At 36.8% G+C, this 141,030-nt stretch overlaps 1 protein-coding gene and 1 pseudogene across 1 annotated transcript; both read left to right on the top strand.

Moving 5' to 3' along the window:
• The first annotated feature begins 19,870 nt into the window (after positions 1-19,870).
• On the top strand, positions 19,871-107,632 carry GABRA4 (gamma-aminobutyric acid type A receptor subunit alpha4). The gene is made up of 9 exons (XM_072620665.1): positions 19,871-20,040; positions 20,496-20,614; positions 42,642-42,709; positions 43,730-43,950; positions 44,045-44,127; positions 47,563-47,706; positions 49,433-49,585; positions 59,569-59,828; positions 107,016-107,632. The coding sequence occupies exons 1-9, from the start codon at positions 19,955-19,957 to the stop codon at positions 107,547-107,549; spliced, it is 1,668 nt and encodes a 555-aa protein (XP_072476766.1). The 5' UTR covers positions 19,871-19,954; the 3' UTR covers positions 107,550-107,632.
• Positions 107,633-123,001: 15,369 nt separating this feature from the next.
• LOC140510527 (large ribosomal subunit protein eL29 pseudogene) lies at positions 123,002-123,652 on the top strand (annotated as a pseudogene).
• The last annotated feature ends 17,378 nt before the right edge of the window (positions 123,653-141,030 follow it).

Raw genomic sequence — 141,030 nt, 5'->3', positions numbered from 1 at the left:
TCAGTCTTGGATAATAAGGCTGAAAGGGGATTTGATTTGAGTACAGCCTTGAAGATTAAGCCAAAGAGGTCATTGGCTTATTTGCCAACTCCAACAGGATTACAAATAGGAAGATCCCTTGAAGTTTAAAAGAATTAAACTTAAGACCTAAAAAAAGAACTATTTCTTTTATGTGGTAAATAGTGACAATGTTTAATATAAAATTTTGGAATAATCTCTTTGTTCTCTCTGAAGCAAACTCAGAGAATGCCTCTTCCTATGTCAACAAAAGCCAACCAGGGCTGACTTAACATTCCTTAAGAGACCTTTAACCTAAGACACTATCTTGAATAATGGGACGTTTTCCATATCTTAATATTTATAGACATATACTATGTTATGGCATGTTAATGGTAAAGAAAACACAGACATCTTGGGTCGTAATTTCTATGTGAAACTTTGTCAAACTCTGTTATCTTATTGTATTTACAACCTATGCAATTAAGAAATTCCTTTCTAATGGTCTAGTTAGTCACTTATAGAGATCATAAATCTGAAGGACACAGAACACTTCTTTGTCCTAAAACATATTTAAGGCTGCCCAATTCTTTGTATCGGTAGCCAGAACATTTCTGGCTCCATAATGCATTATGTTACCGTTTTCTTTAATAGGGAATTGATTAATTAATTAATTAAATCATAAAATGTATGCATTTAGCCTGTTGCCTTTTCTTTAACCAAGTTTTCAGGTCAACAATAGCTAACTTGTGGAATAATGGATTTTTCAGTTTTCACAGGATGAAAATACGGTATTAGGAAAATTAATGAGCATTTGTTCATACTGTCTCCCATACTTTATCACAACATGGAAGGAATCCTAGTTTCTTAAATTCTTTATTGGAGAAATATAAGCTCTCACAGATCCTGCCAAGTAGGGGGAAAAAAATTGAGAATAAGGCATGAGGATCAGCCCCTCTAAATTCAGAGAAGCTCATCGCCCAGTTGGTCATGTGATTAAAATTTTGGCTGAAAATTTTACCAAGATCATATTCTAAAGTATAGGGAATAGAGATGAAATTAACAGCTGTTTTCATATGAATAATATTACAGATTCTTATTTATTGAAGTATTGAAGATAGGTTTATGCAGTGGATAATGCCAACTCTTTGAGTTTGATGTAATAGAGATACATTCCTTCCTACAAATTATTCTGATAGGCATGTGAAGTAGTATCTACCAGAGTCATAAGTAAGACTATTTACACCATAATTTGGAAGGAACCATTGGAGGAAGGTAGTAGAGGTGTAGAGGGAGACCACAGGACACCATTGTGAGAGGAAAGGGGAAGGAGCTCCACAGAGGTGAATCATCTGATCATTTCCAAGTTGATTCTACAAGTGCTATTAAATTTTTGCTATGTATAAAGCACTGGCTTGGTGCTAGAAATTTTAAAAAGGTTAAAAGATCCCTGCCCTTTAGGGGTGTCCATTCTATTGTGGGATACAACATTTAAATGGATACATGATTATAATTTTAATTTGAGGAAGGGTAAGAGCAGTGAAACAACAGAGAGATAAGGGAAGGCAGCATAGGAGCAGAACCCTGAAAGTTTATGGCTATGGATTCTAAAAGGTAGAGATGAGGAGGGAGTGAATTATAAACATGGGGAATAGGGAGCCTCTGCAAAAGGCAGAAGAGTGAAAAGTGAAATGCCAAGTTCAGGGAAAAGTAGAGCAGCTAGGTTATCTGGAGTGAAGAATATGAGACTATGAGAGGGGGATTAATATAAAATAAACCTTGAAGTAAGTATGGTGTCAGATTGTGAAAGAGTTTAAATGTTAACTCGAGAGGTCCATATTTTGTAGATTTTAAAGATGAGTTCATTTTGGACATGTTAAGTTGAAGACTTCTGCTGAATATTCAGTTTGAGATATGTATTAGATAGCTGGAGATGAGACAGTGTAAGTCAGCAGAAAGTTTAGGGTTAGATAAGGAAATCTGAGAATCATCAATATTGAAATAATAATTGAATCCATAGAAACTGATGAGATCACCATAGTAAAGAGGTAGAAGAGAAGAGGGCCCAGGAAACAGCCCTGTGGAACACTCACTGCTAGTGGGCATGACCTGGATGAAGAATCATCAAAAAGGAAGACCAAGAAAGAGCAGTCAGATATCTAAGAGGAAGACCAGGAGACAGCAGTATCCAAAAAACTCTACAGAGAAGAGCGTATCAAGGAGAAAGTGATTGACAGTGTCAAAGGCTGCAGAAAGGTAAAGAAGGAGGAGCACTAAGAAAATGTCATTGGCTTTGACAATTAAGAATTCTTTGTTAACTTTGAAGAAAACTATTTCTGATGAATGGTGAGGGTTGGAAGTCAGATTGTTGTTGTGTTCATCCTTCCTTTTTGAAGAGGACCATGACATCAGAGAAATGATGACATGACTTGCACTGGACTTTGTTTTTGAGTGAGGAAGGGTGGTGCAAGGTCACCAGCCTCACTTTTTCCTCCTGAACCATCTGGAATCAGTGACCAGATATTCATCAGGAAGTCAGATTGTAGAGAAGTAAGAAGAACCTTGAAGAGGTGAGAAAGTGGAAACATTAATTGTAGATGGCTTTCTCAAGGAGTTTAGTCACAAAAAGCAGGAGAGGTATGGTGTGATGGTTAGTGGTAAGTGGAAGCTCTACATAGTAGGAGTAGGAACTTGCTTGTGTTATCTTACCTGTCCCCAGATGTGTGCTTTCACCTTTACCTTGTATATGAGTGTATGTTGGTGGTATGCACCATCTCCCTCCATCTTAATTTACCTAGCTCAGCCCAGAATGAAGATTTAAGTTTTGGGGACCACCTACCTTTTCTATTTCTATCCCTGTGCTCCACTCCACATCTTGGTTTTGGTGAGAGTTTTCCAGAGTTTGAAGCTGAGACTGCTAAAAGAAGCAGAGAAGCTGGTATCATACTTCCTCACCCCCTAGTGGAGTTTAGGAGCCTAAAGGGAGGATTGTAGATTCTCTTACATAACCTACTTGTCCCCCCAAATTGGACCTGGTCCATAGCCCTTGTCCAACTGAAAGGCATAAGACATTGAGACTCCTCCCTTATCTCCTTGCCTCTACCCTACTTTTACCATCCTGTCCCATATGTGCTCAGCCATAATTCTACCCCAACTACACCATCAGACTCAGTCCCTACTTTATTCACCTAGGTCTAGGAGAATAAACTCTGTCAGCAGTCATTGAAATACTATGTAAACTCAGTGTTTTCAAATCCCTAGGGCAATGATATAGGCTTCTGGGGCTCTACTATGTAAAGCCATGTATGTATGGGGGTGGGGAAGAAGATGAAGAGCCAATTCAACAGAAACTACCAACTGCTCATCATATGTACTTATTTTAGGTGCCTAAAATTCCTTTGAATGTGCTATATCTTACCAATATCTCATCTAAAATGTGGCTTTCAAAATTGGGCAGAATTTTCCAGATGCAGTCTGAGTACAGTACAGTCAGATTTAGGTAGCTAAGTGACACAGTGGCTAGAACACCAGCCCTGGAGTCAGGAGGACTTGAGTTCAAATTAAGCCTCAATCACCTAACCCTATTTGCCTGAGTTCCTCATCAATGAAATGAGCTAGAGAAGGAAATGGTAAATCACTCTAGTATCTTTGCCAAGAAAACCCCCAATGGGGTTATGGAGAGTTGGACATGACTAAAACCACCAAAGAACAAGGACAAACAGTCAAACTATCATCTCCCTTTTATGGTAAATGCTAAACTTATGTGTGAATAAAATCACAAAGAAAAAATCAATGCCCTCAAGGAGCTTACATTCTAATAAGGAAAATAACATGTAAAAGGAAACTGAAAATAGTGGAAATGAGGGAGGGGAGCTATAGGTAGAGGAGGAAGAAGGTCCAGATTTCATCACCATGTTATTATTCAGCCTTATATAGTAATTACCATCCCACTTCCTTGTATATCCTCTCGTCTCTGGAGGGTGGAGAGCTGAACTCCTAAAGCTCCCTTTTATAGAGGGCAGGATTTGGATTTTCAGTTCATTCTACTTTCCATCTTCAGCTCTGCTTGTTTTCATCATGGAACATGATGCCCTTGCTGTGGAGTACCTTCTGGTATCTCCCTTCCTAGCTTCCTTTTGTGTATTGTCTTTTCCATTAGATTGTAAACTCTTCAAGGCAGGGACTGTCTTTTTCTTATTTGTATCCCCAGAACTTAGCACATTGCTGACACATAGTGGGCACTTAATAAGTTTATTGAATTGAATTGGGAAGTTAGAAGGAATACAGTCAGGAGGAATGAAGATATGATCCTTAAGTAAATCAAGTAGGAGAATAAAAAATTAAAAGATGACCTCCTCTTTGGATGAATGGTAAGGCTAATAATAATTTAACCCCAACTTAGTTGTATTAAATGCAAATAAACTAGATTATTCAAATATATTTGTTGTATTATTTTTTTAGGATATTTATTCATCTGTTCATTCTGCCGACTTAAGAAATTAATCGAATTCATTCATTCATCTATCTATGCAACAATAAGTGTTTATTTATTGATTCCTGCAGGGTAAAGATTGTCCAGAGTTATTATGGGACCATTAGTTCTTATTATCTGGAGGTTGTTTATGACTGGAATTGTGCCTGAAGTCTGGACAGAAATCAATTTAGTACATATGTTTTCAACATACAAAGATGACCCTATAGATTATATGTCTATAAGCTTAACTCTTTTATCTTAAGAAGAGGATAAGATATAATTAAAAATCAGTTTGTAGAAATGAATTAGATATTGAATTATAACCTGCATATATCAATAATAAAAACTTATGCCAGACTGATATAATATCCTTCTATGATCATATCAGATTTGAGCTAGGCTAGTGATTTTGATGCTGGGCTCTGGCCCCAATGGAATCAGTGTTTTATTTTTGACCCTTCTGGCCTTTGTCTCAGAATTTTACTCTGGGTAAATCTCCAAAATAAAGCTTAGGAATAGATTGTGCCTAGGTTCCTCAAATGTAGGTAATATGGTCTCCAATTCCAATACAGACATTGATTATATAATATTTATATCAAGTATGGGGTAAACTTTATTTCATTCACCACAGAAAATGCATAAGGCAGAAATGATTCCTAGGAACTTATTAAATACAGAAACATGAAGCATGCAAATTAGTTCATTAAACTCTTATTGGAAGATAAATACACTTGGGAGAAAGGAGCTGGTTGCAGGGGCTGCGGGGTTAGGAGGAGGGAGAGAGGGGAGTGCCAGAGAAATAGTCCATCTTCATATTAAAGTTGAACTACCCAAGCAACTCATAGCAAAAAAAAGGAGTTTGCGAAGTCCACATGATTTTAGTCCTTTGTATGTAGAGCAAACCACTATATATTGTGATATCTTTTCCTTCTCTAAGCAGGAAACTATTGAAAAATTCTCCCTCTAAGAAGTCACTTCCCATATGACTGAACTCAAGAACTATTGACATTCAAGACCTTGAGAGCACACAAGTCAACTCACAAGACTGGGCATTTCTGCTTTCAGGTCTCTTCTTAGGCCAAGTACATACCTACTAGTGCCATATTTCTCTGAAGGAACTTCATTGATGTTCTGGCTGCTGCTCCATACATTGGAGATAGAAATTTTTTCAAGAAGACTAACCTTTGACTTGTGCAAAAAGAGGTCACAAGGAACTGGAAATACAAAAACTGTTCACCATGTATGTCTACAGATCTCCATTGTTGCTTTAGGGTAGGAAGAGAGAAATCCTTTGTTTCCCCTTTCTTCACTCCAGTCTGGAAGTCTAAGGAAAGTGTGCAAATAGGAGAGAGTGAGGGAGACAAGCTGAGGCATTTCATAGTTCATTTTCATAGATTATGAGAGAGAGAGAATTAGCTGTTTCAATAATAATCCTTCCCCCAGTGTTCAGTTGACAGTCCTGTTGGGGGCAATCTGTCACTGGGAATAAATTAGATGAGTTCCCTCCTTCCTCTCAGAAAAATACAACACAATTGTCAACATCTGTAGGAGATGCTCAAAAGACAAACATCCAATATTATAGTCTTATCAAAATACATGGGGGATTCATAATATTGACCAGCAATTCTACCAATCGACATTCATTATAAATGTAAAACACTTGTTTTTTTGTTATCCTTGAGAAAGGTAACATAAGGCCTGTCTTCTTTTTTACAAGTTTTAATGATTGTTAATTGTAGTTTCAGCAGCTGTAAGTATTGCCATCTCTCTTGGTAGTACCTGAAAACCTCTCCTGGTGAGCCATGTTGGTCTGTCTTTGATCTTCATTTTATTCTCTTGCCTTTCCAATATTTCCAGTTCATTGCTCACTAGTGGCACTGAGGAGCTTGTCTTCATTGTTAGAAATAATTCCAAATGCCTTTAACTTCCTTTCAGAGTGGTAGTATTGTCTCTCTGTGAAGTAACCACCAGATGGTAATGAAGAGCAATCTGGCTCCCTATCTTCTGAAAATTAAGTGTGTTAACACTCTGACATATTTAGTCTTGCTGACCAGAAATTCAAGTTCAGCTCTCAAAGCCAAGTTCTTCAGTTACATGCAAATGAATGTGCAGTTGAAGCATCCTGATTAATCACATTAATATAAATAAACTTCCTTTGCTATGTGTTTGAAAGCTTTATGATGCTTTTGTTTAAGAAAAGCATTATAAAGTAATATAAAGTCTTCCCCTCCACCTCCCCTATGTTTCTCTGAAGGCTGATATTCTGTAAATATTTGAAAGGTTACAGAAGAATGCAAATTGCATAGTGGAAAAGTTAGTGACCAAATCTGCCACCAATTTGCTGTGAGTCCTTTGGCAAGTTGTTTTACTTCTCTAGATCCCTGGATCTCCATCCCTAAGATAAGGGGGATGGACTAGACAACTTTTAAAATGTTTTGCAGTTCAGTGTGGGTGTATTTGTGTACCAGTTCATTTGTAAGAAAAATAATGCTTCCCTTTAGATTTAGGTAATTGGACAAAGATGGTAATAAATTTATAAGATGAATTCATCAATGAGTATATTTTGCACAGTGTTCTTTCCTTATATCAATGAGGCATGTGGGAATTCCTTCCACCAATTTAGAATGAAATTTGTCTTAATCAACCACCAAGTTTTTATTAAGCCTTTGCTGCACACGAAGCTCTGTGTTAAGCCACGAGGATATGATGACAAAAGGGAACGCAACCTTGCTTCATTCAGGATGTTCCCATTTTCCTGGGATGCAAAGGTTAATGACTTCACACAAATGAGAAGTTCCAGAAGCAGGATTTGAAGCAAAGTCTTCCTAGCTTGCCTTCCAACATGCTAGCCATTACGTTGAGCTGCTTTGGTTTATTTATTGGTTGGTTGGTTGCTGTCCTTCGTTTTCAAAGACTACCGAAACGACATCACCATGATAAAGCGAAGTTTCAGTGTTGGTGCATGATTTTCTGTTTGCAAATAACTGTGCCCTCAATACAGACTCTGAAGCTGAGCTGCAACAAAGTATGGATCAATTCTCTGTTGGCTGATCAGGCCAGTACGAGCTCGGAATGCTCTACCACAGGTTGGGCATAGATAGTCCATGTAAATATTGGGGGTGGATATCCCAAATTTGCACATCCTGTGTTTACTTTGTGCTGTCTCAATTCTGCTTTGCTCAAAGAGCACAGCACCCTTTCTGATGTGGGCAAACCATGCTGAGCAGTCCTGTGCCAGTGTCTACCATGTTGCACAGTCAAATCCAAAGTTCTTGAGAGAGACCTTGAGAGTGTCCTTATATCGCTTCTTCTGGCCACCATGTGATTGCCTGCCCCATGAGAGTTCTCCATAAAATAGTCTTTTTGGCAGGCATACATTTTGTATGCGAAAAACATGGCCAGCCATCGGAGTTGCACTCTCTGAAGCATAGTTTGAATACTTGATAGTTCAGCTCGAGCAAGGACTTCAGTGTCTGGTATCTTATCCTGCCAGGTGATCCTCAGAATCTTCCTAATACATGTCAAATGGAAGCAATTCAGTTTCCTGGCATGGCCCTGGTAGACTGTCTATGTCTCACAGGCATACAACAATGAGGTCAGCACAATGGCTCTGTAGACCTTCAGTTTGGTAGTCAGTCTAATACCTCTTTTGTCCCAAACTTTTCTTCAGAGCCTCCCAAACACTGAGCTAGCTCTGGCAATGAGTGCATCAACCTCATTGTCAATGCGTACCTCCCTGGAAAGTACACTACCAAAGTAAGTGAACTTATCCACAGCATTCAAAACTTCTCCATTTGTTGTAACCAATGGTTCCAGGTGTGGATGGTGTGGTGGTGGCTGATGGAGCATCTGTGTTTTCTTGGTGTTAATTATTAGGTCAAAATTAGCCCAGGCAGCAAAGAATTGATCCATACTTTGTTGCATCTCAGCTTCAGAGGCTACATTGAGTACACAATCATCTGCAAGCAGAAAATCATACACCAACACTCCCTCCACTTTGGTCTTGGCTTGTAGCCTTTTCAAATTGAAGAACTTACCATCAGTATGGTAGTTGACCTTGATGCTGTGTTCATCCTCATTGGAAGCATTTGTCAACATGGCTGAAAACATCATGTCAAAAAGCATGGGAGCAAGCGCACAGTCCTGTTTCACTCCATTGGTTACTGGGAAGGCATGAGAGCATTGTCCATTATCTACAACCTGGGCAAACATGTCATTATGAAATTGACATACAATGTTGTTGAACTTCTCCGGGCAACCAAATTTTGACATAATTTTTCATAAGCCCTCACGTCTAACAGTGTCAAAGACCTTGGTCAGATCTACGAATGTTGTGTACAGACCTCTGTTCTGCTCTTGGTATTTCTTCTGGAATTGTTGTGCAGCAAACACCCTATCAACTGTTCCTTGACCCTTTCCGAAGCCACACTGGCTCTCAGGTATATGGCCATCTTCCAGGTGAAGGATCAGACTATTAAGCAGGACTCTAGCAAGAATTTTGCCAGCAGTGACTAAGAGAGAGACAATCTATTCCTTTTACCTTTATAGAGGTGGACAATGGAGGCATCCTTGAACTCCTGAGGGATAACCTCCTCTTGCCTGGAAAATTTCCGTCAGCTTTTGTATGAGCAATGGTTCCCCCTACCTTGGAAATCTCAGCTGGAATAGAATCAGCACCAGGTGCTTTGCCACATAAAAGTAGCCTAATGGCCCTCACAACCTCTTCTTCAGTTGGAAGTTCAGCTAAGGAGGGACTGACTTCAACCTGAGGTAGATGGTCAATGACCTCAGAACTGATTGATGATGGTCTGTTGAGATCCCAATGGAAGTGTTCAGCCCATCCCCCTAGGATTATGTCCTTATCACTAATAAATGTGGCTCCATCTAAGTTTCCTCTTTTCAAATACTTGTCAATAAAACTATGGTGTTAAATCTTCCTTGTGGCCTAGAGCTTTTCCCAAATGGTAATCCTTTCTGACTTTTCATTTAACTATAGAAATAACACAAAATCTCATGTTAGTTTGACAGCAAGTATGATCTTAAATGTGTTTCCAATGTGCTGTTTTATACAAACTTGCATTTAAAAAACTGTTGAATAAAGAGGTAACTGAGTAATTATGATATCTCACATTTATATTGTACCTTATTGATAACAAATGCTTTATACATATCATGTCATTTGATCTTCACAACAACTCCGTAATGTGGTTAGGGTAGGTATATCCATTTAAGAGATGAGGAAAACTGAACCTCATATAAGTTAAATAATTTGTTCAAAATCACACATTTAGCAAGAGATGGAGCTTGGACTCAAACCTTGGTCTTCAGAATCCAAATCCTGTACTCTTTCTCTTAAGGAATTAATGAAAGTTAGGAAATTCAGGCATCTAATAAAGTGAGTTTTTTTCTCTTTTTGGATATAAGGAAGGTAGGAAAAAATTCAAGATACTGGAAAAATTTGGAATGTTTCCTTTGGAATCCTCCATTACAGTGGAGAAATTTTAGTACTTCTTTAGAAATAATGTGTACTAGTGAAAAGAGAGCCTGGATTCTAGTACCAGCCCTCTATCACTAACCACAATAGCTTATATTTGTTGGGGTAATTGCCTAACTTTTAGCTAGTCATTTAATCTATATGGGCTTCAGTTTCCTCATCTATGAAATGGAAGACAAACTAGATTATCTCTAAGATCTCTTTCAGTTCAGGCATTCTACAATTCAGTAGATCCTCAGGTTCTGGAGTCAGGGGTGAGAGAGGATAAAGAGAAGCTTATATAATTTGTGATAGCTAGAAAAATATTATAGATGAATTATTTTTAATACATTAGAATTGAAAGCTGAGGACCTTAGAGATCATCTACTCTGACCTCATCATTTTACAGATGAGGATACTAGGTCTAGAGAGGCCACAGTGACTTTTCTAAGGTCTCTCATATTATGTAGCAGTCAGAATTTGAACATAGGCCTATATTTACTAACTGGTAAGATTCTATCCTATTTCTAACCAGACCATCAACAAAGTAATTGACTGATCTCCACGTTAGCCAGTAAAACACAATATTGCAACAACTGAGTACATTACGTAAAGATAGAATGGTATTTTTTACTGTTTTGGGCATGACATAAATAGTCATTAAAGCCCCAATTTTTAGAATAACAATCATGGCCAGAATGAATTTAAGGAAGTTTTTGTAGCATTAAAAATATCTGATAAGAAGTTGATAAGAAATAAAAGATAATTTGTAATAATTTAATAATTATATTTATTTCACTTAATATTTCAGGATTACGAAATAATTCATATTTGTAGTACACCTTGCAATTCCTAGGTCTCCTACAGAATTTGGTGGATAACCAATTATGCAGGCAAATTATCCAATGGATAGCCAATTATCCAGTGCGTTCTCTACTGCTAAACCAGATGAGAAACAAATAACTTGAATAACTAAAGCATTAAATTAAATCATGTTACAATATAAATAACAGGGAAAGAAATCAAACAGAAAATCATTCTCTCTATTCACACACAAAAGGGTGTAATATATCATTCTCTGAATTTAATAGGCATTTAAAAACAGTTGCTGAAGTGTTGATCCAAGTTGTCATGTTTTTTATTCCCAACTCCCATTGGAACTATTCGAAAGCACCAAAGATGCCTATCTGAGTTTTTGATCAATCTTTCAGCGTTGTAAACCTAGATCTAATGGGCCCATGCAACGTTTCAGATTAAAAATAGTGTTATGATTGGAAAAATTGTGAGAGGAAGCAGTGACAGCGAAAACTCAAGGGGGCAAATTATAATTTTGGGACAGAATTTAACATGAAAGATATCCTATAAAAACCAACATGACTTGAAATTAGTCTTTCCTTAATACTGTCATCTATGCAACTCAACAATCCTACCAGATCAGTCATCCTGCTATTATACCTGCCATTCTTCCTCTTGTCTCTGTACCTTTATATGAGCTTTCCCTCATGGCTGGAAGTCACTCCTGTCTTATGTCAACCTCTTTCATCCCTTGTTTCCTTCAAAACTTAACTTGAGTGGCATCTTCTGTATCAATCCTTTCTTGATCCCCAGCTGTGCCTTTCTCACCCCACCACCTGCACAAATTACTTTCTATTTATTTCTATTTTGTCTATGCTAATATGTGTGTAACATGCATATCATTTATACATATATATATATAATACACACACACATTCACACACACAAACACACACACACACACACATCTCCTCTGATAGAATGTAATCTCCTTAGGGTAAGGTGAGTTTCATTTTTCTCTTTGTATCGATGGCATGTAGCATGGTACCTGACATATAACAGGCATCTAATAAATGCTTCTTGATTGATTGATTATTAATGATAGTGAATACAGTACTGAACTTAGAGTCAGGAAAACTTCTGTTCAAATCCTCCAACAGACCTGTGTGATTTTGGGAATTGCATTTCATCTTTCTCAGTCTCATTTTCTTTATCTTTAAATTTGGGATAATTTCTCAGTGAGAATATGCACCTTCTTCACATGGTGAAGAGGTAGACTAGTCATGTAGAAAGAGTGGAGGGTACATCTAAGAGAGTGGAGGATAATTGATTGACAGTCTGAATGACTGATCTGTTACCCCTAGAATTTTAAATTTATGGGAAGGCAGTGCATTTGGGTTATTCCTCTATGGAGAATTAGCACGGCAAGCATTACGTAGGGTAAAAAGGTATGGAGGCACTGCAATCTATTCTGCGGAACAGAGAAAAAAGATCTGTCAGATGAGTGAGTTGAGAGATACAAAATTGTGTTTATGACCCTGTATCTTTCCTACCATATATATTTACAGCTTTTTGATGGATTATTTTCATCAATTAGAGTATGGCAGTAATTAGATCCAAATCGTGGACCTTAGTTCAAAAGAGTTCTTAGTTTCAGACAGCTACTAGGCAGTGCTGTAGGCAAGGTGAGATGAGTGGAATGTTTATACAACATGTGAACAAGGGAGTGGGTAGAGGTTGCTTCCTTTTTGAGGCTGTCTTCTATATCAGGGAGGAGGAGGAAAAAGGAAAGGAATTACAGGTGCAACAATCCATGGAGGGTCAATGCCTGGATGAGAAACAAGCATGGATGGAATTCATTGGAATTTGTTATTCCAATCAGGTATAGTCTCAGAAGTGCATCACCAGGGATGAGCAGCAGACTGAAATGCAGTCCCTCATCAGCTTTCTGTTATTAAGCAGTTCTTCAGGGGCCTTAATTCACCGAAGGTGAGGGGGACGGGGTCTGTTTCTCTGAATCTTTCCTTTTTTAGCTTCAGCTAAATTGTGTAAAAGACAACTCCACTGAATTTTCCCCAATGTACTGGAATTCAGTGATGGCTCAGTTTTTTTAATCTTTTTTAAATTTATTTTTTTTCATTTTTAACACAGTTCATATCACATAAAACAATTTCAACTGTTGGTCGGGTGATACTTCTTTTAAAGCATTTACAATATAGACCACAAATGAATTTTTTTTAACATTAACCAACTGAGACAAAAATAATAACTACGTATGCTAACCTCATAAGCCCTGGACCTAGTTGTCTCCACACTGTTACTAAGAATTAAAGGACCCTAACTTATTGTTGTTGGTCTAACGTCCTAAGCCTAATAGCTTAATTTTAGACTTAACTTTGGATGTTCTCCTATCAATAATCTATAATTTAATAGATGTGGTATTAAGCTTACAAACCTTTTGACTATAGGAAATTGCCACTAAGTAGGGACATTGCAGGGATACAATATCTGCCCAACTTCATGTCAATTCCAGGCAGGAGTAGATTGTCAACTTGCATTGTCAGGCTTAAAGTCTGCCAGGTGTCAGTGAGGAAATAGAGTCAGCAGACTCCTACCTCAGCCTAGGCTGAACAGCTGCTCTCCCACTCTTCCCATGAGATCATCTTTTGCAGTTCATACCAGCATCTCACAGGCTTACTGGCATCATGGATTGTAGGCTCAGACCACCTTTCTTGCTATCCATACCTGGTGTTAGACCCAGAAGAACAGTCACTTAATAGTCCCATAGAATCTTAAAATAGCAAGTTCCAATAACCAGGTTACAGATATGACAATAATTTCACATTGGCTAAGGAACATCTTTTGAGGCAAATCTTAAGTGGCTTACATGCCTTTCTATACATGTTCTAGCTCCTGATTAAATAACAATCATAAAATCAAATTTGCCATTAAAACCTTAAGTTTTCCATCAATGTCAAATTTTACCTGAAGTTACCTGCCTCTAGGAAACTTAGATTAAAATTCTTTTCCCCAAACTAAAGATGTCTCTGATTTAGTGTCAGTAATTAATTCAGTCAATTGTTTTAATACTAATTGCTTTTACATCACTTTGTAACATGTCCAATTTTTCTCCCCATCTCTCCCCTCCTCCTACCCCCAATACCTTGCATTCTGATTACCCCTTCCCTCAATGTACCCTCCCTTCTATTACGCCCCACCCTTCCCTTATCCTCATCTTCTCTCTTTTCTTGTAGGGCAAGATAAATTTCTATACCCCATTACTTGTGTTTCTTATTTCCCAGTTATATGCAATAATAATTCTCAACATTCGTTTCTAATACTTTGAATTCCAACTTCTCTCTCTCCTTCCCTCCCTACCCATCCCCACTGAGAAGGCAAGCAATTCAATACAGACTAAATATGTATCATTTTGCAAAAGACTTCCATAATAATCATGTTGTGTAATACTAACTGTGCCCTCTATCCTACCCTATTCGCCCCTTATTTTTTTATTCCCTCATTTGACCTTGTCCCCTCCCAAAAGTGTTTATTTCTAGTTACTCCCTTCTCCCATGTACCCTCCCTTCTATCATTCCCCTCACCCTACTTGTTGCTTCCTTCCCTACTTTTCTGTAGTGTAAGATAGATTTTCATACCACATTTAATGAGTATGTTATTCCCTCCTTAAGCCAAATCTGAAAAGAGTAAAAGCTTCACTTTTCCCCTTTCCCCTTTTCCCTTTTCTCCTCCATTGAACAAGATTTTTCTTATCTCTTTTATGAGGTACAGCCTGCCCCATTCCCTTTCTCCTCCCAGTATTTTCCTCTCTCACCCCTTAATTTTTATTTATTTTTTTATGGATATCATCTCTTCTGATTCAAGTCAACCTGTACTCCCTGTCTATATGTGTGTGTGTGTGTGTGTGTGTGTGTGTGTGTGTGTGTGCAGTACAATCCCTCCAACTACCCAAATTCTGAGAAAAGTCTTGAGAGTTACAAATATTATCTTTTCATGAAGGAATGTAAGCAGTTCAACTTTAGAAAGTCTCTTTCCTGCTTACCTTTTCATGCTTCTCTTGATTCTTGTGTTTGAAAGTCAGATTTTTCTCTTTAGTTCTGGTCTTTTCATCATGAATGCTTGAAAGTCCTCTATATCATTGTATGATCATTTATTCCCTTGAAGTATTATACTCAGTTTTGCTGGGTAGGTGATTCTTGGTTTTAATCCCAGTTCCTTTGACTTTTGGAATATGCTATTCCAAGCCCTTCAATCCCTTAATGTAGAAGCTGCCAGATCCTGTGTTATCCTGATTGTATTTCCACAATATTCGAATTGTTTCCTTATAACTGCTTGCAGTATTTTCTCCTTGATCTGGGAACTCTGAAATTTAACCACAATATTCCTGGGAGTTTCTCTCTTTGGGTCTCTTTTAGGAAGTTAGCAGTGGATTCTTTCAATATTTATTTTGCCATCTGGTTCTAGAATATCAGGACAGTTTTCTTTGATAATTTCATGGAAGATAATATCTAGGCTCTTTTTTTGATCATGGCTTTCAGGTAGTCCCATAATTTTTAAATTGTCTCTCCTGGATCTATTTTCCAGGTCAGTTGTTTTTCCAATGAGATGTTTCACATTATCTTCTATTTTTTCAAACTTTTGGTTTTGTTTTTTAACTGCTTGGTTTATATCATAGTCATTAGCTTCCCTGAACTCAATTCTCTCTTTTAAAGAACTATTTTGTTCAGTGAACTTTTGAACCTTTTTAAAGCCTCCTTCTCCTCATTGGCTTTTTGGACCTCCTTTTCCAATTGAGTTAGCCTCTTTTTAATGGTGTTATTTTCCTCAGCATTTTTTTGGTTCTCCTTTAGCAAGCTGCTAACTCACTTTTCAACCTTTTCTGTTGCCTGAACCCATTTTATGTTCACTTTGGAGGCACTGGAGGCAGGGGCCTTGACTTCCTGTGACAGTGTGCCTTGTTCTTCCTCATCTGAAAGGATGGGAGGAGACATCTGTTCAACAAGAAAGTAACCTTCTGTGGTCTTATTTTTTCCCCCCTTTTTGGGCATTTTCCCAGCCAGTTATTTGACTTCTGAATCTTTTGTCAAGAGGAGGATCCTATTTTTTCTTCCTCTCTCCAGTATCGTGTTCAAGGCTGAGAACTGAGGAAGCTATTCCATTCCCTGGGGCTTTGGGTGGGGGCAGGGCCATCACTGAGGACCAAGGTTTAGATCAGCTGTTCCCTACTGCCAGAGGCTTTTAGTTGAGCTTCCTGGACAATGGACCCAGGTTGCTTCTAGGGCACCTGCTGCAGCTGCTGCCACAACTGCCTGAGGTTATTGCTGGAAGAACCCCTTTCCCCTCTCATCCAGCAGGGAAAGCCCTCCCACACTGACCTTTGGAGGTTTCTTTGTCGCTTGTGGGTTGAAGGATCTAGGACCTTCCCTGCTGGGAACTCTGCACTGGAGGTCTGTTCAGGTCCTGTTTCTCCCAGTGCAGTGCAACTAGGGCTGGTCTGTGCTCTGCTCAGCCTCCTGTGAGATAGACCTTTCCTATAGGCCTCCCAGGTAACCTTTAGCTGGAAACCTCTTCCACTCTGTTGTTCTGTGGCTTCTGCTGCTCTAGAATTTGTTGAGAGTCATTTTTATAGGTATTTTGTGGGCTGTGGGGGAAGTGCCAGAGTATATGCATGTTTCTACTCTGCCATCTTGGTCTCACCCCACCATGGCCCAGTTTTAAGGATACAATATCTATATCTTATCCCAAACCCTATGTAGTCAGCTCAGAAGTTCATGATGTTTGTGGAGGCAAAGTGTGAATGGATCAATGTCAACCTATAAGTATTTATAAAAATAATTTGCAATAATGAGTCAGTATCATCTTGATTATGCATGTAGTATTCCTTTTTTCTTTTTTTCTAAAAATCACTTTCATTGTTAGTGCAAACACATTTTCGCTGTAGCTTGAATTAAAAGCCTGGTAAATAACATTTGTCTTGTGAATATAATTCACTCAGATTTTTAGTAAAGCTTCTGGTAAAATATCTCATGGTATTCTTATGGAAATGATGGAGAAGTATGGATTGGATGGTAATATAATTTAAAGGATTCAGAATTGGTTTGATGATTGGACTTAAAGATTAGTTGTTAGTGGTTTAATGTCAATGCAGCAGGCAACTTTCGAGGGTTTTGTTCTAGATTCTTTGCTGTTTGCCATTTTAATCAGTGACTTTGAAAAACAAGATGCTCGATAAGTTTATAGATGACAAAAATTATGAGAGATAACTTAAATAGTGGATGACAGAGTAAGAATCAAAAAGGATTTTGGCAGGCTAGACCATTAGGCTAAATCAAATAAGGTGGAATTCAGTAGGTCTAAATGTAAAGTCTTCTACTTGAGTGCAAAAAATCACCTCCCCAAGCATAAGATGGGAAACGCATAGTTGGGAAGGAAAAACAAAACAAACCATAAAAATCCCGACAAAACAACAAAACGCAAACAAACAAACCAATCTCCCTCCCCCTAGGAGGGGGCCCTCTCCTCCCCTCTTCCCCATGGAGCTTTTATTGGGGTGTAAGCTCAATTTGAGTCTGTACTGTGATATGGGAGCTTAAAAAAAAAAAGGCTAACTGGAGATTGGACTGCATTAAGGGTGAAAATAACTTCCAGGAATAGGGAAGTGATAGTATCCCCTGTCAGATCTTATCTGGAGTATCACATTCAGTTCTTGGCACCATGATTTAAGAAGGACCTTGATTCCAGAGTCAACCAAGATAATGAATGGCCTTTAGTCAAAGGAGTATTGATTGAAGGAATTGAGTATGTATGGCTTGGAGAAGACCCATGCAGGACATGATAACTTCTTCAAGCACGTGAGTTTCTTTCATGTGAATGAGACATTTTGTTTGTTCTGTTTTGACCCTAGAGAGCAGAACCTGTAGTAATTAGTGGAAATTGCAAAGAAGCCAATTCGGTGTTGACATTTGAGAAAACAAACAAAAACCTTGCAAACAATTAAAGTCCTCTTAAAGCCCTCTAGACTGAGCTGCTTGGAAAGGTGGTGGGACTCTCCTTGGAGTCCTACAGGGCAGCCATTTGTCAAGGATGTTAGAGGTAGGATTCCTTTTGCATATGAGTTGCTTGAGATTTTTTCTCAAGTTCTGTACCTAGTGATAAAGGATCAAAAGAATGAAAAGAATACAGAAGAATTTAAGGGTGAGAATGGAAATGGCTTCTTAAGAGGTTTCATTTAGGAGTGACACCAGATAGATTAACTATTTAAAAATTAGTTCTTGCCCTCAAAGACATCTCTTAATTCTTCCAGTTTATTTTTCAGATAGCTTTCTGGATTCCAGGGACTTAGCAAAAATACATTGACATTTGGCTTCTTATAAAAGAAAATATTGAATAATGTTTGGAGGAATTAAGTAAAATGTAATCCAGTTTCAAGCAGATGGCAATTCTGAACATTTCAGCCATGGAAGACTGAAGAAACTAACCAGTATCCAATTGTTTTCAAGACAGTCTGGTAACTAAGCTAGTACTTGGTTCTTATTCATTAGATTGGATTTGAATTTCCATATTAAAATTCATCACTTTTATTAAACAAACATCTTTGCCTATTGTATGCTAGAATCTATAAAATATATGACTTCTAGAAAAATCTGAAGGTGGGGTGAAGTGGGGTAGTGACAGAGTGTTTGCACTGTCTACTCTCTTTCCCAACATGATGAAAGACCAGGCTCTAATTGAAAATGTTTCTACATCTACCTACAAAAGCCCCTTAAACAGGGCACACTAATTGGGGCATGATCCCAAAGACCTTGCATAATGAAAATTATTTGGGTCATCAAATCAGGCTTCACCTTAGGAAAATCAACACATGCATAACCAAACGAGTAAGGCACATGGCTTCTTTCCCCCTCTCTTTTTTCTTTCTGTTCCTGGTGTTAGTAAATCAGAGCAATTAACTATTTTATATAGATTTGGGTGGCGGTGTACTCTTTCTTTTTAGCACAGCAGCCACAGAGCCATTTAAACCATCATGATTTGTCTATGACCTGTTCATTTCAGCTCCACATTTCCCCCCACCTGATTTTAAATCAAAGAACAAGCAGAATTAAGCAGAGCAGGTATTGGTTTTACTTCCACTTTATTTTTAAACTTTCTAGAGCAGTAAGAATCTAGCCAAAGAGCCTTCGTCTTTTTTTTTTCTTTCTTTTTTAGAGAATAAAACTAAAGGGGAGGTCTGAAAGCAAGTGTGCGTCATTCTGGGAGAGGGTTACAAAGAAGTCAAAGTCATTTTCAGTAGCCGTCCCCTTTCATCTCCCTCCAGAGGCCCCCAGTCCTGGGGACTGGAGTGGGATGGTTAAAGTAATGATGGGGGAGGGACCCGAAGGATGGAAGGAAGCAAGGACGTATAGGTGGGGAGGGAGGGAGTAACCGAATTAAGTTTGATGAAAGCAATTGTCTTAAATATGAATAGTGAGGCTCGAGTCCATTTTCTAGTCTCCTTATCAGAGTCATAAGTTAAGGTTCGTTCCGTGGAATTGAACCCCTTTACCGTGCTGGTTCGCCCCTCTCCCCAAATTCTTGAAGGTGACAGATCCTTGATTTCTGCCCCCAAATCCTCTCAGTTGATTCGGTTCTTGGGGTAGAAGCGGCAGGGGAGGGGTGTAGAAGGATCCCACCCCCCGCCCCTCTTTCCTTGCCCGGAGAAAGGAGTCGTCAAACACCCCACATGTCACTGGCAAAATCAAAATTCATCCTTTGGGGGAAGAGGATTAATGGAGGTGTGTGTGGGGATGGGGGTGGGATTAAAGAAGGAGCTTGGAATAGGGGTTGGGGGTGGAGAATGTTCCTCTTCTCCCTCCCCAGAGTTGAAGGTTCAGACAAACTTGCGCAGCCTGGACTGTCGGGAGAAGGAGTGGGAGGGGTGCCGAGGTTGGCACCTACCTCTCCACATTGAAGCTTTTCCTGGAAAAGGCTAGCGATTAAAATCAGGTCCTGCCTTCCCCTCCCACCCGCACCCCAACCCCCCACTGCACACACTTGCTCATCCTGTGATGAGTGCGCTGGGTGAGTGTGTCAGAGTGTGAGCGAGAGTGTGCGTGTGTGCCCGCGCGGTTGCCAACCGCTGTGTGATCTCTCCGCTCCCTGGACTAGGCATCTGAGAGACGAAAAACGTGAACAGGCTTAAAGTATGGCATGTTGCAAAGATGGTTTCTACCAAGAAGGAGCCAGGAACCACGATGTCCTCCGGGGTCAGTTTTACCCTCTTGCACTTCCTGTGCCTGGCGGCTTGGTGAGTACTCCCCAGAGGCCTTGGGGGCGTGGGGTGTAGGGTGGCCCAAGTGGCAGCTAGCCAGCCCCCTCTTGCGCCCCGGGTACTTCCCAGGGCACCTACTCTGGGCTTTGGAATGTGGCTGAACCGAGGCTTCCTTGGGACCTGGTAAAGAGGAGAGAAGGAAGGGGATAGGAAGGAAAGAGGCTCTGTACATGGGTGTGCATGTGTGGTGGCTAGGGGGAGAGGAAAGGAGAGGGAGTGCGTCTGGTTTGACCAGTCTTTTTTCTTTCCATCCCTCCCTCAATCAGTTTACCTCCTCTCTACTCCCTCCCCCCCCCCCCCCAGCCTCTTCCAATGATGCTTCAGGTGAAGGGATTTGACCCTTGAAAATCAATTCATCATTCCCTATATCTTTCATTTATTTTCTGTCTTTCATACATTTTTGTGGTTTTTTTGTTGATTTTGTGGTGCAGTTTAAACGAACCCCCAGGAGATATCATAAAGGAGGAGAAATTGCGTCCAGAGAATTTCACCCACATCCTGGACAGTTTACTCGATGGTTATGACAACAGACTGCGTCCTGGATTTGGGGGTATGAATGATTTCAAACACGCAAGTGTGTCCTGTCCCTCCTGTCTGTCACTCTCTGCGTCTGCCTGTCTGTCTGTCTTTGGGGATCTCAGTAGGTATGCTTCTCATGCAAATATAAATGTCTCTGTCCCTGTCCTTGTCTCTGGCTCAGTCTCTGTCTCTTCAGTTTCTGGCTCTCTATGATAATTATGACATAAATCCCACCCCCACCCTTTCTTGCCCTCTCCCACCTCACTTCTCCCTAGTTGCCTTTTCTTTCTTTCATAGCACCCAAGATCTCTTAGTCTATGTGGGTGAGAGACTAGGGAGTTAAAAAAAAAGGAGAAGACTGCCACTGTATCTCAGTTCTAATACACTAAGGTAATGAGTTTGGAGTCACTCTCTGCCTGAGACTGAATGAAGACACATATTCCTATAACTGAACCCCTGGGTGCTCCATGAGAAGCTTCCCCTGTTGTCTTTCCACTAGAACATAACAAGTAGACATGTTCCACGCTGGTTAGACATGAAGGGAAACATAAGCACTTGCTCTTTTTAGCTCTTCTGTTAGTTGGTGGTTTCTTTCTTCTTAGTGTATTTGATTCATCTATGGTTTTAGGGTTCTTCTACGTTCCATAATTAATATATTCACCAAATATTGATTGAGCACTTAAGATGTGCAATGCTGTTTGCTAGATCCTATGCAAGACATGAAGTTGGCCAAGACAATTTCCTCGCTTTCAAGGACTTTATAATCTATTAGTAGAAAAAAAGGCTTGATAAGAGCATTGCAAATTAGGTATCTTAAGAATTGAGAGTAGGGAGAGAATACTTCCACACAGGATGACTGAAGCAGTTATGATGGAAGATCTAGAGAATCTCAGTGTTGAGAGATACTTCAGATACATTATTCAACTCATACCTGAGCAAGAATCACCAGTATGATATACTCAACAAGTGGTCACCTAGCCTTTTCTGGAAGTCATCTAGTAAGGAGAGAACATTGAGATGTCCCATTTAACTTCTACTTAGCTCTAATTGTAAGGAAACTCTTTCTTATATCAAACCTAAATTTACATCTTTTAAACTTCTACCCATTGCTTCTAATTCTGTCCTTAAGAGCCACACAGCGTATCTCATCCCATTTCTATATTACAGACCTTCGAATATTGGGGACAGCTGTCATTTCCCATTAGGTCTTCTTTCCCTGAGTTAAACTCCCTCAATTCTTTCAACTGATCCACCCAGTTTTATATTAAGAACTTTCACAATCCTAGTTATCAAGCTCTAGGTGCTCCATAGTTTATCTTTCCTAAATGTGGTCTCTAGAACTGAACACAATAGTCCAGATGGGATTTGCAATTCTGCAATGTTATCTACAAGCATATTAGTTTTGTAGGCTGTCTTATCACACTGTTGAGTCTTATTAAGTTTGTAGTTCATTAAAACCACTAGAACATTTTCATAGGAATTGGAATGTAACCACTTTGTATTTGTGACTTTGATTTTTTGAACCTAAGGTGACACTTTACATTTAGCCCCTTTTAAATTCTAGTTCAGTTCACCTCAACTTTCAATTCTTTTGAGGTCCAAGGATGGGATGGAGTAGGCAGAGAGGTAGGGCTTTGTGAATGCTTTCAGGAACTGCTAATAGACCAGAGCTCATGATGAAGAGTAATATGAAATAATGCTGGAAAAGTAGGTTGAAAATGGCATTTGAACTGGGGTTTAAAGGTAGCATTTTGAAAGTTGAAGCCTAGAAATAGGAAAACAGTGAAAGGAAAGATGGTCCTCGGCAGTAAAAATAACAATAGCATGGACTGGAGAATGATCTATATTGATTAGAACTCTAATTCATGTTAACGCATATTGGGAGATAACCTTGGAAAGCAGACTGGGATTAAGAGTATGAACTTTCCTCTCATAGGCAACAGGGAAACACTGAATATTTTTTATAAAGGTTTTTGTCCTCTCACACCAAGTCCAAAGGCTGTTAACCTTATAAAAGCCCATATGAAAGTATTTATCATAGAATCATAAGTCTATTGCTGGAAGAGACCTAAGAAATAATGTAGTCAAACTGCATTAGCAAATGAGAAAACTGAGGCCAAAGGAAGTTAAATGAGTTGTCCAAGGTCATAGAGGTAGAAAGCATCAAAAGAGAAATTTGAACTCAGGTCTTCTGACTTTCAGAGGCAGTGCTATTAGTAACCCAGATGATTTATACCAATTAGTTCCCATAGGGAAACAAAGAAACAAAATCAAGTGTATTTGAGTTCTATGACTTTTTTTTGACAGAGATACATATTTCCCTGAACAGTGAGTACCTTGGTTTTATGTACAATCATCGAATGTTGGAGTAGGAAGGAAACTTTAAAATAATCTTACAACCCCCTCATTTTAAAAATGAAGAAACAAATGGTTAGAGGTGAAGTGACTTACCAAATGCCAGGTAGGTAGGTAGAAAGTAACATAGTTAGGATTTGAGGACAGCTACTCAAACTCAAGTTCTGTGCTTTTTCCACCATTCTTCAATGAATAGTTAGTAATTAGCTAGAAACAGATTTTTAAAAATCATTTGATCTATTAAAAGTTTTCCTAAGTTCCTGAGTAATTCTAATATCAGTGCAAAAATATATTCAAGGAGAATCAGGATAGCATTTGGTCATTTTAGATGATTGTGTCAATAAAGGAAGGTTTTATTTGGCAATATTTTAAATATGAAATTTAAAGAGAATAAAGCAATTATGATTCCAAATTGCATGTTGATAAATGATCAATTACATGACATTATCAATTTCATTGTTGATTACATCATCAGTGAGATTATGAGACTGAGGAATAGTGGCTGAAAGTATTGAATTTTTATTAAATGATCACAAATAAATGTTAATGCCTCTTCAGCTGACTACTGATATACTTGGCTATATTATCATCAGTTTGGATGCTTTATACAACTCACATTGCAAGTATGTGTGTGTAGGTGTGGGGGAGGAGCCCAGTATTGAGTTCACAGTCATTTTACTTCAGATTCCTCCCTCTCAAGTCGGTAAACCGTTAGTAATTCAAATAAGCAATGAGCTTTAAGACTCTGCTTAAGTTTTTCTGGGGACGGAAAATGTGTCTAACTGCAATACTGTTGTAATTCTAAAGGGTATACTTAGTTACTTTAATTTGTCAATGTTCACTTTGAGTTAATATAGTCTAACATCCATACTTTGAAAACTTTATAGGATAGAATTTCCTTCACATTACTTAGAATATTAGCAGTTCATTAATCTTTATGATATTTACTATACAAATCAAATTTTTCTTTTTGTTTTCTAGTCTATGCTAATAAATATTTATTGCATAAAGTGGTTCATAATTTGAAAATGAGCTGCCTATTGGTATATGGAGAATACTCCAGGTGTAACAGAGGATAATAATTCATACTCAAAGAAAACATATGGGCTTTCATGGTAATGTTGTGTCCCTGAAAATCAGGAGAAAATTTACTATTAAAGTCAAGTCTTCAAGTTTGTTTTCTTCTCTCAAACGTACTACTTTAAGGAAAGTTTTGACTTTTTAAAGGTGAAATATAAAATACTTGGCTTTTGCTAATACATGCAAATGCCATAATGAAAGATTTACTTTCTAGTTCTGCTAATTCTCTAACAGGGGCAGTTTGGTGGTGCAGTGGATAGAGCACCAGAGCAGGAGTCAGGAGGACCTGAGTTCAAATCTCACCTCAGACACTTGACACTCACTAGCTGTGTGATCTTGGGCAAGTCACTTCACTTAACCCCAATTGCCTCATCCTGGGTCATTTCCAGTCATCCTGATGGATATCTGGTCACTGGATTCAGATGGCTCTGGAGGAGAAGTGAGGCTGGTGACCTGCTCAGCCCTCCCTTACTCAAAACAAAGTCAAGTGCAAGTCATCATTTGGCATAGTCTCCTTCAGCAACGAAGGATGAACACACACATAATTCTCTAACAAATAAATCATTTTTATGTCTTTGCTTAAATATTTTATTATGTTCTTTTAAAAATAAAAGTTAAAATGGAAGATTAATCTATCATCAAGCATTTAATTTGGATCTTGGTTGACAGCTTACTCATTAATCTAGGCAGGGTTTTGAACAGATTTGAAGCCTAAATAAACTGGGTTTGTTTGTGGAAGGGAAAGAAAATGAGATTTTTTTTTTACCACCTCTAGTCTCCTATTTCACCCCCTAACCTTCCACATTTCCATCTTTCTCTCTTTACACCAATCATTTTTGATACAGAAGTATATTTTGGGGGAAAGAAGGAAATTAAGGGGAAAAATTCAGAAGGAGGGGCCTGAGTGAGTATTCTGAACAGGTTTTCATCTGCTCCACAGCTGAATAAAATTAAAGCTTTCTAAAAAAGAAATTAAGAGAGGCTCTGTACCTTATTCCACCTATACCGCAAGCCCTGATTTAGAAACTACTTCTGTGCCTGAAGGAAGCTTGGCTTATAATTATCCTATCACTTATTGGATGATACAGTAAATGAAATATGACCTAAAATATCTGGATCCTTTGGGACCAGATGTGACTGGGATATAGAATATTTTTGTGTAAAGACTGTTGGATCTGTTAGCAGAGGGCCTGGATTCAAATCTCATCTCTGCTCTTTACGTTGTGATCCTGGACAAATTACTTTGCCTCTCTGGGCCCTAGCTTCATCTCTAAAATAAGGTGTTGCCTTAGATGACCCTTAAGATCCCTTTCAATTCTCTGATTCTATGATCCCATGATTTTGTTGCCCTGACCTATCTACTACAGCTCCTTTGAATTAGGGAAGGAGCTGTCAATGTTCAAGCAGACAATGGAACGTGTTTTAAATTCAAGAAAGATTCCTGGAGACCAGGAGAGAAAATCAAACTTCACATCAATCCCCAAGGCTGTTTACATGGATCGTCAAACCCATTTGCACAATTCTTAGTATTACTGATTGAAGTTGCCCATTTAAAATGGCAAAACCTTCACAAGTGTCATCGAAATGAACGACGGTGTAAGTGATATGATTGCTCAGTTCTGTGAGATTAAAAAATTCAGTAGCAAACCAAGAAACTTCAAAAAGGTGATTTTTTTGGTATTATTTTTCAAGTGCATCAAAATCTTATCTCCTGCCCCCCAAATCTTGAATCTACACACAACTGGGTTGAGAAAAATAATTATTTCTGTATCAAGTATATTATTTCTTATAGTAATAGCTATCATTGATATAGTGCTTTGAGGTTTACAGAGCACTGTACAAATAGCAGCTCACTTTATGCTCATAATAATCTTGGGAGGTGAGGTACGATAATTTTACAGATGTTTGACAGATGAGAAAACTGAAGTAAACAGAGATTAAATGGCTTGCCCAGGGGGTCATAGGTATTGAGTGTCTGAGGGTAGATTTAAACGCAGGTTTTCCTGACTCCAGATTCCATTCTCTGTCCATAATACTTTTTAACTGTTCCTGTGTGTGTGTGTGTGTGTGTGTGTGTGTGTGTGTGTGTGTGTGTAAAATATTTAAAGCTTCAGTCTTTATTTCCTTCTGACTACTGTAGACATTCATTATCCTGCTTTTTGAAAAAAAATTGGATCTGGTAATACTCCGTGTAATGTTGATACAGTTAGAAATGTTAAAACTTTCAATATTTTGTAAGTGACCTATAGATGAAGGGCATGTGCATTTTGTCCATCATGGAATTGCCCTAGAAAATAGGGTAAAGTAGCACTGATAGTTTCATTATTAGACACTTTTACTAAATGAGGTACTTTCTTACTGGGCCCATTAGATTCTTCAATCTGAATTCATGTACCATTAAACTTAATAGTTCTTTTATTTGTTTGACAATTTAAAGAGAATTTCTGCTCCTAAGGAATAAAAAGTGAATTTATTACCGAGTTATCATCTAATCTTACATTCTTCCTAGTTCTGACACCTCAAACAAAACCCCCTGAAAAAATGTATTTACGTATAAGAACTCCATGAATATTTGTTAGCTTTGGTGTAAATCTACCCAAATAGACCTCCTGCTTCAGATTGGTAGGCCATGTGTTCATTTGCACCTAACAAAAGGTAAGGAGACTTTTTTTTTTTTGAAATTTTGGCTGGTCTACCTAGGAGTTCACTCTTTGAACTAGTATTAATAGGTGAATCTCTGGATTATGGGACTACTGAAGCTTAAATACCTTAAAACATTTATATGTTTGAGATATAATCAGAAGATTTTTGAGATAAAAGTAAGAATTCAGGTGCCCTGGTTGAGAAAGGGAGTTTCTAGGGGCCTGAAAGAGAGCATGAGCTTTCTGAATTTCTTCATCTTTGTTTAATTAGGAACAAATTTTGGACCAGCATTCATTGTGGTTTGTACCATCAGTTGAGATAATTCTGACCTTCCATTTGCGATGATAAGGACATCAGACACTGAGCTTGGGAAAGACTCTGAAAAAGACTTTTTACTAGTTCAAAGGCCCAAAGTAATAGCTAGTTGTCAGTTGTCTGAGAAATGGACACAGCATCCTGGTTTGTTTATACAAGTGGTATAAGATTCAAATAGAAATGGATGGGCAGCATATTGACTTAGAAAACCACAAATTAACACTCTTTATGCTGCATTATATTTTTATTGATTTTGTTAAATGCTTCCCCATTACATTTTAATCTGGCCCATTTAGGGAGCTGGCCCCCTTGAGTTTGACACTTATGGTTTACACTGTTTGTATTCACGTGTAAATTTAGCAGCTTCTACTTCCTATTGTAATTTATGGTTGTTTGCTCCTGGGAGTAAGTCTCTTTTTAATGGCTAATATGGTAAAAATAGAAAGAGTAAGGGCTTGGAGAAGTCTGAAAACATAGGTTTGGTCTGAATTCTACCAACTGCTTCTTGTATGAGAGGGCAAGTTACTAAATCCCTGGACCTATGAGAGACGTCACACCTAAGACCTGTTATTCATCGTTACATCACACTATAATCACTCTTTATTCACTGAATACATTTGGGAAGCTGGGGAATCTGGAAGAGGAACAGTTTTTGTATGGGATAGTGCAAAGTCCCACTAAGTCAGGAATACTTGTCCATCCAATGCTGATGTCATGGAAAGGGAGATTCCAGGTCTACAAGATTGCATGGCAGATGGAGGTTTCTAGCCTGAAAGATTCTGGGAAAGGGAGATGATTCTAGGCAGAGGAAGAGGGTATGACTAGATGAGAAAAAAGCTATCTGAGAAAAACTAGGAGTGGAAAAACCAGAGTCCTTTCTGGACTACCACATACCCTGCTAAATTCTCACCCAGTTTGGGAGTAAAAGCATTGTAGGAGATATACCTACCTGAAGCAATATGCTGTAAAGGAAGTTATTTTTATGCCCCACTAAAGAAAATTGTGAGAACTGCGTTAAACACCAGACTTTATTGATCACATTCAGTGTTAATTGATTACTTTCCTGTTTCTACTTTCTCCATCTCAAAAATGAGAGCCCTAGAATATCATAAACAGTAAACATAGAATGCCATAGTGTAAAGACCATTGCATGATGAATATTCTTTCACTCCATTCCTTTATCACACTTAAGTGGTTATTGTGTTTAAGGCACTGTGCCAAACCACTTTTGGAGCACAAAGTAAAAGGCACAGTCCTTTTTCTTAAAGAATTTATAAGCCAGTAGGAGAATATTATTCTTAGCTCTGTTGGGACAATGGATTAATTCATAACTTGTGTCTATTGGAGGAAATGTAGCATAGTAAATTCTCTTCTGAGGTTGGAGTCAGAAAGGCATGAAATAAAAATCTGCCTCTGACAATGCTGTGTGACCCATGATAAGACCCTCAACCTTTGGATGACTCAGGTAACTCTTTAGGTTTGACATGGTAGTTGATAGTGTCCATTGGCAGGAGAATTTTCTACACTAGTGGAATCTTGTATATAATACAAAATTTAAAATAATATAAATATATGAGTTATTATTACTATTGTTTAATTCATACTTCATATAAAACTATGAATGAAATGATTTGATAGTTATAAAATCATTTCAGAATTCTAGAATGAATAGAAATGATAAGGTTTGAGAACTTGGTATATATATATATATATATATATATATATATATATATATATATATATATATATATATATATATATATATATATATATATATATATATATCATTAGACATTTAGAAATTCCTGTGCTTCTTTGAAATGCTTAGTGGATAACACAGTCATAGATTATTGAGCTGGAAGAGAATTTAGAAAGATAGGTCCAAGCTACCATTTATTGGGCAGGAGGTAGGGACTGTGGGGGCAGGGGGGCAGGAAAGGGAGATATAGTAGGGAAAACTTCAGTCCCTTTCCTCTACAAGCACACCTATGCTTGACCTGCCCTTCTCATTCACGTTAGATTAGAATTACATGAAAACAGAAAATTTCATGAGGTACCAAATTTAAATATATATACACATAAATATGTATGTGTGTATGATATATTCATATATATGTACATACATATTTATTTCTCTTCTTAGGCCCAGAAGCAACTAAATTTTCAGTCTCATAAGAAAGCCAATTGCTACCAGGTTAAAATTTTATACATATATATATAAATTATATATCTATATATACACTCACACATGTGGACATGTGTGTATATGTTTGGACATATGTGGGTGCATATGTATATGTACACACATGTATACATACATAGAGCAAATTTTTAATGAGAGAATTTCAGTAAAAATATAAAGAATTCAGCCTTCTGGAAGCTAATTTGAATCAGAGATGGACAAAGTTAAATTCTTTTGAGCTTCATCCTAGTTTACACTGCAGCAATTACTACGGAAAAATGTATTGTGTAGACCAGACTCAGAATTCAGTAGGTGGAGTCATTAATGCAGTCATTGATTCAATTGCTTCAGCTTCATTGGCGCCCATAGTTATATAAGTTAAGCTCTCATGTAAGGAGGGCATTACACAAAGGAGACTCAACCATGGCAATTTCCCTTTTGGCATCCAAAAGTTGGAAATTGTACTTGATCATGGTGGAGATTTTTAAAATAGTGCATTTACAGTGTATTTTATTTCAATTTTCATGAGACCTGTGGATAGCTAAGTTTTATAAAAGACATTCTATTCTCACAAAGATCATCATTCTTCTTTTCTGTTTGAATTATAAGATCTTTGAGTAGCTTAAAAAGTGGGTTTTAATAGCATTGTCCTTGATAACTCACAAGATCAATTATTATAAACTTCTAAGACCAGATTTGTATAAATGACCCACTAGTGGAAAACACTTCCTGCTTAGGTGGAAGGAGAGGAAAAGTGTTCTTACTAGAAAATAACATGGTAACATGTGGAATCTATCATGTCAATTTTTGTGGTGGTTGTCTCCCCATTCTACTCTGTAGTCATACTGAACTCATGGTCCAATAAAATCCCTAGATCATAAAATCATAGATCTAGAGCAGAGAGAGAGGCCATTTAATCTAATTCTTTCACTTTACAGATGAGGAAATTAAGGCACAGGGAAGTTAAATGACTTGCCCAAGGTCATGCATATAGTAAGCATCAAAAGTGGGGATGGTTTTCAGATGTGTGTACTTGTGAAATTGACTTTTTTGAGTCCAATTAGAAATTAGCACAGTATCTGTCATATAGTAGATATTTAATTTGATAAATACTTCTTGATTGAATGAGTGATTGATTCTTAGTTCCAAAGCTCTTTCTAACCAAGATCTTTTTGAATCTTAAACTTACTATAAATGATATTAGCTGTCTCTCCCAGCTTTATGATGCCTGCAAATTTGATGAGCATGCCATCTATACTTTTATCCAAATCACAAATAAAATGTTAAATAGGCCAAGCACAGATCTCTGGGGGACTCCACTGAAGACCTTCAGCCATGTTGATACTGAACTAGAAGTAACTTTTTTTAGGTCTATCCACATAGTTCTGAATTGGTAAAATCATATAACCATCTAGTAAACATCTCTACGTATCAGCTAATGAATTAATGCAGAACATAAAATTCCCCAGTCACTTGATAGTTGCAAGCATATATTTCATTTTGTGTACATATTTGACCTCTTGTCTCAGTATTGATACACATCAGAATCCCCAGACTGATTCAATAGTACTCAAATAGCTACATAAAGCCTTTGGAATGAATTCTATGTGGCTAAACATAGCTTTTTGAATTGTCACTTACTGTGACTCAGCTAGCAACATGAAGCAGCAAGGCTTGATTTTATACTGTGCTTATTACATGTCTTATAATTTAGATCAAATGAGATAACATTTGTAAAGTGTTTAGCACAGGCCTAGCACATAGTAGGTGCTTATTCTCTTTCTTTTCCTCCTGCCTCAAGAGGCAGCCCCATGGAACACTAGGAATATGGGCTAAGGAGTCAGACCCCTTCTACTCCGTTCCTAATCCTTCCATATAATACTTGTGTGACCTTGGGTTAATTGTTTGGCATCCCATCATCTTAGTCTCCTTGCTGGTAAAACAGGACAATAAAACTTCCCTTGCTTATCTAAATCTACGATCCCATGACTCAACTTCAACAGGGTCATTGTGAGGATCATGTGAGATGATGCAGGTGGAAATGTTTTGAAAATTGTAAAGTTTAACACAAATAAAAGGCATGGTTATATCACCATTTAGGCATATTCTCTTGTCACTAAAAGGAGCAGGTTATGATATTTTGGTCGCAGTCTTGCTTCAAGCAGCTAGACTATATTTGAAGTGATCTTTAGGTCACATTTGATTCCCTTTTTGAAAGTTAGTCATTTTGAAGAGGAGAAAAAAACTCCTTTCAACTTCAAGACTGATGTGAAGGCAGAGGCCCAGGTGGGAACATACAGGAAGCCCGGAAAGGGGAGAGGCTGCAACTAAAGGCCAAAGGTAGTAAGATGAGCGATACCAAAGGCCTTTTAACCTACTTTTGATAGTTGCAAAACCTGATTTTTCTTAAGGAAATAGGAATTTTGCATTGATGTTAATTTGCTGTATTTTCATAGTTAAGTGTTAATTATAGGCATGGGGTGTGAGAAAGTTGCTTTGTCATTTTAGAAATTGCCCTATGAAGAGGAAAATACTGACTGTTATCTTTGATAATTTAGATATGGGGATACTTGACAAATTACGTAGCTTATTAGGACATTCATGTACTTTATATGTGCTATGTATGAAACACGACGTTTTTATTTTTTTGTTTTATCTCAATTTTATTTACAAATACAGCCCAACCTTCACTTCCCAGAAGCCATTTCTTATAACAGTGAATTAAAAGAGGAAAGAAAAAGAAATTAGTTCAGTAGAATAAGAAAACTAGCTTTTACATAGCATGTCAAAGATGTGATTTCCTTTTGCCCTCACAATAATGCATTTCCTTCTCATTTCTTCAGTGCTGAGCTTGATCATGGTAATTGCACAATCCTTCTCCTCCCACCTGCACCCCTGCCCGCCCACCCCCACTGCCCATCCCCTTTTTGGTTATACTTTATACGTTTACTATGTAGTAGTCATAATATATTTTATTTTTCTGGTTTTTCTTACTTCACTTTGTACCCCTTATTCAAATTTCCTGTGCTTCTCAGTGCTGAAATGAATGGATGAAAAAACATTTATTAAGTGCTTACTATACACAAAGCACTCTTCTAAGGACAGGAGATGCCCATCCCAAAACAAAGCTCACATTTGAAAGGTTTCAACTGCAGTTCACATAGAAAGGTCTCATGTACCTTAGGGTGCAACAGCAAAGCAGATGGTAAATGCCTCTTTTTTAAAGGTCATTTTCTCTGATAAAGATCATAAGAGTTACTGATATGGATCTATTTGCCAGTGCCAAGGACTTTGGTGGCAAGAATATTCTTTTTTGGGTCCTTAGTAACTGTGGCTACTGCACCTGCAGGAGCAGTTGTCAGGCTGCATCCCTGCAAGATGATGGCTATAGGAAAGAGTATGGGGACGTTTTTATTCCCAAAGTTCTGGGTTATCTACATCAGTGTCTGAGAGATGTTTTGCAAGGTGATGGGGCAAGATGACTTGCCTGGCCCATATTGCCTCTCTGGTTGCACTTTCTGGGGGCCTTGATGCTGTAATCTTTGCACTTGTCTTTTTTTTTTATAGTACAGTGAAACGTCATGTTAATGCATGGGAATTTAATTAACCCTGCCTAATTAATGAGCATTTACATTGTTTTTAGTTCTTTACTAGTACCACAAGTACTGTAATAAAATTATTGGATCTTTTTTTTTTTTTCAAACTATCTTTGATTTCCTTGGATTGTGTGTTTGGCAGTAGCATCTTTAAGTCAAAGGGCATGGACATTTTAGCTAATTGCTTTTTAGAATGGCTCAGTCAATTCACAGTTCTACCAACAGTATATTTGTGTTCCTGTTTGTCCTAGCCACTGTTATCTTTGACAGTCTGCTGACTGGGAGATGAAATCTTGGATTAAAAACAAAACAAAACAAGAAACAAAAAGTAAATCATTTCAAACAATTTTTATGTGGTTGTATAAAGGTTGTGATTTTGCCTTTAAGACTATTTGTTTATATTTTCACCAGTTATTCATTGGCCAATGGTTTTTTATCATTTGCTTGTGTTAATTCTCTTGCCAGAAAAATTGTATATAAATAATTTTCCTCAAATGAACAGTTTACCTTCCTATCATAATGTTTCATATTAATATTTTTGTGCAAAATCTTTTCAAATTCACATAATTAAAATTATCTTTTTTTTCTTTTGAGGTAAACTTGATCTTTTCTTTGGTCAAGAATTCTCCACCATTCCTAACTGTAAATGATACCTGCTCTGGTTCTATTTTTTTTTTTTTAATAGCATGACGTCTAACATTCAGATTATGTACTCATTTTGAATTTATTATGGTATAATTATATATGGTACCAGGTGCTCGTCCAAACGTAATTTGTGCCAAATTGCTTAATAGTTATTCCATTGGTTCTTTTTCAAATAGGGAGTTGTTTCCTAAGTAATCTATTCACAGATTTAGCAAACCCTAGGTTGTTACTAAGTTATTTATGATTCTTCTTTATACACTGTGTTCTACTGATTTACTTTTATACTATTCTACTCAGTACCAAATAGTTTTGATGGTAACTGCTTTATAGTATCATTTGAGGTCTGGAAGTATTGTTTTCCCTTCATCTTTGATGCGAATCTAGATCTGTAATGTTAATTTTGTTAAGAAGAGTTGAAGAACTTTCCCACCCATTAATGGGCTTGCCCATTAAGGGAAGCTTGTTTAGGGGAGATTTATTTTGTTGGAATGCGCATATCTTTTGTTAATTTCTAGAGAGGCACTGGTTTTCAAGGGTTATAATACCCTCTAGCTCTGGAAAGTATCTACTCTGAGGCAAGGTTTTGTTTTGGGGCTTACTCATTGGAAGCGTTTGTTTGGCCAGATGAGACTCTGAGTAACCACTAATCAGCCTCCCAGCTTTGAAAACTCAGATTTTTGTGCTTCTCTCTCTGGTAACTAGATATTGCTTATGGTCAGACAGTTGGAAACCCTGCAGGTTGATCTTATTTCTCTGTATTTTCTCTGAAGTTCAGGGTGCTGACTTTTATCCCTGAATTAAGTGATGATATATGTGGTTGATTAAAGTGATTGTTGACCCCTCAAAAGTTGCTTTCCTTTTAGAAAAGCAGATTGAAGAACGTGGATAGCAGGCCTTCCTGTGTATGTCAGGGTCCTTGCTGTTACAAGATCTTTTGTCCTTCCAAATGAATTTTATTACTTTAACTCTATAAAGTATTCTCTTGGTATTTTAATTGGTATGGCATTAAATGTGTAAATTAATTTAGGAGGATCATCATTTTTATTATATTAGCATGGCCTAGCCATGAGCAGTGAATAACTCTCCAGTCAGTCAGACATTTATGAACCACCTTCTACGTGCCAAAGACTATGCTAAGTGCTGTTATTTAAGTTATTCTTAAAATGCCGTATAATCATTTCTATAAAAGTCTTCTATATAAGCCTTAAGTATACCTTGCTAGAATGACTCCTTGATGTTTTTATGCATTTTGTAGTTATTTTGAAACATGACAAAAATAAGAAGCTTTATCATTTTTTCCTTATGTAACCAAGGTCTGATGCCTGTGCATAGCCTAGCAGCTTGCTCAACTTACACAACTTTCCCATGTGGAGAAGCTGAAAAGAATCTTTGTGGGAGACTTATGTAGGAGGAAAATGCCTTGGGGAGACTGTAGAGTCTGAGTAGACATTCCATTACTAGTTCCAGTTGGCTAATCGCTTGATGCAGAGGAGACCCTTTGAATGGCTGCAGAAATACTCCAAAAGGCCTTCATTCAATCACTCCCTAAGTCACAGTATCTATTGAGATTGATGCTCCAAGGGTAAAGGTCTTGAGGCTTTCTTCCCCTTTGAGGCCATACAGTCCAAGAACTGGTCTCTGGTCCTTAGCCTCTGTATTTTCCCCTCATTCTAAGTAAAAAGAGTAGACACTCTATGACCTTTTTAGTTTCAAAAATTCAGAGGTCAACTCAGCATTCCAATGCTTCAGAGTATAGCCTTCAGTGTCCTAGTATTACAGGGCTGTTTTTGCAGCTATCCTGGCATAAGGTTTAAGGAGCAAGGAGTGACCTTATAGACCAGGAGTAGGAAACCTGTGGCCTCGAGGCCACTTGTGGCCCTCTAGGTCCTCAAGTGAGCCCATTTGACTGAATCCAAACCTCACAGAACAAAGCTCTTTAATAAAAAGATTTGTTCTGTAAAACTTGAACTCAGTCAAAAGGCCACACCCAAACTGTGAAGCTTGGATTCAGTCAAAGGGCCTCACTTGAGGACCTAGAGGTCCACATGTAACCTCAAGGCAACAGGTTCCCCATCCCTGTTCTAGACCCAACCCAAATCGGGAGGTGAATTTGATGGGAACAATGATATGCAGGAAATGAGTTAACTCAACATCCTCTGCACTCCACCAGAGAAGAGATGAGAAAGGGGAGAACGTACCCTTGAGATATTGAGACAAATGCATGTACTTTATTCTTGCTAAGTGATTAAATGTCCCCTGACAATGGGAGAAACAGAGCTGGTGGGGTTTCAAACTGATATCACTAGAAAAGAGACTACTTTCCCTTTTTTCTCCCCATTCCCTCCACCTACAAAAAAATCCCAAACAAGCAATAACTCAAACTTTCAGGATATCCTAGAATCCTTAGCGGCAGATGTTGCCAGATTGGCTCTGGTAGAGATGGCCAGAGCACACACACTACTTCTATCATGAGTGTTTCTTCTTTACTCAGTTTTTTTTCTAAATTGGAAAGAGATCAAGATGAATTTTTCTCCATTGCTAGGAAAACGCACACACATATACATACATATCTATATTTATCTGTCTATCTGTCTGTCTATTTATCATTAGGCCTGCCATTATTTATAGTGGCTAGTAATGTCATGCTAGATGACATATTTTAGGTGTTTAATAAATGTTTCTTTATTTGGTCTTTTCCATCATATGTAGCCACTGGCCTATACACATGTTCATCTTGAAGAAATTGCTTCCTTCAAGTAACATTAAAAATGATTCATCCTAAAAATTTGTCCTATTCCAGTAAAAGAAAGATTAGTGCACTCCTTGGTCCTATTTCCCCCTTTCCTCATTTCTCAGTAAAGATTGTGATAAAATCTTTTGTGCAGTGCTTATGAATAAGTTAGAAAAAAATGTGACTTACTTGACTGTACTGTTGGTTGGATTTGGAACTTTCCAAATGCAATATGAAAGAATGTCTCTAGTTAAGTCCCCTAGCTTCTTTCTTGGCCTTACTGTTCAACTTGCTTTTTCTGTGATAGCACAGATGGCATGCTTACCAAATCTGTAGATAATTTAAGGTTTTGAAGGATAGCTAATCTATTAGCGATTAGAAGGGAAGTTCATTATTCAGTCAACAAATATTTATTTATCAGTTAATGTGTACCAGCTACTGTGCTAAGAACCAGGGATACAAGATAGTCCCTACCATCAAAGAGTTTATATTCTAATGGGAAGAGATAACATAAATAAGAAGCTACATATAAGATACAGGGCAAATGGAAGGTAATCTGAAAGGGAGGCATTAACAGCATGAGTCCTGAGAAATACCTCCTTCAGAAGATGAGAAACTTATTCCCCAATTGATAAATGGTCAAAGGGTATGAACAAGCAGTTTTCAGAGGAAGAAATTAAAGATATATACAGTCATATGAAAAAATACTCTAAATCACTATTGATCAGAGAGATGCAAATCGGAACGACGCTGAGGTACCACATCACACCTATCAGATTGGCAAACATGACAGAACAGAAAAATGATTCATGTTGGGGAGGATGTGGGGGAGTTCATTGTTGGTGGAGCTGTGAGCTGATCTAACCTTTCTGGAGAGCAATTTGGAACTATGCCCAAAGGGCTACAAAAATATGCATACCCCTTGACCCAGCAATATCACTTCTAGGACTGTATCCCCAAGAGATCATAAAAATGGGAAAGGGTCCCACATGTATAAAAATATTTATAGCAGCACTCTTTGTGGTGGCCAAAAGCTGGAAAACAAGGGGATACCCATCAATTGGGGAATGGCTGAATAAATAATGGTATATGAATGTAATGGAATACTATTGTGCTGTAAGAAATGATGAACAGGAAGACTTCAGAGAGGCCTGGAAGGTCTTATATGAACTGATGCTGAGCGAAAGGAGCAGAACCAGAAGAACTTTGTACACAGCAATGACCACAGTGTGCGAGAGTTTTTTCTGGTAGACTTCGAACTTCGTTGCAATGCAAGGACTTAAAAAAATTCCCAGTGGTCTTTTAAGGCAAAATGCCTTCCACATCCAGAGAAAGAATTATGGAATTCAATCGCAGAATGTAGCAGATCATTTTCTTTTGAATTGCATTTTGGTTTGTTATATGATTTCTCCCATTCATTTTAATTCTTCTATACAGCATGATAATGGTGAAAATGTATTTAATAGGAATGCATGTGTAGAACCTATATACAATTGTATTCCATCTTGGGGAGAGAGGGGGAAAGTAGAGGGAAGGGAGGGGAAAAGAAATCTAAGTTATATGGTAGTGATTGTAGAACACTGAAAATAAATAAAATTAAAAAATATTAAAAAAAGAAGATGGGAAACTTAGAGGCGGAGTTGAGAAGATAGAATATTCCAAGGGGCAGCCATTGCAAAAGCATGGAGACATTACACGTTCAAGGAGCTACAAATAAGCCAATGTCATTAATTTCATAGGAGGGGTGGGAAACCTTTGACCTCGAGGCCACATGTTGCCTTCTAGGTCCTTGGGTTCAACCCTTTGACCAAATCCAAACCTCACAGAACAAATCCTCTTAATGAAAGGATTTGTTCTGTAATACTTGGACTCAGTCAAAAGGCAGGACCCAAGGACCTAGAAGGCCATGTTTTGCCTCCAAGTCACAGGTTCCCCGCCCCATCACAGAGTGTATGGAAAGGAGTAAGGTATAAGAAGAATGGAAAAATAGGAAGGGAACAGGTTATAAAGAGCTTCAGATGATAAGTAGTAGAGTTTGTATTGATCTAGGAAATAATAGGGAGCCACTAGAACTCATTGAGCAGGGGGAATGACTTGTTCAGACCTATATGTTTGAAAAATCACCTTAGTAACTTAGTGGAGGATGAAACAGTGGGAGTTGACACCAGATAGATGGCTGCTGCAGTAGACTAGGGGCAAGATGATGAAGGTCTGAACAAAGGTATGTGTGAAGAAAAGGGAAGGTTTCTGAGTGATGCAAAGGTAAAAATGATGAAACAGTGTTGTGGGTGAGTGGAATAGGCTGAATGAGAATAAAGAATTGAGGTTGACACCATGATTGTCAACAGAGGTGTCTGAGAAGATGACGGTACTCTTGTAGTAATAGTGAAGTTCAGAATGGAATGAGTTTTGAAGGGAAATAATGAGTTCTTTTTTGGACATGTTGATTTTAAGACGTCTATGGGAATTCATGTTTGAGATATATGAGACAATTAGAGATACATGGCTGTAAGTCAGGAGAGAGACTGGTCCTGGATATATAGATTTGGTGATAATCTGCATAGAGATTATAACTCAACCCATGGGAGCTGATGGGATCACCAAATGAGAGAATCATGATCCAAAACGTTCCTGACAGGCTAAGCAACTGGGCAAAAACCCAGTTGTAATTGTGATGAAAATAGAACCTTATTCTTACAAGTACATTGTGCAGGAGGTATGACTGGACAGTAGTTCATAAGAAAAACATCTATGGATTTTTAATGGATTGCAAACCCAACATCATTCTGATGTGGCAGCTGAAAAGGCTAATGAGAATTTAAGTTTTCTTAGACAGAAGAGAGTTATAGTATTAGGAATAAAGGAAAAGGATCTATTCAACTATGATTGTATCAGACCACATTTTGAATATTGTGTTCCATTTTGGATATTATTTTTTTCCTTTTAAAAATTACTTATTTATTTATTGTTTTTGACATTTCCTTCTATAAGATTTTGAGTTCTAAATTTCCTACTCCTCTTTCCTCCTCCCCAAGATGGTATGCAATCTGATACAGGCTATACATGTATACATATTAAACATATTTCCACATTAGTTATGTTCTAAAGAATTAGAAGCAAATGGAAAAACCATAAGAAAGAAGCACCAAAAAAAGAAGACAGAAAATAGTATGCTTCTATCTGCATTCAGACTCCATAGTTTTTCTCCAGACGTGATAGCATTTTTCATCATAAGTCTTTTGGAATTGTCTTAGGCTGGATGTTGCTTTGGAGGAAGGATATTGTTAAGCTGGAAAATCTCCAGAGAAAGTAGGTCAGGCTGATAAAAGACTTCAAAACCATGCCATTTAAGGATCAGTTGAAGCAATTGAGAATATTTAATCTGGAGAAGAGAAATTTCAAGTGGGACATGATATTGTCAAGTATTTGAGGCACTGTCATGTGGTATAAGGAAGAACCAGTGGTGAAGTTGCAGACCAGATTTAGATTTGATATAAAGAAGAACACCCTGATAATTATAGGTAGCCAAAAGTAGAATGGACAGCCTCAGGACCTAGGGCATTTTTCCTTGTCTCTGATCTTCTGGCTAAGGTTGGACAATTATTTGTAGAGGAGATTGTCATTTAGGTATACATTGGACTCCATGGCTTTTGTGGTACTTTCCAACTGTGAGATTCTGTAATTCTGTGATTATTTTCTGTGCCTTGGAGTCACATTTTTATAATGCTTTAAGCTTAGAAAAAAGTGTTTCTGTTTTGAAAGGGAAGTCCATTGATTCTTTGCCTTTAATTTCTATGTTTTCTAAAGGTCTTCTCAAATTTAAGTTCCCAATGGGAAAGCTATACATACATACAAACACACACATATATTTATATATACATATACATATATACACACACATACATATATATACAAACATATACAGATATGTTTATAATCTCTATAAAACTTTAAAATGACAAGCTATTTTCAGTGTCCACTCTTAGTTTTTTTAAAACTGGCATAAAAATTAAGAAAGACATCTTCTAGCTTAGCCTTTCCTGTCTAGGGGTACTATTCTTTATTTCTCAGAGATAACAATGTCTATACACATGTACACATGTATATGTACACACCCACACTATATATAATATATACATATAATATGTATATATGTATACATACATGCATACATATCTGTATATACATATATAGTAAAGTTTAAGGACATTACACAACAGTTTAAGACTTTTTCAGTATAAGTCCAATGAGTAACTTGTTTTTAACTAAATTAAAAAAATCCCTTTATTAAGTGCATACTTCATTTGAAGGATTATATTGGAGACAAATATATCTAAAATAAAGAAGACTTGGCCCTTGCCCTCAAGTAGCTTATAGTCTTACAAAGAGTATGCATGGGTGCTTTCATAATGAGTTATCTCTTCTGCTATAAGGATCTTGTACAACTTCTACTATGCAAAGCTACCGATCGATAAGGAATGGCATGATCATGATTCCCAGTATCCTCTTCTCTGAAATCTGTATGACAGGCTCCCTGGTCCCCTCCCCACACTTTGGATATCCAAGAATGGAAAGAGCTGCTTCAAGAGAGTGCCATCTTCCTTTAAGCTTTCATGTGAAGGCTGGATGACAACATGTAGAGGATGTTATAAATGAAAGTTTAGGTCATCTATGAGCTAGAGGTGACATAGGAAGTCCCTTCTAGATTTGGCATTCATTGATTTTCTCATATATTCTTCTTTGAGAAGCATCAACCTAATATTACCCCACCAGAATGATGACCACATTCCCATGATCTGTCTACCTGGGTATCGGTGTTACCAGCTGATGATTTTTTTGATCAGGTAGAATCACAATTTCAGAGGTGTAAATGATGTAAAAGGCTATATAATCCAACCTGTGCCTGGCAGAAGATGCAATGTAGGTCTTTTATAAAAGATTGCATAAGCCTCTGGGACAAGAGCTCATTCAATCTTTTGTAAAAGACCGTCACTGAGGAAGAACTTATTCCCTTCCCAAGTAGTCCATTTTCTTGGATAACTGTGGTTGTCAAGAGGCTTCTTTTTAAACCTCAAGTTGAAATTTTTCTCTGCCACTTCTACCTTTTAGTGTTAGTTCAGATCTCTCATGAGCGGAACAAGTATATTCTCTTCTCCAGAAAGTAGTTCTTTAAAAATGTGAAGATAGCTGTCTTCTAAGTCTTCTCTTTGACTAGCTAGTACTTATGCAGTGATTTAAAGCATGATCAATGATTTCCACACACCATCTTATTTGATTCTCACCTAACACTCACAAGGAGGTGATATTATTATCCACATTTTACAGGTGAGAAAACTTAATCTGAGAGAGACTAAATGACTTGCCCATGATAATATGGCTAGTGACTCTATGTGGTGAGATTCAAATTCATGTCTTCTTGACATCCTTCCATTCATTGTTCCTCTTCTCCAAGCTATACATCCCAAGTACTTTCAATTGATCCTCATATCCATCCTTGTTTCCTGTCTCTGATCAATTTAATAATATTCATGTTTCTGCGAAGATATATGAATTCTGGCAGCTATTATGGATTTCTTTCCCCTTGCACATTAAAAAATTGCATGTTAACCACCCTTTAATTACTTACCTCCTTGCCATAGGGGATCTGGGTCTATTGAAGATGTCTCAAAAGCATCTGGCATTACCATGGCACTCAAAGGCCAGAGGCTCCTTTGGAATCATGGGATAACTGTTGTCTATCAGGACAAACAAGATTTTCATTTAATGCCTGGTTAATCTAAGCGATCTTAACTAACATAGCAGTTGTCACAGACAACATATATTTGTAGAAACAAACTTATTAAGATAGTGTTAACACTAATGTGTTTGTGGATATTGCTTTCTTTGAGAGATGTTCAGAATGGCATCACCAGGCCTCAGTTATATGTGTTTATATATATGTATAAAAACACATATATGTATATATACACACACATACGTATACATGTATGTACATGTATGTGTTATATATTATGTATGTATATATAATATATACATATAGTATTTTTATAACTATTTTGGGGATCTATTAGTATTAAAATATTGAGAGACAATGTGCAGTAGTGGAAAGATTAGATTTTGAAAAGAAAGAGTTACGTTCAAATCATCTGTGTGACCTTGGGTATTTCACTTGACCAACTTTTCTGAGCCTCATTTTCCCCATCTGTAAAATGAAAGGATTGGTCTGAATGATCTCTGAGGGCTCTTTTACCTCTAGATTCTTTGATTTAGGATACAAATAGCTTTGTTGGTAAGTAATTGGGAATTTGCTTTTGACTTTAATTGAGTATTATTGCCTGCATATGTGTATATTTGTAAAAATCGTGTCTACTTTTTAGTGATGTGTATCTCCTAGCAACTTTAAAGCAATAATTACAAAGGGCTTTGTGTATTTTTCTGTTATTTCTTCTCACCCAGTTATCTTGTAAAATTAATGATTATTTTTCACACTTACATATTTCCTGTCTACTAGGTCCTGTTACAGAAGTGAAAACTGACATATATGTCACCAGCTTTGGGCCTGTTTCTGATGTGGAAATGGTAGGTGTTGGAAAAATTTAAAATAGCTTTCTGCAGTTAGGAGAAACTATGCACAACAGAAGGAAATGGATGTTTATTTCACTGTCAATCCAGAGAGTAAGAGCAGCTCTGTTTCTAGTGTGAGTAATCAGACCCATACATTTGTCAAGAGGAGGTCACAGAATTTGCATTTCAACCCTAACATTTGAGTACATTTTTGCCTGGATTCATTTTCTACAAAAGGAAAGAATTTTATTGTCATTATGCCCCACACAACAATCATACGAGTTGACTTTTTTTTCCTTGTGAAAACCACTGAGATGGAGAAAATTAGAGATTATAACGGCTGAAATTATTTCTGGCACAAAAGTATCTCACAGTCCTGAGGGGCCATATTTTAGCATTTCATTTTGGTCCAGTTGTATTTTTTTCTCCTTTAATGCTTGAAGAGCTCAGTATACCAGACTCTGGTAGATGTCAGAGTGAATTCATCTCTTTAAGTGCGTGCTCTTAAGGTTACATAAAGATGTTTAGCTTGCACAGTGGATGGTTGGTAGCACCTTTAAAACAGGTGTACGTGATTTAAAATACTTGACTATCTACTTTCTAATTTGAATTAGTTTGTTGGGCATAAAACTGTTTTAGTTGTTGATTTACTTTGTTGTTTTACTCTTCTAAAAAAAAACTCAGTGACATTTGTTACTGCATTATCTCATTTTATTTCCTGATATATATTAGAGTGACAGTGTAATTGCCACCTTCCTCCAATCTTACTGAATTAGCGGAATCATTCTTGAATGATTAAATATGTGTGGTGATTTATTTATCTGACTAAAGTGGGGAATTGAAGTATCAGGACATATACAACATGCTTTAATTGCTGGAACTCTTTGCCATTGCCTTTTGTAAATAACTTCTCCTATTGATTTGGTTTTACCTGTGTGGTTTTGTTTGCATGTGTACATAGGTGCCTATACATTCTATTGGTCATTTATGCATATAATAACTTGTGTTTGGAATTGCTGTGGTTTGCTCACCTAGGAATACACAATGGATGTCTTCTTTCGGCAAACATGGATTGACAAAAGACTAAAATATGATGGCCCCATTGAAATTTTAAGGCTCAACAATATGATGGTAACTAAAGTGTGGACACCTGATACTTTCTTCAGGAATGGGAAAAAATCTGTCTCCCATAATATGACAGCCCCAAACAAGCTCTTCAGAATTATGAGGAATGGCACCATTTTATATACAATGAGGTGATCAACTCGTTCTTTTATTTTATGCATATTAAGAAATAAAGATGATTATGAAAATGATTAAATCTTTTTGATTCTATATGTTTCATTGTAGGCTTACCATAAGTGCAGAGTGCCCCATGAGATTAGTGGATTTCCCCATGGATGGTCATGCATGTCCCTTGAAATTTGGGAGTTGTAAGTTAAAATCATAAAACTTCTTTTCATTAACTATTCAATTCAATAGTAAGATTTATGAAGTACCTATTATTTGTCAGACACACTAGGCATTGTAGATATAAAGATAGAAAACCAAAGAGGTTTTGTCTTTAGGTATTATACATTCTATTGGGAGCCATGGACCAGGGCATAACATATGCTCGTATACGTAAATACAAAATAATTCAAAGTAATTTCAAGGGAGAGAGAGCATTAACAATTAGAGGGGCATCATAAAAAATGAGGTGATATTGAAGTTTGGAGAAGCTAGAGATTCTAAGAGGTGACTTTCCAGGCAGTGGGAATGATTACGATTCAGAGTAATTCAAAATCTCATTTGTAGTCCTGGGACCCAGAAGAGGCTCCCTACTGTCATGACTTCTTCTTGATTCAATATCAGTGTAGAACATGTCAGTAGCTGCATAGTTTCGCAGAATTTAGAGGGAGCTTTTGCCTAGGGAGACAGCACTTAGCTTACTTCATTATTGAAGCATGACCTTAAGATCCAGATCCTACATCCACATAGATTTCCTTTTCCATATGCAATTTCTCCTAGATAGGAGAACAGTTGGGAATATTTGGATAGTTGGGAAAACAACTCATTGGCCTCTATTTTAAATCTAAAACATTTGTTGCTGTTGTGAGAATGAAGTAAAGAGCATGGTACATTTGACCAGTGTTTATTACCTCCTTTCCGTTCATTCAAGAAGCATTTTTGAAGTAACTACTATGTGCCTATTTTAAAGTACTTACATATTTTTATATCTAAGGAACATATACACATACAAATCTGCATATGTAAGTATATGTTTATGTATAAATGTGTTCATACATATGTTTTCCATAAGCTCGAAACAAATTTTATACATATGTAGGTATACTTATGTATACACACTGAGAGTATGGATTTTTCTCTTTGAATCTCTAGTACCGAGTATCATGCCTGGTGCATAAAAATTACTTAATAATTATTTGTTTGTTGATTAGTTTTTTTAGCAGCAGCCCTCATTGTTTTTATTATTATTATTAATTACAAATGGAAACTTGCTAAAACTATATCAAACATAGTCCTGGTGGTTTTCATAATTTGCTACAGAGAGATGAGTAAAAGGATGGAGGTTGCAGTCTTTAAGAGAGATAAGACACAGATGCATAAGAGAATTAGAATGCAAAAAAAGGGTTAGGAGATCTCTGAGGGAAAAAAAAAAAACCAAACTTTCAGCCTATTGGGTATTAGGGAAGTCTACCATGGTGAAGCCACGGTTGGCTTTATTTTTAAAGGATGGCTTAGGAATTCAGTAGGAAAAGAGAGGAAGAAGTATCTTCTAGACAAAAGGAAAATCCTTGGCATGATGGGTGTTCAGAAGGAAGACAGCTCCCTGCTGGCTACAGAGCTGTACAGTTTGATTGGAACAAAGTGTAGGGAGAGGAATTAAAGCAGATAATGATGAAATTGTAGCCCAGGTTGCAAATGACTTTGAACAAAAGGCAAAGAGGAATAAGAGATGTTGCTGGAAAGGAAGACCAGGTTATGGATGGCCTTTAATATCTTGAACTTTACTTGTGAGAAGGAGGAGAAAAGAGGCAACAACTATGATTTTTGAGTGGAGATTGGGAGGTGATATACACAGATCTATTCCAAAAAATCTTACTCTATCATTAGTATGAAGGACAGATTAAAGGGGAAAAGAATGCAGGCAAGAACGTCTGAAGTGCCAAAGAGGACTTTCCCTGGAGCAGGGCTTCTTAATCCACTTTTTGTAGATATCGTGCACCCTTTCAGAAGTCTGGCAAAGTCTAAGGATTCCTCAGAATAAGGTTTTTAAATGTTTAGAATAAAATATTTAATATCATAAAGGAAACCAATTGTATTCAAATGTACTTGTTAAGAATAAAACAAACAATGGTAGTGGGAATTAAGGGAAGGGAATGAATTTGAAGCATGTTGTAGAGTTAGAACCAGAAGACCTTTTTTACTGATTGGCTGTGAGAGGTGAAGGAAAGGGAAATATCAAAAATCTAGAGGTTCCTAAGGTTATGAAAATTGGGGACCAGTTGGTACTCCAGATAGGAAGAGATTCAGAAAAAGGGGCAGGTTTAGGGGGAAAGATGAGAAGCTCTATTTTTGACATATTGAGTATAAGAAGACAGCTGGAAATTCCAGTCTGGGGCTTAGAAGAAAGGTCTAGAAGATTTAGATCTGGGAGTTACATACTGGGCCCATATGCTTTTTTATTCATTCATTCTGCTTAGATAATGGAACCATGGAAGCAAATAAGAATTCCAAGGGAGTACGGCAGAGGTTTAAGGGAGGACTTTGTATAACTACCAAATAAAAAACTCAGGGAGAAGACAAAAAAGGCAGAGAAGGAGTAAAGAGGTAGAGAACAAAAAGATAGAGAAGAAAAGGAGAATGAAGAGGATGCTATCTGAGGTACAGAGCATATTGGGGCCTTGAAAATAATAATAAAACCCTTTGAAATTACTATAGGTAAATTTTGGCTACGTGGTTGTGTGTTATAAATTAAAGATAGATAGCTTCCTATTTTGTTCCTCTATGTAATTTACAAAGAGTTTTTTGTTTTGTTAGTATTTTAGAACAGATAGTCCCATGTAGGGTAGGGTCAGGTAGAAGTTCCTGTCTTGGCTCAGCCATGAAGTCAATGTTCCATGTTCCTAATGCTGGATTGACTTGTGTATGATTTAGGATATTCTCTTGGGAGAGTGGTAAGCAGTTGTTATCTATTTACACTGATGACAGTACAAGATGAAATAGATTTAAATTACAGCTACTGGGATTTATGATAGATGTAAGAAAAAATATCCTGATTGTAAAAGTTCAAAGGTAGCGCAACTGTTTATATAATCTCATTCCCTGGAGGTCTTTAAAAAAAGGCATAGGCAGTCATCTGTGTAGAGTGGTTTAGATGCAGTGTACTTTGCCCAGAGGCAGTGGACTGGACTAGGTGACCCCTGGAGATCTCTTCCAACAATAGCATCCTTTGTTATAAATGGCAATTTTGCATTAAGGTGGAAGAAGTAAGTTATGGTCAAATATTGGAGAGGATTCAGAGATGAGAGAGAGGAAGGAATGGGTTTATTTAACTTTAATAGAAAAAATTTTAGATGGACTGTCTGGTATTTTCCCCTGCACATTTCCAGGTGCAGTGATGCAGATACAGCATTTTAGTTTATTTTCCTTTGACCTGAACAAAAGAAATCCTGCTGAATTGCAAGGCTTATTTAGATATCAGACTTCTTAGAGGCTTAAAACTGACTTCAAATAAGTTAAAGGATTGTTGTTTTCCAACAGCTTTGTTTTTGCTTCTTCTGAGCTAGACCAGCATGCCCACATGTGAAACTGATAGGGACTGGAACCCTCAAACTAATTCCTTGCCCTGTGATTTTGCCTAGATGCTTACCCTAAGAGTGAGATGATCTATACTTGGACAAAAGGTCCTGAGAAGTCTGTGGAAGTTCCAAAAGAATCTTCCAGTTTAGTTCAGTATGACCTGGTTGGGCAAACAGTGTCCAGCGAAACCATCAAATCTATTACAGGTAAGATGACCACCAATTTGAATGAGTCTGGGATATGACATCTGCAATGGACTTTTGTCTTACCCGTTGTTCACAGGGGATTCTGATAGGATTCTGATAGAGCCTCCAGAAGCAGAATGGCACAGAAAATATAGCTTAGATTTTCTTTCTTTAGACTCATATTCGTGAACTCTTCAAAAGATCTGTCTGGTATTTGAGTCATAAGTGCAACAAGGAAACCAGATGATGTTACCAGTCAGAAAGGTTAGAAAAGGGTGTATTGTGATCATGGAAACACATATCCAAGGCATAGGGGACATTTTTATTTTTTTCAGATAGCTAGGATAAAGCTATTCTGCAGGGCATTGAAGTTGCTGATGGTTTCACACAACCATCTTTGCCTTGCTCAGTTCGTAATTCTACCTCTGATTTAGAAGAGCAAACAATGTAGAGCTATGTACAAGGAACTTTAAGGAAGTACTTTGAAGTTGTCCCTAGAGAAGATGAGGTTGGCAGGTGTAAAAGGTATTTATACTATCTGTGCTCTTAGAATATATGTGAAAAAAAATGCTTGATTTTTTTTTATTTAAAGGGAAAACCCCAACTGGTGAGTTAAAAATGGTTCTTCTTCCTCAGTTTTTAGACCTAAGTTCACTAAATTCATATGCATTTCTAAAAATGAATTATCCAGTTTCCTGTTGCACAGTACTACTTTAAAAACATGTGGATACCTTCTGAAACTTAATGGGAACCAGTTTCCCTCCAAAAGGGAGTATTGTAGTTGGTGCTTTAAATATTATTATTAAGTATTAATATCATTAATATTTATCAATACTTATTAATATCTCATTAATACTTTTTGGACAGATAGTAAGAAATCCAAATGCTTTTTTTAATTGAATCTATTTTTTAAAGCAAATTAAAAAGCAAGATGAAATTATAACTGTAGAATGTGAATATTCAGGTGTGATCACATATGTAGCTGTATCTATTTCATTTCAAAGGTTATAACAAACAGAAATAAAGTCTTTGCTTAAATTGTTGACCTAAATTCTTAGATAAAGTGATTTGAACCATTGGAGAGAGAACCAGTCTTGGAGTAGGGGCATCCCTTCAAGTCCTACTGCCAATGTATTCTAACTCTGTGGCTATGGGAAAGTCACTGAAACATTCAATGCCCCAGGAAACTTTCTAAGACTTTTAGTCATAGAATTGCCAATCTTTCATGGAGAACGTTTCTACACAATGAGCTCCTTACACATATGTAACAGCAGGCCTAGATTTCTCCCTCCTCCTCCGGTCCCCCAAGAAGATAAAACAGAAACAAAACAAACACAAATTCCATCTAGATCAGTGAGGTTAATCTGTAATTTTCCAGGTAAATAATTGAGATCCCACAGGCTGTGCCATCATACCTTTAAGTGCTAAATGAGCTTAGCTAAAGAACTCATTATGCTGTAATCCCTTACCCAGAAAAAACATTGTCATTATTAGCTTTCAACATGCAGTCAGCAGATTATCACACTGAAATAAAAGGTGATGTTCCACCTCCTTTCAGCATCTCTTTCTGAAACACACACACACACACACACACACACACACACACACATACACACACACAGCAGCTGGTTTATGTCACAAAGTTTAGATGATATTATTTCAGATACCAATTGGTAGTCTGAAATACACATGTGAAAAACTTGCATGCAGAGCCAGTAACATATTTTTTTCCTGTTTTATTTTGTAGGTGAATACATTGTTATGACAGTTTACTTCCATCTCAGAAGGAAAATGGGTTATTTCATGATTCAGACATATATCCCATGCATCATGACTGTGATTCTCTCTCAAGTTTCCTTCTGGATAAATAAAGAATCTGTTCCAGCTAGAACTGTGTTTGGTAATTACAATTTACTTATTGATCCTTTTTGTTACCTGCCCTTCTTTAGAATATTGGTTTTAGATTGAAACCTTCCCTTAAGAGTATTGTGTTAGCATTTTTATGTCAGGTTGAATAGTATACAGAATCTTATTTGTATTTTCAACTGTCCAGTAAGAAAGAAACACATTAAGGTTATAGCTTACGTGCAGGCCTTAGGACTCATGCTACCTTTAGGTATTTGTGTGAAAATACAGTTGGAAGGCCTCTTGTTGGAGTCATATTAAATTAACCTCAATGGGAACCATGAGTGTGAAGGCAAAATGTACCTCTGAATATAATTTCCCTTTCAGTGATACTCTTGAATTTGTAGTCTAATACTGTGTAATTTAATTGAAATTGAATCTAGATGTTAAAATGAAATACACTGGGATGTAATTTGCAAAGAAATGCTTAAAATAAAACAAATAAAATTCATGGCTGAATGGTTATGTGAAGGCCTGGACCAATTTGGCTTTAAATGAAAGGAAAAAAATAATCCAACCCTAAATGGTCTAAATGCAATGAAACAGAAGATGTCATATATTTGCCGTTTATTAGTTCATTATTAAATATCACAAATGAGCTATATTTTTATATTGACTTGTATTTTGGCTTTCTACAACATATAATGCCCTGAGTTGCTTGAATTTGGGAAATTTAACAAGTTTTAATAACCATTTTCCATATATGAGGGAGCACTACGTAATTGAAAGAACTGTGACTCTACAGTGGAAGGATAGGTCTTGGGTTAAAATCCTGTCATGTGCTACCTCTGTGACTGTAGGCAACCATTTCATTTCTCCTGGCTTTAGCCTCTGTTTCCAACAGCAAAATAATGGGGTTGGATAAGATGGTGTCTGAGGCTCTTTTAGCTCCAAATCTATCATCTTAATGGACAGATTTGTTAAATAGTAAGTTAGATTTTAAAGGAATTTTAAATTATAAAGCTTCTGCCTTTTCACTCTGATATTTGTGCTTTACTAGAAAAGAGCAGATAGAAGTAGGAGTGCAGAAGAAAACTGCCATGGGATGTATTCTGGAATGGGAGTGGGTGGTGTTTGGATGTCTCCTGGGGGTTCTGGCTGCTCTTTTGCTTTTTCAGAAAAGGGGTCAGGGTATTGTTAGTAAAGGGGAAGAGCAATCATATTGCTTTGTGGTGCACCCCTGCAGTATGATGTGAATGTTTGAGGAAATTAGGAGTATGGACACCTCTCCATGTAAACCTCTGGACCTTGAATTGGCTTTATGAAGCACTCAGGGGATTCTGACAGAGATAGTTCATAGAGAATATTTACAGGTGCTAATCTAGTTCTGGGTCAGATGTCTGGCCAAGAAACTTCTAGGAGACTGATTTATTTTGTCTGGAGGCAAGGGAACCTTGGAAGTCTGCTGCTCCCTGAATCACCAAATACTTTCTTGGAATGTTTTGGAGCTTCTTTTAATATCATGTACTATTATGGTAAGGCCAAAATAGGTACCTCAGGCCTTTTACCATTAAAGCCTCCATCTAGAAATAACATTTCATAATGACTATGATCTTTGAAAAGTGCCTCGAATTACATTTTTATTTTTAGCAGGGGTCTAAGGGATACACAGAGTAGGAATCATTGGTGATCAGTTATTAATTGATGTAAAAAACTCTATCTCTCAGCTGGCTATTGCCACAGAATTTCTTCTGCAACGATTTTTTGGGTATTCTTTGAGAAGGGGAACTGTAGCTGGCAGCTATCCTTCTTGTGTGGATGACTCATTTGATTGTCACTCTGCAACCTTTGAACCACTTCCTGGCAGCAATAATAAAATTTTAACTTTGGGAAATCAAAAATAACTAGATATCTAGAAAAAAAAAAAGAGTTTGAGCTTATAGGCTCATTCCCTGCTCTGGAGTATCTCGGTATGTCTACATGTGGTCCGAGGCTGTCTTTTAGGTAACTTGTCCCATTTGTTTGAGGGTGCCCAATTGGAGAAGTGAGCTATGAGTTTCCATAGTGCACATAGCTCTGGGATTCTAAAGAACCAAAGTGGATAGAACTAGTTAGAAAGCTATTTTTCTGTGTGATCAGAAGGACCTATTAGTCATCCTGCAAACGGAATTTGCCTTTTATCGAAACACTTCTTTAAAAATGTAAGTATATATGAGAATATTATTTATTAGTCCAGCATTTTCTTCTCTTCAGTGCCTAAATTATGCTGTTGTTTTCATACCAATCTCTACCTCTACCAGAGGATTATAGATTTAGTACTGTAAGGGAACTTAGTGGGATGTCCTTTAGTCCAGTCACTGTATTTTATAAGATATTTGTTACCACATACAGTCAAAGAGGGTGTCAGCAAGGAAAGAGGACAAATACTTGACCTTGGGTGTCACATCTCTGGGCCTCGTTTTCCATTCAGTAAAAAGAGGGTTTAATGTAAATGACCTCTAAGCTCCCTCGGAGCTCTAACATTCTATGATTCTAAGATTTAAAAATAGGCTTGGAGAGGGGAACTTTAAACATGTGAGTAAATGTCAGCTGGCAGACAGAAATGTGTTATCACACTGTTAAGTTAATGCTACTTATTTCCCTTGTGACCGGTCAGCCCATATTCACCTCTATGTACATACAACTTGTATTCACGCTATGGGCAAAAATGTTCATGTTCTGTGTTCTAACTCAGGGGCTGACATTGGCATTTAAATGTGCCAAAAAGGAAAAACAAAAAAAGCACACCATTATATTAAAATATCTGTAGGGTACACACAGGCCAAAAAATGTCTTTAGACAGATGAACACTGACATTAGCCTTTCTAGTGCCCAAAGAAGTATGGCCACTATGGTTTGATTCTAATCTGGGTTGTTGCTTCTGCCTGCTGCCCTGTGCAACATTTACTTGACTGTGTGGTCAGGCAAATGCTACACTAAATCGATGTGTAATACATATGCCCAAGGACATGCTCTGTGTCACCCTTGATATAATAATATTAGAAAGAGAGGTGTTTTTCCCTGGCTGAAAGGGGAATGATTTAAACATTTCAGCCTGTGTTAAAAATGTCATGCCCTTTGTTAATCTTTCAGATAGTCACCCAGACGACAAAGGCCATATAGGTTAGAGGGTTCCCTCCTGTTTCTCTCCCGTCTCACTCTTTCTCCTTTTCATACTCATGTTTTAATGCCAAGTTTATATACACCAAAGAGGTCTGGAGATTGGAGTGTCCAGACATTTTGTTTAGTATTATATTTTTTCCCCAGTTACATATAAAAACAATTTTTATTATTCGTTTTTAAAACTTTGAGTTCCAAATTCTCTCCCTCTCTCCTAGCTCCCTCATTGAGAAGGCAAGCAATTTGATCTAGGTTATACATATGTAGTCATACAAAGCATTTCCATAATAGTCATGTGCTTGAAGAAAATATGGACCACAAAAACATACCTCAAGAAAAATAAAGTAAAAAAAAGGATGCTTCAGTCTGTATTCAGATACCATCACATCCCTCTCTGGGGATGGATAGCTTTTTTTATCATAAGTCCTTTATAATTGTCTTGGATCATTGTATTAGCTAAATCATTTGCAGCCAATCATCCTACAATACTACTGTTACTTTGTACATTTCACTCTACATCAGCTCATGCAAATCTCTTCAAACTTTTTTGAGATCCCACTTATCATTTCTCATCGCACAACAGTATTCTATCAGAATATAAAATATCACAACTTGCTTAGCCATTCCTCAATTGATGAGTACAGCCTCAATTTTCAAGTCTTTGCCTTCAGAATAGAGCTGTCCATATGTACATTGTTTTATTTTTTATCTCTTTTGGGATGCAGATCTAGTAGGGATATTGCTAAGTCAGAGGTTATGCGTGGTTTCATAGCCCTTTAGACATAGTTCCAAATTGCTGTACAGAACGGTTGAATCAGTTTACAACTTTACCAACAATGCATTTTCCCCACATCCCCTCCACTATTTGTCATTTTCCTTTTCTGTCCTATTAGCCAATCTAATAAGTATGACGTAGTATCTCAGAATTATTTTAATTTGCATTTCTCCAATCATTAGTGATTTAAAGTATTATTTTCATATGGCTATAGATAGATTTGATTCCTTCATCTGAAAACTGTTTATATCTTTTGATCATTTATCAACAGGAGAATGGCTCTTATATTTCTAAATTTGACTTGGTTCTCTTTGTGTTTGAGAACTGAGGCCTTTATCATAGAAACTTGCTTCAATTTTTTTGATAGTTATTATTGCTAACTGTATTTCCCTCCATCCTACCCCTGTGTTTACATTCTCTCTCTCCTTTCACTGTGTCCATCCTCAAAAGAGTTTTACTTCTGACTACTCTGTACCCCAATCTGTCTTCCCTTCTATCCTGCCCTCCTTCTCTTGTCCCCTTCCCTTCCTACTTTCCAGTAGTGTAAGATAGATTTCTATACCCAATTGAGTGTATACATTATTCTCTCTTTCAGCCAATTCTGATGAGAGTCAGATTCACTCACTCCCTCTCACCACCCTCCACTGTAAAAAAAAAAAAGTCTCATGCCTCTTATGTGAGATAATTTGCTTCCTTGTTCTCCCTTTCTCCCTTTCTAAGTTCATCCCTCTCTAACCCTTTAATTTTATTTTTTTAAGATATCATCCCTTCTTATTCAACTCACATTTGTGCCTTCTGTCTATATATACTCCTTCTAACTGCCCTAATAATGAGAAAGTTCTTAGGAGTTACAAATATCATCTTCCCACTTAGATATATAAACAGTTTAACCTTATTAAGTCCCTTATGATTTTCCTTTCCTGTTTACCTCTTTATGTTTATTTTGAATGTTGTATTTGACAGTCATATTTTCTATTCAGCTATGGTCTTTTCATCAAGAATGCTTGAAAGTCCTCTATCCCGTTGAATGCCCATTTTTTTCCCAGAAAGAATTTACTCAATTTTTCTGGGTAGGTGATTCTTGACTATAATCTTAACTCCTTTGCCCTCTAGAATATCGTATTCCAAGCCTCTAATCCTTCAATGTAAAAGTTTCTAAATCTTGTGTTATGCTGACTGTGGCTCCATGATATTGAATTGTTTCTTTCTGGTTGCTTGCACTATTTTTTCCTTGATGTGAAAACTCTGGAATATTCCTGGAAGCTTTCATTGTGGGATCTCTTTCAGGAGGTGATCAATGCCTTCTTTCAATTTCTATTTTACCCTCTGGTTCTAGAATATCAGGCAGTTTTCATTGATAACTTCTTGAAAGATGATGTCTAGGCTCTTTTTTGATCATGGCTTTCAGGTAGTCTAATAATTTTTAAATGATCTCCCCTGGATCTATTTTGTGGGTTAATTGTTTTTCTAACAAGATATTTCACATTGTCTTCAACTTTTTCATTTTTTGGCTTTGTTTTATTGTTTCTTGATTTCTCATAAAGGCGTTAACTTCCCTTTGCTCAATTCTAGTTATTAAGGAATTATTGTCTTTAGTGAGCTTTTGGACTTCCTTTTCCAGTTCTAATTTTTAAGGTGTTTTTTTCTTCAGTGAGTTTTTTTGCCTCTTTTTCTATTTAATCCCTCCTGTTTTTTAAGGCATTCTTTTCCAAATTGATTTTTTGGACCTCTTTTACCATTTGCCTAGTCTGTTTTTAAGGTGCTATTTTCTTCATTGTTTTGTGTCTCCATTACCAAACTGTTGACTCATTTTTCGGGATTTTCTTGTATCACTCTCATTTCTCTTCCCAATTTTTCCTCTACTTCTCTTACCTGATTTTCAAAATTCTTTTTGAGCTCTTCCTCGGCTTGAGACCAATTCATATATTCCTTGGAGGCTTTGGATGCAGGAACTTTACCTTTGTTGTCTTCTTCTAAGAGTGTGTTTTGATCTTCCTAGTCACCGTAGTAACTTTCTGTGGTCAGAATTTTTTCCTGGTTTTGTTTATATTCCTAGTCTGTTACTTGACTGAGACTCTGTTTCTAGGGTGGAGGGCACAATGTCCCAAGCTTCAGGTTTTTTGTGCAGCTATTTTCAGAGATACTTTTAGTGACCTGTAAGTTTTCAATTCTTTCGAGATAGTATGGATCTAAGGAGAGTTATTTATTCCTCTCCTGGTCTGTGAGTGACCACAAGCACTCTTTTCTGCCTTGGAACCATGAGGAGGATCCTCATTCCACTACGGCTACAAGCTCTGGTGTGCTCCTCCTTGCCCTGGGACTGCCACCCAGATCCAAGCATGGGAAAAATCACTAAGTCCTGCCTCACTGCTAGCCAAGAAACCCCTGTAATCTCCTTCTGACCAGTTGTTTGACCCCCTTACCATCTGGGGGAGAAGAGCTCCATAAGCAGCCCCTGCCACTGCTGATTAAGTCATTCCCAAGGCCTGCTTCTGGTTTGCTGGTACCAGGGCTGTGCTGGTGTGGCTTGTGCTGACGGTGGTCCAGAAAGGTGTGAGAGACCTTTCTTTCTAACCTTCTATGTTGTCTTTGGCATCTATGAGCTGAGAGGTCTGGAAACTGCCACTGCTGCTACTGATTCAGTCACCCTGAGGCCTATTCCTGATTTGCAGGGGCTGGTCTGTGCTGGCGTAGCCTGTGTTGAACTGATCTTTCTTCCCCTGGTACAACAGGCCTTTCTTGCCAAACCTCCTGGTTGTCTTGGGCTGAAAAATTGTTTCACTCTGTCTTTTTGTGAGTTCTGCTATCCTAAAATTTGTTTAGAGTCATTATTTAAAAGTATTGGAGGGGTTTGAGAGACAACTCAGGGGAATCCCTCCTTTTACTCCACCATTTGGGCTTTGCCTTTTGAATGTCCAGAGATCTTGAGTTAGTGTACATAACAGCTTGGCACAGTCAAGTCACCTTCAACATCTCCTTCCCAATTGTTACTGGGAATTACACATCTCCTTTATCTTTTCTTTTCTCTGTAGAAAAACGCCAAAAGGCAGAAACTTCCCAAAATATAGTAGAAGAGATTGAAGGTTATCTTGCCTGTGGGAGAAGTAGTCCTTAGGGTGGCTTTTTGTACTTTAATGGGCTTTCAAAGCAATGAAGCTCACAGAAACACTAGTTTGTTTGTTTGTTTTCTTAGTCAGAATTTCATTAAATCACATTCAAGTTGAAGTAAAGGATTTTTTCCCCTTGATGTTTCAATAACAGAATAGTTTTAATAAAGGAGATAGGAATTTTTTAATTTGAAGGGCTTTCTGAGCTATCCCCTTCACACTGATGGTGCAGATGTCTATTCTAGGTAGCACACTTGATTGTAGCTAGTTAATAGGAAATAGTTATGGAGGTCACAGAAAACCTCATTGCTCCTAAATTTTAATTAAAGTGATGGTCTTTCACAAGATAAAAGACTAATTAGACTTCATCTCCACATTATATAGCTAGAAGATTTAAAAGCCATGGCAGGACAGTGTTAATTAACAAAGTCATCAGTGTGACAACAGGTTTTTTTTTTTCTGTACAGTGAAATACATCATAATTTTCTTTCAACTAGAAAGTTTTATGGCTTTGTCAGTTTGTGGTTAAATAGGGAAAATACTAAACTTCATGAATTTATTATATGTGCAGTAATGTAAAGAGACTATGAGATCCAGAAGATGTTTGTTTTATCCTGAAGGGATAAATTAAGTTTTAATCACTAATGTATTGATGATGCTCTATAATAACCTGGAATCTATTTCTCTTTAAAGCTTGAGAACATATTCTGCAAAACTCATTTTTGAATAAGGATTTTCTCTTTAGCATACCATATAAGTCATCAGACAGCATTTTCAGCAAGATCTCTGAGGAGGTAGAACTCACCAACTTCTGAGCCAGCCCATCCTATTTTTGGACACTACTATTTATTTTTGAAGATTTTCTTTACATTGAATATAATTTTGCCTTTTTAACTGCCCAACATGGCTCCTGTGTTCTATCCATCAGAAAAAGGAAGAACAAGTAGCCCTGGAAACCAATCTGCTGTTTCTTTCAGTATGTACCTTAGGATATAACTCATTTAAATGAGATGACTCGAATTCATCAAGACTAGTGCTTTGGTTTCTTATAATTTTTCCTTTCCTGTTAGTCACTGTCTTGTCCTTTCTAGTACATAGTGCACTCTCCTTGGTAGAGGAAAAATAAACAGAGTTCAACACCTTTTTTTTTGCCATTAATTATACTTATCCATGATACTCCAAGTAGCATTCTTATCTTTTCTTTGATGCCTCTAGCAAAAACAAAGTGAAAGGAAAAAAAATTGTTATCCTTAGTCTTCTTCACCAGTATCAGCTCATTCTGGAATTCAGCACTTCAGCCTCTGTTCTTAGAGGAGTATACCACATTTTTCTATTCATCCTTCATTACCTTTTGCTTTCATAATTTATATCTATCTTTGAAAAGTCTAAGTTTGTTGATGAATTTTCTGTATGTCCTCATCTGTACCTGTAGACAATATATATTTCCCTTCTTTTTTGGTATTGCTTTTCTTTTGGAATTTAATTCTTTGGGAGCTCTTTATCCTACTTCAGAGAGATATCTGCTTTTTATCCTACTTCAAATTTTCACAGAAGAATTTTCATCCATGGGATCCATCCTATCCTTTTTCTAAACTATGTTAAATTGTCTCTTCTCTTAGCTAGAGTGACTATTACTCCATTCATATATTCCCTCACCTTTTCTAATTATGAATCTAACTACAACACTCTTCTTTTCATTGGCTCACTGCTGCTTTTCCTCAGTTTAGCATTCAAAATACTTCATCTATGACTCCAGCCCACCATTCTAAACTTATTTCACATTTTTCCCCTTCGCAAGCTATAAGTGTGTTTAAGTTGATGGGACTGACCTGTCATTCCATAAACCTAAGCTATCCATATTCTGCCACCATGCCTTTGCACAGATTTATTGCCATGGATTTTAGTTCTTCTTGCATCTTTAAACAATCATAAATAAACTTACCTATTTACAAGTTGCAACTGCCCAGTGGAATATAAATAATTTAGGAAGCAGTACCTGTCTTTCATTTTATCTTTGTGTCTACAGTATGTACTTACCATAGTATATTCATGTAAAAGGTCCTTAATAAATTCTTGTTGGATTGGATTATCTCTATTCCAGAATTTAGTATGGAGTGGTGACTTCCTCCCAAGATTGCTATCAGTAGGAACATCAATATCTAGTGCTCCTTCAGAGATAGATTGAATTTATCATCTTCTTAAATACTGTCTATATTTCCTTGGACTTGATCCTGTAGGCTTTGGACTTCTGTAATCACTCATCATTATCATTGGAAGGCATTTATTTGGCTGTCTAATCACTTGGTTGACTTTCTACTGGTCATGTATAAAGCAAGTTTAAATGGGCCAATCCCCTTGGGAATTTATAATCTGAAGTAAGACTGACACAGTAAGCATAAAAAAGATATATAGACACATATACAACTATAAAAAAATCAATGGATATGAAAATTCAGGGTTCTTGTTTATATGCCCCCTGGGAAATGTGGTATGCTACAGAACTGAGACTGGACTGAATTGTGGAGCTTTTCCCAGGAAATACCATGTTTTCTAGTTTCTGAGGAAGAGTATGGCAGAAGAGGTAGGATTTTAGGAACTAATTGAATGAATCTTAATTTTTGTTGCTAAATCTTCAGTTCATTCATAACCTGAGAGTATTTTGTAACTGCTAACAAACATCCTTTTTTTCTTGTTATCATTTTAGAAATATAGTTGTCTGAGTACACTTTATTCTAACACAAGCCCTACCTCCTTGAATTGCTTTCTCTTCATTATTCACTGGTAACATGTTTTAAAAGTCATTGAATTAATTTATTATTTTTATTGTATTTTATTACATATTATATATTTATTATAATAAATTATATATAAACCCACCTCCATCTCTACCTCAGATATGCTTGGATAGTTATTTTAAAATTTTATCATGTCCCCTCATCTCTAATTGCTTTAAAATAAAACTAAATATTGTGGTTTTTCTGTTTCTTTGTTTTGAAGGAATAACTACTGTTCTGACAATGACAACTCTGAGCATCAGTGCCAGGCATTCCTTGCCCAAAGTGTCCTATGCTACTGCCATGGATTGGTTCATAGCTGTGTGCTTTGCCTTTGTGTTCTCTGCCCTCATTGAGTTTGCTGCGGTCAACTATTTTACTAATGTCCAAATGGAAAAAGCCAAAAGGAAATCATCAAAATCCCATCAGGAACTTTCTGCCCCTCCGGTTCAGAGAGAAAAGTGTCCCGATGAACCACTTCAGGTATTTGATGCATTTTCTCTGTGATCTTGTCCTTAGTGTGAAGGGATAAAGGTGATAAAGGGGTACCCAATGCCTACTACTATGTCATTTCTAATCCTTGAAAACAAAACAAAAATCTGTCCAAGTTGGGAAACTTGACAAACTGTGATCCGTGATGGAAAATCAAAGGAACTTAACAGCTGTGCAGTGGACTATTCAATTCAATTCAGCATTATTTACTAATCGTCAACTATGTGCCAGGTACAAGGCTAGGTGTTGGGGAGATGAAGACAAAAAGGGATTAGTCACTAGTCTGAAGGAACTTATATTCTTCTGTGGGACACAGCATATACAAAGATAAATAGATACAAAATAGTCTTGCAGCAAATTAAAAGTAACTTCAGGACAATACAAGGAAATGTGGAAATCATCCTAAGAATAAGACTCCAGGAGATAGATAATCCTTTTCATTTGTGGGATGGAACTGGAGCTGGTGATAGAGGAAGAGTCAGTATGTAAGGGCAATTGCTGTGTGGGTCTCAGGGCGGGGTTCCACTAAAAGTAGCCGGCGTGATCACAGTGCCAGCCTGGTGTGCTTCCAGTCATCACTTCATTACTGGAGGGCACCTGTGGGCAATTTTTCTCTGCAGCCAAGCAGAAACCTTGATGAAACAGAGAATTGCTAGGGATGCAAATGGGAAGTAATGACTACTCTTTGCCTGTTCAGAAGAGAAATTTGTTCTGTCCTATGCTCTAGTAGATAGAATTATCTATTTTTATAAGTCAATTCAGGATTAATTCAATTTAAGAAATATGTGTTAAGAACCTAGCAAGTGTGATGTGCTGTGCTGAGCACAAGAGATATAAATATGAAACAAAAAAGTGCTGTCTCAAGGAGTTTATGATCTAGTGGGTTACTGTGCAGTAGTCCCATTAAAAAAAATAAGCTCAATATGTTTCTACTGTGCTACTATATAATGAAATGAAAAGCACAAAAGTGAATTTCATTACAAGAAAATAGAAGGAAGCATGAAAAAATATGTTAGGAAAGAAAGGCCCATGGAAAATTGTAATGCATGTACAAGAATACATGCATGCATACATATATATGTACACATATACATATATGATGTGTAGACCACTGAAGATTTGAATAGTCTTGAAACATTTGTTGTTGAATTGTTTCAGTTGTGTCCAACTCTTGGTGACTCCAGGAATGCTTTGCCATTTCCTTCTCCAACTCATTTTACAGATGAGAAACTGAGGCAAACTAAGTTAAGTGACTTGCCCAGGGTCAGATTGCTAGTAAGTAGTTCAGGCCACATTTGAACTCAGGTCCTCTTGACTCCAACGCCAGTGCTCTATCCATTGTGCCACCTCACTATCCTCTTGAAAGTTTAGGTATATTGTAAAAGGTTTGATATTGGAAGTGTTGTGTGTTATTGTCTAGCACAATAAAATTTCATTGCATCTTTATGGAACTTATAAGCCTTTCTCTGTCTCATGTAAGTCAAATACTTTCTTGTGAAGTTGTACACATGGACATAGTTTTATATGCTGTGTTGGTGTTGATAGAATCCCTAGAGTATTTTACATTTTCTATGGAATGGATACAAAATGGCATCTGTTTTCTAAGCTTTGTATTTTTTAAGAAGGAGCTTTGCAAAGATTGGACATCTCTTTGAAATGCAGATTAACCACTTTTGGTGTTACTAAGCATTTTGTTTTTCCTTTTGGTTCCTGATCTTATTTTTCACTTGCTTTGTGTGCTTGGGAAATGTAAACTCAGTCCCAGGGCAATTAATAAACAGAGATTTGGGTGAGGTGAAAATTCTTACCTAGCCAAACTCGTCTGCAAAACCTTCTTTTGAATGAGAGGATTAAGTTGATTTGACTGATAAACAGAGGAGATTTCTAAACTTCCTATGCAACATAATGGAAAACAGAATAAAGTCTGGAGTGAGACACAGGTTGAATGTAATCAGAAGTTGATATATAAAGGCACATATAATATGATTGATAGGGGTAGAGATAAACTAATGAATGAAATAAAACTGTTACTTTTATTACTCAAAAATATAATAGCTGGCATTTACCAAGTAGGGCTTTGTGGTTCACAATCTCCTTTCCTCACAGTGACCTTTTGAGTTAGGGAGCCCAAATAATTTGTTTTTGAGGTGGCCACTGTGATCTCCTCAGCATAAGGAACAATTGTTGTGGAAACTCCTTCCATTAGTACGGATCAAATAATAACTTCTCTTTAATATAGATTCATAGAGGGTTGCTCAGAGCCCTGAGAAGTTAAGATTTACCCATGGTTATGCAGTTAGGATGTTACCAGAGGTTGGAGTGTAACAGAGATCTTCCTAACTCTAAGGCAGTCCCTTGTCACTCAGTAAGATACTATGTCTTAGTATAAATACTTCTCTTTCTATAGGTGAAACTGAGGACCAAAGAAGTAAATAACTCACCTAGAGTTTCACCATTAGTACATTTCTAAGCATAGATTAGGACCCAGGGCTTTTATGCCTTAGACTTACATTCCCCTGATTATTTTATACACTCCTCTAATTTTAACCAAGTCAGTTTATGCTGATAGGAATGAGGGAGACAAAGTAGAGAGGCTATTGAGAATTATTGAAGCATGTCTACTTTATGAGACAGTAGATCTTCAGTAAGCACTCCTGTGACTTGAGGGTCATTCATATGTTTTTCTTCATCTTTAGCACACGGTAAGGCAGAAGTAGTTACTGATAAATTGACTTAATTAATTAATTAAGTAGTTAATTACTCAAATGTATCTTACTTGAAATTGTGTGTCATGAGGAATATACTTGGAAGGAGCTGATTTGGACCGTGCTAATTTTTTAAAGTACAATTATATTTTTATTTTTGTAAACACAATGCTTGATCCATATTCAATTCTTATGACGAATTTTTTCATGCTATGACTTCTTTGTTTTCCAAATCCTGGAATCCATTTCCGATTGTGATTAACCTTTCTTGGGTGGATATGGTTGCACTATAAATACTGACATGCAATTGACAATTATATTCCTCTGGGCAGGAGGGAAGGGAAACTATTGTAGTTAATTGCATGTATTTGCTTTAGATGATTTATTCCTTCTTTGCTCTACTTAATCATTTTGCAATTTCTTATATGACAACATAATTTATCAAAAAAGAGAATATACAAAAATGAGATCTATAAATATATTGACATTTAGATATATACACATACAGCTACATGTAGATTGGTAGATATATCTCTGTATTTTTGAAGGCAATCTTCAGGGTTTTTTTGGTAGGTTGTAGGGTGACTGAAAGATTAGATTTTTTTCTGTTTTTCCTGGGAGGGAATAGAACAAAAAACAATAGGTGAAAATTAGAGATAGACAAATGATGTTGAATTCAATTCAGAAAAACCTTTATTAAACACTCAGTACATGCAAAGCTTGAAGGAAGGGGGAAAATATCTAACAATTAGCACTATCCAGAAGTGCAGTTGACTGCCTTGGAGTGTAATGGGTTTCCCTTCATTTCATGTTGTTGTTCAGTCATTTCAGTTGTTTGCCTTTTAATGACTCTTTATGGGGTTTTCTTGGCAAAGATTCTACAGTGACTTTCCTTCTCCAGTTCATTTTACAGATGAGAAAACTGAGGCAAACAGGGTTAAGTGACTTTCCCTGGGTCACACAGCTAGGAAGTGTCTGAGATCAGATTTGAACTAAGAACATGAGTCTTGCTGACTCCAGATTCAGTCCTCTATCCATTGCACTATCTAGCTGCCCTTCATCTCATACCTTCAAGCAAAGGCTAGATAACCCCTTATTGGTAATGTTGTAGAAAGGATTGTTGGTCAGGACCAGGCTGAGTTAAGGTTATTGTAGTCCTTTCCAACTCTGAGATTGTATCTATTTTTCTGTAGTTCCATTTTTGTTACCTAAAGTAGAGTGACCCATCAGTAGATTACAAAAATAAGCATGTTGTTGCTTTATTGTAAAAATGCATCTTGAGTGTAGACAGGCTTTAGTATGTCACCATAAGGATTTGCTTGTGAAACCTAGTATACAAGGGATAATGAAGGATAAAGATAAGGAGTTCTGAAAAAGGACTGAGATAACACAGATTTATAGCCCAAATGGGAGCATCATGATAGAAAAGAACAAGAGGAAGGCCTTGAGTAAACTGAGTACTGTTAAACTGGGGAAAGATCAATGACTCTGCAGTCAGAAGACTTGAGTCTGAATTTCCATTTTTTATTTTTCTACCTGTATGACCTTAGGCAAATGACTTAATTACTCTGTCTCACTTTCTTCCTCTTTTTAGCTCAGCATTAGATTAGCCGTCCTCTGAGTACACAACCAGCTCTAGATATGATTCTAACATCCTTGGAAGGTTTACAGTGAAGCATGGACATGAATAGAATGAAGGCACACGATTCTTACAGTTGTTATAGTCTCCATTGGTAGAAATAGTACCCACACCGATGAAATAAAAAATTCATTAAACTTTCACTCCACTGATATAATCAAATAACAAGTATGTTTGATTTATTGCATAAAATGTATCATAGCTTTGCCTGTTTATCATTCATTGATTCTGTAAGTGGATGAGTTCCTTAATGTATAACATGGTGGAGTAAGGGGCAGCTAGAGAGTGACAGTGGATAGAGTCTGTGGGCTTAGAGTCAGGAAGAGCTAAGTTTAAATCTTGCCTTACCTACTTACAAGCTCTCTGACCCTGGGCAAGTCACTCCATCTGTTTACTTCAATTTCCTCATCTTTAAAATGAGTATAATGATTGCATCTACCTTGCATGGTTGTTGTGAAGATCAAATCAGATAATAATCGTGAAGTATTTAGCACAGTGCCTGGCACGTCGTTAGTACTGTATCAATGTTACATTATTGTTATGTAGTGGATTTGTATGTGACATACTTCCTTTATATATAAAAGTGATACTACTGATTCACTTTCAGTAGACCTCGTATCTTTAGTTTATCCACTAATGGGAATGGGTTTGTATGACCCATTCCTCTGACTCTCTTGAGACCAATGACAAATATTTGTGACTTCTGTCTGCCATTGGGATGTAATTTTTTGTTTTTAGAAAAACATTCTTTGGATCAGAATTAACATTGATTTCATTACCACCTGCTCTGTTCTTTTGGGTTTATTTCCTGTCTTATGAGCCCCCAGGTAGCTTGCCTGCATCTGATTATTTTTCTGGCCATCATTGAAAAGGGAAGAAATAAAGGAAGTCAGTAGCACGTCTTCCATTCCCACCCCATTTTCAAAGTTGTGATTGTTTTTGTTTTATACCAGCAGCCAAGAAAGCAGAGTCAGGTGGAAGGAGAAAGGGAAAAAAGGAGATGGAAATAGGGTTTCTGAGCGACATTGTTACCTTGGGGTTAAACTTGCTGACAACAGAATGGTATCACTGACACCTTGCTGTTTAACATTCTTAGCTGGCCTGCATAGGCCATATAGGAAACGGAATGGTCAAAATAACTTTGCTTTCTGGTTTTATTCTTATGAGAAGGGTGCAGAAACATGGATCATTGGAATAGATATCATGAAGTCCTAGTAGTAGCTTTGGTTTGAAGGAGGAGAGGCCATGTGGTGTTTTTTTCTAGGATCTTTATCAGGTCTTCTGTTTTTTGGTGTAAGTCGAGTGATAACAGAAGGAATCTTGTCCATTGGCAACTTCTGCATTGGACTATTATTGTCTTTTGGCCAAACCAACTTCTTTTCTAGTCATTCTTCTTGTCATGGATGGCTAAGAGAAAAATGTCAAGCATCACTAGAGATCTTCGAGTCTGAAATGTAGAAAAGTGGTAATCTGAAGTTCTCTGCTCCCTGAGCTTTCTCTTCATTTCCTAGAGACATTCCTCCTGGAAATAGAGACAGACATTTCTCAACATTCCTTTCGTATATAAGATTAAAGGCACTAGTTTTCAGCTTTCTTTTTTACAGTTATGACAGAATTCTCCAAATCACCTTAGGCAAAGCTGGTAGCTGACTGTCTCTTCTTTGAAATGTAGCACTGAATTACAGTATTAATACTCCTCTAAATCACTGATCAGTTAATGTGTCAAGTAGATGAAGTCCATTTCTCAGTAGTGATTACTCTTGGCAGCAATCAACCATAGGAAAGCTTTTGTGTTCTCGTGGGGCAACTGAGAAAATGAGTTGGTGAAGGGGACAGGTAATGTGTGTCATAATGGAAAGTGAACTACTTTACAAATGGTTGCTTGAAGGATATGTGTGTTGAACTAAACATAATGATGAATGGATGAACCGCCCCCACCCCCATTTCCACTTTCTCCAGATACCCTGTCAGGTTACAGTTGGCAATGAAATGGCAATTTTCATTGAGGAGGGCTTTAAGCAGGCTCCCAAGAACAACAAAAGGAAAAATTAAAAAAAAGCAGAGAAAAACACACAGAAAAGCAGATTGAGAATAACAGGAAGGGTTGCTGGAAAGAACCTTTCTAGGAATTCTATATATAAATATATGACATGTGACCATAAAATAATGTGGCTGATTTTTCACAAACATACCAGAAGTTATACATCCAGTGTATGTCATCTCCTTTCCAATAATTACATGGGGAGACTATGCACATATTCCTTTAAAATTATTTTTAATTATTTGGGAATTGAAATAAACCACTCCAAATGAATATTATCATAACAACACCAAAAAAAAGAGGATCATATCTTAAACCACTAGCCTCTTTTCATACAGCTTGCAATTTTACAAAGGGAAATTATGTAGTAAATTTCAACAAATTATTTGCAAACCTCTCCTGTTTTCCTCATAGCTTCCTTTTCTTATGTGCATTTAAAAAATGATTCAATTATATACATGCATACTTATAGGTTTTGATGTGCATTTGTTCCAGTGGTGCTACTCCTGCTCATAACAATTTTAGAACTAGATTTCCCATTTTGGAATTGCAGAGCCTCTTCTGAACATCCTCAATTGTGGCAAATCTTTTAGGCATTGATTGGATTTTTGGAAAATGACCAAAGTCATTCAGAAACAAGAATGAGGAATAAGGTGTGTAATTAAAATGTGTGATGTATTTGGTTTAAAAAATGAGTTGTGATTGCAAAGCAATGTGACTCATTTTTTGTTTCTTTGCCACACAAATGACTCTGAAGGCAGCTAAATGGCATCAGCTCAACTCTCAAGGTGATGTTTGAAGGCCAACTCCCAATTTGATATACAAGGTCACACCTTTTGGAGTATGATTGTTCTGGAATTGTTTCTTCATTCTGCTGCCTCTACTTTTTAATCTTGATCATCAGAAAAACATTATTGTTGCTTATTTAAAGGAAAATTATTGATCTATTTCCAGACTCACATATTTCCCAGCACCTCAATGTGGTATAGAATAAGAAACAGTCATATTTCACATTTCAATGACTACAGGCTGCTTTTCCAGGCCATCCGTACTTGGAGCTTTGCAAAGAGAAACAGTTCAGTCTAAGCGTTCAGGACTGCACAAAGGAAAAAACAGAACCTTAACTTTGAAGTACTGTTCATCCAAAGGAGAGCATAAAACAGAAAGACAGAAGCCTGGGAAGGGCTGTTAATTCGGAAGTCATGACAGTGCCTGAAATTTTCTGTTTGACCATTTTCCATCCCTTCTACCAACAACGAGACCAGTTTGGTGACAACATTCCGGTGTTCCCTTTTTGCTTTTTTTTTTTAAATCAATTAACAGACAATTAATTCAACTCCCCCCTTTTTATTTTCCTTACCTCTACATTAAATACATTTTAAAAAGAAAGAAAACAAAATGACATATAGCTGCATAATTTTGTAAAACATATTTCCACGTTGACCATACTGGAAAATGTACATCTCTCTCTGTGCATTTTAAGTTCATCACCTCCTTATCCATAGCAGATTTCATCCTTATTTTTTTGGACTCATGGTTTGGCATCATGTTGACTAGAGTTCTAAAGTCTTTCAAAGTTATTTTTCTTTGTAATGTTGTCATTACACAAATTGTTTTCCTGCTTCGGTTCATTTTGCTCTGCATTCATTCACAAGATTCTTCCCCTGAAAGTTTCCCCTGAAACTGCCCATTTCTTTTCTTATGGCCCAATAGTATTCCATTACAACTATGTACCACAATTTTGTTTAGCCATTCCCCTCTAGGAAGACATTCCCATAGTTTACAGTTGCTGGATTCTGTGGATAGAGCTGCTATAAATACTTTTTAACATAGAGATCATTTTCCTCTTTGATTTCTTTGGGGTATAGGCTTTGAAGTGGCATAGCTGAGTTAGCTGGCTATGGCTGTTTTTAAACAGTGTATAAAAGAAGAAAAACACCATGAGAAACACATTTTAGAACAAAAACATTATAGAAGGATTTTTGTATTTTCTTCTGGAAAGGAATCAGTATTTTACTGCCAGTCTTCCTGGTTGGTCTTTTATTAGAGACAGTTTAAGATCATTGGGATTGAGAAGAACAAGGCTGGAATTCTAGGTTGGCCACTTGTCTTCTGTGTGATTCCTCTGTTTCTCTGTTTCGTTTCCTAAGGAGGTAGTGATGATGGGGGTGGGATGGAGAGAAATGTGAATTCAGTTATCTCTAATTATCTTTAATTCTAAAATCCTGTGGTCATTTAGGGAAGTGTAGACACCAGATTTTTTTTAGTGCTATGTGTGGCATTCTCCACATTGTTGTTTAGAAACTATTAGCACAACATAGCCTTCTGGTGATCATTTTTATTCCTTGGAAATATGTATGGATATAATAGCTTTGGCATATTTAGGAGGCATCATAAAGAGGTAAATTGGAAGCAGCAATGGGTAGTTTGAGAAACTCATATGGCTTCCCAGAAGCTTATATATACTGTTATTGCTTCTTGTCTCCTCCCTTTGTCTACAGCCTGAGGGGTTTAGGACATTTGGCTTAATTGGTAGAATGAAAAGCACAGAAGGAAAAATTTTTAAATGATACCCTTGATAAATTTTTTAACATGAAAATCACTTGTAGACTGTAGTAATGGGAATATAAATTTTTATACTGTAGTGTCATAGATTTAGAATTGGAAGGGACCTTAGACATCAAGTCTAACCTCCTCATTTTGCAGATGACAAAACTGAGGCATGGAGAGGTGATATAACTTGCACAGGGTCACACAGTAATTGAATGCTTGAGGCAGGTTTTGAACCCAGGTTTTTGCAATTTCAAGTCCAGTTTCTGATCTACCATGCCTCACTGTCTCTCTGCTTTATGCCTGAATCTTCTGCCTCACAAAGTCAGTTTACTGGATATGGACTTTAAAAGATTTCTAATAGTTTCATTGCAATCCTACTTAAAGTCAGACAGTTGGATTAAGTGATAAATTGAAATTTCATAGGATCCTATAACTGAAGAGTACCTTTTTCTTTAGCAGGTAGAAAAGGAGTCAGAGAAATGTATCTTTGACTGACTTAGGGAGTGAATTCCTTGAGGCTTGTCATAAGTTCATTAATCCTACAAAGTATGCGTTAATTCCAACCACAGTCACCATTATCACCTTTCCTTCCTCTTAATGATCCCCATTATTTTCTACAACTGTCCATGTCATTAGGCTAATTAAACAGAAGTCCATAGTAAATACACTCTGACCTTTCCCCGCAAATCTAAAGCTTCATGAAAACCAAATCAAATGGAAGAAATGGAATCCATAAAATTCTCTAAAGGCCTGCTGTTGGATTTCCTCTGGGTATTCCTTGATTTCCTGTTATCTCTGATCATATGGGTGAATGTCTTTAATGACTGAAGAATATAGAATTTAGGGTTCTAATTATTTCTGTGGAACCCTGTAGAGGTAGAATGAAATAGTACCTAGAGCAGCTGTTCTCAGATTTTTTGATCTCAAGACTCCTAGACCTCTTTTTGTTCTTAAAAATTATTGAGGATATCCAAGAGCTTTTGTTTATATGGGTTTTATCTATTAATATTTACTGTATCATAAATTAAAACTGATAGTTAAAATATTTATTCATTTAAAAATAACAACAGACTGATTACAGTTTAGCAGACTTTTTATGAAAAAAATAAGTATTTTCAAAACAAAAATTAGTGAGAAGAGTGGCATTGTTTTATGTTTTGCAGATCTCTTTAATAGCTTAATAGAAAACAGCTGGATTTTCATATCAGTTTCCACATTAAATCTGTCGCAGTCTGTTGAAGCACATGAAGAAAATCTAGCCACATACAGATAAATAGTTGGAAAAGGGAGAGGGTATTTTAATAGAAAAAATAATGAATTAGTATTATTATGAAAATAGTTTTGGCCTCTCAGACCACCAGAAAGTGAGGACCCCTGAGGAAAAAAAGAGATAACTACTGGACTAGAGGGTTGGCCTTGGAGTCAGGAAGGCTTGGCTTCAACTCCTGTCTTTGATATATACTGGAACTTTGATGATAGGTGAGTCATTCATTCATTATATTTGTACCCCCAGAATACAGCACAATGTCTGGTGTAAGTGTTTAACAAATCCTTGATGGGTTTGTATGCTCAGGTTCTAATTTCTAAGAGCATAAGTTTCAGGTCTTAGGGAAGAGAAATTCTACTTTGGGAGGACACTAAACTGATGAGATCATGGGTTCAGAAAACACACACACGTACACACACACACACACACACACACACACTCACACTCACTCACTCACTCACTCTCTCTCTTACAACCCTGAGTAGATGACTTGTAGAATACATCCCTCTGATTCCATGACTAGCAGGCAAGGGCTCTAGACACATTCTTCTCTTTGAATAACAAATTAGAGACTATGCTCTTGTACAGCTTCCACCCAGTAACTACTTTTATACTTTATACTTAATATTGGGCCTTATTTTCTTCACTTTTATAATATTTACAATTCTAGCTCTCCAAATAACTGACATCATGACATTTTTTGCTTTTCAGATGTATCACAGAATAAAGGGGAAAGACATTTGTTTTTTTTCCCATTAAGATGAGGAACATTTAATTTTAGTGCAAATTTTAATTGCTTGCATCAGCTGTACTCTCCTTTTCCTTCTAGTTTTTCTGCTTTCTTCTTCCTTTTCCCCTCTTTTACTACTGCTCTTAGGAGACTTTAATATTCATATACCTATTGCCTCAAATGCCTTAACCTCCCAACTGCTCAGTTTCTAAACCTCCTCACTTACTCTTGGGCACACACTGGATTTCAGCACTATCCACAAATGATCAGCTCCCCTAATTAGAAACAATCATTTCATTATCTGACCTTAACCTCATATCCTTCTACCACTCCCTGTCCTTAAACCCTCCAAAATATATTCTTTAATTTTCAATAGGATCTCCAATCCTTCCTCCTCTTAACATTTTGACAAAGAATCACTTCTTCTGCCTTCACATTTTTTTCCAGTCTCAACACTGCACTGTTTGAACTCTACAGTCCACTGCTTTTGTTTCTCTTTCAGCAGGAAGTCTCACAATTGTGCCGAATGGTTTCAACAACAACGAATCATGTTCAGTCTCAACTGGGTCATTATTATAGCAAGTCACTCTCTTTATTCCTCTTTAATTGATTCCTTTTCTCATTCCCCCATAGAAGCAATTCCACATCACCTCTTGCTCCTTTGAGGTTCTCATACTTTCTGTTTCCCTTTTTCATAGTCGAGAACTTTGTCTCTTTATTGGGAAAGTAGAGGCTGTTCTGAATGACCTCTCCTTTCTTCCATTCTCTTCAGCTCAAAAATCTTTTATATGGTTTCCTAGAATATCTTCTGTTCCTCCAGTCTCTGACAAAGAGGTAGACCTTCTCCTTGCCAAGGCCAAGCCCTTTACATGTGCAGTTGATCCTGTCTCATCCCAGAGTGTTAATCATATTGCAATCTTAAATCATCCCTCCTCTCTCAAGAATGTCCACCCTCTTTCTAAATATCAAATCCTTCTCTATTGCCTTGAAGCATAAACAGTTCTCCAGATTTCTTCAAGTTACAACTCTTTCTGCCTTTTTCAGTCATATTCCTAGAGAAAAACTCTCTATATTTAATGCTTCCATTGCATTCAAGTGCCACACTTTTTTTTTTAGATATTCCACAACTGATGGGCATTGGCTTTGTTTCCGGTTCTTTGCTGCTAAAAAAACATGATATTATTATTTTGGATTCTCTAGGGGTTTTCTTCTTATCAGTGACTTCCTTGGGGTATATGCCTATGAATGGAATCCTTGGGTCAGAGGGTATGTATGTTTTAGTCATGTTATTTGCATGATTACAAATTGTTTTACAAAATGGTTGTACCAATTTACAGCACCACCAACAATTTGATTGTGTGCCTATCTTCTCATAATTCACTCCAACACTGATTATTCCTATATTTTGTCATCTTTGAAAGTTTGAAGAGTATGAGGTGAAATGTTATGGTTGTTTTGATGGCATTTTTCTTATTATTAATGATCTGGATAATTATTTAATATGGTTGTTAATAGTTTGTAATTTTTCTTTTGAGAACTATTTGTTCACAGTTCACATTCTTTGACCATATAGACATTGAGGAATGGCTTTTAGTTCTCTCTCTCTTTCACATTCTCTCTCTGTCCATCTCTACAACTATATATGCTTATATGTATATATGTACACATACACATATGTGTACACATACACATATGTGTACATACATGTGTATATTCCAGAATTCTTTATGTTTAGCTAAAACTGCACTAAGACTTTTGGAACATCTATCTCTCTCTTAGTTACTCATATATCTTAGATACCAAACTCTGATCTAAGAAATTTGATATAAATGTTTCTTTTCCTTTTTGACTGCTTTCTTTCTTTACCTAAATGTAATAATTTTGTTTGACCAGGAGGTTTTATTTTTCAGTTTTATTGTACTGAAAGTTATCTTTTTATTTCCTTTAAAATATTATTTGTTGTATGGGATGACTCTCTGGGAGGTGGGGAAAGATAATGGGTGAAGTTTTGGTAATGTAAGATAGCAATAAAACTTATTAAAATTAAAGTAAAACAGTCCAATCGAGTGGTTGGTATGGAAGTCAGACTGCAAAGGGCTTAGGTGTGAATGAATGAGGATAAAGCAAAGATATCCTTTAAAGACTATTTTTAAAAAAATCAAGACATGTCTCTTATCTCTAATAATAATGTTAGTTCCTCGAACACCAGACCCTATAACTTATTAATCTTTGTCTCTCCCCCTCCATATCCCAAATATTTTGGACATGATTTCTTGAACATAGCCTAAATTTAATGAATACTCATTCCATTGAATCAAACTAAATATGTATTCTTGTGATATGGTCTGCTCTGAGACTACAGGAACAGAAATATAAGGATAATAGGGATGGTTGAGAATGAAGTAGCTAAAAATGTCTGAAGTTACATCTGTGACTGACTTTGCAGACAGTAAATATAACCCTAAACCAAAGACCAGTATTTTCTTGTGCAATCTAGCTAATAAATTGCTTGTAATTATCGGTCCTTTATCCACATATATCCAAATAGCTACCATGGCCATCGGTAACATCATGTTGGAGTCAGTATACAAGAAACTGATCATGTAAAATTAAATCAAAACAGTTAACAATTCATATGAAAACTTATCCTTAAAATGATTTTTTCTTAGCACTTGAAACGAAGCTGATGTATAGAGCCTATTCATGCTCTCCAGTGAAACTCTTCCTTGGAGTTTAATGACTTTGTGTAGGGTCTGCCTTTCAAGTAGCTTGAGAAAGGAACTGATTCCAAAGCCAAATGCAGTGTTTGTGCTTCTATTTCGTGCTGCTGCTCACACTTGTCAGTTGGCCTGACATTTCAGTGTATTTGTAAAAATTGAGTGACATTCTTTAAATCTTGGAGGAATAGGAATATTCAGAGCCAATGCTGCTTCATGCTACAGTATTCTGTCATTAGCTGTACCCTTTCATTACTGAGTGAATGTTTAATTGGACTGTTATTCCAGTGCACAATTTTAATGGCATGATAGTCAGACTAGTATTGACTCTTTGGTGGTACGTGGGGGTGGGGTATGGATTTTTTTGGTTCTTGAGCAGATTGCTCTTAAACATATGCCTTTGTCACCTGAAGTTGAGTCAAATCTATCATATTAACTTCAACAAGCAGAGAAGTGGGCAAGGGAGAAGGGCAAGGAGCACCATCCCAAATGCTGAAGAAACAGTCAATTATTTGTGGCTCATTTTGGTAAGCATTCCTTGGCAATGCAGTAGCTGGGAAAATATGATAAAAATATCACAGTAGTTCAGGATTTAGGTGGCTCAGAAATGATGGGCTGAAGCTCAGCTGAGAGATATATTTAGGAGCACTCCATTATCTTCAATGCTACACTGAATGGGGGTGTAATGGGAACGGGATATATTGGGGGCAGAGCTCAAGGCCAACTCAAGGTGTGTAAATTTGCTTTAGTCCATCTATCACTGTGGAATATGTCTATATGACAACAGCCTATCCCAGCAATATAATCCTAAAATTAGTTGATTTGGTGAGACAATATTGTTAAACTGATTATTTGGCATTGTTTAAACATGGTCTTATCTCAACTAATCTTTAACTCAATGGTTCATTTTGGCCCCTAAGACAAGTCACAACCTAGCCCGTTACTTCTATCCAGTGTGATTCTTGTTCATACCTGTATGAAATATTCTAACTGCTTTTTGTTATTTGGGTAAAACACAACTTTTCTTAATAATAGCAATTTGTTATTATCGTTGACTTGTTTCAGTCACGTCCAATGCTTTGTGACCCCATTTGGAGTATTCCTGGCAAATATATTGAAGTGGTTTGCCGTTTCCTTATCCATCTCATTTTATAGAGGAGGAAACTGATTCAATCAATTAATCAGGGTTAAGTGACTTGCCCAGGTTCACACAGCCAGTAAGTGTTTGAGGCCAGATTTGAATTGAGGAAGATGAGTCCTCCTCACTCCAGACCCAGCCCCCTAGTCACTGTGCCACCTAACTGCCACTAATAATAGTAGTAAGTAGTATTTATATAATTCTTTAAGATTTACATCATGTAATTGTCTTTGCATAAATCTTCCACCTACTTTATTTGATTTTTGTGAGTTAAAATCTCAATAAAAATAAAATAAGAATAATTGTTATCTGTTGCTCACTGTAAGGTTTACAAAGCATTTGCTATATCTTATTTCATAGAAGCATAGGATCCTAGGTTTAGAACTGGAAGGAACATTAAGGACTATCAAATCCAGTGCTCTTATTTTACAGATGGGAAGTATTTTACAGTGTCCAGGAAGGGAAAACTGATTTGTGCAAAGTCACACAAGCAATAAGTGGCAGAGGTGGAATTCAAAGCTAGCTCCTGAGGTAATATGATAATCAGGAAAGGCTCTGGAGTTAAGAGACCAAGGTTCAAATCTGTCTTCTGATACTGCCTATGTGACCTTGGGCAGGTAAATTAACTTCATTAGGCCTCAGTTCCTTCATCTTATAAAATTGGAGTGTGGGGGGACAGTTGGACTGTATGGCTTCTAAGAAACCATCTCCACGATCCTATAAACTTATGATTTATGATCCTAAATCCTGATAACAACAACCATGTGAGCTATGTATAACAGGTAGTGTGCTCTCACTTTGCTTTATATGAGTTAAATTCAAATATATAGTTTTAGGAGATTTTATGAATATATACTTATATTATTCAGAAATTTATGTGGTTAATTTATAACCCTCTCCCCACTCAGTTCCTGGCACAGTGCTGAAAAAGAATGTTTCACAGATACTTATTGATTGGATAATTACATTACATCTCAATATTTTTTAAAATACAAAATTATTCCAGGTAGAGCAATAGAAGCATATAAGCAGACTATCGAAGTTGAAAATGAGGCATTGAACACATATAATTGTCTAAATGTACTTATTTGAGGATCTTTATAATATAGGCAGGCGTGGGTTGCTGGAACTGTTGTTTGTAGTGGTGGAAGCAGCCTTTGATAATATAGATGGCAAGAGCAGCTGCAGTCTTTGAAGAGACTCCTCTCAGTGATTGGCTGTGCCAACAAGTCTTGCCCCTTTTTTGCATTGAGTGGAATTATTTACTCTTCCTCTTGGCTCTGCTGGCCCAGCTGCCAGTTTTTCTTTGTTGCTATTTTGCAGGGCTAAGTTTTCTACCAGTACTATATTATATATACCAACAAGCTCCCAACTTTCCAACATAGCACCACATTAACTCGTTGTGGACAGTGACTTTCCCGCAAACTTAAATTGGATTATATTCATTGGGTTACATAAAGAAATATTTTAGATATCAATCAATGTATTTTATTTCAACCACTTTTCCCATTTTCAAGAAGTATCATTTTAAAAAATAGGATGAAACTGAATGTATGATGTATAAATTGTTCCATATATATAATTATTATTCTACAGGGTTTTTCTCATCTTTTTTTTTTTTTGCACATATTTATCAACATTTTTTTTTAAATTGTTGTCCACTCTAGTGTTGCTTAATCTTCGTTTTCCAACTTCTCTGATGTTTCATTATGGCTTTCTTTAATATGTATCATATCAAATTGACATCAATTGTTTAACATCTTCATTTACATGACTAACAAACACGGTTTTCTATTTTGTTTCCTGGCCAGTCCAATAGCTCACCCCATCCATGCCCTAAAATTGCTGTATCCAAAATCCTCTCCAGAAGTATTGTTAACTTGCTGCTTTCTGCCAGCTTCAATCATTGTTTACCTACCTAAACAATTCTTTTCTAAGAAATGCTGAGCTGATTGCAATTTGAGGACAATATTGCAGGTTCTATAAACAAAAGAATGGCAGGATGATCCCTGGTGATATCACTCTGTGTTTCTCTTTTCCCCTTAACCGTATTTTTAAACAAGTGAAATTAAATTGCAATGAATTTCAAGGGCAGTCTTGAAGGGGAAAATAATGACAATAATATTTTCTTGATGCATCTGTAATTTTATCAATGCGGGTATTTCCTCCAATGTTATATAATTCAGTTGACCATGCTTTCACATCCCGAATGAATCTTTTCCTTGTTCTTCCATAAACTATCCACACTCTACTAAATATAATGTGAGCCTTTGTTTAAGTCCCTTGATATTCTGTGGATACCAATGGAACATATGGGTTGTCCATCACCTCTCACCACTTGACTGGCATACCTTCGTTTTCCATCATACAGCTGTTTGATGAAATTCTTCACATCCCTTCTCTGTAGAATTCTTGGGTGATAAATTTTCACAAACTGTGCACTCTTCATGTGCCTCTAAATTGTTCCTTGGGTGATCCTCAACTTTAATTCTGTTAAACTCAGAGTTTGGTCTGTTACTCTAGGTAGACAGATTTTTCTCATCTCCTTCCCTCTCATCCTTCCCTACCTACCACCCCCAAATTAAACACAAAAGGTCCTTTAGTTAGAGTTCTAAAGGTAGTCCCTTATTGTTGAAAAAACCCAATCCAGAAGTGATTTTGCCATGCCCATTCTGACCGTAGCATCTTGCCCTGCAGAAGCCAAAATATGTTAAAAGATGACATCTCCCCCTCTCCTCTCCCTTTCCTTCCTGATTTGGGTGATTACCTCCTCAACAATTCTTACTTGTCTGGGATAATAACAATAATGCAAAAGGCTCTGATGGGTTCTTACATATATCTAACACTTTATAATTTTCAGAATACAACATGACACAAGTATCATCACTCCTATTTTACTAATTTAAAAAAGAAAGTACTGTAGTTCAGAAGACTTAAGTGATGTGCTCATAATCATATAAATGGTATTGGTGTTGGTGTTGGTGTTGGTATTTAATCCTAGATGTTCTGATATCACATCCATTATTCTTTGTACTACAAACCTATGGGCTCCTATGCATATTGATTAAGAAATAATTTATTTTTCAGAGCTTCTAGGGACTACAAATTATCCACACCAACACTTGTATAAAGAATGTAATTTATATTAGTAGACATCATTTATGTTTATAAAACTCACTGAATAAAAAGTATACATTTGGACAAGTCCTAAGCCATGCAAATCTCTCTCTCCCCTCCCCCTCTCTTTCACTCCCCTTCCCCCTCTCCCCTACTTCCCCCACTCCCCTCTGTCTTGGTTTCATTAGAGTAGGGACCTACTGTTGAGGGACTTTTACCAATATGCTTTCTCTGCAACTTATAAATGAATGTACAAATGCAAAAAAAGCAATTTTTAAGCACTTGGTAAGTGTCAAGCTCTGTGCTAAGTGCTGGAGATACAAATAGAAAAGTAAAATAATCTCTTTTCTCAACGAAAGCAACATATAGAGAAGGTTTCAGCATTTCAGCTGCAAGTCAGAGGGAATGACCCAAGGATCTCTAGAGTGAAGTAGTAAAGCAGATGGAAATGCATCTTCTTTAGTGAATTTGCATTGAAAAAACTATATCTGTTTCTGTTGTCTATCCATTTCATAAAAGTACTAAGGATTTTAGGGTGGCAAGAATTTTCTTTTCTAGTTAACTTTCTTATTCAGTTACTTTGGCTGATGAGGAGGGATGGGGGTGAGGAGACATGCATTTGCCAGATTATCTCTCTCCAGGGCTTGCTCCCACCACAGTTAGAAGCAGAGCTGATGGTATAGGACAGCACTGCTATTCCTGGGGCTCTTGGCCTTACCAGCCTATTGTTGTCTGTTGGTCAGCAGTTGGTGTTGGAGTTCATGGAGGTAGACATAATGGACTCTTCATCTACAAAGACTGTCCCTCTTAGTGATTGATGCCTTCTTTGGTCATGATGAAAGTACAACAATGATCTTGGAGGCATTTCTATCCCTGGAGCTCTTGGGTACAGCAACTTAACTTATCTCCCTATAGGTCTGAAAAGAGGTGGTGAAAGTAGTATCTCCCTACCCGGGATATTCCATTTCTATCTCCCTTAATATATCTTGCTGCCCTAGCCAGGAGGACTTGTCTGCCCTCTTGGTGGCAATTGGGAGGCAGTTGATTTTGGGGGAAGTGCTTTTGATGAGTCCCCTTCTCTACAGTTTGACCTGGGGTACTGAAAGAGTAATCATCTTTCCCAGGGTCACATAGCCAGAATATGCCAATTATGAGACTTAAACCTGGGTTTGTCTGACTGGAAGGATGATTCAGTGTCCACTATATCATGGTCCCTTTTTAATTATTTAAAATAGCCAAGCAATAGCGTCTATCTAGGGCAACTGAATGGCACAGTGGATAGAGTGCCAAGTCTGGAGTCAGAAAGACCTGAATTCAAATCTGACCTCAGACACTTATTAGGTACGTGATGCTGGGCAATTCACTTAACCTTATTTGCCTTAGTTTCCTTATCTGTCAAATGAGCTGGAGAAAGAAATGGTAAACCACTCCAGTATCTTTGCCAAGAAAATCCCACATGGGATCATAAAGAGTTGGACAGTACTGAAACAACTCAACAACAAAAAAGTCTATCTAAAGTTCTCAATGGCTATAATTAAACTGAAGTTAGGAGATAATTAACCTCATTTGTTAAGCTCTGAATAAAAAAAAAAAAGATGTAATACCTAAAGGTCAAGGATCATATTTAGTTCACTTTCTCCGCAGAGTCTAGAAGCAGGATGGAATGCTCTGGAGTGAGAAAACTCAGCATTCACTCTTAAGGGCAAACCAATCTACACTTGCCTTTTTCATGCGATTTGATGAAATCTCCCAAAGACAATACCTCATAAGGCATATAGTAAATAACTTTGTTATTTCTAGTACTTTTAAAATTACACTACATTGAAAATTACAGTTACAAATTATTGATCCGCTGGCTCAATAGTCTACAGAATATATCAGAGAATAATACAAGGATAGTTACTCATTTTCAGGTCACTTCTTTCTGAACTCCATCAAATGAGATGAGAAAAATGAGATAACCATTGACATGGAGACAGTGCTTTAAAGTTGGCAAAGCTCTGCTATTTCATACAGTTGGTAAGTGGGAGAGGCAATTATCTCATACTTTGCAAGGGGCAGGTCATTGGCTTGGTACACTGGCAATTGAGATAGCTGTCCAGATAATAATGCAAATAATTATCCAGGATTTGAGAGGAAAGTTAGGTGGGGTGAGAGGAGCTGAATTTTCAAGATAATTGCCTCAGTTCTCAGTTTTATATTTCTAGTGAACTGAACAGATTGGTTAGCAAGTCCCGTCCTCCCGACCCACACCTCAGTTACTAGTTTATCATGTTTTACATTTTAAGCCACTAATTGAGACTTGACAGGGGTGGGTGTGGGGTGAATCTCCTAGCCTTCCTTATAGTCTGCTCTGTGTGCCTGGTAGGAGGAAGGTTCTGCAGGCATTTTAGTGATCTCACTAGGATATTTTTTCTGTTAGCTTATTTTTTTTTATTTTCAGCTTAAAGCAACTAAGCCTTGTGCAAACAGAGAATATATTCAAAAGAAAGTCTCCTTTGTGAATACCTCAGGATGGCTGCTGCTGGGGGGAAAAAAGCCCCCAAAGCCTATACTTTTTTAAAAACCTGGATTGATCCTGAAAAAATGGTAATTTGCTTTTTACCTGAAGTTTGCCAATGGGCTAATCTAAAAATGGTATCACAGAGGTGATCTATTATCCGCAGAACACGAATACATTTAGGTACCAAAATAGAATGAGTCAATGGGGACTTATGTGCCAACAGAAAGATATTTTAGTACTTCAGCAGTTTTAAAGAAATACATTCAGATTTTCCATTCATTTTATTGTTGTAAACTCTTTAAAAAATAATTTAGCAGTCCAGCCCCTTTGGCAACTTTCAAGATGTACTCTCATTTTATTTTGCTGCTTAAGACCTGGCTTCAAGTCCTATGGTTGATAAACTAATTGTATGACCCTGGGCAAGTAACACAATTTCTCTGAGTCTCAGTTTCCTCATTTATAAAATGAGAATAATACTGTTTAAACAGTTACTTCAAACCAGATAAAATATGTGAAATACTTAAAAGAATATCTATTATTCCTTTCCAATATTATCCTGACTAAATGTATTGAAATTCTGTAAGAATCACTAATTTTCTTCCTCTTCTATGTGTGTTAAACATATCAAATTTCCCTTTGTCTATTTCATAAATATGAGAATTTAAAAGATAAGGACATAAAGTCTTAGAAGAATTCAGTGAAAATATCAGATGTTGCTTGAAAGAACTTGCTATTTGGATGGATAAATTTTAATTATAGGGAAATCGAAATCCTGCTGAATTTTAAAATTTTGGATTAATGTGTGATGGAATAACATTTTTACACAATGAAAACTGGCTTCATTGTTTCAGCTACATATTTCCAAAATGCAGTTGAAATAGTTGTCTTCTGTTATTTTCCAAAATGTGTTTCAGAAATGGTGCTTGGAGCTAATGTTATCATTTATAGGGGTATTTCCAGATCCCTGAAGATGATTTCAGCTGATTAGTGGATGGATTTAGCACCCTGCTTTATTTTTTTCAGTCATTTTTGTACGTTTCCTACTCATTTTTGCTGCTGAGTAGAGTTTGCTATTTACAATTCTAATAATCTTAGCATTAAGAAGCTCCAAATAACCGAATGTTGTGAATTTATAATGGCCAACCTTGATCCTGTTGAAGAGGTGGTGAAATTTATCTCTCTCCCTTCTTTGCAGACTTGGGGAGAGGGTTACACACCTTGGGTATGTAAAACTGCATATACTATCACAGGCTGTTGATATATTAATTAATTTTGAAGATCTACTTTTTTCCTTTCTCTTTTTAAAAAAAATTTCTTTTTCAGTGGATGAGTTTCTGGGTAAATATAGAGAGAATGGACATATATGGAAATAAAAATGATTTAAAAACAAAAATTTACAATAATTGTATTTTCTAAAGCAAGATAATGGAATCAGCATAGAGGGAAGACTTTGGATGAGTTTCTTTGTCTTATTTCTTTTGTGTGCATGGTACCAAGGTTAGCTTTGTTTGGAGCAGTAACTTTACAAACTAGAATCTGTGTGTACCATATGTGAGTTTGATTGGGCTGTTACTCAGGCCATGAGCAGAGAGGAATCTGGACTGTGTTTACTCAAAAAAATATGCCAATTCACTGGCTCCAAAATCTACCTAAAAACTCCTGAGTTCACCAGAGATGACTTATAAGAGGGTATCGTGGGAACTGTGGGAATAGTAATAAAGGGCAAGAAATCACTTCAAGCTGACACTTAGCTGTGTCTTCATTTGGCAGTGTGGCAAACAATATCTTAAAAAAGTAGAAAAAGGAAAAGAAGACACAAGCCCCATGTTATTTGTAGGAATGACATACATTATCTCCTTGGCAACTGTCGGATGGCATGCAATTTGGCAATCTATGTTGTGTCATCGTGCATGACTGGAAGTCAATGGAACCTTTGGAAACAAAGGAGAGAACATCGGCACAAAACAGTTGTCTTTTTTTAGTATTCTGGGAAAGCACTGAAAAACCAAGACAACAGCAAACTTCTTTAGGCAGTGTTAAAATCCACAAAATGATGGGTTAATTGTTGTTTTAACAACCCTAAAATGCTCATTTCTAACCCAAGTTTCCTGATGACTTGTCTTCTTTGATCTATTCAGCTTTAGATAAGTATCTTTGATTTAGAATGAAGCGGAATGGTAGGCCAAGATGTCATTGTGGGATTCCCATTGCTAGCAGATCTTGACCTGTCTCTACACATCAAGGGCCACAACATGCTCTTCATATGTCTTTCCTGCAAACCTCCTGTCCAATTCTTGTGACATTGTGTTTGTTTATTTGAAGTCAGGTTAAATCTCCTTTATAGTAGTTCAACTTGAAGTCTGACCCCAGTACTGAAGGTATACCATTCTTGTCTTCAGAAATCTTTTCCCTAGTGGATGTTAACAAAGCAAACCAGATCAAAGCAAACCAGACCAGATCAAACCAAAGCAAACTGAATCAATACAAAACCACCTTCCTATTTATGTAATGGATCATTTTAAAAAATAAATGCCTACCCTTAATATTCATAATCACAACTAATTATTAGATCAAGAAATATAATTTTTATATTCAGTGACTTTATAAAAAAAATACCTAACTGAATAGAAAGCATCATGGAATAGTGGTTAGAAAGCAGGCTTTGGAGTCAGTAGGATTTGGCACCAACTCTAGCTTCTCACACAAACTGCAAGATGATTCTATTACAGAAATGCTGCATCTAGTATAGAGTAACAGCTTAAGAAATCTTTCTCTGTCTGAGTCTCTCTTTGTCTCTGTGTTTCTCTGTCTCTTTGTGTGTCCTCTCTCCTCTTTCTCCCTGTCTCTGTTTCTGTCTCTCTCCATTTGTATTTATTCCAATCCAGCAAATCAGTTACTATGAAAGTCTCTAAGACAACAATTCTGAAGTGAACAACGACAAAAAAAAAAGGAAAGAAAGAAAAGAAAGAAAAAAAAGAATAAAAAGCATAGAAAAGGAAATCTACTTTGTTGCATGATAGTTAAATCCTTTCCTCATTGATTTTTAGAGCTGGAAGGGACTACAGAAAAGCGCAAATTCAACCACAACATTTTACAGATGAGAAAACTGAGGCCTAGTAAAGGGATATGATTTTGCATAGTCATATAGAAATACAGCCAGTATGGAAATTCAGTCAGACTTTCTGACTTGAAACTCAATGCTCTTTCCACCAACTTGGTTAGGAAATAGGATATGTTACTGACGGTACAAAAGATGCAAAAATAGATCTAGAGGTTTTTGTAGGACCACTCTGATCCTATCAGGCATGTGATGACATTTATTAAGAGGTATTAAAGCTCCAAAGGGCTCCTGGGACTTCCTGTTTTCAGAAGAGTGCTAAAGGCAAGACTTTGGGACTTGCTGGGCACTTTTCCATCCTCCTAGACTTGATCCCTCACAAAAGGAAGACTTCTGCTTCCTAGTAGGCAGTAGCTTGTCTCTATAGTAGTACTAATGCTACCACTGTTTTTTTTTTTAAAATTTTTAAATTGTTTTTATTCCAGCCAAGTATTGGGAGCTTATCCACTCATCTCCAGATCTCAGTAGGAGCAGAAGTAGGGGGATTTTTATATTCCGTTGGCATGTACAACACTGCAGTACAGGCTACTGATGCCCAACCAAGGGAAGCATAAATAAATATCCCTGGCTGAGGTTTGGCAAACCCATGGGGTTGTTTTAAAATGATGTTAATACAATTAGCAATCATTTCCCATTTCCCAGATTGTTTTCATCAGGGTTGATTTGGTGAGGTCCCCCTTTAAGGACAATTTTACATTAGTATTTTCTTGAGGTTTGAGTGTGATATTCATGGAGGATTTAAATAGCATTGCAGCTGTACTGGAAAGCTGTTCCTCTAATATGTGCTTTGAAAACAAGTTTTTCCAATAACTTTTAGCTTTGGGGCAATGAGGGAGATGAAGAATCCAGGCCTTGTTAAGTAAACTGTAGCCATTGGCTATGTATTTTAATAAGTATCAGAAAGAGGAGCAATTTTCACAATCTATAGCTTTTCTTTGGACAGGTCTAACCCCCATGGGCCACATTCCAGTCCTGTCTAATTCCGTGCAAGAGGAGCAAATGGAAGAAAAATGAAGAAGGTTACCTTCCTCTGCTAAACAATCATTCAAGCTCATATATAATGAGAAGTATGAATAGTGAAAGAAAAAGCATTTCATTCTGGTTATCAGTTAATATTCCATGGTTGACTCATTAAACAGACCATTAACTACTCTAGTGGTCCAGGAAGTATAATGTGGATAGAATAAATAGCTGTCATCTGGTTTTCATGTAGATTTAAATGCACTACCATTGGCTAAATAGCTTAGTCAACTTGTTTGTCTTAGGAGACATTCACATAGTGAATGCTTCTTATACAGTTTTGGGACTACAGTAGAAATTGTTTCATATTTCAACTAATTTCAAATACTTATCTAATTATCTAGAGAAATATGACTTTAAAAATCTACTAATAAAATTAAATGAAATTGGTGATAAACTCCTATTTTCATAGAATTCATGATATCTCAAATACTCCCATGTGCCATCATTCCTGCCATTCTCATGAAGACTAGCAAGAGTCCTTTAACACAGAAGTATATAATTACTTCTTTAAACCAAAGAAATTATCACAGAAATTTTAGGACAGGTAAAACTGGGCTAGACTTTGCCTCAGCCATTAAGGTGCCTCTCATTAAGGTGCTTGGGGATTAAGCTAATTATATCCAACTTAAGGGAGTGAACAGTGAAAGATTATGAACAGAGACACAAGACAGAGGGGTTGACAAACTCTACAGCATTCACTTATTTATCTCTTTTGGTACGTATATATTTTTAAAATAAGTTTTTATCAATGACTTTTGTTTTTTACATCACCATAATTTCCCCCAGTAATCCACCACTCCTTCCCCAAAAGCTTACCCATAGAAGTCATATTTTAATAATAAAAAATAAAACAAGAGAGGAAATGAGCATAATTAGGTATTTTCATTACTTTGCTTGAAATGAATTCAGTTTATCAGACTCACTTACTCAAATACAAGTACTAAAATACTTCCAAAGCTAAATCCAAATGGTTTTTAGACTGCTATAGTAGCATATCATGACTTAATTTTATTAATAACAGCTAACATCTATATAGCACTTTAAGTTTTGCAAAACACCCCATAAACATATATTATCTCTTTTGTTACTGACAACAGCTCTTTGAGGTAGGTATTATTATCATCCCCATTTTAGAGATGATCCTCAGTAGATCCCATTAGAAGAAAGGATAAACATAAAAATGCATAGTATTCAATCATGAAAAGTCTAGCTCAACCTCTATAAACAAGGTGTCAACCATAAAAATTTTAGAAAGACATGGACTTGGGTTATCAGCTTTTCTTAGAGTACTCAGACACACAAAATAATTGCCATGATTAGGTGGCTGAAAGAAACTAAAAGCTGCCTCAGCCAAAAATTCTAGGTCTACATGCTAAGTGAAGAGACAAGGCATTCAAGGGTGGCACCAATTTAAAAAGTTCATTTGTGAAATTTTTGGGAGAATAACAGAAGGTGATGAACTGTGTCACCTCACAACATCGTGAAAAGGTGTGGAGGGCAAACTCAACTTGCAAAAAATGTTGTGTGAAACCCAAGACGCATCATCCCTATATCATTTGTAGATGACACAAAAATTATAAAGTTTTTAAAATATGAGATTTGTCAACATTTCTATAGTAATCTATTCTTACCTCCACTCCCGGTAGAACAAACACATTTGGGTTTTACCACACCAAGACATGATAGACATGGTTTTAAAAGACTATGATATGATATGAAGAAATAAAATAATGACTAAAATATGAAATCAAGAATAGCGACTAGAATACCATACTTGGATAACAATTTAAAAATCATTAGGTGATCAATTATTAATATATCTCAGGGAGGAAATAGTTGCAAAAGAATGGCAAAAAAAATGAATGATATTACAACAGCAAAACAACAAAGACTGGGAAGATGCCAGAAACTACTAGCTCATGCCTGTTTACTTTGCCATCTCAATGAAAAAAATTATGAGAATGGACTATGGTTATGCCAAGGGTATGCATTATGAAAACAAAGGAAGAAAATAGTCTTTTATTGAATGTTTTCACAGCCACATATTTGAATAGGAAGTATAAATAATGAAAAATTCTCCTGCATTTATTTTTTCGTTAATTAACTCCCACCAAAAAAAAAAAATCATGTTACTTGGTAGATCCTCATGGATCTTCTCCAATTAGGTATATAAAAAATTATGTAAATACTATGCAAAATTGCTTGATGCAGTCATGTCAACATCCTTTTTTCAATAATTATTCATCAGTATCAAAAAGATATGATAAGATATGAGGCAGAACCATATCCTTATCCCTTTTGTAAAATCCAAATGAAAGAAGATTCCTTTAAAAAGATGGCATTTCCCAGGTGCTCAGTTTTAAAAACATTGTGCTAATTATGTTGAATCCTGGAACATTACTGGAACTCTTCCATGATATCTAAAGTGATCATTTTAATCTGCAATGGAATGGTAGTGATGCTGGTGGTGGTGGGAATAAGCATAAAATGAATATATATTGACCAGGTAATGATATGAAGTTGGGCAGTCAGCCCATTGAGTTCATTTATCAGCATATATATTTTGGATGTGCTCTGCAGAGGGACAGTGAAGCCATCAAGAATTGAAGAAAACTAACTGAAGTGCATTTCAGAAATGGTATGGTACTTTCAATGACTACAAGCCACTCTTTCCATGAGTACACATCATTTTAGTACCAGCAGTCTCCCAATAATATTATGTGGTTAAAAATTATGAAATACCATGATCTCAGAAAAAATCTAACTTAGAAATGACTGTGTAAAGTTGGAAAGGATGCATCATACACTGAAACAGAGAGAAGGAAAGAATTTGCATACTTGTATACAAATTTTATCAAAGACATCCTCAAGGATATATGTGGGCAGAAAAAGAAGTGTTCTGTTCCTGTAGCATGAGCAAGAGATGACAAAGAGATCAACTTGATTGTGTGCTGGTATTCATGGAATATTGAAACACCAGGAGGAATCCTCCCTCCTACCTTTTATGTAGTTATTCTGTGGAGGTGACATGGATTGAAATGGTCAGCAATGATATGGGAGACAAGGTTGGAATGGACTGTGATCTGTACACTTGGAAGAGGCACCTACCATCAATAACACATTTATAATTTAGACTCTTTAGAGTATTAAAGTATATAAATGAACACTAAAATATTAGTTTTTGTCATTTTAAAAATTGAATAATATTTTTTAATCCAGCTGATAATCAAAAACAACTGTTTAACAAACCACAGGTAATGTATATTTCCTGAAAACTGTTCATCAAAATAACAGAAAAGTTTATAACCAATAGTATATATGACTGTATATTTTAAAAATATATCTATGTTAAAAGAAGGAAAAGGGAAGCTGTTTTTGACAAGGTAGTAGGAAGCTCATCAATTTTATTTAAATCTAATCTTGCTACTGTACTATATTGTCTACATCTACATAGTTGTCTATATGTTTAATCTTTTTTGGATCGGCTTCTCTTCTTTGGATATTCTTTGTTCATTGTAAAGCAAAGATGGTTAATGTGTACGTGTGTGTGTGTGTGTGTGTGTGTGTGTGTGTGTGTGTGTGTATGTGTTTGTATGCTGGATCCTTTTGACAGTTTGGTGCTAATCCTTCCCAACATAATATTTTTAAGTGTTTGAATGTAATACATAGATGTAAAAAGGAAACTAATCATATTGACATATATTTAATGAAATATATATTTTAAAAATGCAAGATCATGAACTCCAGATTAAGAAGCCCTGCTATAGAGTAATAAATTTCCATTACATTCATATACCACAAATTATTCATTCCTCAATTGTTAGGTAGATAGCTTTTGTTTATACTACCATTACCAATACTACCATTACCAATATATTTATAAAAATAAATATGTCCCTTGTCTATAGTTTCCTTGATATATTAAAATAGGAATGGGTTAATTGGAGGCAAAGAGTACAAGCAATATGTGATGTCTTAATTGTATAATTCCATACTTCTGTTCAAAAAAGTTGGGACAAAATCCCAGATTCACCATTGGTATATTCATATAGCTTCTTTTCATAGTCCCAAAAACATTAAATTCTTTAATTTTTTTAACCTTTGCCAATTGAATAGCTGTAAGCTGAAATCTAAGAGTTGTCCTAATTTCTGCAAAAGATTTGATTTAAGTGGTCTTGTGTAGAAATTTGCATTATTCTAACTCTGAAAGGTACTGTGTAGATTAACTAGGTCAATTATAAACATTTCATTTTACAAATATTAAGAAAAGGCATTCGTATGACCCTTCAGATTTTCCATAGCATTTTATCTATTATCAGATGTAGCCTCACAACAGTCCTGTGATGTAGCTACTATAGGTATTGAGCTATTTTACAAATGAAGAAACTGTGGGTTGTCAAAATGATTTGTCCATCGTCACACAGCTAAAACTTGTCATAAAAAAGAGTTCAAGCTAACCAAATTTGGCTCTACTATACTTGATGAAGAATTAAACTGCTTCATGTTGCACTACAGATAAAGTAAATTCAATATCTAAGTACAATATACATGGATCTCATGCATATTTTTTCTAAGTTGGGTTTGTTTTCAGAATTATTTAATAAAATCATTTAATCAGTTAATGAACAGTTACCTTACTGCCTTCAAACGTGCTCCTTCATGTACTCTGCCTACTGCTCAGCAGTGGGTGTTATGGTTCTGATGAGCCATTTGCTATAAATCTCTGTTCAGCTACTAAGCTCAGTTCATGCTAACTTTGCAGTGTGACTTCAAAGAAGTGCAAAATTGGCTTGCTTGCTATAAACTGATAGAACATGCGAAATAGTCTAATACCGTATTTTCTGGCTCAAGTCAGATTATCTAGGCTCAGAGGAAGTTTGCAGATTTACACTTTAGATGAACAGCTGTTACAGTGTATAATTCTTATTAAATATTTAAAAAAATTGAATTGTCTTCTATTGGGAAATATCGGCTGATAAGAGGGTTCATGCTCTCCAAAACTTTAAAATTAATTTAATAAGGAATAGAAAGGAAATGAAAAGGTCTAAGTAGAGCGTTGGTTTTGCAACAGATATGATTGCCATCAATTGTTGTTAGTAATATAATCTGTTAATAATATAAAAACATGTCATTGTTTTACTATCTTGACCCAGTGTGTTACAGTGAATTGAGTAGATTACATTGAATTAAATTAACAGAATAATTTACTACATTCTTTAGAGTTAAATGCATGTAGATCCACTGTAAGAGAAAGAGGGCATAGCTCTGCTTCCACATTTTACAAATTCCAGTGATGTATGTATGCATATAAGAATAGATGTGTTTTGTAGACAAAAGGTAGACCAACCGTCTTAGTGCGGTTTTAAGTTTTAAGAGCTGTGTGTGTAGATATTATATGAACTGATATATTAATAATAACATTCGTATTTATGTTACCTGAGTGTATAACATGGCCTAGACATATATACGTATATATCTTAATACAACCATATTAACATACATACATATATATGAATACACATATAAACATTCCTGTGTGTTTGTGTATATATGTATGCATGCATGTCTGCCTTAGAACATAATCTAGGGCTATCAGCTATCTTCTGTTTTTAACCCATACCTGTGAAAGGTGACCAAGATGCCAACTAATCCATTCATACTTATTTTGGGATTACAAAGCTACAGTGATTACTGAATGGTTACTACAATTCACCACTGTATATCTATATATACTTTGGTGTGTCATGCAATGGGTTTGTTTTTCTTTTCTTTTTATTTTTTCTTTCTTTTGTTTCCTCCCCCCTCCCTTTTTCATTAAGACAATCTATGATAGAAGTCTATTTGAATTCTCCTTACAAGTACAGCCAAATGACAAAGATCACACTTAAATTAATAGCATTTCCTTTTGCTAAAGACAGATGAAATAGGTATCACCATGTAGACAGGAAAAATTCTTGGACCTTCTGAATAATCAAATTTGGCAAAGAGTGAATGTATTTTGTTTTTAATTGTATTTAAGTTTAAGACACAATTTGTGGTTCAAAGTCAGAGAGATTGCCCCTAAAGAATTACATTAAAAAAATATCCAGAATAATATTCCCAATTTGGTGATATAATTATCAAACAATTAGATATCAGAAGAAGCATTATTGATTATGCCATGGGTCACTTTTAATACATCGAAGATAATTGAAGCTCTCTTTTCAATTAGAAAACTCTGTTTGAGAAAATATAGAATTTCCAGTGGTATGAATTCTATAAATGGTACTATTTTGAGTAGTAGGGTCATTTATTACTACCTACGTAGACCTGAGTGCCATGGACCTTTATAGCACTGGAGATCTATATTACAGAGAGTAGCACCTATTTATCACTTTCTATAAATCCAGCACTAAAGAAATAAAAATAAACCCCTGGATAAAAGTGCTAGAAATATCAGTACAATTTTAGAACACTGTTTTCTAGTATTAAAACAGAAGCCCCATTCTTTCTGGTTGTCTTTCGAAATACCAAGCAACTAAAAATAAATGTCACCACACATTTCTGTGGTCTTGTTGATACTTGTCTAACATTGTCTCCAATTCCATATGGCCTTTTATAAAGTCAAACCCTAAAGTTTTTTGTTTGAATGATGCCTGTTTTGCTGTTGTAAGATACATGAAAAGCGCTGGGCTATTCCCAAGTCACTTTCCATCATCATCATCATTGCTGATACATATATCTTTTAAAAATTTTCAAGTCATTTACGATGTCTGACTTTTTTGTGACTTCATGTGGGATTTTCTTAGCAAAGATACTGAAGTCATTTGCCATTTCCTTCTGTAACTCATTTTACAGATGAGGAAACTGAGACAAGCAGGGTTAAGTGATTTGCCCAGGATCCCACACCTATTAAGTGTCTGAGGTCAGGTTTGAACTCAGGTCTTCCTGACTTGGGGACCAGTACTCTATCCATGACGCCACCTACCTGTCTTTTCTTTGAAAGATAAAGCACTTATTAAGTGAATACCATTTGCTAAGCACTATGCTAAATTCTGAGATACAAATACAAGTAAAAGAAGATGGTCCCTATACTCAAGGAACTTATAATCAGTAAAAGCACACACAGAAGGGTACTAGAGAGGGGTGAAAGGATGCTGGCAAAGAGGAGAAGTCTAGAAAGTGAATGAAATTGTAGTAAGCTAAATTTAGTCTAAGGCCCTTGCTGAAGTAAAGGTTCTGAGGAGGAAGTCAACAGTTGGGAGGGTGGAACCTCAGAGTAAGTTTGCTGGCAAGGAAGAGTTGTAGTTAGGAGGGTGAGTCAAGGCATTGGTCTTTGTGTAGCATTTCCCATGGTGCTGTCCATTTCAAATCAGGGCAATTTTCATTTTGAGCAGGTGGGTTTAAGCAAGGAGAGGGAAAGAGGAAATAAATGTTTATATAGTACCTGTGTGCCAGGCACTGTGCTAAGTAATTGACAGATATCTCATCTGATCCTCACAACAATCCTGCAAGGGCTATTCTTATTATTTTACAGTTGAAGAATTTGAGGCAAGCAGAAGTTAAGTGACTTAAGTGTTAAGGGGCTTAACTAGGTTACTGGGGCTATCCGATATGTTCTATTTCTGTATATGTTCTATGAAAATTCTATATTTTCTCAAATAGAGCTTTCTAGTTGAAAAGAGAATTGCAATTATCCTAGATATATTAAAAATGACCCATGGTAAGTTAAGAAGTTAAGTGACAAGCTAGTGAAGTGAGTGAGGCCAGATTTATCTCAGGTCTTCCATACTCCAAGGCCAGGGCTTTATCTACCACACCAACTAGCTGCCTCCATGAGAGATAGGAAAGAAAAAACAGTCTAAAGGAATTTGAGTTCTAATGGTCAAGGAACCTGAGTCAACCACCATGGGTCAGGTGCTTGCCTCAGACCCTCTTTGGTAAATGAAAAATACTGCCAAGAGATCATGAGCTTTATATGAGACTTCTTTAGCTTAGTTCCATACAGACATGTTGGCATATACATATTTATATATCATATATAATTTATATTTATTTATTAAATGTAGTTGCATATAATCTCAGCATCTTATTTTATGTAATATGTAATTCATCTATCATCTGTCTCTCAGATCATAAGGTAGGTTAGTTGAGTATATTTTATTTGTAACAATTGTAAGAAGTTATTTCAACTAACTCTCAGAATTTTTTTGAGTATATACACACATCTATATATAAAGAGATGCACATGTAGGTATATAGACACAATATGCACATATTTATATGTTTTTATAAATATGAAAACAGTTGTTGAGAGACTTATGTGTAGAATGCTTTCACAACTCTTTCCAAGCTAATACATGTTCTTTTGTTAGATGGACCGTAGTCCATCTGTAGTCCACATGCTATTAGGAGGATCTGTTCTCAATAACTGATTGTCTTTTAGACAGTTCTCCTACTGACTTCACTTATGCAGACCAACTTGCTTCTCGGGGATTATTTAGTATGCCAGTCTGATATCGGATCTTTATGGATCTCTATATCTCTGATTGGCTGTTTACTGAAAACCACTTTCATTTTGGTCAAACTTTTCCAAGGCAATTTAAGGATAAAGTAATTTCTGAGCCCAGTATAATTTTTTTTTAATATTTTAGGCTTAAGTTGGTCATTCCCAGTGGGTCATGTAGTTCCAGCATACCCCTGTCTGACTTATTATGGGCATGGGCAAGTCATTCAATGCCTCTGAACAACAGTTTCTTCACCTATTAAATAGGTAAAACAATACCTTTAGTGAATACCACACATGGTTATTGTGAGAATCAAATGAGATAATGTATGCAAAATGCTTTTGAAAATTTTTAAGTGTTATATAACTGTTAGCTATTATCATATTATAAAGAAGGAGGAGAGACCTGAGATAAAGGGAACAGGTGAAAGTCAAGATAATTACATAGCCAGATAAATGTTTCTCTTTTCCTCATAAAAAACCTTATGCCATTCAATTTCCACATCTTATAGTATACAATTCATGTGATTTGACCTTTTTCTTAAAATTCAAGTTTGGAGATTCAAACCTTCATAGCTTTAGTTTTTACCATTTCCAAATACACATTGTAGGAATGAAAGAAAGTCAGGATCTCTCAATGCATCAGATTTTGGAAGCCAGAGAAGTGTTACTAATGACAGTGAGGATGCTGTCACAGCCTTCTGAATGCACAGGCAGGCTAAGGTTTCTTTAGATAATAGAATAATAGCTTTAGAATGGAAAGGGGACTTAGAAGATATTGACTCTATCCTTTTCTTTTTAAAGATGAGGAAATCGAGGCACATATTAAGTTATTTGCCCAATGTCCAACAACTAGTTTTACAGGTGAGATTTGAAGGTATTCCTGACTCCAATGCTAGTGTTCTACTATAGTGAAGAAGGTTGGTTATTAAAAAGTCTATACTTAGGAGTAGTGGCCTGGGCTGGATATTTCATTCCCAACAATCCATTCTTAAGCTGAACTTTCAGCAGTTTGTCTGGTCTCTAGTGGTGCATGCTAGAATTCATAGGTATTTGAAAGATCCCTAGAAGGAACTAAAATCTGACATATGCCCCTAAAACCCTGCAGATGTTCACAAAATCATAGCTCCCATACTGAAAAGGACCTTACAGACCTTCTAACTGAATTGATCTATTTTGTAGAAAAAGAAATTAGATAAAGCCCAGGGAGAAAAAGTGATTTGCCTAAGACTATACAGATAAGGAAGGGCAACTTTGGGATTTGAACCCAGGTTCTTAGACTACAAATCTTTCCGCAGTACCATTGTGGCTAAAATTTGCCTTGAGAAGAGCATAGTGTACTGTATACACATGGTACCGAGTTTATGTATTTGAAAATCCTGGAGGAAGGCAAGTATCTGTGAAGGAATCTCCTCTAGAACTGCTTAAAAAATGCCAATAGAGTCCTTGAATGAGGATAATAGGTGTGCGCAAGAGAGAACAGACTTCGGAGCACTTCAGGTCCATCCAGAATGGCAATATACTGAGCAGTAAATGTCGAGGCAGCAAGACTCTCAGAACTGAATTTAGCATCAGAGTGAATGAGAATAAGGACATTTAAGTGTGGCTCCATGAGGTTGATACCTTCTTGGGTTTGGAAGGAATGAGCTCAAGGCAAAGACAGACAATTGACCCCTCTCTGTCTTTGGAGCTGGCTGGAAAGGTTGACCCTGGATCTCATGCTGATTTTTACTCAATAATATCATTATTTTGAAGTTGTGATGACCGACACCTGACCAAATGTAGATAATATAATTTGCATAATCTTGAGCCCCTATACATCTCTGCACAGGAAAGGGGAATACACTTATCCATTCCACATGGCGGGGTGGGGCTGGTTAGAGGTGCTGTGCCTGCAGGATCTGGAAAATCCAAGTAAACTTTTTTGGCCCTCCCATCGTACCAGAGAAGAAGTCTCAATTGTTCCTTTTTCTTTTATGTTTACAGTACCTTATTGCAAAATTTGGGGTGTTTGGTCATAGGCTTTGTGTCATCTGTTGCCCTTCACATGTTGTCATTAAATGTTCCCATTTAATTTCTTATGCCCACCCCTGATATATCAAAACTGCGATGGGGAAAGTCACCATGTGGAAGGGAGAACTGTACTCTACTTGAGAGAATCCTATCGACCTTGAGTCTTGATCTAAATGTAATCAGTGGTGCGTAATTGGCTTTGTATCTGAACCTATGGTAGGGGTGGGCAGGTGGACGGGTCAGTGTTACTAGTTTAAGTCTCATGCAGAAATGTCACTCTTCCTTTTCTGTGATGTCACTCATATTCATATCTTTCCCAGAAAACAGAGTCTCAATGCTCAGCAAGCCTGATGCTTGTTGCTACTGAGATTTGGGGGCTCAGCAACATGAAGTTAATATAAAGCATGAGACACTTGATACAAGAAAAATATAAATAGAAGGTTGATACTAATATTCAGAAGCAGCAGGGTGGTAGAGTGTGTTGTGTGGGAAGTAGAACTAAAAGACATCCTCACCTCATTATATCCTCAACTCTCAAAAATGTGGTAACCAAGTCAATTCATTCTTCAGGCCTTGAATGTTTTCTGGTAAGGACAAATTTAACCTATGCATTTCTTCTTTAGTTATAAGAAACTAATAGCAGTATCTCTACAGGTTATGAATTAGTGAACTAATTGTTAACATTAGGAAGTATGAGGCCAAATACATAGTGAACCCGTTCTCTTTCTCTAAAATTTTGGGGTCAATAAATTATTAAGTTCCATGCTAATGATTTATGCAACAGTCAGAATGTTTATCATTTTTTCACCATTTCTCTATCTCTAGCTACTGCTATGTCCTCAGTTTAAAAATGGCCTTAGGGTATCCAGTTGAGCTCAGCTCTCTTCTACCCAAACACAACCCCTGGAGTAATGTCAGGAAACGAATGCCTTGGATGGATGTATTTGTGTTATTATTTTCCATTTTTTCTTTTTTGGGTAAGACATTGACTCATTGGTAGTCTAGAAGATAAGCATATTCATTATTCGCCTTGTTTGTTTTTAATTTAGAATGGGGTAAATGGCACTGTATTAAACCCTGTTAGCTTCCCAAGTTGGCAAGTAAGATGGATGCAGCTGTTTTGCATCCTGTAATCTCAATCCAGTGTCTATGTCTTCATGGTGCTAGAGTAAGAGCTTCAAGTTAGGATTACTGCTACTCATGACACGGATGCTAAAACCATGTCATTTCACTGTTATGATCGATAAACTACTTGGAAGGGCTTATGTTTGGCTGTTATTATTTTAATTTGTGGGTAATGTTTGAATCTGCTACCACACATCCACATCCTGCCATTTTCCTTGCTTCAGGCTATTTTGACTGATGACAAAATAGTTTCAAATTGAGTAGTGTTAAAAAAAAAACCAAAACCAAAACACCACAACATGAAATTTAGGTGGATTTACTATTGAAGACTTCTGGGCTTCTGTTGACTATTAATTGAGCTACTGAAGACTGGACATAGCAGACATACTAAGACCTGGAAAGTTTTAAACACGGGACAAGTCTGATTGAAATCTTAGTTTCTCTAGATGTTTTCTAACTTTACTTATTTCTGGTGAATGATGTTCCGGGTAGGTCAACAGGCATTTGGAAATGAGATCTCCCCCAGCCTAGGAGCAGAACTTGAGATTTGAGACATCATTCAAAATGTAACTCCTTTTTTTTTTTTTTTAACAAGAAATGGAAAACTAGGCCAAGAATCAGATTCTTTAACATTTTTAATATTCACATCAGAATACTGGGGCCTCCATCATTTGGTCTCAGCCAGACTTCACATTGGGTCAAGACAGTGTTAGGCCTTCAGCTACTAACATCTTGACTTCTAGAAACATGCCACTCAAATAATCAAATTCTTTCTGGTTTTAACAAAGCAATGATATTATATGAAGATCAAGGAAATGAAGTATTTCTCCTTTTGATTTGGTAAATGATTTTTGTCCTTTCTTTTATGAAATGATAAACAAATGTGACCGTAAAAAAATACCAATGGAAAGTACTTAATTCTGAACACATTCACATTCAGCTGGGGTTCTTTCTTTAGTAACATTTTGCCTTCACACAAGGATGCCTACCTTTGGTTTGCTAAGACAGTGGTCCTGGCTTTTGTGGGGTAGGACTCTGATGATAGAAAAGGATATTTATGAACCCCCTTTATACATCCTTTGTGTCTTTGGGGTAGTGAAATTGGATATGGAGTGTAAACCTTATACTTGCAACAATTCTGTCTCAGACTTTTAAGGTACAGAAGCACCTTAGGGTACTGATTAGACCCTTTCACACTGTCTCAGTTCATCTATATTTTCTGTCCAGTTTATTTTGTTGTCATTCTTATGGTTTTGGTGAATATATTGGCAACTTACCTTTGCTCTGCTTCACAATCACAAAATAACGCACAAAAAATAGCCACAAAACCACAAAAAAACCCCAATGTAAATTCTAATGCCCCCTCCTTGCTTCTGAATTCATCTATCTCTTTAACTGCATAAAAGTTGTTTCTTCCTAATATCATGTAAGCCTTTTGAGATCAGAGACTGTTTCAATTTTGTTTTTGTATCCCTGGTACTCCTAACACAGGGTCCTGCACATAAAGGATGCTTAATAAATCCTTAATAAATTGAATTAGAACTGAGACTCAAAAATTTAGGACTGTAACATTATATTTAAATGTGTTGCTATGTGGCTATAGATGAAGGAAAAAATTCTAAGCATCCTATAATTTAAATGAAATGTTCATGGTGGGTATAAGTAGGCTATACTATGTACATGTATGACCAGAAAAGCATATAAACTGTTGACATCTTGAGAATGAGGACTGGTGAAAAGGCAGCCAAGGTGTGATATTAGTACTCTTGAAATAATAAAAGAATGAAAGGTCTTAGAACAGGAATTATTAACCATTTTTATGTGTCATGGATCCTTTTGGCAGCCTGGTGAAGCATATGACCCGTTCTCAGAAATATGTTAATTTTTTTCTTAATTCGTAATTGAAGGAATTGCTGAATCTTAGATATTAGTGAAAATAAAGGTGTAATTTTTTCCCCATCCAAGTTCCTAAAACCACTGAAATCTCTCCACATACACTTAGACCTCAGGTTAAGAAATCTTTCTCTATGGGAAAAAGAAGATATTTAATGGAGATTCTATGAAAAGATATGGACCAGAATTACATAGATTGAGAAAGCGAAGGATTATTTTTCTGTCAAAGCAATCAACCTAATAAAATAAAAAAGCAGCGTTCCATGGAATGGCTTATTGTTCCCAATAATATTTTGGAAAATGAGCTAACATGTAATCTCATACCAACTCAAACCCTCAAACCACCAGATAAGTTTATCAGGCAGGGTACTGTCCTGGAACAAGATCACTCTGTTCTAGATGATAGCTTTTCTGGGTCAGGTCATCACTCAGTGCTTCAGGTCTTGAGCACTCAAGAAAACGAATAAGAATTAGAAACCACAAGATGACATGAGTCTAGTCACTAGGCTGAATGACAGTGAATCATCCTATCCCACTTCATCACTCTGCTGTTCAAGATGAAGATGAGAATTCTAGAGAAAGGAAGAGGCAAGATATTTGGGGTCTCAGTAATTCAGAGTTGCAGTCAAAGGTGCCATAATGAGTTATATAACAATATAATATATATATATAATATATAATAATATGAATAGTATAATAAGCAGGGAGCATGCTCATTATGACTGATGGGGATTGATAAAATCTATAGGAGTTGGCAGTCTTAGTCAAGTAAATATCAAGCATTTATTATGCACTTACTATATGCCAGATACTGATACAAACAAAAGAAAGTTCCTGATGTCAAGGAGTTTTCATTCTAATCAGGGAGATGATATATAAAAAGAAAGTCACTGAATATCAGGGTGGGGAGAGGGAAAATAGTTATCAAGGTGGGAGCATAGAGACCTGGAGAGTCAAAACTGGGGTCAGGAAAGAAGGGAAGGAGGAAGCATGGGTTTGGCCTGAGGATTTCCTCAAAATAGAGGTTCTCAGAAGAACTCAACAATCAGAGGGAGGCCTCAGAGGTGTAAGAATCTTCCATTTTGAGAAGATCACAGAGGCAAAGATATCTAATCTTCCAGGTTTAGAAGCTTACTAGAGAATAAAATCATAGGTAGCTCCTCATGCTAGGGGATAGAAGCTTCTATATTCTTTCAAGCAGCAGTCTAAAGCTCTTCATCCGGGAGATCATTTCAGCCTTGGAATTTATAGCCCAAGGTACCCTGCCACCCCTCCATCTCACTGGATGGTTCCTCTCAGAACCTCCCTTTTAGGAGGGCAACCAGGCCAATTGTCACTTCATTTGCCACCTGTCACTTCATTTGCAATCTGGACTTCTCCATCATGCCCCCTTGTATAGTATATATCTTCCCATCCTCTACTTTACAGTTTCTTTTTATGTGTCATCTTCTCTCATTAGAATGTAAGATCCTTGAAGACAGTGACTGTCTTCCTTTTAGCTTAGTATTATATTCCCTGTACTTAACAGTGCTAAGTACAATGCACATAGTAAGGGCATAATTGATACTTGCTAATTTTGTTATATTAGACCTTCATAGCAGATTTCTCCCAGCTTAGAGAAGCTTATTATCTGTGGAGGAATGTGTCCTGTCTTTATTAGAGGACAGAGCTATGTATGGCCTCCTGTCAAGTTGGGTACATAAGTAAGAGTCTATCTAGACCCTAAAATGTCCCAGTTGTTTCATGTGGGAGCAGTAACCAGGGCTTAGAGGATGGATGTTGGCTTCCACATCATGCTAGTTACCTTCCCTTTTGTGTGACCAGGAGCTGTCTTTATAAGCTATCACAATGCAAATAAGATAATTTGTTGCTGTCCTAAAGAAGGATTTAAATTGTTATTTTGCTCTGTTATATTGCATCCTTACCAAACTTCTTTAAACGTGACTTATATCATGGCATTCTTCTGTTTAGGATTTACAGTCTGACTTACTATCTGCTCTATCAAGTTTAAACACTTCCCCCTAGCTTTCAAAACCTTTCATGGTCTGCTTCTACCTTATAGAGCCAAATCTTTTTCATAATCTGTCCCAATCTGAATTTTTCCCTTTAGTGCAGTTGGTTTCCTTAACTCTCTGCCCTCCTATTCAATGGTTATTCCAGTCTCCATGCTTTTGCTTATGCCCTGCCACCTTTTGTCACCTTTACAAATCCTATTGGTCCTTCAAGATTCTACTCAAGTAGTAGTACCTAGTAGTAGTACCATGGCTAGGTGCTGAAGGAATATAATATACTTTCAAATGGTTAACAACAAAGCTGTTCACATCTCTTCTCTTAAGGAAGGAAAAGAGCAGCTGTAGACAGTTGTCCAAGGGATTTTCCTCTTTCTCAAACTATAGATGGTGCTAGAGAACAAAGGAGCCTTTTCCCACTCAGATCTTCAAACAGTGGAGGATTCTACTTTCTTTAATCAGCACTTTCAGAGCTGTTCTCCAAACAGATCAGTTCCCTGCATCAACGGCAGAGAATGTCTGACTTTAGTCAAGTGGCTTCAACTTGAAGCAGCTGCCATTGTTTTGTATTTTGACTCCATTTCTCTGCTTCTGTCAACTTCTCAGTTGTGTTGGCTTTTATCTTCTGGTTTCTGTATGTAGCTTCTACTTTTTCCTTTGGATTCTGAGTCACTCTTGCTTCAAATCAGGGTTTAGTGACCCACCCCTGACTTTGGCTGAGAAATACAAAATCTACATTTCTGTCAGCTGTGCAACAAATAGTCAATATGCAGTTGACTCATATTCCTACTGTAGTAGTCCTAAAATAGCTGAAATTTAGCTGTGGGGAAGCCATACACTATAGCCATCTTAACCATCACTCCGTACTTTTGCCTCTGAGTAAAGTTGTTTTCTCTCAGACAGGTCCTCTCAAAGCTATCTGTCTTTCTACCTCATGCTGTTTTTCTCTTTATTTTTCCCCATATTTTATTTTTTATGAAGAAACACAAATGGACTCCTTCAGTAATAAAACGCCTGTATAAGAAAGGGGCAGTAAAGATACTATGAGCTATGATGATCTGTGACATCAGATACTTGTGACATTTAAAAAGTCTGAGAGGGAATTTCTGAGCAGTTAATCATTTTCTTAAAACAGGTCAGTGATACTCTCAAATGCCAAAGGTGAATCATGGTAGTGGGCTCACAGCTTATATGCCCTTGCAAAAGTGGGTGTTCCTGAGGATGGTAATCTATTCTGATTAGTTAACTATTAATGAGAAGAAGGAAGATTACAGTGAGAAGTGGACCTATTCTAATGAGCAGCTAGGGGGACGTGACTTTGATTACATCCTTTACTTCTAAACTGGCACAGCCTTGGGCAATCTACTCAAAGAATTTATACCCACCCAAACCTGGGTAAAGCACAATGAGCTTCCCCAGCTGGGTGGAGTCTGAGTAAGATTCAGGAGAAAGTTAATCTCTTTATCAGCAATGTCCCTCACAGAGACTGAACAACCTACAGACTTCTGAAAAAAATCCTGGTTCTAATTCAATAATTGATTATCCATATGAGAAAGAAATAATAATTTCTCTCAGCTATATCATAATTATACAGATCTGCACAAATGGTCTCTCCCATCTGGCATATATTCACTCCTCACATCTCTAGCTGTCTTTAAAACTCAGCTCATGTACTACCTCCTACATGAAGACTTTCCTGGTCTTTCCAGTTATTAGTATTTTTTTCAGCCTTAAAATTACTTTATTTTTATACTTGTGGGGGATAGAGGAGAGGTTGCAGTGGATGATCCTTAAAGTCTCTTGCAACTCTAAATCTATAATACTACAGCTTCTAAGAATATTAAATTCCTGCAGTATAATTCAAGTCCTTTGAGGACAAAGTTTATTTAATTTTCATCTTTCTATCCCTGGCGCCTAGAAGAGTTCTTTAATAAAGCATATAGCATATAGTAAGTTTGTTGAATTGAATAGACTTGAAATGAATCCTTTTGAAAATTCTGAGGGCAGTTTGTTTTTCAAATCAGCAGAGTTCTGTCTGGAAGCAGAACAGTGTAGTGAAAAGCTCACTGGACTTGGCCACATGAGTTAAATCCCAGCTTCACCAATTACTGAGTTTTCTTGAGTGACTCAATTTATTTGTCTTAAGTTCAATTTCCTTGTCTATAAAATGGGGACCACAGGGCTATTTTGAATAAAAATGCCATGTCAACCCTAATACTTTTTCGAAAAGTGAGTTATTGTTATTAATTCAAATGATTATTTCTGTTTGAGATTTGGAAAAGTGAGCAGTGTTATTTTAGTTATATAACAATTGAGCTTCTTCTGAGAGTCAAGCAGTTCTTTGAGAACAGCGGACTTGCTGCTGGGTGTGGGGGTGGAACTTTGGATTAGAACAGTGTACCACTAGATGTAATGATCTGGCTCCTGAAATCTGTAGTTTGGAAATGTTAAGGCAATTGTCATCCTATTGAAGCACTTGATGGCTATAAGCTGAACTTGTCTCACTTGTCGGTGGAAAGATTTTGAGGTTTTTCACTCTCTGGCATGGGGCCACAGACTGAATGGGCAGTGACAAACAGAACTAGCCAACATCAAGGCACATATTCACAAAAACAATCAGTAAGGGGTGGTCATGCTGTCACCATTGACCTTAGTAAAAATAATTGGACAAGAAACTGTTTTAAATAGTTAAAACAGACAGTTCTGTGTGCTAGAGGAGCTTAAAATTTAGGGCAGATGACATTCCAAAGTGTGTTGAGTGACCCTAAGGTTCATTTCCTTAGCACATGGTGCTATGATATGGTTGGGAGCCATGGAACACCACTATCTCAGAAGACTTAATGTTGCAGGTGGTCCAAATATGTTATGCCCTATATACGTTGTTACATAGATATTGTAGATAGGGCACAATGGTAGTTTAATTATTATTTTATATAGGTTATTTATATATTTACATAATATAATTGATATATCATGTTTGGATATTAATTATATTATTGTAATACCATATATACCATATCACATCGACCTGTGAGTGATAAGTAGTACAAAATGTATCTTCAAGGAGATTCATAAATAGAAAAGGTGGGCCAGTCATGTAGTGAGAAGCAAACTCAATAGATAGATTGCTCAAATGCTATATTAATACTTAGATATTAAAAGAACTGGAGGAATGGTTCACATGTATTATGTAAATACATTCTGGAGGATTATGGATTAGCTTCATATGGGATGAGAAGGCTTGAAGGAGTTGCAGTCTGCTCTGTGGGAGGAAGGGGACTGGAATATATATTACCCAAAGTTCTATTCATTCATACCCAACAAAATGTCATTAAACTTTTACTTGAAGACCTCCAGTGAAGGGAAAAATACTATGCCCTAAGGCATAATTTTCTTGGCTTAATTTTCAGGGAATTGTTCTTTGTAGAAAAAACTAAATCTGCATCTTTTCATCTTTTACTTATTACTCTTGTTAGGCCCTCTGGGACCAAACACATAACAGATTTTCACATACTAGAAGACAGCTAGCACATCACTCCTTAAATCTTCACTTCTCTTTTCTGAACATTTCCAGAGTCTTCAACTGACTCCTATGGTATGAACCTTGAGTCCCTTTACCATCCTCATTGCCATTGTCTGGATATAATTCATTTATAAAATGAAGTGAAATGCATCTAAGCAGGCCAGGGGTGAGGAAGACTCATCTTCCCGAGTTCAAATCTGGCCTCAGACACTTACTGGCTGTTGACCCCGGGCAAGTCACTTAACCCTGTTTACCTCAGTTTCCCCATCTCTAAAATGAGCTGGAGAAGGAAATGGCAAACCACTCTAGTACCTTTGCCAAGAAAACCCCAAATGGGGTCATGAAGATTCAGGCATGATAGGTCTGAACATCATCAAAATGTGGTGCCCCAAACTAACAAAGTATTCCTGAAATGATTTGATGAAAGAAGAGTGGTCACCTCCCTAGTCCTGGCCATTCTGCTTTTCTTAATGTCACCTGAGATTGCACTAGCTTCCTTGGCAGCCATATGACATTGACAACAGATTAAACCTTCCCCACTGGCTTCAAACTGCTGACTAGTCAGACACATCCTCTGTCTGTGAAGATCATATTTTAAACAAAAGTAGAAGAAAAGGCCATACATTTATCCCTATCAAATTAAAAATGCTGCCAGATGAACTTAGCCTGTTGAATTTTTTTTTTCTGTTGATGCAGCCACCTAAAGATTAGACTATATTTAAAAGTATTAACTTCATGCCTATTTTTGAATATAAGTTCAACTGGTCATTTCTCCTTTCCTTGGCTTTTGTGTTAGTAAATATTTATGCCACATATTTTAGTGCCTGACCCATACTACCTCATGTCTATCATATTCATTGTCATGTCATGTTCCTGAGTCCATGAGATAGTAAACACCTTATGGTTAAAGACTATGCTTTCTACTTCTTTTTACTCCTTTTCCATTCAAACTCCATAATAACAATGAGTGCATAATAGGTATTCAATAATACTTGTGGAATTGAGTTGAACTGCATCAAATTGAATTGGAATCGATAGATTGTATAAAAATTGGAATTCTAGATGAGGAGAAAGAACATATTTCCCTTCCCCTCCCACTCTCACCATCTCCCTATAACCTTGGGCAAGTTGCTCTCTGGTTCATTTTCTCATTCTGTAAACTGGAAGCAATAATATCTTCAGCACAGAAGGATTAAAGATCTGAGAATTAATTAAGCAATGTTCATAAGTGCTTTGCAGGAAAAAAAAGTGCTGGGTAAGTAATGGGCTCTTCAACTTTTAGGTGGATGTCAATCGTTACTTCAATTGTCTTCATTCAAATTGAGGTGCCTGCCATATGTTAGACTATGTCTTCTCATTAGTTCAACTGCAACCTGCTTGGAAAATTACTGTAGGCTGACATGAAGAATGTTTCTTCTCCCTCCCAGAGTCTCATTTGGTTCCAAATTTAGAACTTTCCCTTTCTACACCCAGTGACCTTGGAATCTGGATTCATTGTGTCTATGAGATAGGAATTGAACTTGGGTAACATACTTTGTGAGGAGCTTTAAGACTATTGGGGTACCAAAACAACAAAAAGTTTTCATAGTCAAAACAACCTTCTGTTATGCAGCTAACTCTCAATGATCTGAGTGTAGATGATTTAGTTTGTGAATTATTGGCCATCAGCACTTTATCCATTGTTGGCTTCCTCCTGAATCTATCTCACTTCTGAGCTGCCCTTTCCCTTCCTCTGCTATGTCTTGGGGGTAAAATTTTTAGCAAATGTTATTTAAGCAAAATAATCAGGATGACAAAAATCACAATTGAATATGAATAAAGTTTGGTTTGTTGGAATCACTACTTTCTTCCAAAGATCAGTTCAGTAGCAGCCTCCAGTTGAAGGCCTTTCTTGATTCCTGTATCTGCTAAGCCCTCCTCACCAAATATCTTGCATTTATTTTATATATATTATGTGTGTGTACATATATATGTGTATATGACAACGCATGTTGTTACCCTGCCAGAAAAAAAAAAAAACCTCTGGGAGCAAGGGATATTTCTTTTTTGTCTTTGTGTGCCCAGATCATGGCACAGTGTCTTGGACATGATAGACAGTTAATAAGTTTGGGATTATTAGCATAATTGATATAGAATTGGTTGATTTATTGTGCTTAATATCATGTAGCTTAAATTTTATGTTAATGGTTTGTATATCATTAAGCTTTATGTAGATATAAAATTTGTCAACAGAGAGAACAAATCTGAAAAATACTCCAAAGCAGATGAGTTTGGTTTTATTGGAAAACTGCTACTTGATAATAGGTTGTTAAAAATAAAACCTTTGTTTTATCCAAGGCTGATGATGGAAATAAGAAGTGTTATAAGGGGATGTTATTCAAATATTTGACATCGCAGTTGAAAAAATTGATTGTTTACTCAAGTTTCAGTATTGAGAAGGGAGAAAACCCTCAAAAATATTCATGAAAGTTTTATTTTGATTTTTTACTCAACAAAAGAATACCATAAAATTTAATTTAAAGCTAAATATTGACATGTAAAATTTAAGTGTATATTGGAATTTGTATATTGATTTCCACTCTATAAACCTGAGATATTATAAGTGTGGGGAATTCCACTTATGCAAACTTTCTACAGCAAATGCAGATGAACTTTAGTCTTAAAGAATGGTCTATGGCACTGAGAGGTTAAGTGATTTGTCAGTGGTCTCTTAGATAACATGTGTCAGAGAAAAGTGTTGAAACCAGCAGTGTGTGGGTAAACGTTTAACACCCATGCAGATGGGGATGGGGATAGGGAGGTACACTTTCAAGTTTAATCAGCATAATTAGCATTTTCTCCATCACTTTCTTAAGTCTTGTGGATTTCTTAGTATAAATGCTCATAATAAAAATTTTCTTATAGGTACTCACAAGCCTGGTTGGAGCTGGCTCCAGCACACCTCTGGTATATTAGAATTCCCCACATATTCCTAAGTCCCAAGTGCACCAGTATCATGGACCTACCTTAAGGTTCCTCTTATGAAAGGAAGCATTGAGATTTTGGAAATTAAATATATCTTTTTAATTCTCAAAAGGAAGGAGGTAATACAATTACAAAAGAGTGTTTTGTCATGCGGTGCATAAAAACAGATGTTCCTTCTGTTAAAAAAATTGTGAAATGTTTACAGTGTCTAATTGGAGAATATCAGGCATGAGATGCTTTACAATAAAAGAAAACAATGAATGCAGAATACATACAGTTAAAGGCATGAACTCTCAAAATAAAAACAAACACACTCCTTGCTTAATTCAGTTCCTTGCAGATTCATTGTCCAATTATTTATAGGAATTATTAATGTATTGAAAAGAAGGTTCTTGACTGACAATGTGAAGTACATGGAAATTCATTTGAATTTAGGGTAATACTTTTAGCTTCTGGGTGAAGCTAAAGTACCATGAAAAGGTTTATATTTTAGGATTGATTTCAAGATTGGGGCTACTTGAAGGAGTTTTAACCCCACTAGACATTAGTTCAAATGCTTAAAATATTTATATCTCTAATACTGATTCTCTTTCCCTTCCCCCCTTACTTTTTCAGAATACAGATGCCAATTCAAATGTGAGAAAAAGAACCAATGTACCAGTTCAATCTGATGCTGATGCTGGCAACAAAGCCGAGACTGGAAATGTGGCAACGGGAAGTTCTGCAGAAACTCAGGGGCCTTCTGGCACTTCACCACCGTCCTATCTAGCTTCCAGTCCCAACCCATTCAGTCGGGTGAATGCAGCTGAGACAATCTCTGCTGCTCGAGCACCTCCTCCAGCTCCTCCAGCCACTCCTACTTTAACTGGGTACGTGTCCCAGCTGGTCTCCACTGTCTCTCCAGCTAAGCGTCATGTATTTGGGTCAAAACTGAAGCAGATCCAAACCAAGGTCAACACTTTTGGATCTTCTGGAAAATCATCGGCTGTCACGCCTCCCCCTGCGCCACCACCTTTAGGCTCTGGCACGAGTAAAATAGACAAATATGCCCGTATCCTCTTCCCTGTCACATTTGGAGCATTTAACATGGTCTACTGGGTAGTCTACTTATCTAAGGACCCTATGGAGAAGTCAGAAAGCCTAATGTAGTGCTGTCTTCGTTTTCGTTTGCTTTGTTTTCTGCTGCATTGTAGGAGTTTCCTTCACAATAATGCACTTAGTGCAGGGCACCTTTTAAACTTCTTTTTTTAAAAGCAAACACCTTTCCTTTCTCCTGAAATGAAAGCTTTGTATATGTTCTTTAATGTTATATATGTATATATTTATGCATTGTTATATATATGTATATGCCAATTACTGAGAGAATTCACTCCTCAGTGAAAAAAAATAATTTCTTCCCCTGCCCCAAATGGCAATATAAATAAAAAACTTATATTAAATTGAGAAGAAAATCAGAACTTCCTTGTCTAGAAGCCCCCATGGGGAAGTTTGGACAAGGACCCTGTACTGTTGTTGTTCATTGAAATCTGAAAATGGGCATTGGCATTTTAGAAATATCCACAGTGAATATCAACAGCTTCCTGAGTTTCTGGTGGTACTCCCCTTTACCAGAAGTGTATATGTGAAATCACATGCAGCGACCTTTCAGAATCTTCTTAGTGCCTGTGAGAAAACAACTTCTCCTGTTAGAGCAATGAAGGGAAAAATATATATACTCTGAATGGCTGAAGCCAATTCCCAGTGCATTGATGAAGAAATGCATATAGGAGAAAACCAACAAGCTTACTCCTCCTTTGGAACAACTGTGACCTAATTGCACCAGCCAGGAAATTCTTGCTTTGGTGCTCCAGTGAATCTGGGATCTCATTGATATGGGTGTTTCCTCCACTGATGTAGATCCTAGCTCATCCATACCTGCCATGAATAAAAGTATAGCCCATTTGTAAGGAAAAGCATTTCTTCTGAAAAGAGCACACCTTCAAACATATACAGGCAATGAATGTATTGCCCTATCGCCATCTTATTACAATTAGCATGAAGAATTGCTTTCTAAGCAGAGAAATACTTGAATTTCTCAAATGAGGTAAATGTCCTCAGTAAAGCAAGACTTTAAAATCTGGTTCCCTCAAAGTTGAATTCCCAGGTAGTGATCAAGTATATCTCTTTTTAATCATTGTGGGTAACTGCCAGGATGGAAATTCTTTCCATCAGTTGTCTACAAGTAGATCTAACATAATTTCATAGAGAGCTACCTGGGAGCATAGAGAAGTTACATGACTTTTCCAGGGTCACACAGCTAAGATGTGTTAGAAACAGACTTATAACCTGGGTTTGCTAATTTCAAGGTTATGTTTACTATGCCACACTGACTCTTTCTAGAGGATAAACTGATTTTAGAGTGTACAGTTGTTAAGATGATATAAAGATGGGAATGGCTTTTGTAGCTGGCACCTAAAACATAGCAAAACATGGAAAGACAAATTGCCCTGGGTTGCACTACTGGTATAAATGTGCCGCATACTGTTGTGATGTGGAATGTCAGCTCTGCACAGTATGACACTTGAGAAATCATAAGCACTCAGTAAAATTTTTCTTTTCACCCAAGGTCTTATACAAGGTGACTGTATTTTGTGAGGAGTGAGCTAATAGAAAGAAAGGGCTAAAGTATATAACAAGTCATATATTTCAGGGCCTTCTCTTGGGTCTGCTTCCCTCCATGGGTTGGCAAAAGCTAGTAAGAGTCCTGACAAAAGGCTGTACTCCTGGAGAGATTTGGTAATTTTGATGAAGACTTTGAACTTGCAATGCTTCCGAAGGTGAAATAACAATTCAAAGGCATTAGGTAGGATTTAATTTACTCATTTAGGCAGTTTTAAAGAATTTTTTAGCAGAGAAACTTTTTTCCTTTTCAGAAGGTAAACCTGACAACTTACTTGAATTTCTTCTACATAGATCGTATAGTCCATGCCTAGTTTTGAGTCACTACTCTCCTGTTCTCTCCTATAAAATCACTCAAAGGCACGGGAGCAGAGTTTTCCTCAAGGTATGTAGGAATGTTCTGCTGGTAGGAGCCTCCACAAAAATTAGATCGGTAACTTCTTGGTCTAAAAGCCACTGCCATTGCCTTTTCAAAGTCTTATTTATAACTTGTACTTCAAGGAGATCTTGATGTTGGCCATCACTGAAAAAGACAAATGCAGAACATGTACTATATGGGGGAATCAGAATGATGAAATATTTATCCTGGAGCATTTTTTTCTAGGTAATATATAGCTGGGTTATCATTTTGTTTGTCTATTTTTTTTTTTTTTTAAAGAATAAAATGTGGACCTGGAGACTTAGAAGACCCAAGTTCAAATCTAGCCTCAGACACTTACTAGCTGTGCAACCCCTGAGCTAGTCATTTAATTTCTGTTTCCCTCAGCAAATTTCTAATAAAGAAGTGCATGAATACGGAGCTATTTCTGGTATTGAAAAGATTCTTTACTTCATAGTTACAAAGGGATAGAGTGTTGGGGTTTATTATGAGAATAAGATATATAAGGAAAGGCTCAGTGTGGTGCAGTGGAAAAATCAATGGAGTAAAATGTGAATAATAACCCTTGAAGTACCTACCAATCTTCCAGGGGTGTTCTAAGGACAATGTTTTGCAAAACTTGAATTGATATAAAAATATGAGCTATTATTATTAACTTTTTCAGTAAAGAATAAATTTTCCTCATTTGCCTTCAAGTTCTTCCTAGGAATGTCCCATCTTTTCATTCTTTTCCCTAACCTTCACTTATAATCTTGGCAGACTTTAGAAGATTACCACAAAAGCCAGAATTGATACAAATGGATCCAGTTGAACTCACACTATATCCTGTACAAAATTGTTATTCTGCTTGCAATATTTAGCCAAATCAAAACTCACACATGGATTGAAATCATAGGACTATTTCTCTGGATCATTAATGAATCCTGATGGGACAACTGTGAAGGGAGGTTAATAACCTTTATTTAATGATCCTTTGAAGAGGTGGCATGGTATAATGAATAGAGCGGTTGACCTGGAACTCAGAAAGACCAACATGTTTCCTGCCTTTGATGCACACTAACCACATGGCATATGGAAGTCACTTGACATTGTCCCAGAAAACTCTTTGAGAATATAAATTCCAGATACGTTGCCTTTCTGCATTGGTGATAGACTTTTCCAAACTGGGAGTTTCCTACATTTAACCAATGAAATGATGGGTACAGATGCCTCCTCTGTCTACCCTCTCAAAAATGTTTATGTATGCAATTGGGAGTTAATTTTCTTTGGTTTTGGACTATTGTCAGAATCATTAGGAGTTAACAGACCTGAGATTTAGTTCCAGCTCTGCTGCTAATAAATAAATCTGACATTTATGTGACACTTGAAGACATATGCAGTGCTTTGCATAATACTACTTCCCTTGATCCTCCTTGTTACCTTGTAAATACTGCATATATTATTATGTCTGTTGCATTAATGAGGGAATAAATCAACCAGAGAGGTGAGCAAAGTTATGTGCCAAACACTGTTCTGATACAGATGGAAGTGTAGCTCTGGTTCTCTAGAAGTAGCTAGGTGGTGGAGAAGTAGGATCTTAAGCCACACAGAACTCAACTGTCCAAGATCTCACTATTAATTACTATGCTAATATGTAATGAGGGCTGGTTTTGACGTCAAGAAGGAAAAAAGCATTTATTTTGTGCCTATTATATGTGAGGTCTTGTGCTAAGCAATTTATAAATATTACCATTTTGTCCTCATGGCAACTCTAGGAAGTAGCTGCTATTATTTTATAGTGATCTGAGGCAAACAGTAGTTAAGTGACTTGCTGAGGAGCACATAGGCAGTAAGTGTCTGAGGCTAGATTTGAGCTCAGGTCTTCAAATCTCTTCATTCAGCATTCTGTCCATTGTGCCACCAACTCCTCATCAGGGTGGTGTTGTGGGAAGAGTGCTGGATTTAAAGTCAGAGGACTGGAATTCTAATCCTGACCTTTCCACTTAGCTATGAGACTTTGTACGTCACTAAACCATCCTTAGGCTTAGTTTCTTCATCTTTAAAGTGATGATGTTGGAGGAAAAGACACATCTATGCTCTATGGTATGTGGTAATTAGATACAATGATAAATTTGCAAACTAATAATTAAAATAATAATTAATCTTTTGCATTTTATAGTGTTTAAAGTTTTCAAAATATTTCCTATGCCTTATTTCACTTGATCATCCTCATTGCTCTGTGAAGTAGGCATTGTAGGTCTTATTGTTCCCATTTTGGATATGAATGATATAATAATAATATTCTCATTAAGGTTGTATAATGTAAAATATATAAAGTATTAAAAAGTTGAAATGTTCGTCTTATTTGGGAAACAGGGCTGAAAAAGACTTTACCAAGTACTTTCCATCAGTCAACAGTACATTCAGTCAGTAGCTTTCAGTTAACAAGGTCAGCCAAAGTTCTGATTATCTTGTCCATAATATCATTGTTGCCAACTGCATGCTGTCCTTGGCACTGCATTACTTCCCCAATGAAAAAAGCAAAAACCAACTGGAGTGGGAGTTATGAGACACTTCCTAGTTCCATTTTGCCACTTATTAGCTTTGTGACTTTGAGCCATAACTTTGGCCATTAGTTTTTTCATCCATAAAATGAGAGTCTTCCATATTTTCCGATTAAGTAGCAACAAAACTTTTCCCTCTAGCTTTCTATAACATGGACAAAAAAGTATCTTCAAAGGATCCTTTCCTGGCTATCCTCTAGAAACTATAGACAGAAAATGATAGGAGAAGAGTAGAGTGAAGAACTGCAAAGAATACATAGGTGTAATTAGAAAGAGCTAATTTCTATTAGGCTGGAATGAACTAAGGTACCATTAAAAAATCAGGGTGAGCTTAAATGGAATAGTCATGGGTGTAATGAAAATTATGCATTGGGACTCTAATCAAAGCTTTTTCCAAAATCTGTTTGTGGATCAAGGCTCTCAGTGCATCTGGTGCAAGCACATGCATCAGTAAGACCCTTAAACTTAGTATTAGAGTCAGACACAAACCTTGGGACCATGTTCTGCTTGTGACATTTAGGATCATAAGATCATAAATTCAGAGCTAAGAGGCATCTTAGAAATGAATTAGTAAAGGAAACAGAGACCAGGAAGTGTTAAGTGACTTGCCAAAGGTCAAAAAGGTAGTTGGTAGTAGAGATGGAATTTGATTCTGTCTTTGACTCAAACCCCAGTAACAGTGCCTGGCACATAACAGGTATTTAATAAATGCTAGTTGGCTGACAATCTGACTTTCCATTGTGCCACAATGCCCCATACTAGCTGTATAACCCTAGGCAAACACTTAAATCTCATTAAGCCTCAGTTTCCCTGCCTGACAAAATGAGGATAACTCCTACAGCATTTTTGCTGGGTATCAGATGAGATAATACATGGGAAAGTATTTTGATAAACCTTGAAGTACTATATAAGTCATTATTATTACTGAATGTGGCATTTCAGTGATTAGGATGTTACTTTGATACATTGAACATTATAATTTTCTCATTGTGGACAAGGCCTACATTTTTTCTGGTTCTATATTGTTCAGTCTTAGCTGTGTTTTACTGTAAACTCGCCGCAGCAGATCTACCAAGTGTTCTGGAGGTCTTCTCTTAATCATTTCATTTCTTGAGAGTGCTGCTATCAAACCTGATTTACCCTGACTCTGATTCTCAGTTGGTGAGTGGCCCATTTAATTTTCTAGCTATCTCCTTGACTATATCAGGGAACATTCAACAATCCTGTATAATTGAAAAAACCCTTGACGCACTTTCTTCAATTTGATGATCACAACACTCCTTTGGGGGTTGCTAATAATTGACGTTTCATTAGCACTTTAAGGCTTACAAAGCACTTTTCTCACAACAAACCAATAAAGTAGAGAATGTAAGAACTGTTTTAGTGATGAGGAAACTGAGGCTTAGGGAAACTGAATGACTTGCTCCAGGTCAAACAGATAGCAAATTATCAAAAATCAGAGCATAGTGTAAGCATGGTCCACAACATCAGAATGGGAGCTCATTTATTTTTTACCTTAATCTCATGGAATTTCTCCTTTCCACACTATATCCACTCCTTCACTCCTTAGCTCTTTTCCCCTTATTATTTCATTTAATGCATTTTCCTTCCTTTTCTCTCATACATGGATTTATTTTTGTCCTTGTGTCTATATTGTCAATGTCCTTCAATTTACCAACAAATTAGATGAGGGTTAATGTCTTTAATTATAAGGAAAACAATTTAAATCTGGTGTTTCAATAATCATCAGCCTTGCAGGAAGCTAGAATAGATTTAGTATAATAATAACGGCAGCTCCAGTGATGAATACATATGCACATGCTTTTCATGGCTCTGTTTATCCCTAATTATTCTAGTTAGAGCTGAATTGAGTACCTTGAAGTCCTTGAAGTAAAGGCAAATTGGGAGCAAAATTGTGTACTTTTTTTGCAGGAGTGACAGGTGAAAGGAAGCTGTAACATTAGAAATCTTTTAAAATGGAAAAAATATAGTTATGCAAAGGGAATTCATTTAAAATGTAAGAGGAACAAATTCAAGCTTTCTCCTTTTTAACTACATTCCCTGAATGGAAGTAATCCATCATGTCATTATTACATTTTCAAATTTTTCCCATTGCTGGCACCGTTGCTGACATGGTCATTCTTGATGAAGAGGAAAATCAGGAGTAATAGATTATACCGTACAGTCACCTACATATTCATAAACAGCCCATAATTCTCTAGATTATACTTAATGCAATATTTTCTAATTTTAAGTAAAGGACAGTTGCTGTCACTTTTTTGCCATCTATATGAATATAGTTGCTATCAGCTAGAAAGCACTTTGGAATGAAGCACCCAAAGTGTAGAACCTTTTTATGCTTGTAAAAAATAGACACATAGCATATATTTAGGGGAAATGTACATAAACAAATAGTGCCATAGAATTAGGTCATGAGGCAGTGTGGTGTCAGAGCTAGAGAGTTAGGCTTAGAGTTAGAAAGATCTAGGTTTAAATCCTGCCTCCATCAGGTATTGGGTGAATGACTTTGGCCAAGTCATTTGACTTCTCTGTGTCTGTTTCTTCATCTGTAAAATAAAGGAGTGGGCTAGGTACCTTCCAAGGTCTTTTCCACCTCTAAATTTGTGATCCAAAGAAATAAAGACATGGAATGGCTATCTAGTTTAACATTCTTTTTCTCTTAAACTTTTCTTTTTTCAAGTTTTTTCTCTTTGAATTTTAGCCATTCCTCACAGAGCATCTGTTTCTCCTTATTAGTAAAATCCATTAGACAACAAAATCCAACTTGACTGTTCTACTATATATCCTAGGGTTTTTGGTGGACCATAGGCTCAATATAATCCAGTTGTCACAAAATCTAATGTGACCTTATGTAGTCATGATAGAAGGTCTAGTGTCCAAATCACTCGGCTTTGCTCTAATTAGACCATATCTGATGTGTTCTGTTTAGCTTTAGTTACCATCTTTAAGAGTAGCTGAGTGACCCTGAGAAACTCACTTAAATTCTCAGGGTCTCAATTTCTTCATTTGTATATTGAGAGAATTTTACTAAATATTTTTCCAGGTTCCTCCTAGTTCAAAATGGAAAATGTTGAGATGGAAAAGGATGAAAATAATGATTGTGATGATATAGATGAAGGACATTAAGAAGGTCAAAGTGAGGAGATGAGGGTAGGTTGAGGGTACTCCAAACCATGTCAGATAAGAAATACTTGAAAGAACTTATGGATATTTGGGCTGGCGAAGTAAAGACTTGAGAAGACATGGTAGCTTTCATTTAACATATGGAGAATAGTCGTAGGGAAAAAAAGATCTGACTTAATTTTATGGTGGTCTTATGAGGGGAGAATTAGGTTGAGTGAATGAAAATAACAAGCAGAAAGAATCTGACTAGCTGTAAATCCCTAGAACGTTAGAGCTAGCTATCAAATGGAAGACTGTAGCCTAGATGGTTCTGAGTTTCCTAACACTGGAGGCATTCCAGTGTCAATCAGATGACTACAGATATCACTGGAGATGTTGTAGAGGGGATTTCTATATCATGTTAAGGACTGGATTTCCCAACTTCTTATGTTCCTTTCAACTTCAAAATGCTATGATTTTCTCATCTACACTACCTTTAGAATTTATATAAGATTCCTCTTGCTATGTGTTTGGAATGAGGTGGAAGACTGCGTGGAACATACTAGGCTAAATAGTAGCAAATAGCATGGCTCCATTAATATATATATATATATGTATATATATATATATACATATATATATATGTATATATGTGTGTATATATAAAGATGTATGTATGTTTGTGAGTATATATTTGAGTAACATTGCTTATCCTACTTTGTTTCAAACTTCTTCATGTGGAGATAATGTTGTATTCTAGTCCTATTTTTATGAGAATTTTGATGATCTTAGAAACCTGCTTCAAGTAGGTTTCACCAAAGATATGATTCAAACCCTAGCATTTTTGTCAACCCATAGAACCCATGACATTTAATTATTTGTTTTCATCTTCAGAATACTCTATTTCATCAGAGTACCTCTTTCACTGATGCAGATTGTGACCTTTCCATAACGTAATAGCCAACCTCAACTGTTTTTGGAAATTAGGCATGGCAGTCCTAAGATGACAGATACAAGCCAGCACTTGATTTTTACTGAGATAGTCTTTAAGAACATAGAATGTAGGAATAAAGGGAACTTTCCATAAAATAATAAGCAGTATCTATCTAAAACCTTCAGCAAGCATTATATGCAATGGGGATAAGCTAGATGCATTCCCAATAAGATCAGGGGCGAAACAAGGTTGTCCATTATCACCACTATTATTCAATATGGTACTAGAAATGTTAGCTGTAGCAATTAGACAAGATAAAGATATTCAAGGAATAAGAATAGCCAAAGAAGAAAATAAGTTATCACTCTTTGCAGATGATATGATGATTTACCTAGAGAATCCCAGAGATTCAAGTAAAAAATTACTTGAATTAATAAACAACTTTGGCAAAGTTGCAGGTTACAAAATAAACCCACACAAATCTTCTGCGTTCCTATATATTAGCAACAAAGTCCAACAGCAAGAGATAGAAAGAGAAATCCCATTTAAAGCTAGGGTAGACAGTATAAAATACTTAGGAGTCTACCTGCCAAAACAAACCCAGGGATTATATGAACACAATTACAAGACACTTTTTGCACAAATAAAATCAGATTTAAGTAAGTGGAAAAACATTAGTTGCTCATGGGTAGGCTGTGCTAATATAATAAAAATGACAATTTTACCTAAATTAATATACTTATTTAGTGCCATACCAATTAAACTATCAGACAATTACTTTCTAGAGCTGGATAAAATAATATCAAAATTCATTTGGAAAAACAAAAGGTCCAGAATATCAAAGGGGCTAATGAAAAGAAATGCTTGGGAAGGTGGCCTAGCGCTACCAGACCTCAAACTGTACTATAAAGCAGCAATTATCAAAACCACTTGGTATTGGCTAAGAAACAGAGAGGTAGACAAGTGGAATAGACTTGGCACTCAAGATGCAGTAGGCAAGGAATATAGCAGCCTTCTGTTTGATAAACCCAAGGACCCCAGCTTCTGGGATAAGAACTCATTGTTTGACAAAAATTGCTGGGAAAACTGGATAACAGTGTGGCGGAAATTAGGCATAGACCCATACCTGACACCGTACACAAGAATAAAGTCCAAATGGGTACATGATTTAGGTATAAAGATTGATACCATGAATAAACTGGAGAAGCAAGGAATAGTGTATTTATCAGATCTATGGAGAAGGGAAGAATTCTTTACTAAAGGAGAGATAGAAAGCATTGTGAAATGCAAGATGGATAATTTTGATTACATAAAACTGAAAAGTTTTTGCACAACCAAACCCAATGCAACCAAAATCCAGAGGGATGTAGTAAATTGGGAAAGAATTTTTACAGCTAAGCTTGGGGATAAAGGCCTCATTTCTAGAATATATAGAGAACTGACTCAAATGTATAATCATACAAGTCATTCCCCAATTGATAAATGGTCAAAGGATATGAACAGGCAATTTTCAGAGGAAGAAATTAAAGCTATCTTTAATCATATGAAAAAATGCTCTAAATAACTATTGATTAGAGAGATGCAAATCAAAACAACTCTGAGGTACTACATCACACCTATAAGATTGGCAAACATGACAGAACAAGAAAATGATAAATGCTGGAGAAGATGTGGGAGAGTTGGAACACTAATTCATTGTTGGTGGAGCTGCGAGCGCATCTAACCATTCTGGAGAGCAATTTGGAACTATGCCCAAAGGGCTACAAAAATGTGCATACCCTTTGACCCAGCAATATCGCTACTAGGACTATATCCCCAAGAGATCATAAAAATGGGAAAGGGTCCCACATGTACAAAAATATTTATAGCAGCACTCTATGTAGTTGCCAAAAACTGGAAGTCAAGGGGATGTCCATCAACTGGGGAATGGCTGAATAAATTATGGTATATGAATGTAATGGAGTACCATTGTGCCATAAGAAATGATGAACAAGAAGACTTCAGAGAGGCCTGGAAGGACTTATATGACCTGATGCTGAGTGAAAGGAGCAGAACCAGGAGAACTTTGTGCATAGCAACGACCACAGTGTGTGAGAGTTTTTTCTGGTAGACTTGGAATTTTGTAATAATGCAAGAACTTCTTATAAAAAAAAAAAAAAATCCCAATGGTGGTTCTCAAGGCAAAATGCCTTCCACACTCAGAGAAAGAAATATGGAAGCCATTCACAAAATGTAGGAGATCATGTTTGTGTATGTGTATGTGTTTGTGTATCATGTTTTGATTTGTTATATGATTTCTTTCATTTATTCTAGTCTGACTACATAGCATGACTATAGTGAAAATATACTCAATAGGAAAGTGTATGTAGAATCTATACAGAATTGTATGCAGTCGTGGGGAGGGAGGGGGGTAATGGGGAGTAGGTGGGGGGGATAAAATCTCAATTGTATGGCAGTGATTGTTAAACATTAAAAAATAAAAAATTAAAAATAAAAAAAATAAAAAAAGAAGGAAAAAAAAAAAGAAGAAAAAAAAAAGAACGTAGGTCCTAGTGTAATCACCTTACCATGGGGAAGTATCAGAATAGCACATGAGTGATAAACATTCCATTGTAGTTCAGAAGCTTGAAGGTAGAAGTTAAAGGTCCCATTGCTTCATCTTTAATAAGGATAGTTCTTGACATGCTATTCAGTGGGAACATGTCAAGAATTCTGAATGGTTGCCTTCCCCTGCTTGAAATCCAAAGTGTTTCATAATTTGTGCTATTTGAATGAACTTCAACATTCTTCAGATTAATCTTCAAGTTTTCTTTGTAAGTTGGAAGCTTCAAAAGCTTTTGCTATGTTATTAATCTCCTCATCATCAAAGTCAAGATGAATAATGTATTTTTAGGCAGAGATGCATTTGGTACAGCCTGTACTTTATTGTTTTTGTTACTTAGATGAGAGGTGTATTCTTTGGGTGTGATGTTTAAAACATTTTAAAGCTGAGGTAAGTATATTTCTATCTGGAACTCTGTAGAGATTACAGTTTTGCTGCAAAATAATTAAGCATTTCTATGTCCTGGTATGTTGCATGGAGGAGTACATAATAAAGGGATTTTAATTAATGAAATTTCTTTGAAAAGTAATATCCCAAACAAGTGGTCATTCAGACTGCCTGCAGAATTCTAGTGACAGAGAAATTAGTACTCTAAAGTAGTTCATTCATTTATAGACATCTCTAATTATTAGGAAACATTTCCTTATGTTCAGTTAAAATCTACTTCTGTAATCTTCATCTATTGTTCCCACTTCTGTCCTTTGGGGTTAAATAAAACAGATTTAATCCTTATTCCACCAGGCATTGATTTCACCTTTGATGCTCAATTCTTGTCATCATTAATCTTGGCTTTATTTATATCCATCTCTCTCCAAGTTTTCCACAGCCTCAAATCTTCTGTTTTCTATTTGCCCAAGTTGGCCTGTTAAAAGAATGAATGGGCATTTTTAGATGGGTGTGTTACAAGTTGGAAGCTAAGAGGACATGCCCAGTTAGAGCCCAAAGGTCCACTTGATCTGAAGTCTTATAGAATAGGATTCAGGCCGATTAGTATCAGAATTAGATGACGTTTATCAGATTTGTCCTATATTTTCTAATGTGGCAAAACCCAAGACAAAAAGTCAGGAATAAATGTAGACATTTAGGGTAAAAGTGAATTATTATAACTGAAGATGAAGGTGCCTTTCTGAAAAATTTGATGTCAAGAAGGGACTAAAAAGAGACAAGAGGGGCACATTTAATAGCTAATCTAGAAATTTAGTCATTATTCTTTTAAAGAGATGAAGTACACTATAACCTGTGACAATAGGAGAGATTTTTGTTACATTTGGAAGCATAAAACAAGACACCTTAAATGTATGTTTATCTAAGATGTCCATAAACAGCTAACTTTTCTATTGGCATATGCAGGGATTAAAAGATAGCTTTTTTCTCTGAATAACTTGTACTTGAGTTGAAAATTGACTACAAAAACTTAACTATAATTTTCTTCTTTTTGAAGAGAGACACATTTTTATTAGCACAATTTTATAATGTATGAGATGATGCATATTCTTCATGCTATTGTATATGGAGCATTATTTGGCTAAATCTATTTCAGGCCAAATGAAGTTGCTTGATCAAGTATAGCTTTATGCTTTGAGCTTGAAAATCCATATTACCCTTTGCAGTCTTTAAAAATGTAAAGCTTTCCCACTGTGTAGTGAACAAAGCATTGAACCTTAATTTTTCAAACCCTCAGTAACTTCATTGACATCTCACTGACTTCAGAGGGCAGAATTTGGATCAATGGTGAATGTTAGAAAGTAATAATTTTTGATTTATCAAAATTTTCACCAAAATTAGTTGTCAAAAAGGAAAGTTTCTTACCTTGAGGGGTAGTATGTTCCCAGTGACTAGAAGTCAAGGGAATTAAATGACAATTTTTGAAGGGCATTGTCATCTGAACTCGTTTTGGGGTGAGGGGTGGATTAAATGATCTCTGAGGTCTCTTTCAATTCTAAGATTCTATGATTCTACCCATTACAGGTGTCTATTCCCCATTAAATAGAAAACTTGCTAGAAATTTCCTCTCTCTTCAGTCCTTTCTCTGTAGGTCCTGACTTAACGTTGCAATGAAGAAAACTGTTGCAGTCAGAATATCATCCTATACATGAATTCATTCATATATCCACATATATGCACATACACAAGCATCGAAGAGAAATAAACAGAGACCAAAATCTGGTTAAGTTAGAAACTTAAGCTTGTTTAGTTTCATGGGATTCAGAGCTAGAAGGAATATCCACTCCAATCTGTCAGTTTAGGTTTTAGACTTAGAGAGGTAAGTGCATTTGCCCAAAGAACACAGGAGAGGGAACAGATTCTCTGATTCCAAATTGAGAGCTTTAACCACTACACCACATTGCCTCTGTTGTATGAATACCTTTGTGGGAGAAATGACATACAATGAATTTTTCCACCACTTGGAATGTCAAAGTTCTGAATGATTATGCTAACAGATTCTGAGGTGGTTCAACAGTTGTGATCGTGTGGCTATTTTTAAACTTAACTTTTAACTCTGCACATCCTGAAAAGAATCTGATAAGAAAGGTCATGTGAAATTGTGACTATAACATTCCATTGCATTTTATTAATGTTAATAAATTTCTCCAGTAACAGTTCTTAAGCACTGTATTTATTTTGGTCCAGGCTTGTGATTTGAGCAACAGACAGAGCTGCCAGGGAGGAGCTTCCTCTGTTAAAGAAGATCAGTCTCTTTGTAATTTAGACTCAGACTGGTGCTTGACAACTTAAGAGGACAATAGCCTTGCCCAGGGGCACTTAGCAAGGATGTAGCAAAGGTGGGGCTTGAATGGAGGTCTTCCTGGTACTAAGGGTTAGCTATCAATTTCACACCACCTCTCACAAATGCTAGATCACTCATTTTCATGGGGAACATGGAAAGTAATGTCATGATTCCCTCGGTTTGGACTATGTTAATATTTATCCCCATGTGCATGCCTGCATGCATCCCCATATAAATACATACACATGTATTTCTTCAGGGTAGCATTCATTAGCCTCCTGTCATCACAGTCCATACAAGCAGACTCTTCAATGGGCTCCATCAGCCATATGATGGATGCTAATCTGTATCACAATTTATTAAACAAGGCACACGTCTACTAATGTAATAATGTAATTGTCAAGATGCCCTCTCTGTACATTAATCAGCTGAAAGCTAAACAAATTGATACATTTGTACTTGTAACAGAAGCAAAATCACAGGGAAGACATGAGCTTCTACAACATTCTGATACAGTCCCAGGTCTACTTGTTTGTCTTTTCCTGTCTTCCCTGCTTACTTTTCCCTGGTGTAACTTCTGGCTGACATAGGTCTTGGCCTGCTTTCTATACTGAGGCTGTGTAAATGGGTTCATTTAACACTTTCGATGTGGTTGTATGCTAATGGTAGGGATATGACTTGAAAACCTCTTAAGACTCCTTGGCTAGCTCTGGGAAGCAGAATGATAGAAATAAAATAAACAACCCTCGGGGTAGAATGACATGCTCTCCAAAGCCAAGAACTCTAGCTCTGTTGTTTATTCCAAAAAAGAGCAGGGTGGGAGGCTGGAAACATTTCCTCAAGAAGTAATTGATGATACTTGCTTGACACTAAATGACTTTATAAGACTTAATGCATCTCCAGAAAGAGGACAATTTATTCTTCACACTCAAGTAAGATCAGGTCTAACATCTCCTTGGGTAGATAAAACAAACAAGAAAAACAAACTCTTACTTTTTATTTTGGTAAAGACAACATTACACAGAGAAAATACCTCCTGGCCATTTCAGAAGTAAGCCATGCACAGAATAGAAAATGACCTTTGGAGCCAGCATTAATTGAATGATTCAAACATTGTCTGGAAACTCAGGTCTAAATACTGGCATTGCCCAGAGAGACTGAGAAATCTGTAGTTTCTTGCCCATTTTGTGATTTAGTACTAAGGAATGGGTTGAGTACTAAGGAATGATGTCTTCAATTTAATATAGACTTCCTAGTAGTATCTGATATCATTAATAACATATATCCCCCAGGATTTCAATAAATAAAGCCTTTATTTGAAGGATCAGCCATTTTTAAACCATTGTCCTAGACCTAATCTATGTCAGCATCCAGAAGAGATTTTACTTATATATGTTTTCTTTACAATAAAAATTTTGCTTATTTGAAAGAAAGGGAGAAAGTAGAAATATTGGGAGATAGGAGACCTGGGTTCTAATTGTAAATCTGCCTAGAGTCAGTAGAAGTATGACCTTGGGTAAAAAATGTCCCTTTATCTTCTTCATGTTTAGAATGAGGTCCTTAGCTTCCTTCTCTCTCTTGCTTTGGCCTCTCTGGGTCAGTGGAGTGCCTTTAGCTCAGGCTGTGGTGTAAAGATGGCTAATTCTAAGAACCATACCACCCACAATCAATCATGAAAATGGCATAGAAATGGCATCAAGAAACCTAGATCACGGAGATAAGAGTCTCTGAAAGGGGTTGACCTCAAGTTTCTGAGTAACATGTGTTTTGCCAAGAAACACAACAAGAAAGGGCTGAAGAAGATACAGGCCAACAAGGCCAGAGCCATCAAGGTTTGAGCAGAGGCCCTCAAGGCCCTGAACATCAAGGCCTCCAAGGTCAAGCTCCTCAGGCCCAAGAACCCAAAGGGCCGTGCCTGAAGTGCAGGTTGCGAGGTGGCTACAGAGTGTCCAGGCTCTAGGGTCGGCATCAAACGTCCAGGCTCCAGGATCACGAAGCCTGAATCTAAGGTTGCCAGAGTCACTGAACCCAAGGCTATTAAGCCCATTGACCCCAAGGCTGCCAAGCCCACTGACCTCAAGGTCACCAAGTCTGCTGCCAAGATCAGTAAATCTGATCCCAAGGCTACCAAATCTGGTCTGAAGACTGCCAAGTCTGATTCCAAGGCAGCCAAGGACACAAAACCCAGTAATTCTAAGGCTGCTAAGCCTACTGACCCCAAATCTGACAAGTCCAAACCTAAAGTTTCTGGCACTAAAGTTGCTAGTCCCAAACCTTCAAAATAGATGCTTTAGGACATAAGGACTTGTTTAAACCTGAAACCAGTTTTTCTCAACCAGGGTATCCATTCACTATTTCGTACAAATAAAGGAAATTATGAGTCATAAAAACCAAATAAAAAAATAAACAAATATATAAGTAAATAAATGAAGTGAGGTCTTTAGACCGAGGGATTTACGAGGTCTTCTTCAGCTCTCGTATTCTGTGGGCCAATCAGCCAAATTCCTCACATGACTTTAGCCGAAGATTATGGAGCTAGGCTGAATTGTTTTCAGTCGCGGACAATAAAGATGGCAGGGTAGGAGGAAGTGCCCAACTTTCTCCCAACTACTCCAGTGAAGGTTTACAGAGTGCCAGATCGAATAGTGATTGAAAAATCTAAGGAGAAACCAACACGTCATCTTCCCTACTCAATATCACAAATAAAACCCACAAACAAGTGACCAGGGCAGAACCTGTGAAGCAGGCATGAACTGGTATCACAGGTTTATTCCCTGTGCTTGGAACAGTTCTGTAATACTGTTACTATGGCCCTAGTGTTAGAAACCACAGAATTAGTCCCTCCTATTCAGAACTGGCCTAGGCCAGAAGGGCTGTTTCTCTGAACCCAGAGAAGGTTCATGGACTCAAATCTCAGACCCAGAATAGGTCTAGGCCAATGGAGCTCTTTCTCTCTCTCTCTCTCTAACCCTACATCAAAAGTGTGGGCTCAGAAAAGGCCCACTGGCTCCTAACGGGGTTAAACAAACATTGCTATTACTCCGATCCCAAAGAGCCTTCCCATGAGCTAACAGAGAACAGGGTCAGAAATGGTGTCCCAGATCTTGATCCAGGGAAATGTCTGCAACTATGCTAACTAAATCCAAAACAAGACCTGTAGCCTAGAAAGCCTAAAAAGGCTGTCCCCTTGATCAGATCAGAGAAGGTCTTCTGAAAATTTGTAGTTCTCTGGCCCAAGTTGCCCTTGTGATCCTTGAAGAGCACAGGATTCACATGTCAGGGCCCAAGAGAAAGCAGGCTGAAACCACACAGAGGCATAACAATCCTGCCCAAAGTGTGCAAAGACTGGTTCTAACACTAATCCGGGCTAGAGGAAACACAAAGATACAGAGCTATTCTAGTGTCAGAAATGCCTAGGGTGAAAATTCAGATGAGAATAACTCAAAAAATCACCAACAAGTAAAATACAACTTGAACACATGGTATGTGTGTATCTGTATGTATGTGGGTGTATATATATGTGTGTGTGTGTGTGTGTATGTACACAAAAACCATAAACCTCATGTAGTAAAGGTGTACCTTGCTTGCAGATTTTGAGTTATTCTTTTCATAGACATGTGTATATACATTTATATATATGCATATATATACCCATACATATACACATTTCACATATACATATATGTATGCACACAAGGGTGTGGCAGTAGACACATACATACATAGCTCTTTTTAAAAACTGTATTATATCTCTGTGAATATACTTGTGCACACATGTATGTGCACATGTGAATATATTTCTATGTATATACTGTTCTTGTTATATTCACACATTAGTGTATATATTGATAGAATATGCACATGCATGTATATATACACATATGTATATGATTGTATAAACACACATGGGTTCATCTATATGTTTGTTATACCTATGTGTTTGTCTACATATATGTGGGTATACATGTATACATGCTGGCTCTTATTAACACATATGCATATACGTGTACATACATACATACATACACACATACATACCAAGCAAGAACCAGTGCATGTATACACACATGAATATAATCAAAGATAATGTTTGCTCTGTGAAGTTTGGATTCAGTCAAAGGGCTACACTTGAGGACCTAGAGGACCACATGTGGCCTCGAGGCCACAGGCTTCCCAGCTCTGCTCTAAGTGAGTACCTGACAGATCTGGAAGGTTATATCATGAAAAATTAAACGAGCAAAGAAGAAACTACTTTTTGAATCTATGAATAGAAGAATTCATGATAAAATAAGGGACAAACAGATCACAAATGATAAAATGGAATATTTGATTATGTGTAATTTAAAACCTTTTGCACAAATAACATCAATACAGCAAAGATTAGAAGGAAAATAATTAACTAAAAAAAAGATTTTTTTCGTTTCTCTGATAAGTCTCATTTCCATGATATATAACGAGCATTTCAAATTTATGAGGATAAGAGCCATTTCTCAACTGATAAATAATGGACATGATCATGCAATTGTAAATGGAATAATTATTATTTTTTGAGTTCTTTCTACAAGCAAGATACTGTTAGATACTTTGGGAGAGAAGATGAATGCAAGTTGAATAAGACATTTCATACCTTTGAGGAACTTACAATGATCAAAGTATTAGAAGAACTTTGTTGGGGCAGCAGGGGTGAATTATCATTAACTTCTTTTCCCTAAGCAATATGATTTAAAAGTAGTTTATTAGAGAAAAGCTATCTCACAGTATGCTAATGCTGCTAAAAGAGCTCTTTCCCTTTTCTCAGGCTTCAAGACATTTAGAACTTCTGGGTCTGTGCAAGCTGCTTATCTGCACAAATCAAAGCCTCCATTAAGTGTGCTTGGGAGTAGGAGCAAGTGAAGGACTCAGTGAGAGACTATGGGTCCATTGTATCAGGCTCACCCTAGAGGATGATGGTACACTTGAGAGTAAAAGGGATGTTGGGAAGAAAAGAAATTTTTTTTAGTTCTATTTTACACATAGTGAGTTTACAATGTTTGTAAGACATCTGATTTGAGTTGTGAGACTGAAGATCCAGAGAGAGATTAAGGATGAATAAATAGATGTGAGAACGATCTGCATAAAGAGGATCCTAGCATCGATGGGAAATGATGAAATCACAAAGTGAGATAGAATAGAGGAAGAAAAGAACTCAGGACAGAACTATGGGTGAAGGACACCCACAGTTAGTGTATATGACCAGGATGAAGATACAACAAAGGAGACTGAGAACGAATAGTCAGAGAAGTACGAAGAGAGTGAGGGAAGTGTAGTGTCATCAAAACCTAGAGAAGAGACAACATCAAGGGGAAGAGTATGACTGAGAGCATCCAAGGTTACAGAAAGGTCCAGAAGGATGATGATTGAGAAAGGGCAATTAAATGTGGTTATTAAAGGATCACTTGGTAACTTTGGAGAGTGGTTTCAGTTGAATGAGATGAAATGCCATTACATAGTTATAAAGAAAGTGAGAGAAGTGGAGTCACTGATTGTAGAGGGACTTCTCATTGGATTTAGTTGTGAGAGACAAGATATAAGATGATAACTAGAGGGGAGAATCAGTTCAAGTGAAGCTTTCTTAAGCATGGAGGAGAGATGAGCATAACTGAATATGGACAGGGAGAAGTAGAATAGTGAGAAAGGGAGATGCTTCAGGGGCAGTCTACTGGAGAGGTGGCCTCTCAATGGTTTACCCAATTTGGTTCATCAGGCATAAAATACATACCTACTTGGATGGCAAATTGAACACAGACTTTCAAGAAAAGCATCTAAAATTTTCAAGACTTTCAAAAGAGCAAAACTTCAACTTTTCCTTTTACAATCTTATTGACTTCTCTTGTTCTCATTGAATTATCATCTCTCATTACAATTATGCAAAATTATATATTCAGTTAATTCAATTAAATTCACAGGGCATTGCTATAAACTGATTATGTTTTATTAAGCATCATTCTTAACCCCATTCCCCCTCCTTTTCTAGGGACATGTGTGTAGATTTGCTATTTAACCATATACACATGTATACATATATATGTATGTACATACATACATACATACATACATATATATATATATATATATATATATACATATATATTCTCCATGGTTGGCTTGATTTTCTTTGCATATTTTGTTGCATATAGTTTGGAATCATGCATTGTTATCACTGGCAAATATTTGATTTTATTTTCTCTAGATTTAAAAGTCTAAAAAATACTCAATTGTATCTTTATTCACACTAACTTCACATAGAACACATTGTTGTGCTTCAGGATGCCAGACAGATATTTAAACAACTTTAAAGAACAGGGACATTTTAGTCCTTGGATTAAATAAAAGATAAGTTGCATAAGCAACATCATAAATTGGGATTGTCTATAAACCTAAATAACATATAGTGAGTATGATAGCCACCCACTAAGGAGACAAGGCATATACAGAGGTAAGAAAGCACTGGAGTGATAATAGCTTTCCAGGGAGGTTACAGAGGGGTAAATTTTTCTCTCTAAGATTCTGTAATTTTATAGTAAGAACAGGATAAGGGAATGAATTGGATTCTCTTCCTTTGTTGTTGTTGAGTTGTTAGTCATGTCTGACTTTTGTGGCCCCATTTAGGGTTTTCTCGGCAAAGATACTGGAGTGGTTTATCATTGCTTTGTTAAGCTTATTTTACAGACCAGGATACTGAGTCAAATAGGGTTAAGTGACTTGCCCAGGGTCACATAGCTAGTCTGAAGCCACATTTGAATTCAAGATGGTGAGTTTTTTCTGATTTCAGGCCCAGCACTCCATCCACTGAGCCATCTAGTTGCCTAGAAAGGTACAACTACCATGTCCCTAATATATTCTTCAGCACTGAGCAGGAAAATTGTTCAAGTGGAGATATATTAAGTAGAAAAAACAGAAAACAGTCTTGCTCCAAGTCCTACTCCCTTTGGAGACCATGTAATTCACATTTCCATAGACAGAGCTTACAGTTACAAGTGCTTTCTTCAGATCATCAGCCTCATGAGGACAATATTGAAAGTATCGTTCTCTTCCTCTACTGCCCTTTTAAGGCCTGGTGAAATTAAGTGATTTTTCCTTCTGTTGCCCAGTTGATGTGTGATAAAGCTAGGACTCAGGTGTAAATCTTGCAAACCCCAGTTGAAAACTTCTTGCATGACACCGTGGGCCTCTATATAGTTTCTGTTGTGCATTGGCACAGTGCCACTGCATTAGCAACCTTCTATCCTTAAGGTTAGGAAAGGGAAGATGTTCCTTCCTCGATAAACCCATGGGATACAGACCTCATAAAGCTGACAACAGTCTGATCTCCTAAATAATGCAATGGCATAATATTTTTATCTCCACTAAGTGCTAATGTCATGGGGAATGTTTGAAAAGGAAAAAAAATTCTTCCAAACAAATCCAGGGGTGAATTTAGAGACTACTCAATTTTACCTAAAAATATGTAATAAATAAAAGGGAAAGATAGATGTTCTGAATTTGAATTTGTGAGCTGAGTATTCTGTAAACTTTAAGCTAAATACATTACTCATTAATAGACTTCTAAAATTAGTTGAGGTCACTCATGATATTAAGCTGATATTTGGCCAATTAACTAAAAAATTGATTTGGGAAATCTGCAGGTTAGATGAGTGAGGTCCTATTCAATCTACACTTTTACCTTATAGCCTAGTCATCTAGATGGTTTTACTTCAAAGATAAAAATGTTTCAGATTCAGTCCTCTTGAACAATCTCATCCACTATACTGATAGTAATAACTCACAATTCTATTTTAAAGCAAATTCCATTAAAAAAATCAAACGACTTAGACTAAATTGACAAAGCAGATGGAGGCTTTAATTTCCTTTTGGTCCCCATTCAATTAATTGACATTGGATGGGATTTTCAGGATTCTTAAATCTAGTAAGGAATTTTAGAAAGGAAGAGTAGAAACATAGAATCTAAGTTGGAAGGGAGCTCAGAGGTTGTTCAGTCCAAACTCTTCCTTAGCAGGAATTTCCTATAAAATATCTCTGACAGGTGATATTCCAGTCTAAACTTAAAAATAAAAGGGACCCCATCATGTACTCCAAGTAGCTCATTCCACTTTTGGACACCTCTCATTCTTAGGAAGTATCTCTTTGTGCCAAACCAAAATTTCCTTCATATATTCCAGTCAATTATTGCTACTAATTCTCTCTGGGGAGAAGTTACTTTAAGTAAACTTAAGTTACTGATTCTCACACTCATGTAATCATCATCATTTCTCTTTCCATTCTTCTAATCATACACTCAGTTATTCCAAAAAAATTCATTTACTTATTATATTTTGTCTTATTCTTTTTAAACTTATAAAATCTTGAATAAGTGATCATTCAGTGGTCTTGACTTTTTTGAAATGGTTAATGTTGTAATGTAATGTATTGTTATAATCTGAGAAACAAGCATGTATTAAACACCAACTAGGTGCCACATCTTGCTAATCAGTGGGTATATAAAGATGAAAGTGAGGCAGTCCATGCCCTTGAAGAGCACATATTCCATTTCAGAATCATCAATTTCCAATGACTATATTAACTTATTTAGCAAACATGTGGTAAGTACTTGTTGTGTAGAAGACCTTCTATGTGGCGAAGTATGCTATTTTCATTAGGGAACAGAATAAAATGAGTTTGAAATTCTTCAAGGGTAAACTACCAAACAACAACTTAGAATACAGTGCCAGGAACACGTTAATTTTAAAATACAAGTGCCATTCTAAATGTATCTAAATTCAAGATTGAGCATTAAGTTCTTCAGAGGTAATGTGAGTACATTGCAAACATCTTCTATTGTGGACTCTTTCAGAGTGTTGCAAAATAGAATTTCATGTATTCCAGCTAGCCAATGCAAATGAGACTAAATGTAGCATCAATTACTCAAGATTTGTTCAAACTGATGATATTTTATTCCATTACAATAAAAGACTGAGGTTTTACAATTGAAATACCACTTTGTTGCTTTCAACCGGACATATGGTCCTTCATTCTAAATCAAATTATCAGTCAACAGCTTGAAATTTCTTTTCCTTCCTAAGGAAATATCATTTTGTGGACTAATTGAAGTTTGATCAGAAAAAGTGTCCTCTAATTTTTTCCCTGACACTTGTGAAATGCTTATTTTTCAGTACTGTTAGTGGATCATGAATGAGCAATTCACGTTGTATTTATAGAATCACAAAGCTTGAGTATCCAAAGATTTAAGTATTATCTTATCCAGTCTGGTTCTCTCTCTTGAAATCTTAACACATATAAACCAATGGCTGCTAGGCATCTTTTTATGGGTCTTTCATCAGCATTTCAAACTCAATCTGTACAGAACAGAGTTCATCTTTCCCTCTCAATCTCCCCTTTCACTAAGTAATCCTATTTCTCCTGAGGACAAGCACTACCACTGTCCCAGTCCTCTGTTTGTAACCTTAGTGTTGTTGGATCTTCCCTCTACTTCAACTCCTTTATCTTCATATCCCAGATTCTTTTCAGGTGGTAGATCATGCTGAGCCTTGGTTGACAGTGAGGTGGTCAAACTGATAGAGAACTGGACTTGGAAACAGAAGATCTGAATTTGAATCCTTCCTGAGAAAGTTGCTATCTGTGTGACAGTGGTCAAATCCTTTAACTTCTCTTGACTTCAGTTTTTTCATGGGTTGAATGGAGGTAATAATATCATTTACCAAGGTTGTAAAATGAGGATCAAATGAGATAACTGAAAGAGTTTTGCAAACTTAAAAGTGCTGTTTAGAAACTATTAATGGCTAATACAAAGTGATTAAAGTTTTACTTGCTTAGGAGAGAAGGAACTTTATCAGTCCTGTGGATAAAAGAGATTAATTCATCAATAGCATAAAATATGTATCATAGATTCAGATCTATAAGACCCCAGAAGTCATCTAGTATAAATTCCTCATTTAACAGAGGAGGAAACTGAGACACTGAGAGGTCAGAAGATCATTGATTTAGAGATGGAAGGGACCTCAGAGACCATTTAGTCCAACCCCTTTATTTTACAGATGAGAAAACAGATACAGGGGAATCAAATTGCCCAAGAATACAGGGTTCTTTAGTAGCAAAGTGGGACTCCAAACTAATTTACTTAAAACCCAGGGTTTCCCCACTGCACCATGCTGCCTGTAGGAGCGGAAGAAAAGAAATTGTCACTCAATCTGGAGTTTATCTATAAAATACACTCTTTATGGCAAAGCCTTTCAACTTATACTAATTATTATTCATGAACATTTTGCAAAATTTTTGTTTGCTTCTTTATATGGCTTTCAATTCAAATCAATTTGTTTAGCTGTTTTATTTCCTTTTTTATGAATTAGTTAAGATACTTGATGGAAACTATCAGTTAGCTTGGCTTTAAGTTGATCTTGTTGTTTGTAATAATTATAACAACTAACATTTACGTAATACTTTAAGGTTCGTGAAGATACACACACACACACACACACACACACACACACACACACACAAGCATATGTCATCACACAATCCTGCAGAGCGGTGCTACTATCTTTTACAGATAAGGAAACTAAATCTGAAAGAAATCAAGTGACTAGCCCAGAGTCACAGTTAGTAAGCATTTAGAGCAGGATTTGAACTCAGGTTTTCCTGGCTCAAGGTTCATCATTCTATCTAGTATATTATCTAGGTGTTCCTAGGGAAGAACCTGGTGATACTATTGGGAAGGGTGAGGTAGAAAGAGACCAGATAAATGGTTTCTGCCTTAAATAAAGTGAGAGATGATCAGGGGCTGCTTGCAGCTAGTAGTGCTTAGAGTACAGAAGAAGGGATAGGTATGAGAATTAATTTGAAGGAATAATTGACTGGAATTGGTGACTGGATGATAACTTTGGCACCTGGGGAATCCTGATGATGATGATGACAAAGATGATGGTTAATAATTGCTGACATTCATATAGTATTTTTAAGGTTGTGTAAAAATGTTTTACACATGCAATCTCATTTGGTACTCACAAAACCCACATAAGGTAGATGAAACTATTACCATCATTTTATTTTATTTTTATTTTATTTTTTTTAATGTTCTACAATCACTACCATAAAACTTAGATTTTTACCACCCCCCCACCCTCCCCAAGATGGCATACAATTCTATATAGGATATATATATATATATACTTTCCTATTGAATATGTTTTCACTATAGTCATGCTATGTAGACAAACTAAAATAAATGGAAGAAATCATATAACAAATCAAAACATAAAAAACACACACACATGCATACACACATGATCTGCTACATTCTGTGAATGAATTCCATAGTTCTTTCTCTGAGTGTGGAAGGCATTTTGCCTTAGAAAACCATTGGGAATTTTTTTTTTTAAGTTCTTGTGTTATTACAAAGTTCCAAGTCTACCAGAAAAAACTCTCACACACTGTGGTCGTTTTTGTGCACAAAGTTCTCTTGGTTCTGCTCCTTTCACTCAGCATCAGTTCATATAAATCCTTCCAGGCCTCCCTGAAGTCTTCTTGTTCTTCATTTCTTATGGCTCAACAGTACTCCATTACATTCATATACTACAATTTATTCAGCCATTCCCCAATTGATGGCCATCCCCTTGATTTCCAGTTTTTGGAAACTACAAAGAGCGCTGCTATAAATATTTTGGACATGTGGGACCCTTTCCCATTTTTATGATCTCTTGGGGATACAGTGCTAGTAGTGTTATTGCTGGGTCAAAGGGTATGCACATTTTTGTAGCCCCTTAGGCATGGCTCCAAATTGCTCTCCAGAATGGTTGGATCATCTCACAGCTCCACCAACAATAAGTTAGTTTTCCAACTCTCCCACATCCTCTCCAACATTTCTCATTTTCCTCCTCTGTCATGTTTGCCAATCTGATAGGTATGATGTGGTACTTCAGAGTTGTTTTGATTTGCATCTCTCTAGTCAAACGTAATTTAGAGCATTTTTTCATATGATTATAGACATCTTTAATTTCTTCCTCTGAAAATTGCCTGTTCATATCCTTTGACCATTTATCAATTGGGGAATAACTTGTATGATTGTACATTTGACTCAGTTCTCTATATATTCTAGAAATGAGGCCTTTATCCCCGAGATTAGCTATAAAAATTCTTTCCCAATTTACCACATCCCTCTGAATTTTGGTTGCATTGGATTTGGTAGTGCAAAAACTTTTCAGTTTAATGTAATCAAAATTATCTATCTTGCATTTCATAATGCTTTCTATCTCTTCTTTAGTCAAAAATTCTTCCCTTCTCCATAAATCTGATAAATACTATTCCTTGCTCCTCCAGTGCCAGGCCTAGAGGCCTGAGGGCTACCCGAGTCTTACCTTACCTATCGTAGGTCTTCGGCTGGCCAAATCGGATAAACGTATGAGAGAAGAGACTTTCCGGAGTCGAACAAGGGTTAGGCTTTATTCAGGGTCCTGGTTACACGTGCAGGGGAAACTCTTCCTTAGGAGAGAGAGAGAAATCTCCCAAGGAGGCAAGATCTTACAGTAAGAGAATGAAAGCAGAAGTGGAAGTGGGGAGAGAGGGGGGAGGGAAGAGCGAAGAGAGGAAAAGGGGCCTTCTGTCCTGTAAGGGCCCCTCAGCGCTAAGAGCGCCTTCGGGCTTTCCTGACCCTACTTAAGCTCTCCTGCCGCATAGTTTGCACCTGAATACCGTGCCTGTTAGATAACAATAGGTGTGCCCAGATCCGGACCAGTCTCGAGGGTGGGGATGCTCTCTCCCATCACGTTCTCACGGGAAGAGGCAGAAATACACGAGATCTCACTCCTCAATTCCCTGCTGTTTCCTGGGGGGCCTCATGAGAACTCTAAGGTTTAGAAGCTCTCACCTTTACCTGCCCAAGACTGTCCACATGGAACTGAGCTTACACCCCCAACACTCCAGTTTGTCCATGGTATCAATCTTTATACCTAGATCATGTACCCCTTTGGACTTTATTCTAGTGTACAGTGTCAGGCATGGGTCTATGCCTAGTTTCCACCACACCATTATCCAGTTTTCCCAGTAATTTTTGTTGAACAGTGAGCTCTTATTCCAGAAGCTGGGGTCCTTGGGTTTATCAAACAGGAGGTTGCTATATTCCTTGCCTACTGTGTCTTGAGTGCCAAGTCTATTCCACTTGTCTACCCTTCTGTTTCTTAGCCAATACCAAGTGGTTTTGATAATTGCTGCTTTATAGTACAATTTGAGAACTGGTAGCGCTATGCCACCTTCCCTAGCATTTCTTTTCATTAGTCCCTTTGATATTCTGGACCTTTTGCTCTTCCAGATGAATTATGATATTATTGTATCCAGCTCTAGAAAATAATTATCTGATAGTTTAATTGGTATGGCACTAAATAAGTAAATTAATTTAGGTAGAATTGTCATTTTTATTATATTAGCTTTTCCTACCCATGAGCAACTGATGTTTTTCCACTTCCTTAAATCTGACTTTATTTGTGCAAAAAGTGTCTTGTAATTGTCTTGTCATATAGTCATATAGTCCTTGTCATATAGTCCCTGGGTTTGTTTTGGCAGGTAAACTCCCAAATATTTTAAAGTATCTACTGTAGCTTTAAATGGATATTCTCTTTCTGTCTTTTGCTGTTGGGTTTTGTTGCTAATATACGGGAATGCAGAAGATGTGTGCGGGTTTATTTTGTAACCTGCAACTTTGCCAAAGTTATTTATTATTTCAAGTAGTTTTTCACTTGAGTCTCTGGGATTCTCTAAGTATATCATCATATCATCTGCAAAGAGGGATAACTTAGTTTCTTCTTTGCCTATTCTTATTCCTTCAATTTCTTTATCTTGTCTAATTGTTATAGCTAACATTTCTAGTACCATATTGAATAATGGTGATAATGGACATCCTTGTTTCACCCCTGACCTTATTGGAAATGCATCTAGCTTATCCCCATTGCATATAATGCTTGCTGAAGGTTTTAGGTAGATACTGCTTATTATTTTATGGAAAGTTCCCTTTATTTTTATGTTCTCCAGTGTTTTTAATAGGAATGGGTGTTGTATTTTGTTGAAAGCTTTTTCTGCATCTATTGACATAATCTTGTGGTTTTTTCTAGTTTTGTTGTTAATATGATCAATAATGCTAATAGGTTTCCTAATATTGAACCAGTCCTGCATTCCTGGTATGAATCCTACCTGATCATAATGTATTATTCTGATGATAAGATGTTGTATTTGTTTTGCTAAAATCTTATTTAAAATTTTTGCATCTATATTCATTAGAGAAATTGGTCTATAATTTTCTTTCTTTGTTTTGTCTCTTCCTGATTTAGGTATCAAAACCATATATGTATCATAGAAAGAATTTGGGAGGACTACTTCTTCCCCAATGTTCAAAAATAGTCTATATAGTATTGGAATTAACTGTTCTTTAAATGTTTGATAGAATTCACTTATAAATCCATCTGACCCTGGAGATGTTTTCCTTGGGAGTTCATTGATGGCTTGTTCAATTTCCTTTTGTGAGATGGGGTTGTTTAAGTATTCAGCTTCCTCTTCTGTTAATCTGTGCAATTTTTATTTTTTAAAATACTCATCCATCTCGTTTAGGTTATCGAATTTGTGGGCATAAAGTTGGGCAAAGTAATTTCTAATTATTGTTTTAATTTCCTCCTCATTGGAGGTGAGTTCATCCCTTTCATTTGTAATATTAGTAAATTGATTTTCTTCTTTCTTTTTTTAAATCAAATTGACCAAAGGTTTATCAATTTTATTAGTTTTTTCATAAAACCAACTATTTGTTTTGTTTTATTTGTTAATTCAATAGTTTTCTTAGTTTCAATTTTATTAATCTCTCATTTGGTTTTCAGTATTTCTATTTTGGTATTTACTTGGAGATTTTCAATTTGTTCTTTTTCTAGCTTTTTCAGCTGCATGCCCTAGTCATTGATATCCTCTTTCTCTATTTTATTCATGTAGGCATTCAAAGATACAAAACTTCCCCTAAGAACTACTTTTGCAGTATCCCATAATATTTGGTAGGTTGTCTCATTATTGTCATTCTCTTGAAAGTTGTTGATTGTTTCTATGATTTCTTCTTTAACCCACTTCTTCTTTAGGATTAGATTATTTAGTTTCCAATTGATTTTTGGTTTATCTTTCCATGACCTTTTATTACATATAATTTTTATTGCATTATGATCTGAGAAGGATGCATTGATTATCTCTGTCTTTCTGCACTGGATTGTGAGGTTTTTATGTCCTAGTACATGGTCAATTTTTGTAAAGGTGCCATGTACCACTGAGAAAAAGGTATATTGCTTTCTATTCCCATTCAATTTTCTCCAGAGATCTATCATATCTACCTTATCCAGAGTTTTATTTACCTCCTTAACCTCTTTCTTGTTTATTTTGAGGTTAGATGTATCAAGTTCAGAGACGGGGAGGCTGAGGCCCCCCACCAGTATAGTTTTGCTGTCAATTTCTTCCTTCAACTCCCCCAACCTCTCCTCTAAGAATTTGGATGCTATCCTACTTGGAGCATGCATATTTAGTAATGACATTTCTTCATTGTCTCTGGTGCCTTTTAGCAGGATATAGTTTCCATCCTTATCTCTTTTGATTAGATCTATTTCTGTTTTTGCTTTGTCTGAGATTAGAATGGCTACTCCTGCTTTTCTTACATCAGCTGAAGCACAATATATTTTTCTCCAGCCTTTGACCTTTATCCTGTGTGTATGTCCCTGTTTAAAATATGTTTCTTGTAAACAACATATTGTTGGATTATGACTTTTAATCCATTCTGCTATCCGTCTCCATTTTATGGGAGAGTTCATTCCATTCACATTCACACTTATGATTACAGTCTGTGTATTTCCCTCCATTCTCTTTCCCACCATTTGTGCTTTTAGCTCTCCTGTCTCCCTTCCCTTCCTCAATAGTATTCACTTTTTCACCACCTCCTCCTTTATTCCCCTTTACCCTTATTGCTTCTTCCCTCCCTTTTAGCTTCCCTCCCCTTTCTTTCTCCTTCCCCTCTTACTGCCTATAGAGCTAGTTAGGATTATCTATTTAAGTTTATTGTTCCCTCCTTGAAACAAATCAGATGAGAGTACCTCTCAAACAATACTCATCTCCCTCCCCTCTTTCCCTCTACTGTAATTGTGTACTTCTTCCTATGATGTAACTTACCATTTTCTGCTTCCTCCTTTTTACATCTCCTGTTGCAGTCCCTTAACATACTTAAATCATATTTTTAACATTACATCATTTACTTTATACCCTTTCCATCTATGTATATCCCTTTTATATTTCATAATAGATGCACAATTCTCAAGATTAACAGGTATCATCTTCCCTTATAAGGTGGTAAACAGTTTGCCCAAACTGAGTAACAAGTTTTTTTTCCCCCCCCTCTTTTCCTTTTTATGATTGTCTTGAGACCTGCATTTGAAAATAGAATTATCTATTAAGTTCTGGTGCTTTCGTCAGGAAGGTCTGGAAATCCCTTACTTCATTGAATGACCTTCTCCCTGACTGATATGTTATGCTGAACTTTGCTGGGTAGTTGATCCTTGGTTGTAGTCCCAACTCCTTTGCCTTACAGAATATTGGATAACAATTCCTTTGATTTTTTAATGTAGAAGCTGCAAGGTCCTCTGTGATCCTGACTATAGCTCCTTGATATTTGAATGGTTTCTTTCTGGCTGCCTGTAGTATTTTCTCCTTCACTTGATAGTTCTGGAATTTGGCAATAATATTTCTTGGAGTTTTGAGTTTGGGATCCGTTTCAGGAGGTGAAGGGTGGATTCTTTCGATGACGATTTTGCCCTCTGAATCTAGCACTTCTGGGCAGTTTTTCTTGATGATTTCCTGGAAGATATTGTCTAGACTCTTTTTTTCATCGTGGCTTTCTTGCAGGCCAATAATTCTTAAATTTTCTCTCCTGGATCTATTTTCCAGGTCAGTTGTTTTTCCATTTAAATATTTTACATTTTCTTCTATCTTTTCATTCTTTAGATTTTGTTTGACTGATTCTTGCTGTCTCATTGAGTCATTAGTTTCTACTTGCCCCGTTCTAATCTTTATCAAATTGTTTTCTTCAGTTAACTTTTGCATCTCCTTTTCTATCTGTCCAATTTTTCCTTTTAAGGAGTTATTTTCTCCAGTTAATTTTTGTACTTCCTTTTCCATTTGTTCAATTTTCTTTTTCAAAGAGATGTTCTCATCAGTGAATTCTTTTTTTATAATTTTAAAATCATTGGCCAGTTTTTCTTCTATTTCCTTCTTCAGCTGTTTCAGGAGAGCTGTTTGTGCATGTGAGCAGTTCATAGTCCCTTCTGAAGTTTCAGATGGAAGTACAGTCTCGGTACTGACCTCTTTGGTATTTGTGTTTTGGTCCTTATCCCCATAGAAATATTCTATGTTTTTTTCGTGCTTATTTTGCTTTTTTTGAATTCATAATGGTGATTGTGTGTTGTGGCTTCTGGTTCTTTCAGTTAGAAGCTGCAAAACTTGGTGTTGAGCTGATGTGTGAAAAAGTTAAGAGCAGGTTTTTGTTTTGTCTTTCCCTGATCAGCCCTGGGGTTGGCTTGTTAAGTGTGGGGGAGGAGTGTTCTGGTCACGGGAGATCTTCTCAACTGAACTAAGGCAAAGGCAAGCTCAGAGGATGATGATCCTAGCTGGTCTATTGTCTTCCCATTTCCCCTGGAGTGTTGAGGCACATCTAGATGCTAGTGGGGGTTCCCACCCCTCCTGGGGCTCCTCTCCTGGTGCTGAGGCTTGCCTGGATCCTAGTGGGAGTTTTCTCTGTCCTGGGTCCTCTGTCCTTCCAGTTTGCCTCTGCCACAGTAGGAGGAATCCCCTTTAGCTATTTTCTTAGCCTCAGGTGTTATGAGACTATTTGACCCCTCTGATGTTCCTGATGATCCAAGATTTTTCTGGGGAAATATTTTATGGTTCTTTCAAGGTCATCAAGGGGGGAGGAGAGAGCATTTACTGATCACTCCACCATTCTGGCTCCCAGAAGTTCAAGTAGGTGACTTACCAATGTTTAATTTGCAGACTGAAAGTCTCAGGAGCTGCTGTGCTGATATCTGGCGCTCAGCGGCCACCACTCCTTCAGCTCTGCTTGTCTCCCACCTTTGAGTGCTGCTCTGCTGGTTCTGCCTGCTGCTTTCAGGTTTCCTGGTGCCCTTCTGCTCCACTGTGCTGAATGCATTGCGTTGTGCACTGTCGGCTCACCCCTGCGGAACAGGCCCTTCCTGTGGACCTTCCAGTCTGTCTTGGGCTCTGAATCTGCAGCAGTCTGCCTCCCACTGGATTCCACACCTCCAAAATTTGGGCAGATTCTCCTTTCAGTGGTATCCAAAGAAGTTTGTCTAAGAGCTTAGAAGAGTCATTGTTCTCACTCTGCCATCTTGGCTCTGCCTCCCATCATTTTGTAAATGAAGAAGCTAAAGCTGGGATTGTTCAATTGTCTTGGCCAAAACCACACAGATAGTAAGTTTCTATGACAGGATTTGAACTCAAACCTTCCTAATTTTAACCCATCACAATACCTAGGTCCTTTCTATCTGTCCCATGGAATACTATGGTCAAAGAATTGCCCACCCCGTGATGAGTTTCTCCATTAACTAGGCTACTCTTAAACAGCAGGTATTACCAGTCTCTGGTACTATACTCAAAGCCTTTCCAGCTTCATAAATTCTGTTGTTAGTCTTTAAGAACCCATGGACACCAAAAACAGCAGGACTTTTGTAGAGTATGGCTGAAAATAAAACTGCTTTGCTGTCTGTAGAATGTTAAAACAAAACAAAACAACAGCAGCAGCAACCAGCTCTAGGAAAGAACCTCTAGGACTTTAGTCAATTCTCTACGGTGGTTTATGGGATAATTAAGAACAAAATTTATGAGAGAAGAAGACCTAGCAGATGGTCAGAGAGACATTACAAGGGACCTGGATGCAGGACTGGAAGCTTTTAGCAATGACATTGCTTATGCCCATTTCTGGACCACCATTCAAGGACAGAGAGGAGTACTTTCTGTAAAGAAGAACCAGGGGAACCTACAGAGCAGTTCACTTTTTTGTCACAAGGGACTGAGGACCCTGATCTGCCAGGTGTCCTTACCATCTCTAGTTTGAGAGCTCCCAAAGCTGCTGCTGCTTCTGTTGCCACTACCTAGTCCCACTACTGGTATTATGTCCATGTTGACTCTGGGCCAACATCTACCTCATGTCACAGATCTCTCCTTTCAAACTCCCAAGTTGTCCTGGCCTGGACAAATGTCTTACCCTGACCTTTTATTGGCTCTGCTGCCACTACCTAGTCCCACTACTGGTATTATGTCCATGTTGACTCTGGGCCAACATCTACCTCATGTCACAGATCTCTCCTTTCAAACTCCCAAGTTGTCCTGGCCTGGACAAATGTCTTACCCTGACCTTTTATTGGCTTTGCTACTCCAGAATTTGCTTTTTGGTATTATAGTGAGGTTTTGTGGAAGGGAATGTTGGGAGAGTTCAGCTGAGTGCTTCTTCTACTCCGCCCTCTTGGCTCTGTCCTTAGAAGTATAGCTGCCTCATTTTGACTCACTCTCCCCTGTGCAGTAAGATCACTTTTGCACCAGTGATGCTTGGCCATCAATG

This window comes from Notamacropus eugenii, chromosome 6, assembly GCF_028372415.1.
Source record: "Notamacropus eugenii isolate mMacEug1 chromosome 6, mMacEug1.pri_v2, whole genome shotgun sequence".
Classification (NCBI taxonomy): Eukaryota; Metazoa; Chordata; class Mammalia; order Diprotodontia; family Macropodidae; genus Notamacropus; species Notamacropus eugenii.
This window is presented reverse-complemented; position numbering and strand designations above follow the sequence as displayed.

Bases quoted from the DNA above. Each gene is read 5' to 3' on its own strand.
- GABRA4 (XM_072620665.1), top strand. From the start codon at position 19,955: ATGGTTTCTACCAAGAAGGAGCCAGGAACCACGATGTCCTCCGGGGTC. The intron at 20,041-20,495 runs GTGAGTACTCCC...TTTGTGGTGCAG, and splicing joins TTCCTGTGCCTGGCGGCTTG to TTTAAACGAACCCCCAGGAG. The intron at 49,586-59,568 runs GTAATTACAATT...TTTGTTTTGAAG, and splicing joins TCCAGCTAGAACTGTGTTTG to GAATAACTACTGTTCTGACA.